At 37.6% G+C, this 121706-nt stretch overlaps 1 protein-coding gene across 1 annotated transcript; it reads left to right on the plus strand.

Moving 5' to 3' along the window:
* Window positions 1-36122: 36122 nt before the first annotated feature.
* SPRED1 (sprouty related EVH1 domain containing 1) lies at window positions 36123-95440 on the plus strand. Its single transcript, XM_050335651.1, has 6 exons — window positions 36123-36545; window positions 69222-69396; window positions 76236-76404; window positions 77615-77664; window positions 86032-86190; window positions 90340-95440. Exons 1-6 carry the CDS (start codon window positions 36514-36516, stop codon window positions 90997-90999), a joined length of 1245 nt encoding a protein of 414 aa, XP_050191608.1. The 5' UTR covers window positions 36123-36513; the 3' UTR covers window positions 91000-95440.
* Window positions 95441-121706: the final 26266 nt, after the last annotated feature.

Raw genomic sequence — 121706 nt, forward strand, 5'->3', positions numbered from 1 at the left:
CTATTAGTAGAGAAGCAGGAAAGAGAATTTCTTGTAGGAAGGTCAGGCCAAAATGGGAAAATCAATATCTGGAAACACTAGATGATGGCTGCAAAATTAATATTTCTCTACGTTTTGTGATGTTGAATTCTATTTCTGAAATCCAGAGTTTTTGTGGATGATCCTTTGTGTCCTAAGAAAGGTACATGTACATCAATGTACATTCCTCAGAGCAACAGTGTTGATTATCGAAAATATTACTGTTGAAACAGAAAGTTTATAAAGGTTTAGGCTCCACACATATAATAAAATTATATAAACACTCATTAATCACACATTTCAGCAAACCTTAAGCACAGAATTTCAGGGTACCATTGTGGCTTCAGTGCAATAAATGGAATCTTGCTAAAAAGAGAACTTTACCCTTAGCCGAAATCAACTTAATTGTTTCACAGATCACCTACTGCTTTTTGCAAGCAATGCCTGTAATTCACTGACCGTATTGTCCTGTGCAGAGGAAACAGCATGACTCGGCTTCCTCTCCTATTCCTCCGTATCTCTGGGCTCCTGACCCTGCTGAAAAGGAATTCCTGAACTTCTCTGAACAGAGGCTGAGTTTGCTGCTGCTGGTGCTTACTGTAGTCACAAAACTAAGAGGAGATTATGGTAGTCACAGCTTAACCCAAAATGCTAAATCAGGTCCTTGCAGCTAGGAATACTACCAATCCAAAAAAGATTTTTTTTAAAAGTTGTACAGCTCTTCTTTAAAGATTTTTAATTAAAATTCTGATACTTCACAATGTTTTCTCTTTGACACTATTCAGTGGAAACAAGATCAGGATACAGGATCTGGATCTGTATACAAACATGGAAAAAATATATTAAGGATACATCGTTTATAAAGTTTATATTGAAGCTTGATGTGAATTTATATTTTGATATTGTTTAGCTAGTCTGCTTGAAGAGAAATTGAAGTGAATTAAATTGAGCTACAGCAATATAAACTTGACACTAGAAAGTAAAAAGTATGTGTATGTGCACATGCACATGCATAGCTTTGAATTAAAACTATTATTATTTCTTTAATTGAGCAATTTTGGATTTCAAAAATTAACATTTGCAACTTCAAACACAAAACATAAAATAACATCCTCATTCTGGTCACAGTTAACCACACAGAGACTAAATATAGCATCAGCTAGTCTTCAGGATGTGTCCACAATAACAGATTACTCAAAATGTTCTGCTGCTATTCCCTACCTAATATTATGCCTACAACAAAATGTGGAAGTTTAAAATATCTCTGTAATTATGGTAAACAGACAACAATCACAAAAATTGCAGAGTACTGTCTGCTGCTTCTAACTTACAGGCTGTATATAGAAAGCTAAATTAAACAATTCTGCCTGCCATGGGTAGTCAAATACACACTGAATTCCAGGTGTTGGTGAAGCACAGGGAAATCATATTTTTAGTGAGAGAGATATCAAGTATAACCCTGACTTTCATTAAGATCTTCAGATGATTTCTAGTTCTGAACAATTCATGTATATTTCCTTACTAACTGTGTTGAGAATTTTCACAGACATTTTAAAATGCAGAAGTCATTAGATGAATGACACTATTTCCTTTTGCTTCCTTTCTTTGGAATGGGTATGTTGCTCAATGTCCAAAAACCTTATGTTGCACTCAAGCCAAACTCTTCTTTGAAATGAATGCAAAAAGATGCAGGTATCTTTAAGTGTCTATCCACTCATTTTTAAGGAAAACAGTCCTTATTTCTGGGCATGGCTTCCAGTGCTCCCTGGCTGCGACCCTGACAATGCCCTTCTGCTTACGTACAGCAGCCTTTGAGTGAGAACAGGAAGAGGCAAATCAAGGAAACAGCTGTTCTCTGAATCACAATCCTCTCTGGATTTCTCTCTAAAAAAACTAATAGGAAGATAATGCAGAGCAGAAGCATAATATTCCAGGAAGCCACCTCTGCAGCTTCTACCAAGAAGACTCCCCAGCATGGTGATGAAGATGGATGCAAATACACAGAAAGTTTTGTCCTCACAGACTGAGGGTCCCTTTACTTTGGTTTGCACAAATCTACAGGTCTGGATGGCTACAAATTCACAGTGTTGTCTGTACAAATGATCTAGTAGAAGCTGCCTTAGTTTGGCTCCAGAAGTCTCTCTTCTATCCCTCACTTAATAAAGATTTCCCAATATGGTTCTACCTTCAATATTTTCAAAGTATATTAATGTATTGTATTGTATTCTTGTATTTAAGAATCACCTCTGCCTTGGCTATTCAAATATGTATCCATTTGCAGTCCTCTTACTTCCCTGTCTAAGTGAGCATGTAGAGGTCAAAATCAAATGACTGAAACCACAACCTACAAAAATAATTTCTGGCCTGAGACCTGACCTTCTGTTCAAGTTTTGCTTGGAATTTTATCAGTAATTAGAACTAACTAGCAAGAGCTAAGATCATAAAATCATAGAATATCCCAAGCTGGAAGGGACCCACATGGATCACTGAGTTCAAACCTCAGCCCTGAACAGGACCCTCCCCAGGAGTCACACCATGTGCCTGAGAGTATCATCCGAATGTGTCTTGAACTCTGGCAGGCTTGGTGCTGTGGCCACTCCCCTTGGGAGCCTGTTCCGGTGTCCAACCACCTTCCAGATGAAGAACCTTCTTCTAATATCCAACCTAAACCTCCCCTGACACAATTTCAGGCCATTCCCTTAGGTGCTGTCACTGGTCACCACAGAGAAGAGATCAGTGTCTGCCCCTCCTCTTCCCCTCCCGAAGAAGTTGTAACTGCAATGAGGTCTTCCCTCAGTCTTCTCTTTTCCAGGCTGAACAAGCCAAGTGACCTCCGCTGCTCCTCATACAACTTCCATCCTAGACCCTTCAGCGTCTTTGTTGCCCTCCTTTGGACACTCTCTAATAGGTTTATATCCTTCTTATACTGTAGTGCCCATAAAGGCACACAGAAAAATTAATGTAAGCTCTCCTACATTATTAGAATCATAAACTACTGTGCTTTTACCTCTTCCTCCAGTAAATTGTACCAAAAATTGAACAATACAGTCATTCACAACTGATCAATTTCCATGCAAATTCCCAAAAGCTTCTTAGACTTAATTCCTTCTCTCAACTGCCATTTCCCTTGTGCTATTTTGAGAAGAAAAACAGCCATTAATGGCTCTCCTTCCTGGCTCATAGTTCCTTCCTTTCTTTCTGCCTTTACTGAGAAATTGTCTCCTGTGTGATCCTCTTGAAAACTAGAAACAGGCCATTGCATCATTTATGTATCAAATCAGATGCAGACGCACTTAGATTAAGGAATACTAATGTTCTCTAGAAGTACCACTTGTTATGTGCTTCCACAGTATAGTCGTATAGTTCTCGAGTTTCACCTACACCCTCCCTTTTTCCCATTCAACTCAAGTTTTTTTTCATAGTCCAGTAAGTTTTCATTAAAGAAATACAGAAACTCCTTTCAGCTGGTCAGTGTGAAAAGAAATTCTAAAAAGTACGTACTCAAACTACATGAGTAAGCTGGTGAGCCATGACATTTAGTATAATAAATCCCTGCCACTTAATTTAGTTCTTCAGCAGGACTATATGCCCCATCCCTGGAAGTGTTCAAGGCCAGGTTGGATGGTGCTTTGAGCAACCTGGTCTAGTGGACAGTGTCCCTGACCATGGCAGGGGGAATGGAACTGGATGACCTTTAAGGTCCCTTCCAACCCAATCCGTTCTATGATTCTATGATTGTGCCTTCTTGCAAAATCTTTACAAATCTTTGGTGAAATAATAAATGCATATAACTGATAGAATCAGTTACATTGCAGAATAGTTGCTGTTTTAAGCATATAGAACAGACTTCTACATGTTGAAGACAGTTTTACATTCAGATTTTAGATTTCCAGTGTCTGACATGAAACCAGAAAAACGTGACCACAACTTACTTGCAATGTGTTTGTGGACAAGATGCAAAATATATAGGCCTCATTGGATCAGCTTTTAAGCCTGGATGTTAATAAATTTCATTACGTAGAAGGCGGTGAAAAACCAAGTCTCTCTGTTCTGACATTATTATAATTGTATTTTGAATTCCCATTCTGGTAATTTCTGTAGACCTTTTCCCATATATTTTGCATGTGCTACTAATATGGGCAGAAAAAGAACCTTTCCTACAAGCTTAGTTGGTGACCTTAGATGACACTTTACATTTCCTAAAGTGTGGAAACAGTTCTAGTTAATTACTTAAAACATTTATTTCTTCAATTAAGCATCTCATGAATACACGAATGTGATTTTCATTGTAACTTAGGCTTCTGAATGGGAAAGTCATTTTTGAAAAAGAACTTGGATGCCTGACTTGGATATTTTTTGAAAATCATCCTTTGCTAGCTTTAACATTAAAAAAAGGAATGAAGCACACATTCCTTTAATATTTCATCAAGTTCTGACTAACAGAGAATCAGAAATGTTCTAAAATGCACAATTACAAACAGGCATAAACTTTGAGACATTTTTGTGGTTTCAGAGAAAACTGATTTGAGTACATATGTCGGAAAGTCCCACCAAGAAGCCACTTCTGTATTTTCAGGAAATTAAGCAAAAGAGTCTGCTGTAATTTTTCTATTTATATTTGTTTATTTATTTTAAGCCACATAACAAGGAGAAATTTTTGATCATAGGTGCAGGATTTAGATCAAAAGACATTGTTTGAAGATAAAAGAGTTGTTTATATAAGCAACTGTTCTCAAAAATTTTGAGAGCAATTCTGATGGGTTTATATTCTGTGGCACTGTATAGTGGCAGGGTTCAAAGCTTTGCAGCTATGGAACCAAGCCACAGTCACAGTCATTCTTCTAAGTACTCTGGTTTTATTTCCTTTTTCTGGAATGACCGACAGAGACTATTTGACAGATGAAAAGTGTTAGGATATGCCAGAAGATGCCTCTGAAAAGTCTCAATTAAAAAGGTGATGGGAAGAGTAGTAGACTAAATTAGATTGCTGTTCTTGAGCCTAAGAACAGCTATAATAGATCTGAAGGACCATGTAGCCCCACATCCAGTCTCCAGCACTGGTCAGCTGCAGGGACCCACAGAAGAGTGGAAGAACAGGAGGAGTATATTATCAACACTTCCTGGTATTTGGAAGAGCCAGACAACCAGCACTTTGGAATTCAGAAATTTCTTTACATAAGAGCCTAGGGCTTGTCTATCTTCTATATTCTATCTCCAATAATGTCCATTACTCAATGCATAAACCCCAGTAAAAGTGGGTCAAACACATACTCTCCAGCGCTTTCCCAGCCTCTTGATTTTTTTCCGATTTGAAGGCTTCCTAATCCTGATACCATTTTTTCAGTAATCCACCAACAGGTCTCCCTCCTGGTTAGCCAACATTACCCTGAAACCCTGTAAACTTCCTGAACCCATAGTGTCCTTTGGTAACAAGTTCCATAGGCCTACTTACCCATTCTGCTTTGGACTTAACCTCTAATAGCTTAACTTCATGGTCACTAGCTCCTGCAATTGATAGAGACTGCAAACAATTAGTCCATGTTAATAAATGCTGGAAGGATTAAAATTGAAGTCAGTAGGATTCTGATGTTGCTCAGAAGCACATTTCCCCTTTTCAAAAAGCAAATGGCTTCATCATGTCTACTTTCTGCATTGAGAAAAGGGAAAGTCTCTTTCCTTTCTTTAAGAAGGTTTTACAGATCAAAGGCTTTTCTTATTCCCTCAGAGTTTCTGGATTTCAGCAGCACTTTCTGCCTAATGCCCCTGGCAATCCAGAAGCCAGGCAGAAGCCACTTGAAAGATTTCAAGCATGAGTAATGAATCTTCTTCTGATCCTGAGAAAACAGATAAGGAAACTTGGGAACAAGACTTTTTGTAATGATACAGATATCAAACAGTTAGAGACTCACAGTTGCCAAACTGAAGCCTGATCATTCAGGACACTTTGACTCTGTCCCAGCCAACCTCTTGACAATATTGCAAAGTTGTGAGACTTAGACTAAGCTCTAAGCTGCACAATTAGCGATCACGATGAAGGGATCACAAACTGAAGTGTTAAATAGAAAGTATCTATATCATATCATTGCTGTGAAATCTTTGCACCTTTGTGCTGAGAAAAATGTGAGTTCTGTAGGATTAACAGAAAATGGAAGGAAAGAAGAATATTTTTCATATTGGCATAATAAGTACTTTGGTTCTGTCATGTTTCTCCCATTGAAAGAGTGATGTGCTCATGCTTCATACAATCACAGCTTATGCACAATGTTGAGTGTCTAGAAGAAGTTAAAGGCACTGTTGCTTTGTTCAGCTGCATCTTCCGTGTTGTGAAAGCATCTCTCTTCTGATAATGTATGCTTTTTCATATTAATAACTTACACTTTGTTCTGGCTTTCTATTTTTAGAACGAAGACCTTACTAAAGGTAAAAGGTTGTATAGAGTAGGCATTTTTTTAAGACTTTAATTCTGAAAAATGTAAGCAGTGGTGAGGATTTACAGGAGAACCATCCTGTCGTACTGTACCCTGCTACTCCCACGTACAGCACAGTGCTGTGTGCAGTGTCACGGCCTTACCTCGCATAAGCCTCCAATCTGCTAAGATATGACAGCTGAGCTTGCACACACCACTATGCTTTACTGAAATATTAGGGTTTGTTATGCATAGTGACATACTGATAAACTCTTAATTAGCAGTTGTTTATGAGTGTCTGCTTTTATAGTAGGTCCTAATTCATTTGCTTCTACCTATACCATGTCTCTCTATGCCAAATACAGATTATATTGCAACTGGTATCCTCTTGTGTGTGCATATAGAAAGGATGATTAGCTGTAAAGTCTTCTGTGAGACATCTTATATGGAAAACTACTTACAAAATATATCGGGTTGCACCAGACAGCTGCCTAAATTCTGGAATGAATATCTGCTAACCATTTATATGCCAAGACTGTCATTCACAGTTACTTTGTAACTGCATCCAGACCGCTAAGGCAAAAAACTTATTTGGCAAACAACATTTTTCTGATTCACAGTTGCGCTGGTACTAAATAATGCACCAGCCCAGCACAATTATGTCATTATGCCTTTTCTCACTTTACCAATCTCTGTGGACTACCATGCCATCACTTGAAATTTCAGATGTCTTTTTCTAATTGGATGCTTTCTTTTGTGATAATAAAGATGGTTTATATAGTGATATAGTGTTCTAAACATTATATAGTGTTTTTCAGAACACACTGGACACTTCTGCTTTAAGGCCACTCAGTACTGTTCTATAATTATTGATGGTTTTCTCAATAGGGGGTTAAAAAAAGCTATACTTTCCTGAGTACTGCAAATAACATGATCTCTAAAGAGATCTATGTGAAAAAGATATAAATTTGTTCTATTTGCAGTGGAATCAGTGAAAGTATTTCTGACACAATTCCTTTTGTGACAGTATGTAATATTCTACAGTGTCTTCCCCCTTTCAAAGAGACATGACTTTCTATCAGAACATATTCTTCTGTAAAGGTGCTGAACAAAATTAAGCTGTACTTAGAAGTTCTTGGTGGCAGAGATACCTGTTACATTCTGTCTTGGAGCAGCAGTAAACACAGTTGTAATCCTTGCTTCTGCTGGAGTCTTGTCACTCCCACAACAAAAACAACATGACTGTACTGAGTAGATGTGACTTCTACTTTTATTCATATTGCTTTTATTATTATTTACACTTGCATTTAGATTTCACTCTATTTTAAACTGCTCTGTCATGGGTCATAATTTTTGTTTCCCCACCCTCTCTTTTCATTTGCATCCCAATCATAGTAGTTTGTGAAAGAGAACCCTGTAGAGGCAAATAAGAAAGAAACAGTGCAGTCTCTTTCAGTAGAACAAAAGAATTTTTCCCTCTTCAGATACTGAAAGGCTTTATCTGTAAGCCTAATGGGTGACCTTATCTCTAAAAATTCACAAACACACTGAACTCCTGATTCCCTAACACTTAGCTTTAACAAAGTAGGGTGAATTACCAAATAATCCTTGTGGCTTGTTACTGAATTTATCCAGTGATTACTCTCAGAACTTGAAAGGAGAGGTAAAAATTATATTCACTCCACCTTGCCACCCACCTACATTGCCCTTTTTTATGTATCTGAGCTTCTCCTTTTCTAATGGACATGAGAGTGACAGCAGAACTTCCTTAGTTTGGCTGCCAAACCCTTTTTTTTCTTGTGGGAGTTGGGAGATCTGTCAGAAAAGGTACCTTTTGCATATTCAGATTTGAAGGTCATTATCTGGCTTTGTGTTCAAGCTATGTAGTAAGTTCAGTGCTGCTAATATAGGATCCGTTCTTTGAAGCTTTTGCCCCAGAAGACACCATTTCCATTTGGCAGTAGTTTCTGATTCACATGTTCACTGAAGTCAGACTTCCTCTTTTGAGAACTAGAGGAAACTAGATTTGTCATTTGAAATGTCAGCAGTCTTTTACATAAAAAAAAAAAAAGGATGGGAAGTAAAGCCAGTAATTTGTACTTCTATCACAGCAGTGGCAAGACCTCTGAAAACAGGAACAAGAACAGGTCTTGGGATATTTTAAGTGTGGTGCCAAATTAGCTTCAACCTGTATCTACTAAAAGTAGAACTCAGAAGAAACAAAGAACACTGTTGATTTATGTTCTTTAATCTCCTCCCAATGTCATATTACTCTTGTTATACAGCTGGCTTTATGAGCTCCAGCAAAGGACTGACATCACCAGGGACTATGGAAAGCCCTGTGTACATACATACCCACAGAGAGAAAAGGAATGTCTCCTCCCTAAATAGCAACCTTACTTATTTCTCTCAGTGTGAGACTGGACATTGCAACATATTCACCATTGTCAAAATACACTTTAAAAATAATCAAAATTCAACACAGAACTGTCTTTTATAAACCATTTTACAAGCAACCCGTGGACATTATCATCATATGGACAGAATATCAGTTCTTGTCAGAATATAATTATTACAAAATCTAAAGTAATATTTAGATACAAGTATAAGCACCTAATGGCAATGAAAAGAACTTCTGGGGAGGAGAGTTTCTGATCTATTGTCTATTGAAATGGGATCATTTGGCCTATTCACAGAAAATCTACCTTGAATCAGGTCACCCATTACAATCACATTTCAGTGCATTCATCATAAGAAGATGAACACATAAGAGAAATGGAAGAATAAAAAAAAATAACCTCTGTGGAAAATGTAGTCTGAGGCCATCACTCAAAAACCCAAGGTGAATGAAATGTTTGTAGATAGAGGAGCACCACTTCTTTGACACAGGATGACAGATGGGTAAAGGTGTGATTCATAAGCATTTACTGAACAGAGAATTAATCTCAATATTACAAGTGAATTTGTGCTGTAAAGACTGAGAGAGACCATATGGCTTTAAGTCAGAAAAATAACAGGTTTGCTGCCTTTAAAAAAAAGCTCTCTTACTGAGGTATGTGGTTTTGATGGTAGATTTAGAAAATGATTGGCAGAATATAATAGACTGTAATTTTAAGAACTACAGGCATACTACAGTGGTGGTACATGCCTTTATTTTATGTATTGAAGTCTCTGCCTGGCTTTAAATGTTTGTGTCTATGGTCTTTTTAATATTAATTATTAATTTTTTTCACAAAATATATATTTTTTTTAGAGATGCGGAATATGTAATTCAATTTATCCAACAAATTTAGCTTTATTTATTTGGGTCTAAAAGTCTCTAAAAGCAATTCACTTCCATTTGAAAATGGGAACAGTTAACAAGAAAACTCTGTTAGTTTTGAGAATAATTTCTTTTTATGGATACATTAGTCAAAATTTGCAAAAAAATGTGTTTGACAAATTTTGTCCACTTTTGGGAGATGAGATCACATTCCTCCACAATAATTAAAAAAAAAAAAAGGAAAAAGAAGAAGCTCATACACATAATCATTTATGTGTTTATTCTAAATATGTTCAATGTATACAAAGGAAAAAATATCTAATTGTATCCTGTTAAGTATTCCTGGAAACTGGTGGTGGCCTCTGTTAAACAGGAAATGCATGGTAGGGGACAGAACATGATGAAGCGGCTTCCAGAAGTCATACCTCAGCTGCACAAGTGAATTTATGCTGTGCTTTGACTAGAGAATTACCAAACAATGAGTGCCTTTAGTCCTTTCCACAGAGAACATCCACATTGCTTACTTTTCCAGTAATAGTACCCAAAAACCTACGCAGTCCCAGTTGTGGACGTGGTCCTGTATCAGCTGGCTAAAAGAGCAGAGCCATGAACAGTATGTGGGTGCCAGCGGGGAGGTACGAGAGTATAGAGTGTTGAGAGCTACCCTGCCAGAGGCATTGTAGGTCCCTGTGCTGCTACACTTCCCCCTCAGCTGGGACCCCACCTTTCCTGACCAACCCAGCACTAGCAACAGACCTGAGCCAATTATGTGCATGATGGTCACTTTAATCAGAACCCTTACAGCGACAGAGACGTAACTTGTGACACATCTTGTCAGTAATTCACCTGAAGGCAGACTGACCAGCTAAGGAAGAGAAATGAGCAACAGTTATTCCCCTCAGAACTTTTACATCCTCTTCCCAGTGCTTCCTCATGTTCCTCATTGCCATCTCTTCTTTCCTAATATAGAACTTCAAATATATGCACACATAATTCAATTGTGTATTACACAGCTTTTTCTGTGATTTTTCCTACTATCCTTTTTAAGTTTTAGCAAGAATCTTTCCATGTTCCTCAAATGTGGGACTAGAAAATAATAAGAATGAAAAATAGATCTGAACTGCTTCCTAGCAATTTTTCCAGGTTCATCTTCAGTCCTCTGTATAGTTCTGGAGAACCTTTATCTAGTTTCTCAAAATCTATTTTGACCACTTCTATAAATCTAGTTGGGGTACCAATTCCAGAGTATAACAGCAGTGCTAAGTGCCCCTAAGTTACCTTCAGAAAATACTTGAGATGCCTCTCTTCCATTTACATGCCTGATTAAGTGCTTATTTGCTATGCAGAGCAAAGCTTTTGCTTTGAAAGTTCTGTTTACTTAACAATTATCTTTTTGAACTAGAGCAATGCTAGTGGTTTCTACTCTGGTATTCTCAAATCCCTTCTTGGCATGGTTAATCAATCCAAAAGCCGCCTTCTTGTTTAAATAGAAGACTGCATTTATGAAGGCTACAAATCAAGTTTCTTTACTTGATGCAATAGTTTGAGTAGTCTCTGCATTTCTCATCTGTAATATGAAGATGCTGATCCAAAGACCTGCTTAGCAGCTCTGGACTAACCCAGTGAGACAAAACAGTTTTAACTGCTGATAGGCTTTATAGAAAGATAATTCCTTTCTCTTTCAGAGGGTACTTTCAGTAGCTATAAATGTTTGGCTTTCCCTTTTCCAAAGGCTTGGAATGAACAGCTCTCTGGGAGAAAGCAGGTAAACTCCTGTCAGACTCATCTCTGCCTGAAATGTGGAGTTTGACCAGTGGTCCTTTAACTTCACTGAATGAAAAGTTTTTTCTTGGTCCACTGTGGATGGGGGAGGGGGAAGGGAGCACCTCTCCCCCTCGGAGCAGGGGGTAAAAGGAAGCCTCCTGTTCCGGGGATCCCCGTTCCTATCCAATTCAGCGTTCGTCAGTCCACTCTTTATTCTTTTCCAGAATTAGTTCGTAAAGGAGAATGTGACCTGTCACCTTCTAGCAGGACTGGATTGTATTCTAGCCCCCAGATTTAGTAAACACACAGATTTTTTTTAGCTGTGTTCACATCCCTCTTCAGCTACCCTCTATTCTTTGTGCCTTCAAGCATGCTTCAGTATTAGCCAATATATAAGGCCTAATATGTATATTTTCATTATTCCAAGAATAGCCTAGTATTAAATAACCATAAGTCAGAGACTGATCCCAGCTGAGATCACAACTCAAAATTCCAAAACTCACAGCAGAGTCCAATGTTTGAATCTCTCCTATCCAAAATTATATAAATCCTTTGTGAATGTGGCTAAAGTACTTCAACGTAGACAGCTTCAATTGTTTTCTGTCTTTGCTTAGCTGCTTTCATGGCCTCAGTCTTGGCACTTTATCTTTCACACTCTGAATTTCTCCAGCTATAAAATAGTGTTAAACTGTACTTCTTTGCAAAGTATTAGGAGGTAAACTGAAGAAATGTTTCTTTTGTCCTGAGTTTTATTATAGTGACTGTGATCACTATGATACTAAAGTACGCTAAGGATATATAAACAAAAGGCTTCTGTGCCATTCATCACAAAATCAAAACATTTTTGTGGATATCAAAACTTGCTGGACTGCAGTTGTTGCTCTCCCAGTAATTACCCATTCATAGGTGACAGACATACTTGCTAGCTAGTGGATAGCACAGAGTAGACTACCTGATGAGTTCCAGCAAAATCAATACCGTTGTTCACCTTTAGTCTGTGATCTGGCATATAAAAGGAATGTTAGAGGATTTAAAAGGTTTCCACATTTAGTATGCACACTCGTAGCATTAAGACTGGAATTTGTCAAGTAAAGCATTTTTTAACCAAAAAGTACCTCAAATTTAAAGGACAGCATGCAGTTAGGGCAGACACTTCTCAACACAGGACAGCAATGAATCTTTTACTGCTTTGCACATGCAGGTCATTGACAATTCTGTAAATAGGCTAGATAAGAAACTAAAGAATCTTAGACTGGGTGGTGTTCTTTACTAGGATAAATAATTTAATAAATATTGAAGTAACCACTCTTGGAAAATTAGTTTACTTCAAAAAAGAATACCGATTTTTTGCAGTGAACTCAGATACCCAGTCTTTGCCTTATCTTGCCGTACAAACTGGCCATGCAGTCATGCTGACCTAAATTACTGGTTTGTAATTGGACACGATCTTTGAAAAGTTTCTCATTTAGGAGTGAACTTTTTATGACCTGCAAAGAAAACTTCTGTTTGAGAAAAAAAACCCTGCAATTTCAACTGATGAGCTTTGCTCATAGGGAGACAACAATTGATTTGGTAACTCAATTTACATGGAGGTCATTCCAGAAAGTATTTTACAAATATGACAACTGTAGAATGCTTTTATGTAACTAGAGGGTTAAATTTGACCACTAAAAAGAATTTAAAACACTTTCTGAATGTCTTCTTTGGGCTTTCCTGTCCTTTCATGCTTTCATGCATGAGATGCAGAACAAGTCCTTCACCCGGGATTTCCATGCGAAGACCTGGTCACCAGCCTAACTGCCGAAATTGGTTGGTAGGAATGACCATTGTCCCAGTGATAAATTAGTGATTTGCTAAATGAAATCATTCTGTCCCGTAGATTTATTTGCTGATGGTGGGTTTAAGTATGTGGACAGCAAACCTGAAAATATGGTTTCTGTTGTAGTCAGACAAATCTTGATTTAAACAGTTTATAACCTGGTAGCTAGATCCAGACAAGCTGACTGTAGGGAATATGTAGCTTTTTCCTACAAAGTAGGGGTGCACTGGGTCAGAATTACTTTACTTACAGCTTCCCTTCAGGATGCTTTCTCAGAATGGTGTAGATAATCATTAAGATCAAAAATCTGCTCAGCAAAGTAAGGGTGACTCATGTAGTTTGCTGAATCATCCATTTTTACAGTTGAAGGGCTTCACTCATTCTTCCTGCATAGCAATTGCACAAATGTAGCCTAAACTGGGTATAAAACGCTTCTTAATGTGGAGATGTTACTTTCCACTCACTGCACTCAGTTAGTTCCAGTGCAAATCATTACTCAACACAAAGAGCAATGGCAAACAGAATTTGAAGAAGAAAAGCCAGGGCAAATATTATTTTGGTTATATTACATGCTCTATGGGATAAAACATACAAATTCACACACAAACAAGGGGATTTATACTGTTACTTATTTATTTATTTACTTACTTCATTATTTCATGGTTTATCCTGTTGCTTTGGGCCAAAGATTCTGTTAATTAGGGTTTAGAAACAATCATGTTTACTTAAAAAAAAAAAAAAAAAAAAAAAAAAGGAACACATTTCAAATCAGTTACTAGTGTTAATTTTGCTTTAGAAAAAGCTTGTTTTGAAAAAAATTCAATGTGTCCACTTCATTAATTCTATGTTAGTAGCATAATTTCTGAGTTGTAAGTGCTTCTGGTAGTCAGTACATAAGTCAGAGCTTAGTTTCCTCTTTTTAATTGACTTACAATTAGGAAAAATTAAATCACTTTTGCAGTATCAAAGGATCATCATAAAGGTTTCATTTTTGAAAGAAACTTCTATCTTCACTATGCCTTTTGCATAAAAACCTCGAGGGGCTGTACAAATATTCTAAACTAAATCTTGCAACTCCAGCATAAAATACTGATAATAGTGTGGGTTCAGGGGTACAGAAAGAGCACTATGAGATACTACACTCACTGCTCATCACCATCAAAACATCCAGGACTGAGAAGAAAATACACAAAGTATAGAAGAAAATACACCTTTTGTCTGGAAGACAACAAGGAAAACACCAAGGGAGATACTGAGACCAGATTGGCTGGATTCAAACTTCAAGCCTTTTCAGAGTTGTAACTCCATGTATCTCAGGAATCATTTTCGGTGCTGGAAATAGATGTATGCTTTACATTTGACTATTTCAGTGGTAGGAGTAGTATGTATGTATTTATGAATGTATTGTTTCCTTCATGTGAAAAATACCAAACAATTTCTGAGCACCAAGAGTACCCAAATGTCTGTGATCTCAGACCTGACAAAAGTTGTGTTACTGGACAAAAGATAACCTGTACGGACTTTCAGCAGCATAGACATGCACAGGTTACTGTAGTTACAGAGCTACCAAACCTAGCTCAGTTTTTCGGCTTTTGTTGGAGAAAAGTACTGTTTAGAAATAAGCCTCTTACCAGCAGCAGGCTCTGTAGGATGTATTTCTTGAACACTTTAAAATAATGTTAAGAGAAGTGCTAACACATTAGCAGCCAGATGCTGCTCTGTAGGAAAGAAGAATGACTAAGGTGGAGACTCTGATAGGCGGAAGAGTAAGAACAACTTTTCTTCCTGTATCTTTTTTATTCTGATGCAATGTAATTGTAAGGCTCCGTTTCAGAAAAATGTAACTGGTCAGGCAATAGCTGACAGTATATTTGAGTTCAGTTATAAAATATGACGGTTTGTACTATGAAACTTTATTAAATGCGTTTGGGGTTTTTTTATATATATTACTGGCCCACAATTGTTTTTATTCATTAATAAAATCTGTTACCTTATTTTCCATCCTTTAACGAAAACAAAGCACTTCCCGAATCCCTTAGTAACTGTGTAGCATACATCTATTTATGTGATGTAGGCTTTATTGCCTTTGCCTAAGTGGGGAGAGCTGCTATTCCAAACTTGATACAATCACGTTTAGTCTCTTTTTCTTAGCACTAAAAATAGACTAATTCAGGTTAATGGCGAGGATAAACTCTCTACAGCACACAAACTCCTTTAATGAGCTTTTCCAAATCTACCTTAGGGGTACTTATTTGAACATTCTTATCCTCATTGTAAAAAACATACAGTCACCACAGCCTCATCCATTACAGCAAAGCCATAGATACAGCTTTTGCATGATACTTTAGGTAACATTCTCTTCATCAGGTGTTCTATAAAGTTACTTATTTGCAAGTTACTCTATAACATTCTTCTCCATGTCCCATTGTGTATGTGCATGTGTGTGTACCGAAACACATGCACACAATAAGATGAAAACTGCTAAGTACACACAAATATCCAATCCACAAATGGCTCTCTAAATTCCTAAGATGTCAGTCTTATCGGTACAACCAATCTGACTGACCTTTGATAGGAAGCAGAAGTTCCAGGGTAATAATATGGCACACAGAGTTATTCCCTGCTTGCTGCATGAAATGTGGATTTAAAACTTAGGGAATATTTACTGTATATTTTAATGTACTCAAACATAGTTAAAGTCTTTTCTACAGAAAGATAACTGTTAAATAAATGATCATGTTTCATTAAACGTGTAATATTTGCATGATAAGGTGTTATGTTACATATTTTTTTTTACATTCTTATACTCAGCCAGAGAATATGCCATGCAGAGTTAATGAAAGACATTATATTACTTTCTTTGTAATGTTTATTTGCTGTATCATCACCATATGATTTAATTATTCTGATCAGTTGAGGCCTGGCTGTCATTACACTCATGCAGAGCAAGGGCAAACATTTGCAACTATAATAGTAATACTTTAACCACTTTGCATGAAATTATAGACAATATTTAAATTTTCCTGCAAACTTAGAATAATTTCAGTTTGGGAGCACATCTTTTTACTTCAGATATTTGGGGTTTGCTTATTTTCCTTCCTAATAAGCAGAATTATTTCTAACATATTTGAGTTCCTTTAAAAATTAGACTTTTGCATGTATATAGATTTGTTCTTGAATGTCTAATAAACAACTCTGATTCAGAAGTTAAAAACTGGCAATTGATTAGACTGCTCTAGAGCACCGTATAGCTCCCTGCACTAATGAGAGGTATTCATACAGTTTTTCCTGAATTAAGGAGGTGCAAATTGCAGTTTATATACAAGCACCTTTCCAAGAGGGCTAAATGACAGATACTTGCCCTTTCAGGGACTTGAACTTATCTGTAACCAGTAACACAGAAGTGATAAAAATCTGGGAGGTAAAAAGTACATTTGCTTAGATTTTCAATGGTTTGAGAATTAATCTTGATCTTGTTAAATTTGCTGGTAAAATTAATGTAAACATCAATTAGATGTAAATCCTTTTGTGGATTAAAATGTTCTTACCCGTAAGTGGTAAGGTTAGCTATTGACCCACCCAAAAAAACCAGCTGCATAACAATCTTATCTGCCTGAATCTGAATTAGATGGCTCTTTTAATATTCATACTTGTGGTTCAGCAGAGGGGAAGGCTATCTTTAACAACATACAGTAGCCAATTATTGCTTTAGACTTACTGAATAATTCACTAAAAATGAATAGTGGAAGAAATGTGTTTAATGCTTTACTCAATTCTGAAAGTTTGATCAAAATCTGTGACTGGATCAAGCAGAAGCTTGGCACTAACACTGTCTATTAGTACTGGCACTAGATTTGCCTTTTCCAAGAGGAAGAGGCTCAAAAGATCTGGAGTATTTTGATTTGTAAATTGGCAATTGTGGTTGCCCAGGGGAGTGGACAGGGGTAGAAACTGTTTTATTGAACAGATGAGAATTCTGAACACAGCAGGAAATACAATCTGCAAAGCTTTCCAAAAATGACAGCACTGATATTAAACATGTATGCTTCACCCCATTTGAGTAATAAGAGCACTGCGAGTTAAATTTATTTCTCATAGCGGGGAAAAACACATCCCACGCAGATGTGATAAAGCACTACAAGAACAATGAGACAACCCAGAGGATGAATTCTGTGCTGTTCACTGTACACTCGTGCTGTATTACATGCCAGCCAGGTTCCATGGCCCCTTCATACTCCATCCTACACTTCTGTGCCAAATTGAATCCCAACAAAAAGACTGCCAGCAATGTCGTTGTGCTGCATGACCTCCAACCTGAAGTTGTAGGTCAAGAGAAATAATGACAATGGCATCAACTATTAAAACACTATTTGAAAGATAAAAAACATGAATTCTAGGCTGTTCTGTACCTCCTGCTTGATTTCCTTCCTGATCCTAGGGAACTGCATTAGTGGATCTGCCCCTGTCTTCCAATATCCTTACTTTATAATCCAAGAAAATCTGGGATGCAGAAGACAGTTATGGTCAGTGGGAAAATATCTCATCAGGGTCTGCATAACTGCAAGGTCCATCTCGTGGAGCTTGCCTGGCCCAGTTCCCTGAACATGGTAACTCCTATCACTTTAGGCAAGCTCCATATGGCCTCATGCATGTGTCCTGTCAACAGGAAGCTTACCCTGATCCAAGGGATCTTGCATGGACAATGTGGTTTTACTACTGAATCTTTGCCAGGATCAAAAGAAAAATTATGTTGCTTAAAGACTCCCTCTAAATGCCTCAGGCAAGCAGACCATCTTACTGCACAGTGAGAAACATCCCATGCTCTCTTGTCCTCTCCATAGACTTAAGCTATATTTGGAGGGGACTGGTGGCACAGCCTTTACTTGAATAATGAGAAAATGTTGTTATGCAGTAGTCCTTGGTGACTTATCTTTCTTTGAAGAGAAATATGGGAAAGCAACCATTAGAAAGCTCAACCAGGACAAAATACTTCAAGTTGCATCTCCCTGTGCTTAGCAGATGACAAAGACACTGCATATCAATAATGAAACCATATGGACTAATTTTTTTACTCCACTCCCAGCTCCACTTCTTCTTGTGGCAAAGTATGTTTTTGGCATTTCATCTGTTCTAGTCACCCCTCCCATGCCTTTGATTAAATTAGTTGCATATGTAGATTCGGTTTTGTGTGTTTTCTAATCTCAGATAACATCTAGTACTGCATTTAAAATGAGAGGAATAAGGATGGGCACAAGTTATATTCTAACAGTGGGTTTCCTCTAGTGTCTTTTCAAAGAACATAACACCATTCTCCTCAGACTTCTCTCCTTTTTGCTTTGTCTTCATATATCTTGAATAAATATTTTTTAATGTTAGTTTCTGGTAGCTCACACTCCTCTATCAAAAATACAAGGATTGTAAATGTAAAAAAAAAAAAAAAAAAAAAAAGGCTGAAAAAAATTTCAAATTACATTAAGAAAATAGAAGCAGGCAAACGTGATCCCACACCATTTGCCGATCTGTGGTGTATGAGGAGGCAGTGATGGACTTTATGCTGGGAGTGTTTTATAACTACACTAAAAAACCCAACATTTTATTGTAAGTTTGTTTCAGACCTCAAAAGCCTAGTGAGCATCATGCCAAAATAGCACAACATGGAAGTGGCAAAATAAATCCCAAGCAAATGTCTCATTCATAGGAATATTCTGTGTGGTATGATCACATGGTTTTACTAGGAAAGGCTTTCTCATGCAGATAGTCTGATGGACCTGCAAGTCTTTGTGGACATTTCTGTTCTCTATAGACATAATTCCTCTTTCTGATTGTTAAGAACTTGTTTATTCATGTATTTTTCATTACATGAAAAAAAATGAAATATTTATATATCATACTAAATATAATAAATCACTAATATGTTGCAAAGAAAGTGTATCTAAAATAGAAAAATCAGATCTTCAGCGATACCATTATGAAAATATTAATACTCTGTAACCTTTTCAGGAACATTACCGCAATTTTCATGAATTCTAATATCCCTGTAAGAGCTACCAAACACATGTGTTTGGGAGAAAGGATGTGTAATATACATAGAAGAATGATTCACAGAAGAATAGGGAAGAAAAAGAAGTGAGAGAAATATCTAAAACTGGGAAATAGCTGGGAAGACCAAATACAAATGCAGAAAAGTGTGAAGCCAAGTCAAGGACAGTTTTGAAATCTAAAAAGAAATCTGTCAAATTGATACAAACGGGAGTAGAAGTCTTATCCTGTATAGGAATCTCTCCCTAAAATATAGTTTTTCAGTCAAACTTATCAGAAAAGAGATTTTATTTTAAACGCTGATAACATTTTGCGAGGTGCAGACTGAGAACCATGATTTATGCAAAGAGACTCTAATGTAATATTAAAGATAAAGACAGTTATTTGAAGCTAGAGAAAAATACTCCAGCTCAGTTCTTCATCACATTGGCTGATCAATATTGACTCTCCAGCCTTTTGTGTGTTGCCTGATACTTGCTACTGCTTTTTCCAGATGCGGATTATTTGCTCAGCAATAAGAAGAGAGAGCACCAGTTCTGTTACCTGGGTGGTAGTTATGTGTTAGTAACAAACTTGCTTGGAAAGATTCAGTGATTCATCCAAAATGATGGAATGGGGTATCCTGATCAATCTGAAGGTGGCAAAGAAAGAGCTTCTGAGTCTCTGTGGGTTTTGAGATGAAGTAGGATTTATTCGCAATGGTGCAGCAAAAGAAATGTTCTCAGAACAGTTTCTAAGAATAGCAGGATGACTTCTATAGCAATCCTGTGAGTAATTTGAGAGCAGCATCTATTCTGTGTTTCTGAATCCCATGAGAATATTTGAAGCATAAATGTATATAATTTTACAATTGCTTTTTTTTTTAATCTAACTTTTTTCATTTCCAGTAGCTTGACTTGGATAAGAAATTTGCTGTGTTCTACATTGTTTGAAGAATCTTTGTGGAATTTGGAAAGCAAGAGCATGCATAAAAATCTGGGGCTGCATATTTCTTCACCTTATCTGTGAGCTAATGACTAAAGTCCATGGAAAGGTAAGTGGTAGATTGAAAATGAAAGACCTGGGTGGGACCTTCAGCAAGGTACAAGAGAATCATTTTCAGAAGATTCATTAAGATGCTGGCAAAGCTTCTTCCATGTGTTTCATTTAATAGAAGCAGTCACCACATATTAGCTAGCATATATATGAGCACTGAAATATAGTCACGGCCAGCATAGGACATAGTAATGGTTTAACAGTTTGAGGTACTCCCAAAACAAATGTCAGCCACTCACCCATCCTGAAAGCCATCGATTACAACTCTACTACTAATGGAAAATAAAATAAAAGCATTGACATTACTAATGAAAGGAAAAAGGGTTGTGGAAAGATTAAAGGACAGACACCCTGATCTATCCGAACCTAGCTGGATGCAGCTGAAGTGTTTAGAGGATTAGCAGTGCCAAGAGGTTGCTCCTTTTGCATTTCCAAAATCTTGAAGTTGCTGGTCCCCAGGTCAGACAGCTTCAGGGCTACCTTAGCTTGTACCTAAATCACGAGATCAAGATAGCGTTTTGTAGTAAATTATTGCAAAACTATATTTTCCCAGTAACAGTGTCTTTTCTCTGGAAACATCCCTTGCACTGGTTGGTTGGCAGAAGATATCAAAGAGCATATATCCTGTAATCTAGAAGAATATGTTTTCTTTATGTTTCTTGTATATTTATGGGTGCCATAAGCTAATGTTTCTCCAGTAATATAATTTTACGTTCTCGCACTAGGCAGAAATTTGATCCCAAACCTTCTGTAAGCCACACAAAACACAGTAACATTTCTAATAGCAAAACTGAAAGTGTATATGTAAACATATGCATATTTGGCAGTTTGAATATTTGTAAAATTTGTTAATCACTAATACAGTGGAGGACAGAAAATTCCTGCCAATAGAATTCATATGACATAGAGCTTGAAAATACATACAGGATAGTAAACCATAAATAATTATTGCCTAAAAGTGTAAGTTAACTGTTACAGTCAATGTTATCTACATAAATGCTAAACTAAAAAACAACAGAAAAGTATTGCTACATGTGATATCCAAGTTCTCCACCTCAAAATACAGCAGCTGACCTGTGAAAGCTCGTAACTACTAAGAAATTTAGTACCAGATCAAGAAAAATGCCCTCATTGATTCTTTCTTTGTCCCAGTTTGTCTATTCCTCGACTTTTAAAAACTTTGAGAGATATCTTTTGTTCTATCAGATCATGAACACTGTGAAACCCACCACAGCAAAATTTTTCCTATGGTTTCAGGAGATTGGGGGACATAAAATAGACAAATGTGATGAATTACTGTTTTGCTTGACTCCTCCTCATTCCTGAATGTAAATTGACTTTCTTTCTCTGTTTTGGAACCTGATCTGTGGTTATAGGAGTGTTGCTCAGATGGTATTTGCTACTTCAACAGAGGTAATTACTATGTTCATTCGGGAGGGCATGTCACTAAAGAGATGGTATCTCGAGAATTCATTGATGGGAATCTACATAGACAAGAGTCCAAAGAACATCCTTGAAATGTGTTTTCCACCAGATAGCCCTTTGCAGCAATCCAGGAGTGTGTGTCCTGTGCATAGCAAGTTTCTTTCTAGTCAAATGACTGAGAAAAAAAAAAAAAGGTTATTTTCTTTTACATTAAAAAGTGATCTTGCACATAGGTGGATTTGAGTTCTCTATAAAATATATGTCAGTCAGCTGCTCTTTCCATTGACTTCCAAGAAGGTTTTGCTCTTGGATGTTCTCTTGGGGTTTAATTTCTTAATTTCTCAAAATGCTTTACCAATCCCCTTTTAGTGCTCACTTTTTATGCCCACTCTTACTGTTCTAAATTGATTCATAGCCAGTTAAACCAAATAATGGTTCCCAGTAATCTCAGATACACAGTATTTTCAGGTACATATTTTCTAGTAACAGTAGGAGAATAATGTGCGGTTAACATGTTAGAGTGAAATCAAGAGATATGGAATCAATTTATGCCCTTACCACAGAGACTCAGTACCACCTTGGGCTAATCACAGGAGAAAAAGATATACAGCACATATTCTCAGTCCTCTGATGATCTAGGTGCCCCACTCACAGCCTAGTCTCCCTATCCATCTCCAGGCAATGAACAGATAATTGTTGTAGGTGTCTCCCATTTCTGTCTGTAAACATCATTGAACTTCCACTCCTTATTGGATTATTCTCTATGTGCACATTCAATGCCAGGGCAGCAAAGGTCAGATCTTTGAGAGCTGTAGACATTCTGACACCAGCAGCATCAGAGACTGCCAAGGAGGTATAATATCAAGGAAGGAAAATAGCTGAAAAGGTTTATTAATTTCTAAATGCTTAATTTTTCAGGAACAACTGAGATACAAATTTTCAGGAACAACTGAAGCATCTCTTAGCGAGGATAGGCTTAGGGATCTGGGCCTGTTCAGCCTCGAGAAGACACAACTAGACAGGACCTTGTCTGAAAGGAGGGTGTCAAGAGGATGGAGCCAGGCTCTCCTCAGGGGTGCCGAGCGATAAAACAAGAGGCAATGGGCAGAAACTGATGCTTAGAAAGTTCCACTTGAATATGAGGAAGAACTTCTTTATGTGCAGGTGACTGAGCACTGGAACAGATTGCCCACAGAGATTCTGGAGTCTCTTTTACTGGAGATATTCAAGAACCAACTGGATGCAATCCTGTGCCATGTGCTTTAGGATGACCCTGACTGAGCAGGGAGGTTGGCCCAGATGACCCACTGTGGTCCCTTGTCCTGGTTGCAGGGAGGGGTTGAGGCTAAGAGATGTGTGGGCATGGCTAGGTTACTCTTTTATACCACCCATGTCATGGCTGGGGGGGTGGTTTGGGAGGGAAGAAAAAGGATAGTACACACCATAAGTGCACCGTTTTGTTCCCTCTCTTCCTCAGTGAAGTTGCCAGCTGTGGTAGCACTGTGGACTCTGTCCCTCCACTACCACCAGCTGTCCCTTACCATTCCATGGGGAACGCAGCTCTAGATGGCAAATGCAGGAAGGATGCGGTTCCGAGAAAAGCAGTGAATGCAGCCAGGACATGAGTCCAAAAAGCACTGGTGAGCCAAATGGTGCATGTGGGAATGGAGCAGTGGTCAACCCAAGCTCAGCTTTGCCAGCCTCAGCCAAGGACTGCAGAGCACATCTGAGCCCAGAAGTCCAGAAAAGTGGGTGGTGGAACACGGACAATCCAGCTTTTTGGAGGGTCTTCCATCATTGTTTTTCATTGTCTCAGGCAGGGACAGGGAGTGAGAGTGCTCACTGTCTTGTCTTTGCCTCCACAGCCACACAGAACTGAGTCAAGATGGTGAACACCTTTCAAGTATAAAGTGCCTTCTGTTTCATATACAATATTATTAATACTGTTGCTATCACTGTGCATTTCTTATTCCATTGCTGTTTACTTCCAGTAAATTGTTCTCCCAAGCCATAATCTGTGCCTTTGTACCTCTCTCACCAGACAGGGGCTGTGGGGAAGGGGAGTAACTTCTTTGGAGTTTGATTCACAGCTGGTGTTAAACTACCACATCCCTTCCAACCTTACCCAATCTGTGATTCTGTGATTCATTCATGAGATATGTGTTCGTGCATATGTATGTATGTATGTACGTGCACACACTTCTGTGTATGTGCATGGCTGTACATGCATGTGTGTCCATGAACGTATGTATGAAACACATTTTAAAATCAAGGGTATTTCACAAGCATTTAGAAGATTGATTGAGCAATGGAAGAATTCCACTAAAAACCCAGAGCACATTTCCAACCATGTGTTCTGCATTGTACTTGTCTGCATTTCCATCTAAAATGAATAACTGGAAACACTCTGTCAGTACCCCAGATCACAAGAGGAGCAGGATGCTTCTTAACTACCACACATTTTGTAAAGGAGAAAAGGCTCTTTGCTGTAGTATAAGTCAAATAAGGCTGAGGAGAAGCAATTCTGTCTCTTCCTCCCACACACAGACAATTTACACCTGCACAATTCAGCTGTGCTGAAGCATTTTAATCAATCTCAGAAAATCAAGAATAGGGTTTAAAATTCCCTTCTCCTTTTATACAGATCAGAGATATAGGAATGTCATATCATACATGTTGCAGCTGGTGTGTATGATGGAAAGAATTAAAAATAGTTTCCAAAATCATACTATTTTTTTTTATATTTGTGAATTGGATTTAGTCATTACCTTAACTGAACACTGCTCTTTGTACAGCAAATACATGTACTTTGTTATCTACAGTGGGAGATTTTTTTTTATCCTTACAGAATGTGGAGGCTAGGACGAAATATGTAAAGCATTACTATTATCCATGATTCATTGACAACAGGACAGTTTTTGTCCATACTTCTTCATAAATGGTGTTTCCTACAATAGTGCCAACTAAGAGTCCATTTTTCTAACCACTATGGAAACAGAATAATTTTAAAACTACTCCTACCTCAAAATAGTTTACAATCTAAGAAATAAGAGAAAGCAGATAAGAGGTGTTACTCTTTATTCAGCCTGGTATACTGAAACTGCAAAGAATTATATAAATTGTTGCTAATTCTGATGCAGCTTGGTGATTTGCAGATTAAACTGAAACTAAGTATGGTTTCACCCTTACTGTTCCAAGACACATTTGAATTTCTGGATCTGAGTGAACCTGACAACCTTCTTTCTCACAAAGCTTTTAGTTTTAGTTTCACAGTTTTTTAATCAGACTCGGATGAAAGGGGAGACGTTGTAGGTTTTCTGATGCCTTCTAGTCAGAATTCTAAATCAAATGAAGCATCAAAATTAGATCACACTTCTTTATACTTAATCTGAATATTAACACTGTTTATTTTCCCTTAATTGTTCTGAATTTGTTAAAATGCTTTCATATAAACTAGTGAATTGCCTACAAATTTTAGCATTTTGAGGTAGCAGGGGGAACTTTGATGGAAAAAAATAGCTCTAAGGCCTAATATCTTTGAAAAAAAAATAGTTATCCTGTCTCTAATTCTTCTGTTTAAAAAACGCATCTTCAAATCTCATTAAAAAATATATGCAGGAGCAGTGGTCTCCATGTCACCTTACAAAGTGCAGATGTTTCTCATCAATTGTTGAAAGGAAAGCATCAAGCTGGAAAGAGGCAGCAAGCAGGGTTCCTACAGTACTGCTCTTGAGATTAGTCCTGTTTGCATCTGGATGGATGTAGATGTCACAGAAAACGTCTATGGTTATGAGATGGACTGACAAAGCAAAGTGATTGCAACAGAGGAGAATATCACACCAGAAAAACTGGATAACTGAGGACTGGAGTAACAGGAACGAATTCAAAGGCTAAAATCCAGCATTTAGAAACTAAGAACAAAAGTTTTACTGTAAAATCTGAGCGTCTTAGCTAGAGGCAACTCAGGAGGAGAATGACATGTACACAGTAACTGGATACAAAACTATTTGAGCTACCAATCTGCTATAAACAAATAAAAAGATAAATACATTCATAAGCTATATCAGCTATAGGGAAGGGTTAATATCATTAGTGCAGACCCTGGCACTACCTCATATGAACTATTCTGCACAATTACTGTGTTTCATGTTCAAGAAGGATGAATTCACGCTAAAGTAGTTGCAGAGATGGGCTATTCAACTGGTCTCGGAAATGGAGAGTCTGGCATATGAGAAGAAAATGAAAGATTGTGGCCTGGCTCATAACGGACTATAAACATATGAAGGGGGAAAACAACTATTTAAGCTAGCAGACAGTGTTGTCATAAGAACACATGGGTATAATCTGATCATGAATAAATTTAGGCTGGATATTAGGATAGTTTTTCTTAATTAGAGAATCAAGGCAGAGATCAGCTTCCCACTGTGAGCGTGGAGGAGAAACATGTTGGGTTGTTCTAACACAACAGGTTGTTCTAACACTAACAGGTCAGTACAACAGAGAAATTATCTAGCATAGGTGCTCATGTCAGCAGAGCCACATAAGGTAATGTTTTGCTCCTTATTACTTTATAGAATTATTTTAACTTACATATGCAAAACCTCCTTTTTAAAATGAAGTGGTGTTTCATCAGATGGACTGAATCTTTTAAAAGTTATGTATATACCAAATCTCATCGAATTAATGCAAATAAAATACATGGGTTAAAATATTGGGAACTTAAGTATTTTTCCCCAAATGATTTCTGTTTGCCAGACTGTGCTGTGGAAGATAGGAAGAAACTTTTTTAGTCAGTTGTCCAAAAAGGTTGTGATATTATTTTAATAATAGTGCTATACAGGGCTCCCCAAAAGCCAGTAGTTTCATTCCTTCCTACTTGATATGTTTAACATCCATTGTATAAAGACAATCTGTGTAAATGTTACTATATAAAGTTGTTAGTTTTATTGTTGTAGCCCTGGAGACTTCAAATATTCCTAGAGAGCTGGTGAGCAGTCATTTTACGGAGAAATAGATAACACTGAAATATGCTGAAAGGAAGTAATAAATTATTTTGGCACATTTGTCCCTAAATCTGTGTGTCTGTGATCTGTGCACTAACATGTACTGCCTTAATATCTGACAAACTACAGACAGCTTCAACATCTTTCTCATTTCTAGCTGACTGCGAAGTCTCAAAAGAATTAATTTCACCTTGGTAACTAATTTCTTTCTTAGGAAAATAGTGAGAACGATGCAAAAATAATATTTATTGATTCCAGTCTTTTTCAGAAGGATTTAGTGTGTCCTTTCTCTTTATAAATCAGCTCTCTCTGAGATCTGAGACTACCTTTTTATGGTTCACAAGTTGTTGTTGTAATCAACTTGGCTGCAGGCCCGAAGCAAGCTGTGTGACTCAGTGACAGTTGCAATCAGTGCAACTAGGAAAAAGACAAAGAGCTGATACATTTGGAACCCACAGCAATGGATGAAAATATTTGGAGAGCTTTTCAAGCACTCTATTGGTTGAAGAGTTTCAAATTAATCTGATGTTTAAAATATTAAATATCATTTCTGAGGAATATGTATGCAGCATCTAATGCTGCCAATTTTTTTTTTACTAAAAGAGCATTATGTTTCAATTAGATATGATATTGTTAACAATAAAATGTTTCACTCTGTTGCTGTGCCCTACAAGACTTTTGTTTAGGAAATGCTTAGATATGTTTGAATACAGGCAGCAAGTTACACTACCCTAAAGCCACAAAGTGGTCAAGAATGCCATTACTGTTATGCATGACCTTAACTCTTAGAAACCTCAGTGAGATTTAAATACGGGCTACAAAGAAAATTCTTTGAATTTAACATGACCATTTACCAACCCAGAGCTTAATACAGCCTCATGAAAAATAACAGGTTTCCTATCTGGGATTTGAAGATTGCTTTGAAATCAAAGATGTGACTTCAATAGAAGGTATATAAAATTTTTCTTCCTATAACTGATAAGTCCCTTGATACAAATCTCGTGTATAAATTCTTTCACAAGCATTTTGGTAGCATTTGTGTGATCTGCTTGAGAGAGCAATCAGGAATCCACGCTAACTAAACACTGCAGGGATGAATTGAATCTAAGGTGAGATACAGGTGATGTTAAATAGTTACACCTGTTCTGCACTTTCTGCAAGGAGAGGAAAAATGCACAAAGCATATGAGAACGAGTTAAAGATATCTTGGATAGCTCCAACTTATGTAATAGTACTCCCACTTTCTCTGCTAGCAATTCATTGCTTCTTCATGAACAGAAATGTACTTAAAAGTCACTCACAATCACACATATGAATACAGTCCCACTCTCACATTTGTACAGTGATTCCTACAGTATTACCTTGTATCAAGCATCTTAAAAATGAATTTTTAAGGAAGAATATACAATACACACTTTAAATAACCCTGGGAATTCAGCAGATACATCAGTGAGAACTATGACACGTCCCCCTGTCACAAAGAGCCTTTGGTTGCATAAAAATTGCCAGATTGGCTCAGATTAGTTGTCCATCGAGTCTTGAATCCTGTTTTTGAAGGTGACAAGTACCAGATGCTTCAGAGGCAGGTGCAAGAAACCCCCATACTGAACACTTATGTAATAGAGAGGGTTCTTCCTAAAATCAGGCAGTTGGTGGGTGGCTTGTGCTTCACAGCAGGAGAGTTTATAATGCCGTGAAATGTTTATCTTCATTATGTAACTGTGGATGTGATTACCCATCTATAGTCAGCTCAGGCAAAAAGTGCCACAGGGCTTTTAATAAACACTGCTAATCAGGACCTTGTTTTATTTCTCAGCTGAGAGACGTCAGAGCAATTCAGGATCTGAGAGACCCTAGAGTATTACGCCAATTTGCCAGACTGATCATTTTTTACAGTATAGAAAGAGCCCATAAGTAGGGTTCACCTAGCCATCTAAAAGTTGAATGTCTGGTCTAAGGTAGGCACTTAACCAGAGGTACATCCCAGTCTGAGTGCTGATAACTGGAAGCAGTGAATTTTCAGGGTTACACATGATGAGCTAGAATTGGGGAAGTAAGTAAGAAGACTTTTTGCTTCAAGACCTTGGAAAAAAAAAAAAATCTCTTAGGTAACTGGAAATAAAAATAGTCCAGATCCAAAGTAGACTATAATTCTAAAATAATATTCATAATCTCCATTACTTTAAACAAGGAAAAGGTTTTAAATAAAAGGATGAATGTGCACCATAGTAAAGAAGTAGGAATGGAAATATGCAGTATAAGTATCAAAAACTGCATCTATACTGGTTGCTTCACTTTTAAATTAGTTTATATTGGTGTTTTAAATTCTTCCTCTCTTTCCCCAAGTCAAAGTTTTTCTAAAAGAGGCAGCACGCATGTATAATAATTAAATCAAATTTCTTTGATGGTACAATCATGCCATGAGTTAATTCAGCACAACTCTGTATGACTCCTAGAAATAATGGCACATACAGAGTAGTTGTGACACTGGTTTACAGCATAAGCCCATTTGTAGAAAAATAAGCAAGCACAGTATAGAAAGTCTCTGGGTTTAACATTCTTTTATACTAAATGATTTTGATGAAATGGCAAAAATAAGCAGGTGGAAAAGGGTATTGGAGTAACTGGACACCTAAAGTGGTGTATGGCAAGGTCCCTCCTTACAATCCTGTTACTGTGCAGTCTATTCTCTAAAACAAAGACTATGTACAATATTCACTTATGCTTGAGCTAACACTCCATTCGGACCTTGCATATCCATTGCTGATTCCTTTCTGCTTCTATTGGAATGGAAAAGCTTGACAAAGTTATGTATCTCTTTGAATATCTGAGGGACCTTTAAAAATATAGTGGATATTTCCACTCTCATTTCTAGAAGTGAGAGAAATCGGGATGGAATAAGAATTGTCCTCCCATGAAAGTCAAGTGATGTAGGAACTTACTTTCTCATGGCTGAACAAATTAAACAGTTGTGTAAATGCTCCTTGCTCATTTTACTGCAAAAGAAACAGGTCTGCTTTAACTCTCTGCAGTGGTAAGTTGAAACGAATCTCCCAGCTGTGCCCTGAAATGAATTAAAAGTCTGAGTAAACCTGACCACAGTGTCTCAGCTGAAGTCTCTTCAACTGCATTGCAAGCTCTTGTTCCATTGTGCCATACCCTGAACATCTTAAAGTTAATTGCCAAAGACTACACAACACAGGGGTGGCAGGGCTGGGAGGAGAACAGAACTGCTGATGAGTCATTCTTGTGTTCAGTGCATTAGACCACAGTTTCCCCTAGACAGCACATTTCTGCATATGGTACAGAAATGTGTCTCTGGTTCCTATTTTATATAGGCTGAAATGATGGCAATGGATCTGTCCCTAGCTGCTGGCCAGCAGGTACCACTGTAATTTCTGAGTATATTTGGGACTTTCCCTTTGGAGGATCCTAAGGACTGATTTTCTAGGTGTCTATTGATAATAACAAGTCAAAAACTATTAAAAAAAAATGAAAGCTTATATTAAGAACGAGATTCTAAATAAGATTTTTGCATGTTCTTCACAGAATATTTACTTCTTAACCATTTGTGAACAAATGAGATTGCAGTCATTTTCAGTGTAGTTATATTGCCTGTTTTCTTCCTTGTATTTACCCAAATTTTATGGTATTCTACCAAGGCACACAGTTGCAAAAATCACCACTGCCTCTGAAAAAAGCAGTTTCACACTGTCACCATCTTCTTGCTCCCCTTCCATGTTATCCATTCTTGGACAAGCATGGGTCATATGGTTAACTGGAAATACTGAGATTAATCAGGGTTTTTTCCCCCCACTAGTTTTAAACTGGGTTAATTTCCCAGTGCAGTTCATTGCCCAACACAAATATTTAGGCTACCTAAGGTGCAAGATAGGGAAGGGAACAGAGTAGGAGGAAGGTGAGGCTTCTTCTTTCAGTGGCACTGCTGCCCTAGCTGGCCATACCTTACAGCATATAAGGTATCATCAAAATCAAACATATGCTTATCCCAAAACATCCTGTGAGCATGCTCAAAAAGGACAGAATAAACTCCCTGAACAACTGATACTGCAGATCACCACTGCAGTTACTGTACATATCAGCCACATCTGCCACATCAAAGACACAACAGCTCGTACATCTGAAAACACACAAGATGTGTCCCCCATCCTCCCACCCGGGTCTCCATTTTTCCAACACATAGCAGCAATTGCTAGCATTTTTCCATCCAGCATAGATAGTTCTGGATTACTGCAAATCAGTAACCGGAATAATTAATGAAATTTTGCCATTCTGATGAGTTAGATCCATCTCAAATACACTGGAATTGGAACAGATTAGACTCTAACATTGTTTTGTATCTTGCTGGAATACATTTTTAAGGCAGTAGCATCAAGTAGAACAAGCAACTTTTTTATCCTGTATGCAATAATAGGATTTCTGCTTAGAACTTAACAAAATCTGACTTTGCTGATATACTAATATAGATTTAATCAGCTCGGTCTAGCTAAATCCTTTTTAAGATGTGTGTAATGACCACCCAGTGTTTAACCCACACTAGGATTGTGAATGAAAGCTACTACAGAAGAAATTTCCAAATGACATCTAATAATTTTCCTCAAAATGGCAGAACATCCATCTGATTTCCATTTTTTGTAAAGTTATCATTGGTATCCGCATACAAATGTAAGTATCACTGTGTTTTCTGGAGGCAGAGTTCAAAACTTTCATATTTAGGAGTTAGAGCAATGAATTGGTCACTTAAATTCTGCAATGACTGACTAATCTGGATTGCCATTACTTAACTTCCACTGATCCTATTATGGATTTTAAGATGTGAATGCCATGCTGATCAGAATTATGCAACCTAACCTCCATAATACATCTATATATAATTCTTCTGCCACAGACTCAGAGTCCTGCTACACTCCATGTCCATTCCCAACCACTTCTTTCATCAGAGACATTCACAGACACACATGAAGACATTTCAAGGAATGGTGAATAAACAGATTGGGACAAATGTACTCGGGCTCTACATTCAGTTGTAGCATATGAGAAATGCTACATGAGAAGTTCCACTCCGTCCAGTAAATATATTTTGTAACACAGAGCTGACTGCTGCCTCATCATAATTACTCCTGTTTAATTGAGCATTTCAAGTCTAATGTTAGTCACAGAAGCACAAAAGCTGATGAGTTTGGGATGCATACATGTGTGAAAATTACAAAAATACAGAAATTCACAATACATACTATTTCACTTAGATAGATTTCTTCTTGTATGTTATATGGCTTCCTAATAACATACGTTGCCTTCATTTTGCTTTAGCGGTAACTGTTGCCTCCCTCTTTTCCATTTCAAAGTCCACAGCTGTCAAAATGTTACAGCAGAGCATAGACATATAAATTAGCTTTGGTAAAGTGCAGCTAAAGAGGCATTGGATATGGGAAAACAGCAAATGCAATGTAAAAAATCATTATTTAAAACCATATTTGCCCTATTCCATACTGGGCATATCTTGTGTCTAGCTAAGGAGTCACTCCTGTAACTACACCAAAAAGTAAGTACACTTCAGCAGTTCCAGTAAAAACTACCAGAAGTTTTTCTTTTTAGAGGTAACTTTTCCAGGTCATAGGGAGGAAGGCCAGCTTTCAACTCAGGACATTTAAATTGTACAGTTTGTAACAAGAGAAAGCAAAGAGGCACAGAATGTACAAAGAAAGACAAGGCCCCAAAACATGTGGTGCTTGGGACACAAAGTAGTCACTTGTCTGAGGTTTCTGAATGGTGACACATATGCCTAACGCACTTCTGCCTTGTTTGCACAGGCAGGGCTCACACGTACTTCTGAAATGACCACTTGCATTGAAAACACCTGATCATTTAATTCTGCTCAAAAAAATCAAACCTGGAAAGCCCCAAAACGGACTGCTGGTCAGCAAAAGAACACCAGGACTCCAGGATTGTGTTCTTCAACCTTTCTAACCTGGGCGGAGGTAAACAAAAAACAGGCTTTCAAAATCGAGACGCATTCCAGTTCAGATTTTCTGTCGTCTTTATGATATTCAGATGATGAGAGAAACTGCTTGCAAGACTTGATTCATATACTGCAGCATGAGACCGCTTGCAGAAGTCAAAGAGCTACCATAAGTGAAGAAGTTGTGGGTCCTTTTCCGCTTACCTCCTTCACACAGACAAATAAAAGTCGCAAGATGAGTTCACATATTGACAAGTGAATACAAATTTTGTTCTTAATAAAGATGCTCATGAAAACCTTAAGGAGACTGAAATGATTTTAAATTATTTGCGGTATATTACAAAATAGTTCATTTTACTGAACTGCCACTATGAAAATAATTTTTACGTTGAATATATTTAAAGAATTAAATTAAAAAGAGGCACACCTAAACTAATGACCTTTTCTGTCATCATCGTGTCTCATTCTTCAGGTGCAGTGAATAGAGCTATACCACCATCTGACAAACTGAACTGATTCTTGAGCATTCTTGCACAGGATCACATTAATCTACCTACCTTAATCAAAACATCAGCTTACAGAATGTTAAATATTTCAACTTTGAAGACGGAAGAAAATCAGAAATAAATTTTATTTAGGATCTTTATTTTATTTATTTAGGATCTTTATCAGAGAAAGCATGATAGCAGTTTACTGTAATTGTTCCATTATGTTTATGGTAGAACCCTTTCATAGAAACGTGAAATTTCAATCCATAGGAATATTGCAACAAACATAAACCATCTATAAATGAAATGAGCCTTTCCTTGCCTGCTATGTAAGATAAAAATAGACTGATGTTTAAAATAACACCCTGCAAAATAAAAACCTGACCAAAACTGTATATGCTTAGTGAAAATGAACAATTTCCTTAACAAATACCCTTCAGAAATGCAATACTGACCAGCTTCTGTGCAAACAGATGCTGCAAGTTTATAGTCTGGCCTTCAATTATATGAGGCACTCCAGGTTCCCTTGAAACAGTGAAAACTCCTTCTTCTGATTTCCCATGTTCCTGTCTCTCCCTTCCTTGGGAAAAACAATTAGCTAACGGTAGTGTGGGAATCAGAGACATTATTATTACCAGGGGATCTTGCCCCATCTTTTTTCAAACAGGAAGACAGAACACTCATCGCCATTCCTATGGCACCACCACAGTTGGGAAAAAAAAAATCCCCCAGTTACATGAAAAAACTAAATGAGATTACAGTTGACAGAGAAGGCTCTGAGAGCAGCTGTGAAAAAGCGAGGAAGAACACAAGAAGCTGGGAATAACAAATGTACATTGGGAAAGTGATGTCTCTTACAGTAGCACTACAGGGTTTGGTTCTCCATGAATTTTGGATAATGAAATATATCAGCTGGCAAGCACACGTACAAAGACTAAGGAGGAAGAAATCAAAATCCAACTGACAAACAAAACCACAGTATAATCTTCTATTATAACCTAATTTACTTGATGGTCTGACTCGTGATTTTTGAGTCTTCGGGGTTTGCAGCACTGCTCCGCTTTTTCATCAGATCAAGCAGCACATTTAAAATTTTAAGTTCCTGAAAAGGGATTTGGTTGCTCCTGCGTCTTAATTTCACTGCTTTACCTAGATCAACTACAAATGCTTCCTCTCGATGTGCGTTTAGAAAAAGGACAACTCGGGTTTACATGCACTCTCCCGTGCCGTCACCCACTTAGAACCGCAGAGTTACAGAGTTAAAGAAACAATTACAAAAAGGGCCCCGCTTTTCCACATCTTCGGCGGGGTACATTGGCAACAGCCCCACACGGAATCACTTAAAGCAGCGCAGACCCAGGTCACCGTGACCACCGTCCCTGTTCGCCGGTCCCGCCACTCCGCGCCGCGGTCCGGCGGGACGCGGGGGCCGAGGGCGGGCGCTCCGGGGGGAGAGGCCGCTGGCAGCTCCCGGGCAGGGGATCCTGCTTCACCAGACTCCCGCGCTCCCGAGAAACACCGGCACTCAGCCGCTGCGTTCACCTCGGCTTAAAAAAGTAGTAAAACAGTGGGGGCCCAGCCCGGCTGCGGAGAACGCAGCGCTCAGCCACGCCCGCCGCGAGCCCCCCGCCGCTGCAGGCGGACGGGCCAGGCCCCTCGCCGCCGGCGGCCCACTGCCTCATACCACTCCCCAGGATGCCCTCCCCGGCCCACAGCGGCGGCCCGGGGGCCCTGCGCGGCCCCGCGCCGTGCCTGGCCCGCCCGCCGTGCTGCGCTGCGCTGTGCTGTGCTGTGCTGCGCTGCGCTGTGCTGTGCTGCGCTGCGCTGCGCTGTGCTGTGCTGCGCTGCGCTGCGCTGCGCTGTGCTGCGCTGCGCTGTGCTGCGCTGCGCTGCGCTGTGCTGTGCTGTGCTGCGCTGCGCTGTGCTGTGCTGCCGCTGCGCCTCCGCCCCACGCCGGGCCCGGGGCCCGGGAGCGGCGGCCCCGCGGCCCCCGCGCAAGGAGGAGCGGCGGTGGGGCAGCCGCGTATCCCTCCGCGGCGCCGTGCGTGCCTGTGCGGCTGCAGCGTCTCCGCGGGCCGCGCGTGAGGCAGAGCCGGGGGGAGGGAACTACTTTCAGGAAACTCGGGAGCCGGGCAGCGCCGGGCGCCGCAGGGAAGGCGGCGGTGCGCGCTCGTCTCCTGGCGGGCGCAGGTCAAGGGGATTACTTTCCTCCCCTCGCTCTTCTCTCCGCTCTCCCGCCTCCCTTTCCCCCGTGGTTATTTTGGATCAAGCTGTGGCGGCGGAAGGAGCCTGAAGTCAACGCTTCCGCCCAGTTTTCCTGTGAGGAGGAGGCGGGGGCGGCCGCGAGGAGCCGAGGCGGTGGCAGCGGCCGCTAATGGAGTTGCTGCTGGGGAGGAAGCGCCGCCGCTGAACTTCCCTGCGGGCTTTCTTCCTCTTCTCCCCCTCGTCCTGCGGCCGGGGGCTTCTCTCTGGCCCTGGCAGCTCCGCTTCCCCTTCCTTCCCCGCGCCTCTCCTCACACAAACAGCCGTGACGCATCCTCGTTCTCCGCCGTCCCCCCCCTTCCCACCCCCAGGCTGGTTTAAAACGCCTCCCTCCCCCCGTCACCAGCCTTCTCCTTGGGGCTGGCGCGTCCTCCCTCCGCAGTGCTCGGCATCGCTTTGGAGGGGGTGGGAGAGCCCCGCCGAGCCTCTCTGCCCCCCTTTTCCCCCCTTCCCTCCCCGCCTGTCCCGGCCTGTGGCGGCTCCGGTGTCTGGAGGAATTTGTGCCGCCGCCTGCCCCGGCTGTGCGCGGGAGGCGGGCGGGCAGGGAGGGAGGCGGCCGAGCAGCAGGAGGAGGAGAAGGAGGAGGAGGAGGGCAGCGGCGAAGGCGGCTGCAACGGGAGATGAGCTGCAGCGGCAGGACGGTGCGGTGCAGCTTTTTGCGGCAGGGAGCCATCCCTTTTCTCTACAACTCTGTCCCCCTTTAACCGGGAGCAGCTCAAGAACAGAAGATCCGTGGTTGTTGCTGCTGTTTGCACCACTACCTTCACCACCACCATCTCTAAGACGGGAAATACGCTGCACCGCCGGACAACAGGATTTCGTGTTTCCAGGATAAAGACCGCTCTCCTCCCCCTTTTCCCCTCCTTTCCCTCACTTCACCGCACGGCCCGTGCCCTGGCCGGGGGCGGCGGACCGGGGGGGTAACAATGGTGAAGTTTCTGGTGAGTTCTGGCTGCGCCCTGGCTGCGTCGGTGCTGCTCCGTGTGCCTGTCGGATCGTGGTGAGGAGAAAATGAGCGAAGAGACGGCGACTTCTAACAACGAGTAAGTGGCCGTGCCCTCACCTCCCCTGCGCCCCGGGATCGGGATGGGGATGGGGCTCGGCGCGTCCCTTCGGCTCCGCGCCCCGCGGGGCCTTTGCCCGCGCACGTACGTGTCCTGTCGTACCCCTGCGCGGACTGCGCATTGCTGCTCGCCTTCATGGAAGCCCAGAAGCTCCCTCTTTGTGAAGGAGTTTAGTTTGGAAGGGCTGCGAGCCGGCGGTCAGAAAAGCTTGGTTTAGTTAAAGGCCGATAGAAAACGGTGCAGATAACGATGGTGTCTTGGAGCGGGAGGATGGGTTTAGTATGCCCAGAGAGGTATCGGCACGTACCACCTCTGATAATATCCTATTACTTGTAGATATTTCACATGGAAACTAGTGTGTGGGAGCTTCATCCTGCAGGAAACTGCTTCTGAATTTTAATTGGATGAGTCAGTCAGTGTAAATACAGCTTAAACCTACCCTAAAGCTCTTTTTTTTTTTTTCTTTTAATGAGCACTTGTGACTTATTTTTTTATTTTTTTATTTTTTTATTTCTCCACAGAGAAGAAAGGGACAGTTCAAGGATCTGTTAATATTTTTACTGTGACTGGTTTGGAGGGAATCTGGAGGAGATTGTGTGTGTGTGTGCGGCTGTATCCCCTTGAATGTAATCTGTCGTTGAAATACATTTTGGGTCGGAGGCGATAAATATTTGTCAGAACACATCCGAGTTCTTTATGGCATTGAAAAAGGAATATAAAGTATTTTGAAACTTTTCCTGTGATCGGGAAGTTTAGCGTTGATTGCTGCGGTCTCCGAGCCGTAGCGTTACGATTTGCGATGTCGGTGTTTGCTCGGGCTGATTTTATGAATGATGCGGTGACTGCCGCGGCCATGGCGGTGGAGAGGGAGCGCTGCGCCTGTTGTGTCTGGGGGTAGCGGTGAGGGGCAGGGGAGCAGCCGGGCTGCCAGGCAGGGTGCGGACCGGCAGGAAAAACGGATTTCCCATTTCACTGCCTTCCTCCAGGCAGAGCCTGCACACCTTCCCGTGCGCTCCCCAAAAGGGGCCTTCGGGTCCCCGGGGAGCAGCGCGGGCCGAGCCCCGCGGGGAGCGGGGCCCAGCGGGACGGGTCTCGGGGCGGTGCCGCCCGCGGCGCTGAGCGGGCCGGGGCGAACCGGGCCGGGGCAGCCGCCGGGCCGCCCGCGGGGCCGGAGCCGGGGCCGCCGCCGCCATGTTTCCTTTTTTTGTGAATCGCTCTCATTTGCATACCACAATCTCCATTCATAAAAAAAAAATTACAGAAAGAGAATTGCTGTCACCACCGCTGACCTGCGGCGGAACCTGCCCTGCAGAGAGCCCGAAGCGGATGCTCCCGCGCCGAGGACCGGCCTGCGGGCCGCGGCCGGCGGCGGAAGGTCTCCAGGACCTGCTGTATTAATATGTGCTGTTCGCTGCTTGTTGACACAGTTATGTGGGAAATATCAGCTCGGGGAGGTGCTGGGAGCACGTGATCCGCTCCATTCATAAAATACCTGGCTGTCCATTCACAGTGCAGTACAGTGTCTGCATTCAGCTGCCTCGCAGATCAGACCTGCATGGGAAGGGAAAGGCAGCCAGGCCGGCAGGTTTATCGAAGAAGACAACAGAAAGACGGCCTATGGCTGAGAGCATGGGAAGTCCCTGTAGAAGGGGCTGTGGAGGGAACGAGAAGGCTTATTTTTATGGTTGAAGCTTGTCCTTTTCCTATAAAGGACCATTAATTCAGAAGTACCTTCTCGCTGTACCATCTAAACTAGGAAGAGTTATATTCAGAAAATGTTGAAATATTTTCCCTTCCAGAAATATTGACCTAAACATAGAATACTGAAAATCATTTTTCATTATTATATTCATTATTTCAAGACAGTATGTTAATCCATTTGGAGTAATTTACATTTTATTGAACAATACTGTCTTAGATATGCAAAATATCAACCTGGTGCAGAAGGAAGTCGGTCATACCTAATTAGGCATCTGAAAATGTTGCCCATTGTAAAATACAGGTGACAGTGAAGACAACTAAATTGACAGAAATCAGCACTGTGGTTCATTTTTGTCTACTTTGAGAATTTTACAGCAGATTAGCAATCATTTCTCCTTAATCTATGCCGTGGCTAAAGAGACCTCTGAAATATCAGAATACTGGAAATGTTTTATTATGGGATAAATTGTTTAGAGATCAGTATGTTAATTTTGATTTTAAATATATTGAAAATTAAAAAGATAATAAAATTGAATGAAATTTACTGATGAAGAATCCCTAAAACAGACAATGTATTTGTTTGATGTAACTGTTTTGTGGTTGCCAGTATTAAAATGGTGATGTTCATTGCTCATGAGTACCTATTTCATTATCCTAACAAATTACACTGAGGTGATCCTTAATTATACATTCATGGAGTGGAGGAGGCCTGTTACTGCAGCCTAAGAGAGTACCTGAAATACTACTAACCTTTATTTAATATGAGAAAGGAAATCTCACATACAGTATTTGGTTTGAGTTTATTCAGTTATAGAACGAAATGTGTATAGTCTTACAAAGCACTATAAACAGTGATTTTTCTCAAAGAATAGATTTTTATTAATTTCTCCTTCAGTTATTAGAATATTAGAAAAAAAAAATAAGAAAAGTGTTTCTCAGTTGCTCTGCTGTTTTTGACAGCATTTTTGGTGAGGCCAGAGTCGTCATTTCTCTCTGGTTGCTTTTGCACACAGCACAAGTGTGTCACTTTAAATGGTTGGGAAATTCGATTGAACCTCCAGATAAACCATTTGTGAAAACAGGACAGACCCATAAATTGAAACTGATCATATATTAAAAATTCATTGTGTTTAATTTTATCAGTATCATTGATGATATCAATGGCCTTGAGCTCATTAACAGATCTTTTGTCATATAAGAGTGAATACGGGTACTTTGCAGTGCATTTTCTGTCATTGTGGCTATCGCGAATATTCTGGTAATTTAACATTTGTTTATAAAACTTCATTTTATGGAGTAAGATATAAATATTTGTGGTGTCTAGAGTTTGACCTCAGTTAATGATGTTAAATTCTCAGTGGTGGTGGGAAAGATTCATTAAAAAGCTGCATTAAGTGCTACTAGGTTTCTTCTCGATCATGAGCATATGGAAGGCAGCCTTACAAAATTCTCATTGCTACAGATGAGTCTTCATTGGTGATTTTTACATTGTTCTTGTAATGATTTTATTGTATATGTCAGGTGGTGTTACATGAAACATTAGTTACGTGGAAGTATTTCTATACTTCCAGATAATTAGTCTTTTTCCCCCTCAGTGGTGTTTTGCAGTCGGTGTGGACAGCATCAATGCAGTGTGTTCACAAATACTGTCGGTTTTTCAATGAAGGAATTCGTAGATTTGTGGACTCACAAGTTGATTTGCTATTTATGCAAGTTAACATAATAATGTTAAAGCAGGGAGGTCAGTGAGCGCTGTACCAAATTCCTGTTTTGGGAGCAGATTTTATTGCTGAATAGAAATGCTACTGAATTCAGTGTTAGGTACAACAGAATAACTGTTATGTTGTGTAGTCCCCATTCAGTAGGGATGAATGATGACAGGCTTAAGATGGAGTCTGAGTTGCTGCTATTGAAAAGTAGGAGCACTGCTTTACTGGCTTGTTTACCTTCCTCTGTATTGCAGGTGGCCACCTTCTTTTTCAGGGAATGCTTGTGCTCTGGAATTGTATTCAGAGGTGCTTTTACATACTGTATTTTTACAGATTCAGACTGTCATATGCCAGTTGTTTTACCACATAAATATGAGTAATCTTATACTCATTTTCCTAGATAATTTAATAAAGAAATTATAAGTTAAAGAAATACAGAATATATAGTAATGCTGTGTGCTTAACAGCCTCTAGATTACAAAGCTATAAACATGTTCAAGTGTTGATTTGAAAAGTAAAGCTGAACTGTATTTTTAAATAAGGTGCTTGTTCATGTCTTCCTTCAGTATATATGAAAGTACTGTTTGTACTTCATTCGTGATTCACAATTGGGTTGAATTTGTATTACAAGCTCAGATACTGAAAGATGAACATGAAATTGTATCACATAAAGTAATGCTAATTACTTCAGGTTTTTTAGTTCTGGGAGGATTTTAACATTTTTCAGCAGACTAGTATTTTCTGCTATTTGGGGAATATATAGACTTTGAAATTTTTCATCCCTTAATGAAAGGCATTTGTAAAAAGAAGTAGGTTTTTTTTTTTAAGGAAAGCATCTTCTAACCCAGTTGATTATATTAAATCATTGCAATTCTGATGTATTTTCTTTTGAGAGAATGGTTCCTTATAGAGTCCTTGGGAAGCATTTCCAGTCTTATGAACTGCTTCTTGCTGTCTGTTTGGCTTTATGTTACATGACGCTATTTTGAAGGTGAAGCTGAATTTGCATGTTACATAATCTGAGAGTCAGTTTGGTGTGGTTTTGTTGTTTTATTAAAAGCTTCACTCTAGCAACAATCTTTGATTACTGTGATAATGCAGAAAAATGCTTTTGGGATGTTTCAGCATAACTGGAGCCAGCAATAATATTTGAATTAAAGAATGATGAGTGTTTCTCGTGTTTGTTCATTTAAAATTCAGTGCTCTTGAAGTGTTAAAGTGACAGTGAGGATGTCAGTGTGCCTTTTAAAAGTAGAGACCTTTGTTGAAATGAATATATGTTGATAGGATTGGAAGTCACAGGATTAAAGCTAAGGGCTATCTGGTGGTTTTTAGGCTAAACACTGGCAGTTTTTTTTGTTATTTACCCGTTCTTGTGTGTATCTTGGAGAAATCGTATGTATTGGTGATACCTTGATGGGGTTACAACAAACACCAGAAATAAAAAATACTTTTTTTAGAGTATTGATACAAGCTTAAAAAGGAGGCAGAGGAAATAATTTTGTCTTTTTCTGATTTTCACTCCCCTGATTCAAAATAAGTAACTATGATAGGGCATACAGCGTATGTTTTCTTAAATGCTGTTGTTCAAATGTTTAAATGTCAGCCTTCTTCTTCTTGCTTTTCATTCTCGTTGGAACATTTTGCAGTTTCCTTAAAGGAATTTGCAAGATGTCTGGAAGTTGCCATTTTATTCAGGATCTCAGTTGCTTTATGGCCATAAAAAGGAAAAGTCTTTTGTTTTTTCCTTTCTGTTCTAGTGAACAACAACATTTAAGCAAGTAAATTTTAGCTATCACCATTTGCCCAGTTACTGAATGGCTGGAATTGATTGTAAACAGAAATTAAATGGTCCCCAAAAATATAAAATTTGTTCCTTCTTCTCCCTATTAAAAATATTCATGCCTCTTTCTGAAAGCACTTTCTGTTGTTAAGTATTTATTTAATTATTGGCAGGTAGATAATGTGGTACAAATATTCCAAATTAAACTTCAATAAGATGAAAAGACATTTGCAACATTTTTTATACTTTCTAATACTTTGTTAGGTGTGTCCCCTTACCAGTCTTGGTAGTCAGCAGAAATAATCTTCAGCATTGCTTTGCTTTTGAGGGAAGGAAGAAGACTGGATGCTCTTTCTTATTGATACATATTTCTAGTCTTAAGACAATAGCAATACATACTTCTGTTGCATTTTTTTTGTACTCTGTAAGGGAAGATTTTTTTTTTTTTGCCTGCTAATGCTTAGACTATGCTCTAGTAAAATCTGTTGGCTGTCACTACTCCCTGTGGTTTTTCTCATTCATGAGGTGATAACATGTTGTATGTGGTAACATATTTTATGTTATATTGTATTAGAGTAAGTCCAGTACTTCCTCTACTTGAAAATTGTAATAGGAATCAATCCATAAGATTCCGGTGGCGTTGGGTTAGGGTTATTACAACACTTACTTGTACGAAGTAAGCAGACATTTTAAGTGCATGTGTTTTCAAATCTTTTCAAGCTTTATCTTCCATCTAATGTTCATTGTGATATTTGTGACATCAGTTTGTTAAAAAAAATGTTTATTCATTGCTTTATTTTAATTTTCCCCTACATATGACAAGAGAAGAATTTAAAGATGTGTAGGTTGCTTATTTTTTTATGTATACTGAGGGACAAAAAACCCGTGCATTTAAGTGCTCTGAGTATTAAGATTTGTTTATAAATGTGATTCTGATTAAATAACAACTGACTTGCTATGCCATTGCAGGCGCTAACTCCCAATGCTCCAAATAAGGTGGGGAAAATAGATGTTGATAATAATAATGTCCCAATGTAGTGACGATAAATGCATCTATACAAGGAGATCACTCACAAGCATTTTTTTTCTAAGAACTCACTGTCATGTGACACTCAATAATGCAATTCAAGGAGGGAAAATAGGCCACAGAAACTTGATCAGTTTCTGTGTTCCATTCTGCATTGCTGCCTCATACCAAGCTTCCATTTAGAAGGAAATATTTTTCATGTGTGCACTATGCAAGAATTCCCCAAATGTGTATAATTGAAACATCTGAACCATCTTAAAAATGAGGTGGTAAAGAATCTGTTTCTTCTTCTCTCCCCCTCCAGATGTATTAATTGTGTCTTGACCACTGCTGTTAGTGATAATTTAATTAGGTGAGGAAGTCTAATTCTGTTGCAGCAAGTTTAACACTCATCTATTCAGAACTTCAGAAGAAATTCTGTGACCCAGATGTTTGGCTTGAATGGTTTTGTGCGACAGAGTTAGTTTGAATGGTTTGTGAGAGCAGGTGTCATTAAAGTCTATGGAGGAGTTGTCTTTTTTAAGAGACTCAAGGAAAACATATTTACCAAATAAATAAATCTTCCCCAAGATGATCTGACAGCTGTTGACAACTACCCTTTATCTTTGGGTCCTGCTGACCAATTGTGATACTAAACTGAAGTTTGTCAAAGCAAAAATGAAACTGATGTATTTCAGTTTTAAGTCAAATGCTGTGAACAAACAAGCATACCAACAAGGAGCATCAAGAATTTCGTTAATGAAACAAGTCATTACTGAAAAGTAGTGTCAGCTTTATTAAAAATTGTTTCTGAATCAGACTGAATAAACCCAGACTGTAAGATACAGCTGTCAGTAAGGATTCCTGCCTGTTGTTTTTGTTTTTTTTTTTTTCTTTCAGAAATTGTACAGAACTGTTTTGGTGAAGTGATATAAACCTTGAGGGCAGAAGTTATTTCTCTCCCTTTAACCTCTTGAAGGAATTAAGTAAGGGTAGTGAAAGGTGGGAGTACAGAACCTGCTCTGATTTAGAAACTTTTCAACCTCTCAGATATGATAAGGTGTTCTGAGCCCGAGGTATTTTATTTCTCTGCATGATGTGCTTACATTGCTGTGGATCCCAGTCCAGCACACCTTAATATGAAGCCTGTGATTGAGGCCAGTATGTGTTGAATCTTGAACAGGAACACAATTTTAAAAGGTGTAAATAAGCTAATTCAGGACTTAGAGTTGAGACCCATACATTTAAAATGGGGAGTCTTGAGGGTTTTTTTTAATCTGTAGAAGTAGCTGACCTTAGGGACCAAAGCTGTATGTTTTTAAGCAGTAGCTGTTGTTGATAATCACTGGTCTTTTGCTCGCTTTAGAATAATTTGTAAGTTTCCTAGTAGGATAGACTTAGGATAGGTATGTTTGTTCCCTCTTCTTAGGGCAATTTATCTATCTCGTTACATATTCCACTTGTAGTTCAAACGCTACTGATGTCTGTGCTAGTGATGATACAAAAAAAATTTGGGGTTGCTGTTTTTAATTTTGCAAGATTTTAAAGAAAAAAATGGAGAAGAAATTGATTGCTGGTACCAATGGAACATAATGAGCATGCCAAGAGAACGCAAAGTTGTAAAATTAAATGCTTGAGAATTTTCAGGCTTGAGAGCTGAGATTGTTTGAACAGACAAATCCATGTGGCCAGGGAGTATGAATTTTGATATTAAGGCAGATCAAGAAACGTAATCAGACAGCCTGGGTTCTGCTCCCAAACCTTCAATACTAGGAAATACCCATTTTCTTTATTTTAGATCCTTGCTCATTTGCTGCTCCTCCTGTGCCAGAGAGGAGGACTGCACCTTCTGGTCACACACAGGGGGTGCTGTGTAACTGAAGATTGCATCTTAATAAGCATTCAAATTCTGAAAATACTAATATTGAAAGGTAAAACAGTGACAGGTTTGTTAGGGGTTAGCTGTTGGCATGTATGGGCTTATTTGCCCATTTGCTGTGGAGGCACCTGCCATAAGGGTTTCTGTGGTGTCCCTCATACCCTGCAGGAAGTGTCATACTTCAAGCATGTAAGTGCAAGGTACTTGCAACTCTCATTGAAATAAAAATGCCAGTTGTTTATCATTTCCTAATCAGTAACTATGTTTTCTATCTGGATCTTTTTTCCTACCTCTTTTTTTTGTGGGGGGTGGAGGGGAAGGGCAGGCAGGACAACTTGTAGGTAAACTGTGGTGTTCACAATATCTTTTACTATGTTATGCTCTGTGGTTCCCGAAGTTAGTGTGTGTAAAATCAGGCCCTTATTAGACAGCTGTTTTAATGCATTAAGGCCCGTAAGTGTCTTGACAGAATCTTGCTTAATCTCCTGCTTCTTTCAGCCTCCAGAAAACTTTTTAATGGATGTATAACCACTGCTTGAGCAGTCTTGTGATGATCTCTAGCACAGTACTTTCATGATTTCTGTATTTGTACTGAACGGGGCTGGCTTAAAATATCTTATATTGTCCTAGCTGTATTCAACTTGACACATCCTCTAGAAGAGCCCCCATATGCACCTTAAAATGTACGTGCTCTGTTACTATGGTGATGGAGAATAATCGTGCATGTTAACAACCCCGCATTAGGTAATGGAGGATTTGCAGAAATCAGTTAAGCATCTGCCTGGGGCACTGAAAACTGAGTCTGTGACCATACCTCCACCCCAACCTCTTGGCTGCAGGCAGGCTGAGGGAATCTTGATATGGGATTACATGCTTCCCTCTTTCCAGGTTGTCTGAGGGGTGAAGATGACTTTTTGGTAATAGTTTCAAAAGTTGAAGTAGCGTTTTGCCTTATCACATGCTTTTTAAGTATCTTCCATCATATATTTAGGGTATTCTACATGGTGTAACGGAGATGCTTGGGCAAGCATGTTTTATATTTGTCACTGATATAAACCTGATTTTCTTTTTCTTTGAACTCCCTAGGCTGATGGTGCATGAATTCAATAGCTTTCATTTCTCATTTATGACCACCTGCAAATCCTGCAAAAGGAGAATATGTCCACATTCATTCTCCTGAAGCAAGGTAGAAAACATGAGCTCTTCTTCATCTATTAGTTGAATTGTATATGAAGAACAGGTCTATTCAAGGAAGCTTTTCCAGAACAAGACATGAATTTAGAGTGCTGTAGTTTAGTATGGTGTAATTCCTGTGGGGGCCTTTTATTCTCCTTATCCTGGAGTAAGTTGTGGTTAACTAGGGGAAAGCTGATAAGCTTAGTTAGCTAAATAAAGAAGCTTTTTCAGGTTCTCCCCTCTCTTTCCTCCTCTACTGTACCTTTTTAAAACTGTAGGGGTTTTGCATTGATTACTTAGTTATTTGTTGGGTTTATTTCTTTGTGGGTTTTTTTGTTCGTTTGGTGGTTTTTTTTTTTATTTTTTTTTATTTTTCATTTGTTTGATTGTTACTTGTGAAATGAAATGCCTTTTCCACGTTTTGAGGTATGTTTGGCTTTTAGAGACCCATCCCCGTAGGTTTTGGGTTTGTTTTAGGTTTTTTTTTAAGAAGCATTTTTTTCTGAGTATTTCTCTGCTTTAGGGTTCTCATACAGCTTATCCTGAAAAGCTTCTCTGGAAAGTAAAACACTGGTTAGTGTCTCTTTGAGATATTTTCACTGGTCCACTGAGCAGTCTTAATACCAGGGTTTTACCCTTGAGCAATGGTAGCAAGAAGCCTGTTTTTTACTGCTCTGGAACAATAAAAACATAACCCAAATAAAAACATGTGTTTCCTTTGCTGTAGAAAGACAGAATGCTTCCCACAGGCTACAAGTTCATTGTGCTTTCAGCAGTGAAAGAAGACATTACAGAAATATCAAAAATCAATATTGTGTCACTTTTTTGCTACAGAAAATTCAACTTTTTTGATATTTGCAAACAAATCTTCCTGAAGTAGAACTTCAGTTATAGGTATATCTCCTTTTCTGAACAGAATCAAAACGTATGGATCAAACTTGAGGAATAACTGGAAATAAGTTTACCAAGTCTGTTATTTCAGCTACTTTTTAGGCCTGAGCAGCTACTGGTAGATACAGGATTGGCTTTTCTATGTTTTGGCCAATCTATGCTGTAAGTAAAAGCTTTAGGTTAGTTTTAAGATGCTCATGCTCCTTTCATCAAGAGTATGCAAACAATGAGCTTTGATGTATTTATCATCCCAAATAGGGCACAGTGATCCAAACTTTTGCCATGTGCTTTAGGAAAAGCTTATTTCAGTAGAGAAGTTGCAAGAGGTATGCTGATTAAATTTCACATGGCAAAGGAGGAAGGAAAAAGTGTCACTTCTCAAGGACAAGAGTGATTTTGGTCAGGTTTTCTGAGATTGCTTCACCGTTTTAAAGGCAATTACAATCAGATAGTACAGAAATTGTAATATCCTATGGTAGAGATTATCTGCTTTCTGTATTTTTTTGTTTCTTTGCTAACTTATAACTATGTATTTTACAGTGGAGAAAATATAACTACCATTTCCCAGTTACATCATTAATAAGTGTGATCTAGGGTGTATTTGGTGAGAGGGGATTTTTTTCTGTATTCTTACTCCTTGACTGAGACAAATATTCCCTTATTTTGTCTACATATTAAAGTGTATATTTGATTCCTGACAAATTCAGTCTTAACAGTTGAATTGAAAGATGCTGTTTAAGCTTTTATCATTAACCAAAAAAAATTTTGGTTGTATTGTGTTTGCCGTAGCATATAACTTCTGTTATCTTTTATTTACACGGGAAAATGGTGTTCTCCAATGGACCGTTTTTGCTTTCCTCTGCAATGAATTCTTACTATAGCTCTGCAGATAATTTCATCAGAATCTGCTTTTGTTGGTCTCTGGAATATGTCCTTTGTCAATAACAGTGCCGATCAAAAAGTAGGAAGATTTTTTTGGTCTAACTTGTTCTTCATACAATATTCCAGTAGATCACAAGAAGCTCAGATTGGTACTTCTCACACTTTAAATAGCCAGGTATTGTTTGTATGCCTTTAACTCCCGTGAGAGCATGATCAGAAATTGCTCTAGTATGTGACAGCAGAGGTAGGGAGGATTATGTGTTAGTTCTGTCTATCATTTTGTAAGGTTTGTTTTTGCTAATGATGAAACTTTTCTTCATTAATCTTCAGTCTCACAAGCTCCATTATATACCATTTCCTTCACAAAGGAAAATGTTGTCTGTGTGCTTTATTCATTTCAATACTAACCTTGTAGCAGCAGTTGCCCAGTCTCATGGTTGAGGTTGCTACCAAGTGAGGTTCCAAGATCCAGGGGAATTAAGTTGAATTCAGTATTAATCATTATTTAGGATTGCACAAAATTATTTGTCTGTGGCTCTGAAGGGTGTGGAAGTTGCTGCTCCTTTGTAAAACTATGCAGAAAAGGGTACTCACAAGCAAATCTTCATAATTCTATGGGTGTTTTTGAGAGGTAAGTATGAATTTCTTTTTAAATGCCCCCTCCTCCAGGCAGTATGAGGATTTGTAATGATGTAACTAATATGTGCTATGGGTGGGTTTGTTTTAATGGGTTTTGATAGACTACATAATCTGAAATACTTTTCAGAATAGGTTTGAGGGTTTTTTTGGGATTGTTGGGGTTTCTTCCAGTCCATTTCTCTTAACCTGTGAAGTATTTCAAAATAAACTACAGTTGTGTAAGAACATGAGCAGTTTCACTAAATATAATAGTACTAGTGTTGTCATTTTGACAAAAAAAAAAAACTTTGTCTCTATGTAGTTACTAGTTACTTCTTAAAGCAACTAAAGCAAATTTACAGTTGAAATCAGTTAATGAGGGAGAGTGGGAGTAGATTTATTTAAATCCACTGAACTTAAATGCTCCCTTGTTGGCTTTTTAATGATAAAACAGATCTGTGGTTTGAAATGGTTTGGGGAAGTTTTTGTGACAGGGCAGGTGATGGTTCAGAGGGGTCAGCCACAGTTTCTCCTTTGTTGGGAGACTGGAAGTCTTCCTTTAAAAATGTTTGAGAAACTCAATACACAGGTATTACATGGGTATTTATTTTCTTTAAATGGTTTATCTCACAATAATCGCATGAATAAGGGGATGAGGGAGACTGGTAAGCATGATGTTCTGGGGAAGAACTTAGCAATGCAGTTTTGTTAGGAAATGCATTGAATTTATGGTCATGTCAGTGTCAGCTCTGTGAGTTCTGATGCTAAAGTAGTGCCTTAGCAGATGGAGAAAGGAACTGAAAGGTGCTGGTGCTCTTGGGCTTTGGCCTTAAGCAAGGACCTCATGAAGTAGGGAGGGGATTGCCCGTGTCACCTTCCTTCAGTCTTCATTCAGTCAAGGCTCATTCATTAACACTTGGAAAGTGTGTGCGTTTGTTTTTTGTTTTGCTGTTTGTTTTTTTGTGTGAGTGGTTTTTTTAAGATGCTGTTTTACACTAGATAAAAGTGAGATTCAAACAAAGGATTTGTTGATTAAAAGTTAGGTAAATACTTCAAAATTTATCCGTGTGTTCCAATTAACTGTAGACAAAATGTGTTTAATGGAAATAAATTGAATTCAAGGAAATTCTGTTCTATTCAGTGTTTATTTGGGCCAGGGCAATACAGACTGTTAATGTGAAATCACAGGGCTTTGAGAGAGCTGCTGAGTATTTTAAATTAAGTTTTTTCTCCTCATCCTGTTAGTGGTGTTGGAGTAGAATTAAATTACACCAGGGCTGGTTTTGTTACATGAAACACTTTCTCAGCTGTAAAATCTTGATGATGTATCTTCAGTGAAACTCTTGTTTTTTTAAGGTGGTGTTAGAGAGATGAAGGTATCAAATAAAAATGAGGGGGATGCATGTTGAAGGGCAAAAGTAAAGCCTCTGTAAGGGCTACCTATGTCTACAAAATGCATTAATTCCCTTCCCCTTATTTCAGCTAGACCTTCTGCCGAGACAGTTCTGTGCTCCCAGCTGGGGCTTGCAGAGGCAGTAGTGACTGTAAGAAGCGATAGATACTTTTCTTTTAATTCTCAATGGCATTGACAGTTACCAAAGTTTCTTTTCTTTGCTCAAGTCTATCCTTGCTAAAAGTTAAGATGAAAGGCAATAGAGACAGTAAGACAATGCTGAAAAGGTGAAGAAGACTGACAAGGAGAGAAATCGAAAGTCTAGTTTTAGGTATGCATTTAAAATCAATTAGGCAAACTGCTGGCATTAAGTTTCTAAAATTATTTCAGATGCCTGTCTTGCTACTTGAAAGATCTTCTTGTAGCAGATTTGCAGGTTTTTTCATTGAAGTATATAGTACATTGAACATTAGAGTCCTTTATTAATATGGCTTCTCTTATTGAGTCATTGCTCTATCACCCAGTGCATTGGGTTCTGGAAAAATACCTAGTAAACTCCACAGCCTAACTGATGTACTGTTTGGAAGTGTTGGAAGCTATAGATAGTTTGTCTAAGAATTGCTTCTAGTCCTACCACTGGTATCCATGGCAAAACATTTTTAGGCAATTTTTATCAGCTTCACTTTTAAGCTTTCTTGCTACTTTTAAAGAATGCCCAAACACTATTCTGAAACTTTAAAGAAAATGCAAAGAGAAGTTTAAATGTCTCTGTGGGCTATGCAGCTGCCATTCTTTATATGAAGAATGACAGGCTTCACCAGAATGTCTGGCTCCTAAAGCAGGAGACCATGATGCTGAAACACATTAGAGCAGTGTTATTTATATTCTGCCAAAAGCAATTATCCTGCAAGACTTATAAATATATGCTTTTATGTGTGTGATAAACTCTACAGACTTCCACAGAGATCTGTAGGTCTACTTAGAGTGATATATTTAAATTTTTGCAGGACTGAAGCCCCAAATGCTTGCATAAAAAGATGTTTCTAGTTGCAGGCATATGCTGATTATTCGGTAGTGTGGCAGAAGTGCTTGTTTGGGATTGGTCTGTTACAATTCAGATTGTTACTATGCTGAGCTAAAGAGTTTTATATTTAATAGTACTTGATAAGAGTTGTTTTAAGAAACCTGTTTGTATCTACCAGGATTTCTTTTCAGCAACAGCTTCTAAGTTCCCAAGGGCTCTTATCTGTCCAAGAATTCTGTTTTTAATTTCTGTGAATCCTTTACTTTTATTCCCTATGAAGATTTATTACTCGTTAAAAGTATCTTCAGTTAGCTACTTCAAGCCCTAAAAGTGGCTTTGTTTTGAGCTGTGTCTTTTTGTCACTGTGACAGAAAATGAGCTCCACTGTTCAAAAGGCCTGTACTTTGGGTCTTGGCTACCAAATAGAGCAGCTTTTCTGTTCACCCCACAGCTGCTGTTAATGTTTCATTTTGCAACTGCTAGAGGATGGGCAAGTAACCATCCTCATACGAGACAAAAATATAACTCCATTAGTCAGCTGGCGTGGGTTGTTGAAGCAGAAATGCAGGCAGTATTTTCTGCTGGTGGAGAAAAATCCATCACATCCTATTAAAGTTGCCATTAGCTGACTATGGGGCAATGTACATTTCCTGAACCCACGATTCCTCGTTGTCCTTACTTTGATGGCTGTCTACTTTAAAACTTGTAATTTAGTCATAACTATTATAAGATCATGTTACATCTTTGGGGTTAAATCTATTTGACATATAATCTGTCTGGGAAAAGCCCTTTAAGAAATAATGGTTCTTGATACTAACTGAACCTCAAATTATTGTTGTGTGCATTGGAGAATCTTGTTCCTAAAGAGGTTCTATGAGCTTTCTGAAATCTATATTGCCCTATAGGACTTGTAAGATGTAGTATTTTAATTTTTAGATTATGTAGTATTTTAACTCATTGCTGTTAAACACAGATTTTGAAGTTTCTGCCAAAGGTGGGTTTATTTGGGTTTTGTTGGGGGTTTTGTTGGTGTTTTTTTATTGGTTGGTTGTTTGGTTATAGGCTACTGGCATCTTTGACATCCTCTTACCAATATTCATTGCAACGTTTAAGTGAGGGAGGGTTATAATCCTTCCACTTTTTCACTCCAGCATTTGAACCCTTAAGTTTTTAGATACTTAATCATCATAATATGCTATTATGACATAAAGCAGAACCAAGAAAATAGAAAGATGCCATCTTTTCATAGCTGCTTACCAATGAAAAGAAAATAGTTTTTCCTTGGTATTCTGGAAGTGGTAGCCTTTTGTCATGTGTAGAACAGTGTTTCAGTAGAGGATGATTTTTGCTCTCTAAGGGAGATACAGATGTGGTCAGGCTTCCTCTTAGTTGAGTGCTTAGAGATTTTGTTAAAACCCTTGGCCACTTAATTCCTCGTTTCTTTAATTGCTTATGGTTTGGTTTGGTTTTTTTGTTGGTTGTTTTGTTTTGGTTTTTTATGTAGTTTTATGTAGTTTTGTAGATTTGGACAGAGCAAAATGTTCAATTTCTTAAAAGAGAGGGATGAATACTTAACCTTAACATGAGGATTGACTGATTCTTTACAATAACACTTTTTTTATTAGTGTATCAAATGTCATGGGACTTTGGTTGCAGGTCACAGGTGCATTAATACCTATAAATTAAAGGCAGAATGTTCTGCAATGTTATCCTGCATAGCCCATGTCTGTCTCTACATTGTGTAGGATATTGATGAAGAAATGATGCAATGGCAAACTGTGGTTTAGTTTTGGTCTTTATGTGTCAATATAGGCAGAGCCTGGATGTGTCTCCAGCTAGTTGACAGTTGTTTTTCTCTGTTTTTTGTATTTCTTTAGGGCTGGTAATAGACAATGTCTTCTGCTGCTTTTGTTTGTCTCCCTGCTCCCTTTGGTAGAGCTACTTCTTGTTATTCTCCATAAGCTATCTATAGTAAAGAACTTAAGAGCATAGCACTGAACAGAAAAGGTAAAATAAGAAAATTAGATTACTAGTAATTATATATACAAATATAATTACTAGTTGAATTAAGCTAACAGTAAAAATCACACAACTCCAGCTGAGGGAGCTATTTTCTGTCAAGTCACTTCCTTGAATGTTCATGTAACTCATGTTTCCTAAAACTTGGTATAAAAATGTTAACAAAATTTTGTACTACTTTACATAAGAACTTTCTTACTGGGCTAAAAGCTGTTGTGAAAGGCAGTTATTATTTTGGTGGATTGAAAATAAAGTCTATGTAAAAATCAGTTTTAACTTCCCAGCAAAGGAAATCAGCAAGATCCTATGTCATTGTATTTAATCAGACAATCCTAGTTTTAACTGAGTTAAACACAACTTTGTGCATCTAAAGGTTGGGCTTTTTTGAGGAACTTTACTGCTTTTCACTGAGAGTGAGTAGTAGACTATCTACTGAGATGCTATGTCTTGGGGTGGTTTTCCTATTGAATTTTTACTATTTGATTTTCAATAAAACTTTCATACTTTCCCCTCAAGAAGGGAAAATCCATCTCCACTACATTTCTTCTTGGCCTGGCCTTGCCTGGCAACTTCCAGGCAGCTGTGGAGGTTTCTTTTCAGCTTTCAAACTTTCTTTTTAGTCTTATTCTCCCATAGGTGGGCTTATCCTCTGTATGGATTGCTCATCAAACAGGCACTGTTTTTTCTTTGATACAGTAATTTTCTTTATGTCAAACCCATGTTGTGTGCTGAACAATGCATTCAGGTCCTTGATTTTTCTCTGAACTACTTGAAGTTGCATGTAGGCAGCTGGGTAGTTTTGTGAGAGAAGCTGAAGCATGCTGTAAATGTTTGTGCTAGTATGGACAGGGCTGCTCTTGAAGCAACATTTTCTATATTTCTTACTTTTTACTCTAGTATATATAGGCAAGATGTAGTAACTGGTCTCTGTGAACATAGGCGTGTGGATGCTGGTATCTGTTAGGCTTTAGCCCTTACCTGCTTCTCTTTGGATTGGCTTGGTAGGGAGCTTGTTTTGCCTCTTAGGAATTGAGAGAGATTGCCATATGGTCTGGTATAGTTCATGTACACAACTGTGATCCGGTAGAGGAAAGGCAAACTCCCAACCCCCCTACTGCTGTTTCAGAAAGGAACAGACAGGAGGAAGTAGGAGTGAGAACAGATTTCTGGATAGATTTGTAGGCAGTGGAGTGAATTCTTAGCACTTCCCACCAGAAGTTTATTCTAATAGGCATCGGGTTTTAACCATGTATATGCTGCTGAGGAAGCTGGAACATGAGTATGAAGAGTAAATGCATAAATAGACTTACAGGGCTATTTTCAATATAAAATTATAGAAGTATTTATTTCATATCTGAAACAAGGCCATGGTGCTCTCAGCCTCTAGTTGTGTGAAAATAATTATGGCTTGATTTTTTTTTATTTTTAACTTCTGGTTTTTTTCAAACTTTATCTGCAATTGAGTGTGTGCACTACAGGAGTATCTGGAAACACTACTGTGGCAGTACCCTGACTGATTGAGACTTTTCTAAGGTTTACACCCAGTATATAAATAGTTCTGCAGTGATTGAAAAATATGTCAAATGCAACAGAAATTTTTTCTTGGTTTCTGGGTCCCTTAAAGGAAAGGGGTAATGTTGTCTATTTGTTCCCGGAGTGTACAGGAGGGACAAATGGATTTTTATGTTACATAAATGGCTATGATATTGGTCATCAATTTCAGTCTGATTTAAACCTTTACTGCTTTACTGAGTTAAAACAGTAAACAAGAGAAACAAAAGAGTAATCTATTTAGAATTAAAAAAACTGTGTAAACTAGAGAGCAACTTCTATGGCTTTTCATGTCGATTAAAGATGATTTTATACATAAATGCCTCCCTCAAAATTAATAGTTTAGATAAGTCTTAAAAAAACTGCATTTCTAATGATGAAGTACAGTTATGGGCTGCCACTGAAAGCAGTAGTTTGCATTCACCTACACAGCCCTAGCCTTAGGGCACATGACTGTAGGTGATCTGGGGCACTGATATGTCAGAACAATCTTTTTGGGATGATGGATTTTCTTTTTTGGTTGCACGACCAGTTCACAGTTGCATTCTGAACAAAGGAAGTAGGAGAATTGTGCCTCAAGACTGGAGAAGAAAGGGGTGAGAATTCAGGTTGGATTTAGGTGCGTAGGTTTAGTTGCCTTCCCATTATCCCACAGAAGTGAATAATTTTTACTGCAGACCTACAGATCCTGAATTACTGATAGAGCTCTACATGTATGGCTGTTTAGACATCATCTGTGAATAACACCTTACAATTAATAAGGAACTCACAAAATAAGAGATCTATGTAGCATTTATGTGCTATATGTAGTATACTGTACTCCTATCGTATGGAGCATTGCCCTTTAATTCGTCTCCTGGAGATGCATCGTCTGTCTGTGTCAAAATGCTTACATGAGTGAAATCTGGAAGCTGTTTTTCTTCTGAATGCCAGTATATTGGAACCCAGCGCTTAAAGCTTGAAATTCATGGATTTTGTATTTCCTTGCATTCTCAATGAATACTGAATAACTTTCTGTAAATAATGATCATTATTACAGATGAATAGCTGCAAAACTTGTAGAGTTTTCATGTTTTGTGGTTTTTTTCTTCATCGTCTTTTGTAGAGGGGAGATTTGCATTTCCTCTCCCTTATGTGCTTGGCATAATAATGCAAGAGCACAAACTGGGGAAAAAAGTGGTAACAAGCAGCAGTGGTTCATGATGCCAGTAGTATTGCAATTTGGAAAGTGTGTTGTACCAGTAAATTTACAAGTCTCAATTTAAATTTAAAGAGTCTCCTTTACAACTAGTTACTTAACAGTATAGTCATGTCTGCAGTTTTTGTTATTCTCTAATATGAATAAATGTTTTGTAGCAGAAAAGGTTCAGTTGCCAAGTGACTTTTTCTAGGTTGTTTTTAAAGGCTACTTTTCTATTGTAATGCTTTTTTTCTGTGTGATATTTCCCTGAATATTGGTGACTGTGCATCAATGAAGATGAAGTGATGAATCACTTCAGGCAAATCACATTTGTTTGGTATATATTAAACTTCCAAAAAGAGGCTGCTCTAATTCTTTTTCAGTGAAGAGATCCAGACTGAGTATGCTTAACCCTTCCTGAGTCTTGTTGCAGTTTGCATTCAGGCTTCTAAATTCATACAGTAGGACTATAATCTTTAATTTTTTGTAAAATTATTGGTTTATGTGTATGAAAGTTTGGCCAGATATGCTATATCAATTGTTTCAATGTGCAGCAAGATAGTACTTGTTTCTTTTGTCTCTGTACTGAAAATATTAGCTTTTACATGGATTAATGATACGGAAATTTAAAGCTACATATGGGTTATATGTGCTTATAATTGATTTGCATCTTGTGATGTATTTTCAGTTGTATTTCTTGAACATTGTGGTTTGGTTTCTCTCATCACATTGTGGGATAAACTTTTTGCAGTGTTCAGGATACCTATTTTTTGTGTTACCAGAGTTAATCCCCTTGCATCTTTGGGAATCAAGAGTGCTTTTCCTTTGTGTATTTGGTAATTACATAAAGGAAATTCAGTTTGTTTTGTTAACCTATAAACTGGGCTTTACTAAATACAAAGAGGGCCAAAACTTCTCACATTAAGAATTCTAAGAAAGAAAATCTACGTTTCTTAGGAGGAAAACTATTCATAACCTTTTCACATGTTTTGTCCTTGTAATTCCACACATATGAAGCCAAAAAAAGAGGAAAATTTAAGACCTAAGTTATGTTGATACTGCAGAAAAAGGTCAATTGTGCCAAACGTTGTGACTTAAGTCCTGGTTGTTTGTATTATTAGTTGTGTCTTAATCTCAAAATACATATGTAATGTAGATAAGCAGGCAAGCTCCAACTGGGCTGTAACGTGACTGACCCCTTCTTTTTCTGATCCATACAGACTTACATGAATGAGTTGGCAGCAGCTGCTGATAGTGAAGCAAACACTCATACACATGTTCAGTCACTGCTCTGGAACTTGTGTTGAAGTATCGTATCTGCAGAACCACTTTGAGCAGTCAGGGGATGGCCTTGTGACAAAATCAGTAGTTTACTGATTAAGGTTGTCTAATTGTTCTGAAGTTACCCTTTCGTCTGGATTCATGTGAACTTTCCCAGTGTTGATCACTGCAAAGCTGCAGAAGCAGTGGAGAAAGTGCATAGTAGGAATAAATTATCAGGCAAGAGAAGGATAGAGAGTGCCAGATCACATTAAAGTGCTTATAACGGTGATTGTGGTGCAGGTATATGCAAGTTGCCTTGGATTTGTTAGCAGAAGATAGTGTAGAATTGTCAGTAGTTTTGTATTCTCTCTCTAGTCTCTGTTAAAGGACCTCCTGAGATCAGGCTGCAGAGAGTAGTTACAGGAAAGATTAAAAGAAATCTGATTGCTATGCGTTTTCAGCTGTCTCTGCTTACTCACTGTGGAAATGCTTCTTAGAACCTTTCTTTACACTCCATGATGCTTAGCAGTTTTCCACCTGTTTACTTAAAACTGTTAATATGATATTGATTGTAATACAATAACCTGTATTTGCTGGAAATCACTTAATCACTACACAGTTAAATATGAGAAATTTCTATTTTTTATTTTACTTATTTTTATTTGGAACCAGGGGTAACAGATTTTTTTCTAGTTTAAATTTAGCTACAGGATTTTATTCTGCCCTTTTAATTCAGGAAAAAAAATCAGTGTATTATAGGAAGCCATAGTGTAAAAATTGCATGTTAAATAGTGATATACATTGTGATTATGAATCTCATTGATGAAGGGCACCAAATTTTTTCTCATGTGTCTGCTGCTTGTCTGGGAAAAGGAGATGCTGTTTCTTCTCTCTTTTCTATTCCTTCTGGATCCCTTGTTTTATTGTATTTTATTTTTTTCTAATTTTTTTCTTCCTTTTTCTTTTTTCCCCCCGATGTTATTTACTTGGTAGGGAAGAATTTATGCAAACCATATTTCCTCCCCCAGTCTTTTCATGTCACTGACTTTTGAAACATCTATTACTTCACTTCTGTTACTTGAGTTCTGGCATTTTTAGTGCCCTGTTCTTCCCCTTAAATAATTCTTAGGCAATCTCTTCTTTTTTGTGCTTCCTAAAGAAACAACTCTGTCAGCTGCTTTTTGGTTTGGGTTTGTGGGGGTTTTTCTGTTGTTTGTTTTGTTTGTTTGTTTTTGGTTTTTTTAATTGGCTTTTTGTGTGGAACAGTCAATATCACATTTTTTAACTTAATCTTTTTTATGAAACTGCCTCATCGAGGTGATGTGTTGAGTTCTGGTCACACAACGCTTCACAGTCCACACATGGGTTAAGAAAACAAGGGTGAGCTACTTTAGTCATCAGGTAGCTAAAATTGCAGAGTGACAGTGCTAGAATTCTTTAACTAAAATAGTCACTTCTATTATTACGATTATTATTTTTAAGAACTAAAAAATTCTTCTATCCATTCCTCACAGTATTATTAAAATCACAGGCAAATGAATTCTGTCTCGGAATTACTGCATGATTAGAGAATGATTTTGCTTCTCTCCCAACACAACGTTTTGATATTTGAATGATCAAATTAAAGAAGTAGAGCCCTCAAAAACACTATTGTACCTCCTGTATGTAAAACTCATATGTGATGAATGCATTCCCAATGTTGGGTTTTGAACAAAGTCTACAGAATTCTGTCAGATGAACTTCTGTGATACAGCTGGTACTTGAGGTTAAAATTCCTAAGTAGTGAAAAATTTGGCTGAAAAATTAGAGATTATTTGTTAGCACCACTAAAGCAGTTACTTGTAATATGCTCTTGGTCTTTTGACCTTGCTTTTTAGGATGTATAATAAAATGTTGATTGCTTTTCTTCAGCTAATAAAACAGTTAACGACTTCTCCTCACTTATTTGGATTACTTGAATGGTATCCTTGCAGATAAGAGTACTCAAAATTCATTGCTATTTATAAAAAGGGAAAATTATTTGCAGTTTTCACTGTTTTAATAGTAGACCCTGTGCTTGGAATATGAATAGGGAAGGTCTTTCTGTTGCTGGAATAGGAGCAAAAGTGTATAACAAAACACCTAGTACAAACGAAACAGTCAAATTAAGTTTCTTGAGTTTGACCTTCTCCATCTACACTTGTTTGTTAATTCCACCACTTTAGTTTCTCCTTATGTTTATTGAATATGTGATGTCCTCTTTTGTCTCTCTAAGCAGAGATATTTATTTTTCTGGTTCTGTTTCTTCAGTTATGCAATCAGGATTCATTTCCAGTGCTATTAAATACAAGAACACTAATATTTCTGGAATGGCTTAATGTATATCGCATCAACCTAGTAAGATTTTTCAATTTCATACTTTAGTCTGGGTATTTTATTATATCCTATTTTGTGTAATAGAAATGGCATACGACCACTAAAAAAATTTTTACGTTGGATAGCAGTCATTTTTGTTCAGTAAAGCTGTGCAACATAGATGTCAGAGCTGCACAAAAAAAAAAAAAATCGGCATAGTTGTTCCTTCACGACATTCTCGCCTCACAGGTTGACTGAAGCTAAAAGACCTTTCTTTCACTCTGACTTGGATTCTACTGTCTAAAAACCATTTTGAACTTGTGTCATGTTGCACTTGGATTCTTGATACCCTAATATATTTTGAGCAATTCAGCTTAGCTGTCTCCAATCACCCTTTTCAAAACTTCCTCCTTGTGGTGAAGTTCCATCCTAAACCCATAATTTATCACAGAATCATGGAATTATTTGCATTAGAAGGGACCTTGGAGATCATCTAGTTCCAACCCCCTGTCATGGGCAGGGACATCTTCCACTAGACCAGGGCTCAAAGCCCCATCCAAGTTGGCCTTGAACACTTCCAGGGATGAACTATTCACCACTTTTCTGGCCAACCTGTTCCAGTGCCTCACCACCCTCCTAGTAAAGAACTTCTCCCTAATGTCTAACCTAAACCTGCCCTCCATCAGTTTAAAGCTGTTACTATTCTGATGGTATTAATGGTTTTAAAAGTCCAAACAGGAAACAACAACACATAGTTATAACACTTAATTATCTCATTATCTCCATGGTGTAACCATTTGTTTAAGATTGTGTTGTTGCAAAAACAAGGAAACTGTATCTGGTGGATCCCTTGTCAGTTGCTGAGTAGAGTGAGAGATTCAGATACACGTATTGTATGAGTTCTCATGACTAGCTATCATTTATAAAGTGTGAATATGTTCTTATTTTGGTCTATTACATATTTGGTGGGAAGGGGGAATGCATGTGTATCTTTTGTTCTTTTTCTTTGCAGTTGGTTACAATTTTCTAAACTTCTCTTCTGGAATAGCAGCAAATAATAGAACTTAAATAATCCTCATTTTGAACTGAGAGGCCTTTAGTGTGCTAGTTTGCTCTGTGTTATGTTCATGCATGACCCACGTATTAATTACATGCAGTTTTTCGCAGAAACTTGTGAAAAGTATTACAGTAGTAGTTGCAGTGGGGAATGTAGTGAACAAAGGCTTAACTCTACCATTTTTTAATGCACTATTAGTATCCATATGTTCTGACCTTAGGCCTTGTGAATCACCTGTTTCTTTGCTTAAGAGTGCTGGTTAGGCTGCTAATTATTACTGAGATTATCAAACATAGATCGTACAATTATATGTTGGCTATATAAGTCACATTATTCATGCTGACATATGGCAAATAGGAACAGCCTACCATTAAAACATTTTGTGTAATCTTATTAATCTTTTGTTTCTTCTCGTGTGATGGATTATTGTAGTAGAAATCTTTGCATTTGTTTTTGACTTGTCTGATTCAGTTTATTTCCTCTCTCCCAAATATTCATGGTTTGTTAAAACTACAGAAAAGACTGACTCAAACCACAAAGTGTGGTGCTGCATAGCAAGGGAATAGTAGCTTCCTTTTCGTCAGTGAACATACACCTTTAAAATAGATCTGTAGGTTTACGAGCTTATTTTTCTTAAGGCTCGTTCAGACTTCCTTTTTGACCCTGGTTTTATTTGTTAAGCATTTTGCAGTTTCGCTTGTAGTCTTTCTGTTTTGTAAGTGCAGACACTTACGATTCGTCTGTTTGTGCCTTCAAAACGTCCTTTTGGATGTTTACTGTTTTCTTACTGCGTTAAAAGGGGGAATTTAGCACTAGGGATTTTCTTAGAATATAATTTACTTTTAAATGCTTTCATGTTGGCTGGTTAAAGTCCTTAAAAAACCAGGTCAGTGTAACTGTTGAGACAAGCTTTAGATTTAACAATATCAATGAATGATGCTACAGTTTCAATTCACATAGTTTTAAAATACATGAATGTTGTTTGTATACAACATTAGCAATCTCACAGCTCAGCAAGGCTGTTAAAGGAAGATTATTTTTATAAGTGTGGATATGCTTTATTTGGTTCAAGATTCTGTTCCTTTTCTGTGCAGGCTGAGTAAGAAATGCATGCCAGGAATGATCTGGACCTTTCATAAATTTCTTTTAATATGCTAAGAATAAATTTAAATTTTGTGCTTTTCTGCCTGATATCAAGTGGTATTTTAGGTGAGTAAGCTCAATGGGCCTGGTGATTTTTTTCTTCCATAGTGTATTGCCAAAATATCAGGAGTATGTAGCAGCTACCACCTAAGCTCTGTACACCAACTTACACTCGGGTCTTTATGGAATTACACTCATTACAGATGGTCCCTGTCCCAAAGAGTGTATAGTCCAGGATAAACTGAGAAATTCAGACACAGTAAATAAAAAAATCTGTGACAGCGTTTTCTGGTGTGTTAGATAAAGTGTAACAGGTTCGTCCTTTATTTTGCTAAATAAATTCTTAAGTGTGTTCAGAGGAAAATAATAGCTTTCTGGACATTTGTGAGGTACTATTCCTAAATACAACAGTCAGTGAAATAAAAAGTACACAGATGCTTGTTTGAAAATAAAATATTTAGTACAACCTGTCATACTTTAGGGTAGCTAAGGAATGTGTCAGTTATCTTCATCTTATCTTAGTGGTCAAGAACTTTATTACAAAATTACTTATTGATTAATGTGTTCATATCTCCTGTTAACGGGGTCTCCAGTGCTGCCATCTGTAATCTCAGTAGCTAGAGGACCAATAGCTTTGACTATGAGGGTAATCTAATTGTACTTGCATACTTGATACTTGGACTTTGTCAGCATGTAAGGCTGGAGGAAAATCTCTCTGAGAGAAGAGAGAATTCTGACCTGTTCAGATATAACTACTACCTGAAAAACTTTCCATAATTTATGTTATCCTAAACTGTAGTAATCATTGCTGTTCCCAGGAAAATAAAAAGCACAGCTGAATCTGTAAGCTTAATTTTTAAAAAAAAATTCTTTCTAAGCTGGATGGATGTTGTCTGACGACATTTACTGGAAGTGTCAAGTTGTCTTAGTTTCAGTGGAATCTGCCTTAGGCTGCAGACTTGTTCTTGTCTTAAGTTTACTGAAGAGCTGGAGAAAATGAAAAACTCGTCTTCCATGGATTCTTTAGACATTCCTTTGTTTTTGCAAGGTTGGAAAGAAATGTTAACTTATCTAAAAAAAAGTCCTAAGCCTTTTAACCTCTATCTCTTTTCTTATCTGTGGGCTCTTTCGTCTTTATCTATATGTTTCCGTGGTAAGCAAATCAAAATTAATACATGGCATCAGTACCCAAGACCTTGGTAAGAAAGTTATGGCTGTCAGCTTTTAAAAATGAGACAAAATCAGGGTTTTCTGGAGGAAGCCCATTAAACCTGGGGGGCACATGAGTAACAGGATCTGACCACTCAAATTATGTTATCCCATCTGTCTAAAATTGGATGGAATTTAATCCAGGAGTCCTTTGTATCATTAGTCCTTTGTTGTTAAGCAAGCAGCTGTGGGAAGAATGCTGTTTATGTAGTTCTGCTATACATGTCCAAAACCTGTAGACCAACCTTTAAATGTTACTTTGATTCTTGTTAACTTCTGTGGGGAAGGGTAGAAAGAAAAATAAGTTTGTTTGGGGTTTTTATTTGATTTTGTATTTTATATCAGATGCCATTTTCTAAGTAATATACCTTGACCGGATGGTGTTACAGAATCCGTTCTATTAGGATAACTGCAATGTCTTTAAAAGAGATGGAGTCCAAATATGCATTGTGATCTTTAGTCTGCTAATATATTACTTCATTTAACACGTCCTCACGGATAACATACAGAACCAATAGAAACTCGCTACAGTTATTAAACAAGAGAAGATGCTGGGGAGCAGAGCTAAAATGTTGTTCACAGAAATGTCAAATACCTACTTTGTATGTAATTTTGATGGTTTTCATTAACAATTTCTCCATTCTTCATGTGCAAAAAGTGCTTTCAGCAGTAACCATTCTTCCTTGCAGCATTGATTACTTTACATGGCCACAAATCTTAAATTGTCTGTATTAAAATAGGAGCATTAGAACTCCATTCTTATTTTTTAATTTTTTTTTTAAATTTATTTATTCTGATGTTGTGTCCTAGAGAACACTTCATGGGAACAATATACTGTTTGACACTTTCCTGTTCTGGACACTTGTTCATTTGTATCTCATTTTCCCTTCTGAATTGCAGGTGCACTGTCAAATCTCTTATTTGGTAAACCTCTTCTGCTAAATAATAGTTGCAGTCATGTACTTTGGGCTCTTTCAGGATACCAGTTATCACCTCCTTATGTAATACAGTTTCCCATGTAGTTTTTCCCTTCTATGATTTTGGTTTCAAGCCATTTTGCTTGGTGGTTCAGGCTTCTGTAAGATTTTTTTTGTTGTTATTTTGGTTTTTGGGATTTTTTTTGTTTGAGCAGGAATGTTTCATTCAGGCATTTTGACAAAATCCAAAGCTCTTCAGTAAATAAATCAGTGTAGGTACCAATATCCTAAATGTAACAGCACATGTATGTAATTCTTCATGGAAGTACATGTCTTTGCTAGACTCCCCACAGAAATAAACTTCCTAGGCATAGTAGCCATGTATGGTTGCTGTTTACTCTGAAGAATACCTTTTGCCTCTTTTTTTAAAGGAGAAAATCTGCCAAGTTTTCAGTTCTACCAGTGTAAGAGTTTGGTTTATACTTTGATTTGCTGGTATGATTTTGAGAGGAGAAAGGTAACAGTCATGTTAGGCAGAGCCTCATGTAGCTGCAATTACAGCAATTTCCTCTGTTAAAAAATATGTACTATCATGTGTTTTCTTGATGTAAAATATGTCTTCTTTAGTATTCATGTTATATTTGCGTCTCTTTCTGTTGTCACCACGTCATTAATGTTTTGTGCTGGTGACACTCATCCTCTAAATCTTTAGTAACAAGGCATTTATAACATCATCAGTGGTACTGATACACTTATGTGATACTAGTAACATTATTCTTTCTAAATTGAGTCAATACTCAAGAAAGGCTATCTGCAAGTAAAACAGTCTTGAGCTCATCGATCTGATATTAGGTACTCATAAGCACTTCTCTAGCTGAAAATCATAAAATCTTCTGCTAAACTTTTTGGATAATAAATCCCATAAAAAGCCAAGTGTGATTCATGTATGCTCTTTGAGTAAGGCCACAAACAGAGAAGTATGTTGCACCAGAAGTTGGAGAGGTTAAAGTACGTGTGTAAAGTGCCAGTCAAAGGTAAAGAACCTTGATCCATGACCATTTCACATTTGCAGATCAGCCTGGAGCTGTTGCTTGCATGCCAGCAAAGATAGTGTAATCTCATAGCAGAGTGTGTCACGATTTTTCAGAACACTTTTTTTTTTGCCCTTGTCAGAAGTGCTTAAATAGCAGTTGTGCACAATGACAACTCTTGCTTTGAAATATCATGAATTCTCATAAATTAACCCATATTGGTTATATTTATGAAATGGTATTTTATTGAAATTGCTGTGTTTTGAAATATGATATTAAATTAAAAAAAAAAAAAAGAATAATTGAGATTGGAAGGCACCTCTGGAGTTCATCTCGTCCACCCCTGCTGCTCAAGGACTGTGTCCAAATATCTTCAAAATTCTCCAAATATGGAAACACCACAACTTCTCTGGACAACCTGTGCTAGCGCTCAGGCATCCTCACAGTGAAAAAGTGGTTGCTGATGTTGAAATGGAACCACCTGTGTTTCAGTTTGTGCTCGTTACCTCTGGTCCTCTGACTGGGCACCTCTGAAAAGAGCCCATCTCCATCCTCTTTGTGCCCTCCCCTCAGGTGTTTGTATACACTGATAAGATACCCACGAGTCTTCTCAAGGCTGAGCAGCTCCAGCTCCTTCAACCTTCCCTCATATGACAGATGCTTCAGTCCCTTAATCATTTTTGTTGCACTCTGCTTGACCCACTCCAGGAGCTCCATGTTTTTCATGGATTTGGAAACCCAACACTGGACACAACTCTCCAAATCTGGCCTCACTAGCGCTGAGAAGAGGGGCAGGATCACCTCCTGAGACCTGCTGGCAACACTTCTAATGCAACTGGGATATCGTTGACCTCCTTTGTCCCCAGGGATCATTTTTGGCTTACATTCAACTTGAGATCCTTTACTGCAAATCTGCTTTCCAGATTTGAAAGAAACCATAATTCTAAATATTTTTACCAAATCTAAGAGGGTCATTTTCTCCTATGGTTCAGTTTAGAATTCCACTTGCACATCCAGGTTTCTTGATGGTAATGGTAGGAGCTTTATAGTAGTAAAAAAACCAATTTGCAACTATAGTACAATTGTTTTAACAAACATTTTTGAAATCACTGTTATTATTTTTCAGTCCTATATTAAAATTGAAATCTACAAGATGCAATACAAATAAAGGAATGGTGATGTTTAGTATGAATTAGGAGAGGGAATATTTGCATACTGTTGAAACTAAGTTAAAATAAATGTAAAGCAACAAGATGGCTGCTTTTTTGCTTTTTTTCCCCCTCAAATATTTCTTTCCCTTTTCTCTGGGGAAAAGTATTTTGGCATAAAATTCTTAACCTTCATTCTCTTTTCATTGGCTAATGGAAGAAAGGACAAATGTAATAACATTTAGTATCTTTTATTAGCTTGATAGTAAACATAAGAAATACCCCAAATTATCAAAATAAATTATTTAAAAATAAACAACCATAGTGGTGAAATTACAGTTGTGTTCCTCCCCCATACTCTGAAAGCAGGATTGAAAACTGCTGAGCTGAAGGTCCCAGCCTTTCTTGGCCAGTGACATACTTCCTGGGCTTGAACAACAGTTTGGTCATCCAGGTCACAAGTCAATTTGGGTCCAAGAGCATTAGAACAACATAAACACACAGCTTTGGGTGGGGGGGGAAGAGAGCCTTTAAAACCTATTGTCAGATTTTAATGCTCTTAAAATAAGGCTGATGGCAAGCAAGGACTCTTAAGTCTATCTTTCCTATCAACTTATGGTTTGTAACCCTTTGTTTTTTGCACCAATGCTTTCTCAGGCTGCTTGGTTCACACCACTACAGCTTTTGATTTTGGTACAAGAATCATTTTCATTTGTAATATTTTTAGAGTGAAACTTCACACAATATTTCTATGTGTATGCTATCTTCAAATTGCCTTATTTCAGTTTTAATAGGTTTAGTATTCAAACTTACACTGTACTCTGCAGTAAGTCTTTACTAGGGGGAAAAACACTGTAGATAACCTTTTTTTTCTTTTTCTCCTTTATCTCAATTTATAACTTCCTGTAACCACAGAAGAATATTGTACTCTTACCTCCTTACCTGAGGCATTTGGACAATAGAGAGAAAATCTGTTTCGTTAGGTGTTAGGAACAAATCTTGGACAATATTTTTCCCCCACTCTTCACTGGTGCTCAGCACTGACTTTTGGGAAGCAGCATGCTCCTATGGCCAGAATACCATTTCGTGTAAACCTTGCTCTGCCTCGAGCAAGTGGCCACAACAAAAATCAGGGAGTCTCAGAGAAAGTTGGCTGCAGTACAGTAGGTCTGGGCCTGCTGTTGCAGTGCTGCTCTTCATGCTCCATTTCACGTACTCATGGTAGCTCTGGTAAAAGGCTTCAGAAGAGCAATGCTCAACTGATTGCCCTGTTCGTTTGGTTTTTCTTTTGTTCAGGTATTCCTGATAGAGCTGCTAAACATGCAAGAGTAGGTAAAAACATTAGGCTGTGTTAGGAAAACACTGGAGCCTTGTCTGCCCTTTTTTCCCCACAGCTAAGCTAGACCAGTTTAGCAATTTGTTCTGAAGTTCCCAGGAGTAGGTGGGGTTATAATACGTACAGATAGAAGACATCTGAGTGCTTTTGGTAACACCAGGAGTGAGACAGACAGATGCTGTTTTGTTTACAGAGGATTTTGGAAAGGGAAATAATTTATAAGGTACTGCCACTGCATCGTGGCTATTGCAAACTAGCTTGTATTATCACTAAAAATAGCATTTGTTAACAATTGTGAGTTCCATTCAAATATAAAAAATAATATTAAAAAACAGCCACCAACAGAAACAAAAAGCTAAAAAATCTCTTTGTAATCTTTGGCATTGTTGCAAGTACAGTAATGAATTTGTCTATTTAATTTACAGGGAGGTTGTATGGAAAAACTCTCTCAGTTTAAGAGGTTATTCATTAAATATTACCTGTTGAACTCTTGCTGCAGCCTATTGATCTACAAAAGAAAAAAAAAGTCTGATATACAATTTATAGAATTAATAACTTCAAAGCTAAATTTGTGTTTCACTTGAATGGACAATAGCATAGACAGTGTGTAGGCTTAATCAGTTGGTGCATTCTGTTTCTTACTGTTTCAGAGGAAAGTCCCAGTGTCCCCAGTTTCTGTCAGAAGAGGCTCTCTGAGAGAAATGAGATGAAAGATTACCTGTTTCTGAAGTGTACAGCTATAGTTTGAACTTGTATCATAGTGAATAGGGTGATAGAGACCAATGAATGAATGATTCAACTTTCAGTAATAGTATAAAGCATCAAGATACAGCCATTTTTGTTTGTAGATATTAGAATTGTGATAGATGCATATGAAGAAGGATTGGATTTTTCTTCATTATATTTGCTGTGTTTGAGTACTTACTGAAGTAAGTTAGTACAGAAATGATGAGAAACATTAACTGAACTGTCATTTTAACTATGATTTTTAGAGAGAGGAGGGGGCTGTGATTTGCTTGGAGGGGGCAAACAAAATCTATTAACAAATTCAGCTGCCTGTAAGCATAGATTTATAGTCTTGTTTTATTTTTCATTTTGCAAACCGTTACGTATCTAAGCTTTAGATGCTTGCAGCAAAATTCTTTATATATATATATATACACACAAGTGAATCATATGTATGAATCATATGTGTGTGTGAGAATGTAATCTATTAATTACGCAAAAAAGCCTACCTTGGTTATTTTAGTATAGTTGGGGGAAAAAAGTAAAGCAGTGATCTTTTAAAAGTACAGCAGCTTGGTGAATGGTTTTATCATAAGTAATTTTGTGCAGAAGGAACAACTTTTTCCTCTTCTAATATTTTCTTTTCAGCCCTTAAATTTGACATCACTAATGCCAACTGGCATAAGTACTTAAACCCTCAATCCAGAATATGTTGCAAAAGATAACATGAATCATATTTATTTTAAGGTGTTTGAATGTTCATTCATCAACTGTTACATTCATGCAGTAAACCATTGCTTTGAATATAGGATCTTATAACATCCTTAGCAAGCCATGGGGTTTTCCAACTGATATACTGGCAAATTCATAACCAAAATTAAAATTTGTCATTTAATTTAAAAGGAAGAAATAAAAGGAGAGAGAGCGATCACCAAAACCTCTTTTTCCTTTCTGAAAAAGCAATTTGGCTCCTAAGTAATGACATGATAATCATTTGTGTATTTTATAAAAATGCTAAATGATGGAAAAAAGCTGTTCAGTTGTAAAATGCTTTCACTACAGGAGAGAATCAGCTAGTAGATACTGCAAATAGTGATTTTAAGTAACTGTAACTGGTTCTGTTGTTGAACCCCACAGTGTGTCCTGACCTACCCTTGCAAAGGACAGGTTATGTGGGGGGGGGGAGGAGGGATGGACTAAGGGAAGCAGGGTTTTCTGGCTAGAAGCCTGTTCTTGTTTAGATTTCAGTGACAGAAGGCCTGACCTCTTTCTGCTTTCTTGTTCTCTTTTTTGTGCAATTTCATGGTGACTGACTGGCTTCATGATTAGTCTAAAATAAATCGGGCGTTGATTCTTACTCTCTTCCTGACCCTCTAGCTAGATTACTGACTGTAAAGTTTTTAGAAAAATATCAGTTTTGACTTGGGAACTATATTGTCTGATTAAGTTTCTTTACAAGAAATCACATGTAAGCTTCAAAAAGTTATAATGGAGTCGTAAAAGTACAGAGGAACATTTTTTAGAGTGTGGTCTATGGGTTTGTTCTAGGATGACAGTTGTGGAAAGACAGTGTTAATTATTGTGACCTTGGTTATGGGTTTGTTGTTTTGTTTTGTTTTTAATTAGACCGCTGATTTCTGATTTTGAAAAACTAATTTCTTCTTTTGCATCTCTTTCAGTAATAGTTATGCACGAGTGCGAGCTGTGGTGATGACCCGGGATGACTCAAGTGGTGGATGGTTACCACTTGGAGGGGGTGGACTAAGCTGTGTCACAGTCTTCAAAGTCATTCCCCAGGAAGAGAATAGCTGTGCTGATTTTCTTATCCATGGAGAACGACTCAGGGATAAAACGGTAACAATTTGCCTCCATTTAATGATCATAGTTGTCAGGGGAGGTTTTGGGTGGCTATGAGAAAAAGGTTCTTCACCCAAGAAGGTGGTTGGGCACTGGAACAGGCTCCCCAGGGAAGTGGTCATAGCACCAAACCTGACAGAGTTCAAGAAGCGTTTGGATAATACTCTCAGGCACATGGTATTACTCTTACGGATGGCTAAGGGTTGGACGTGGTCCCTTCCAACCCAGCGTATTCTGTGATTCTGTGATATTAAAACTACAAAGGACGTAAGTATAGATGCTTGCTTATTGTTGCCTGTAGACTAGAAAGTAAATTTATAGTCTCAGACTAATGCCGTTGCTGAGCTTTTTTGTGTCACTGTTTATATACCTAAAGAGCCAATTGTTTGTTTTAGGTGTAATACCATGCCTTTTTAGAATTAAACACATTCATCTTTTAGAAACTTTACATTTTTTTTTCATTGCAGATTTCCATTCATTTGGGGAAACATTTTCCTTTTTTTTCTTTCCCCGGTGGAGGTTTAAATCTTGTTATCTTGTTTATGTACCAATGATACTACCTTTAATATGAGTGTTGAAAATGAGATAATTTGTTAAGAACATGAAATCAGAAGGAATTCCTGATTTGGCTAGTTGTAGAATTTGGCTATGACAGAAAATAGCCATTTGATATGAGAACAACTTTGTATTGGAGGAGAGCTTAAGCAAACAAGTCCAAGAATTGCTCTAGTTTGATGAACACACAGTGTTCATTCCTCAGCTACCTAAAATAAAATCTCACTAATAAACGTGTCTTAAATAGCATCATGAAAATCAGCCTCACAAAAGGAAAACTGGTGTAGGATCTCAGCCATTTCCACATGAAGACCTATGGAAGACAAAATGTGCTTACTAAGAATTGGTTGGTTACTTGTGTACCAAATAGGTTTCTGAATGAGGCTGTGTCTTGTTGCAGAAACAAAGAGATGTAGAGAAGGCACAAAAGCTCTATCTTAATGACTTTAATCAAGAACAAATTCTTTTCTGCCAATGGATTTTGACTCCTGTATTAGCTTAAAAGGTAGAACTACCTTATACCACACTACTGATCCTTTCTCAAGCACAGCAGTTTCTCCTTTGAGGCAGGACTACTGAGTTTCCTGCCTTGACTGTGACTATTGTAGGAAGAGAGCATATAAATAGAAATTCTGCTGACTCAGTTGTTTCAGCGAGGCGTAGTGCCATTAGCAGAGTACCCTGTGTTCCCGCACAGCTATGTGCACCTGCAGTTCCTTCCTCACTTTGCAGTAGTTCCCCTTAGAACTTTTTTTTAGCCTTATTGAGGCTGTTTTCTTGAGAAGCTTAATTACATTTAGAGATACTTGATAATTTTCTTGTAATTCTTAATAGTTGGAACCTTCACAGCTTGCCTTAAGAATTTGAGGGTAATAAAATGCTTGGAACTGAAGGCTGGTTTAATGTTTCGCCTGCATGCACATGAAAATGTCAAGCCATCAGTGTCCTCCTGATCTGTTTGCACTCTCCTGTTTCCTGAGCAAGCCTTGTTTTGTTTCCACTTCTGGTAGAAGGTTTTAAATGTTGCTGTTCCTCTTCCTGTCCAAAATCAAGTTCAAGTTAGCGTGAATACATTTTCCAAAACTTTATTGTCTTGAACAGTTTGTTTTGGTTTGGGATTTTTTTCTGTGTCCCATCCTGTGTCCATCTGTCCTCCCCCTGCTTGCCCCCAAATGTGACCTCTCTACTAGTCTGTCAGGGCAGATTGTGATCTTGCTGCAGTTTCAGGAAGTTGCTGTTGGAAGTCAGCCCCTCAAAAACACAGGATAGAAGATAGCAGAAATGAAGCTAGGAAGAACATCTCTCCAGTGTATAGTGAATGAAGAGCTCAGAGAACTAACAAACACAGATTTAGGGTGTGGGGAAGAATATTGGAGAGCCAGAGGTTCTTTAATAACTGAGTAAAAGGACACTGTGTATACACATTTCCACAGACATCAGGTAATGTGCTTATAAACAACAGCTAATGTGTAATGAATTAACAACAAAGTTGTATGTTATGCAACAAGACCTCTCCTGACATAAAAGAAACAAGATCCTACACCAGGATAAGCAAGGACATCATTAGGTCATGAGGCTTATTCGGAAGGGCAGTAGGTAGCAGGGACTGAAAGACAAATTCTATTGGACAGGGACCCAGTCACTGATTCTAGAATTGTATTGATCCTTATGCTTTCGATATAGTTACTGATTTTACATTTGTTCTTAGGATATTCCTGTGGAGTCACTGTAAAAGCACAGTTTTTAACCTTTTCCTTAATAAAGCCAAACAATTGAATTTTTAGTCCAAATAGAACTGACAGTTGGCTATTATATTTCATAATAATGATACAATTTATTTTTTATTTGAAAATAAAAGTGGAAGTTGGTATTGTATTTGCTATGGATTAGAGACCAAATATTGTGATTATATTGAGATTTTGAGGAAGTGTTATACTGAATCTGCTGTTTCTGTGCTCTGGTGTCACTCTAATCTCGTTTTAGAATGCCCTTGGTAAACCTGTATGACTGAATAATCTTTGAAGTTATCCATATGTTGTTTATTTGGTTACTCTGCCATTGTATTTGAGAAGAGAAAGTAACAATATTTTTTTTAAAAACCTCCTTAACCATTTTGAACAACATCAGTTGTTCAGACTTAGAACACTTAAACATTTAGGAATGTTTAGTCTATTGTAATAACTAGAAATCATTACAGCTTAGTCACCTGGACCTGGTTTTCAATTCACTCACTTCTTTGCAAGGTACATACAGCTGTTTCTGAAAATATTTCTGTGGATTATAAAAGAAAGTCATCTTTACAAATGAAGTTCCCCCTGTCCCCTCAAGTCACATTTTACATTGTTAAAATATCTTTCAAACTAGATTATATTTTGATTTCCTCTGGCCGGTAAGTCTTTTCTTTTGTGAACTGGAAAACCTAGAGTGTGGAACTTGGAGCACTTTTCTGGGACACAGGGAAGCATAGTTTCTGAAATACCTGAGGTTAGAGAGCAAATGGAATTCAGGCTTTTACTTAAGATACATGGGAATCATAATGTGAGTATAACTGTTTAACCTAAGTGTCAGTGGAAAGGTGGAATTCATTCCAAAGCAACTTGAAATCCACAGGTGAGGTATTTGATGGAGGTATTTTCCAGATACCTTTTGAATGCTCATGCTGAAAAGGAATGAACTAGCTTTAGTTCCTGCTTCTCTCAAGTGCATTTGACACTGCACTGCAGTTCCAATCCAATGTGCCTGTTATTTCCATATATTTTACGGGCTGTGTAGGCATTTAGTTAGGACTGTAGATCTCAGTCTGTAAGTCAGCTGTATAAATTAAATGCTTTGGGATCAAACTTCAAAATATTGAAGTTCCTTGTTGGAGAGGGTTCTCTTAATTTCTTTATATACCTGAGAGTTAGGTTGCTATGAGCCCTTCTATGAATGAGCTTCAGACTACATGTAGAACGTCCAAAATTTTTGTGCAGTACAGAGCTATTTAAAACATCGTGTGGCATTCACAAAAAGCATCCTGGTTATCTGGGAAGAAAATCAAAGTGGTGGCACCATTGCATTAATTTATGCGAAAGAATGTTCCCTGCTGGTTTGATCAGGTTGTTGAGATCTATGTTGGAATGTAAGGGTATTTCGTGAAGACTTCTTACATAATTACACATTTCCTCCTTTATTATACTCACCTTCCTAGATCTGGTTCCAACCAGTGTGCTTGGAATAATTGTACTCCATCCCAACCTCCTCAGGTCTGCTGCTCTCACTTACTGTGTTTACAGTGGCTCTCTTCTATCTTAATAGCACTAGTGTTAAACATACATTGGGCTCAAACTTACGGGTTTTTAGGATTTGATGAATTTTACATTCTTGAATGAAAAGTCTAGTAGACTTCTGTTTTATTTTCTATTCCAGTCTTTTGCCATGCAAGTTTTTACTAAAGGAGGAAAAAAAAAAAAAGGCATTAGTATCTTTTGGATCATGAGTCAGGAGTAACAAAGTTTAAAATCTTTCCTTTGAAGAACAGGTAATTGTGTAAAGGGAGAGATACAAAGCTAAAGCTAAATATAAACACCATTGTCTTCTAAAAATCTGCTGTTTAAAAACGTACTTTTAAAGAACGTTCTTTTAAAGAACGTACTTCTAAAGAACGTACTTTTAAAAAAATGTACTTTTTAAAAACGTACTTTTTAAATTGTTTACATTTAAAATTGTTTACATTTAAAATTGTTTACATTTAAAATTGTTTACGTTTAAAATTGTTTACTTTTTAAATTGGCTTTAAAGTTTGAGAAAAGATTGATTTTGATGGGCTTAGATCACCTTGCTGTTTGACCTACAGTTTTTGAGTTTTCTCTCAGGTGGGGCAGCTGTGAAGTCTTGCTTATATGGATTCTTATATCTGATAACATGTCAATTTTTTTGTCAGTTATATGTCCATTACAATTTTGGTGCAACAAATTTTTCACTTTTCAGTGCCCTTTCGCGTAAATCTACTGTGTTAACTTCATGCAGCTTTAGATGTGAAAAATCAGTGTCATCCCATCAAATTCGTTATTTCCTTAAGTTGAAAACAATTAATGTTGGATATAATGTTTGCTTGTTTTGTTAATGGTATCTTGTTATATAAAATGGTGTGCGGACTAGAGATGGGGTGTGTGTGGTACCGTGTTGCTTTTTGGGTTGGAGGGAGTCAGTCTGGGGGTTTTCTGGTTTGGTTTGGGTATCTTTGGAAATCATAGCTTCTACTCAGTAAAATTTTAATCCAGTTATTTGTCTCCAGTGGTAAAATTGTCACCAGGTATGAATTTTCAGGATAAAGTAATCTGCATTAATTCCTTTGGGACCAGATGTTCATTGAGGTGCTGTAAAATCAGGCTTGCAGTACTTTTTATTGATGTTTTGGATGAAAGTGCACACAAAATATAGCATGAAAGTAGTTGGTGTTAATGTATTAGAGATCCCACAAAAGAGCTCACAGACCTAAAAAAGGCACTGAAAAGAAACAATCTTCATTTTTAACTCCTCCTTTAAGGAAGAAGCAAGTTTAAGATCATCCAAAGGAACAAAGAACCATCGTTTAACACACCTCAGAACTGCAGCATGAAATTTCTCTTTCTGCAGCACCTTTTCCTGCACGCCTACAGCAAATAGTTAGATTCCTTTTTATGTTCTTTTGTAGGCAGTTTTACCTACATATTGTTGACCATTTAGGGAATTCAAGTGGAGTAACAAAAATTATTTTAATGCTGAAAGAGTCTATATGTGCAGAAAGACTGTCATCCTTCTAGAGACAGGTAAAAGTCAGTAACAATCAATGATGTGGTCTAGGGAGAATAAATAATAAAGAGCAAAAGAAAACCCCTATTTGTCTGTATAATAATTAGATATGAAAGGAGAGGAGGAACACAAGGAATATGCAAGAATAACCTAAGTACAGACATAGTTTTTTTAAATTTCAGGATTTTTTTCTCACTTAGATTTATAATTAAACTAATTTTACCACATCCTGTGAGGAATTTTGTCTTTTTTCTCAAAAAAGCTGCTGCATATGTAGCAAAACTAAACATTAAAGTTCTGAAAATACCTTAATGTTGAAATGATAGAATACTAAAATTTCTCATTAATCTGTCAGTGTAGGTTTTCAGCATCAAACAGTAATACAGAGATAAGTTATCCTTCTGTGAGCTTTACTATACCTACTGCTACAGGAGCAGATCATTGTGTCTCCCTCCATGCTTTATTGTTCACTTCTGTTTTTTTAAAACCAAGAAAAACTCAAGAGTGTAACAATGTTGCTTAAATAATTTTTGCCAGTAAAGTAAATATGCAAATATATTTTTAAAACCAGACCATTTAAAGTGAGGAAATATTGAGGCCTTCTGGTACACAAAGGGAGACTACAAGGAAGATGGAGACGGACTATTTACAAGAGCACTGACATGGGGGAATGGGTTCAAATTGAAAGAGGATAGATTTAGATTAGATATTAGGAAAAAATTCTTTACTGTGAGGGTGGTGAGGCACTGGAACAGGTTGTTCAGAGAAGTTGGAACTAAGTGATATTTGAGGTACCTGCCAATCCAAACCATTCTATGATTCTGTGTGAAGACTGTGACTTTGTTTCATAACTGAATGTGCATGTATACCTTTAATGATTTTGTAGACAAATAAATGTGTTCATTATTTGTAGTTACTGGTTTTGTTGTAGTTGAACGTGAGCCATAAATGTATTTTTGTCTAGGTGCAGGCAGTAATACATTCATGAAAATTTTAGTTTTTGTTAGTTACAGTTCTTAAAACAACTGTTTTATTTTCACTTGTCTAGTAGCCTTTCTAGGAGAAATCTGATGTGGTTTGAAAGCAGCATGAAGTTAGTCTAGTGCTCAAAAATTTTATAGAATAAGTATATAAATAAAATTCCCAGTGATACAGTAAAATTTGATATCAGCGCAGTAATGTTTTTTTAGGGGATGTGTCCTATTTAATTTGCTGAATATCTACCAACTTTTTTCTGACAGAAGTGCTTGCTGCAGGTATGAGACACTTTTATTGGTGAGATTTTGAAATGGAAAGATTGACTTTTAAGATTGTTCTTAATCCCTACCAGCTTATCAGCAACTGATAGTGAATAATTTGACCATTAAAGAAATTAGGTTAAAATTGCATCCTTGTAACAGGAAGAAATTTAAAGAGAGATTTCTATCTGCTCTTATGTTGTATGATTGCCTTTTGTTCTCTTATATATTGGTCACTGATATCTTTTCCTTCTGTTTTCTTTTTGGAAGGTGGTCTTGGAATGCACACTAAAGAAAGACCTCGTTTACAACAAAGTTACTCCTACTTTTTACCACTGGAAGATTGATGACAAAAAGTTTGGCCTCACATTTCAGAGTCCTGCTGATGCAAGAGCATTTGATAGAGGTATTCGGAGAGCAGTAGAGGATATTTCTCAAGGTACATATTTCAGGTGAAGGACTTGGTGGGACAGAGAGATATTGAGTGTTTACTAAATGAGATGTCAAAGCTCTTTGTGTAACATCGATGCTGCCAGTATTTAAGAACATGGATTGATCTATAGTATTAACAGTTTTTAATAGCACTTCTGGTATTTCTAAAATGCCATTCATCGAAGTGTCTTAAATTGTTTCACAAACACTAATAAGGTAATTTCCTGAAATATCCCTACATAATAAAGTGTTGCCTCATTCTTTTAGACATGAAGAAGTGGAGGAAGCTAGACTGTTATGTGTCTCACTTGGATCTTATTCTCAGAAGCTTTTTACATCTGCTGTGTTCTTAGAGGATAAGCTATGTTTGCAACCTGTTGAGTTCTCTCTTTATCTGCACTTACTTTCAGTTTGTTTGTTTACTAACAGCTGACAGTGTAGTTCTGAGGACAGGTATTTATGGAACAATAGAAGAATTTGCTCAAATAGTAATATGGCTAACTGGTTCCAGAGCTTCACTGATGTCATCACCAAACCTAGATTCTGAGCTGAAAATATGATAAATGTATTGCTGTAATGAGAGAGGGAGGGAAGAGAACAGGTATCTTGAATTGAAAGAACATCTCTTTCAGGCTTGTAAAAAGTAATGTTAGGGATTTAATGTGTTGGCCTGTTAAGAAAGGGAGAAACATACTTCTGAAGGGAAATGCTTTTTGACATAGTAGAATGACTTCTTTTGAACTGTGTTGATACCATACATATCCCTTCAAGATAATTAGAGAACATGAGAGGGTCTGAGGGTCTTACAGTTCCAATTTCTGCTGGTTTTATAGCAAAATGCAGCACAGTGTGCATTCATGCCAACCAAATATATCTGCCTTTAATTTTCAAAATGCTGCATTAAAAGGAACATACTCCCTTGCTTCTGACTGCTGATGACACTTTGAAAATGCTTTCACAAGAAACGTGTGAACAGGAGAGATCAGTGTGGGTAGGAATACTCAGTATATAAAATACAGAATGTAGAAATGAAATAAGTAAGATGCTTACTTAAATCAACTTGAAATACAGTGGTTAATAGGTTTGAAAAAGTAATCAAGAATGTTTATATCATCATAGCTGGATATTGAAAGATGTGTAGACTATTGGAAGCAGTAAGCTGTAAATAAAAAGAAAATAACCATGTCTGCTTTGGTTTTTTTCTTCTTTTTGTGTAGGTTATCCACCCTCCCAAAATGATGTTGAAGTGGCAGAAGACTGCTTTCAAGTGAGTAAATTTTTAAATGAATTGTGCATTTTTTTTTTTTTTACAAAAATACTGAACAGATTTTGTTCTCATTAGTGAGAAGTAGTAAAATAAGAGCAATAGCAAAATTCAGTTTAATGAAATAAATTCCTGAATAATTATCTAGAAGGCTTACAGTATTGTCTGTCCTAAACGAAGTAGGCACTAGCCTGGAGAAGGCTCAGGGGAGACCTCATCACTCTCTACAACGACCTGCAAGGAGGTTGTAGCCAGGTGGGTGTCGGTCTCTTTTCCCAGCCTGCTCTCAGTAAGACAAGAGGGCATGGTCTCAAGCTCTGCCAGGGGAGGTTTAGGTTAGATGTTAGGAAGAAATTCTTTACAGAGAGGGTTATCAGGCATTGGAATGGGCTGCCCAGAGAGGTGGTGGATTCTCCGTCCCTGGAGGTGTTTAAGAAAAGACTGGACGTGGCACTTAGTGCCATAGTCTAGGAACTGTGGTGGTAGTGGATCAAGGGTTGGACTTGATGATCTCAGAGGTCCTTTCCAATCCATCTGATTCTATGATTCTGTGATTTAATCAATAGGATGATTAACCATCCTGAGTTTAATTTTTAAATTCAAAATGTCTGTTCATGTTATGTCTTCTTTAAATTTTTTGGAACTTGAAATATTCTTTTGGAAAGAACAAAAGAGAGGAATCAAGAATCTTTTTACTTGCATATCCTATTTGTTTTCTTAGATATCACTCTGCAGTGATAAGACACTTCATTGTATGGTTAGAGTTAAAAAGATGCTGAGATAAAAGAATCTAGTCCAAACAAGGGCAGAAGTTCAAACAATTTTTTAAAACGCACTGAAGATAGTCACTTGTTGAGATTCAGGTTTTTATGGATCTTTATTTGCACTATTCCATTTCTATAGGTCATAATGGCTTAAGAGGTAAAAATTTATGTCCAACCGTGCTTCAGAGTTATAGTGCTTTACTCAAATACCATATTACATACTGTAAGTACTGCAACATTGATGTGTAGCACTGCCTGGTAATAGCCAAGAATTCATGTAATTAAAAACCAGTATAAGCAAATATTACAAATATCTATGTCTAGAAATAGAGGTAGATATATGTATACACACACACAGAGTAAATAACTGTAATAAAAGTGAGTAAATCCTCCTTCTATCTATATATGCTTGTTATCTCTTCCTTCTTATTTACAGTTTTAGGGAAAGCCTTGCCTTCATTCACACACATATTCAGTTTTCGTAGTGCAAATATTTAAAATAATATGAAGCTGATAAATAAACAAGTTGACTCAGGATCTTAGTGGCTACTCAGAAAATTGATAATATTCCTAAGTGGTTTCTTGAGGGAAATAGTTTTGTTATATATACCAGCATAAATTCTTCATCAGTGTAGATAGATCGAGTGTAGAACCTCTGCAACACAAAATCAAAAAAATTAGCAGCAGACTTAGAAGATATGGGTAAGAATGAAATTATGACTGAGAGTCAAGTGTTTAGAAAGGATACTGCAATGCAGTGGCAATGCAGAAATCTTCTGATTTCTTTCCATTTTAAGATAGAAAAAATTTATTTTTTTGTGTGAGTGTTGGCTGTGCAACCACCTGTTGTTCTTTATTTGCAGTGCTTTATTTTAAGACACTTGAAAGTAAAATTGCTCTAAATATTAGATATTTCAGATTTTAAAAAACAAATGAGATTTTTACAGGATGGAGGACATGTGTGCCAGTTAATTCAGTCCTTAATCAGCTCTTAAAAGACTTGCTTAAACATACTTTGTTGCAAGGATTAATAATTGAACAATTTCTTCAGGCCTAATGAGATTAGAACAAACAAATTGCCTCTTGATTTTGCTGCCTAGTTATTGTATTCCTATATAAGGGTGCCAAAATTGAAGCAAATGTCTCTGATTCCATAAAGTTACAAAGTTTGTTACTGAAAAAGTGGAGAAAAGTGTATTTATAACAACTATTCCATATACATGTGAATATAAATGCATCATCTATTTACATAGTTAAATATGGGTTTACTTTATATATATTTTTATTTATATTTATTATATATATTATATTATATATTTTAAAATAAGCACATATATTTTAAAAATATTCTTTATAAAACAGATGTGTATGTATATATATACACTATATATATATATTACAAGTACGAACAGTCTTACGTGGTACAAACTGTCTTTTACATGGTAGAACCATCTTCTACATTATAGATATAAAATGTAATTGTACACATTGCATTTGGGGATTTGTGCTATGGATAGGTGGCAAGAATCGCTTGCTTTCTAAAGGCAAAAAGCTAGCCAGTATCTCTTACCTTATCTCTGCATACCAAAGTAAAATAAATTATTACCTGTCAATAACAATACCAGAAGGGAAGAAAAAAAGGTGCAGGGAAGACTGAACGCACCCTGCTTTAGCTATGCGTCATCTAAACCAGGTTTATGTATCAGTAATGAGAAGCTGCAATTGCAGGGTTATGAATGTCAGTGTAGAAAAGCTGCATTTTAGTTACAGGCACCAGGTCTAGTTACCAAGAATACCTTTGAAATACCAAAGAGTGTACATTCTCCTTCATATTATTAATTCCTTCCCCTTCCCAGACTGATACTGTTGTAAATGAGACTTGATACCCTGGGGTTTTTTAACTGGTGGATAAGACCATTTTTCATTAAAGATAATGCATTGTGTATTTGAAGAGTCATGTTGACTTTCCCCCCACCACTTTTTGCCTCTATGTAGTTTAAAAAGCCTAATGATTTTTTGTTTCACTGTTTTATAAGCTCTTTTCCCAAGTCTCTAATAGTATTTTTGAGTAAATTTTGGAGTATATCTATGCAAGGGCATTTTAGAGTGTGAATAGAGTATAAGAGCAGTTTTGCCTGTACAGCTTTAGTCAGCAGGAATCCTATATTTAGTATGTATTTAAAGTGTGGATATAGTATGTAGTTTGTACATAAAATTCATTAACAGTGTTTTTGATTTTTTTCTAACGAAGATGACTAGTGATGAAAAAAGCTAAACATGCTTCGTAAGTTATTTTACTGGCTGGTTATATTTGGTGCTACAGAGAGCAAATAAAATGATCCAAATAAGATCAAAACTGATCTCAGTGGTGGTGTTGTGCAACCTCAGTGCCTCCTAGTAATAATTATTATTACATTTTATAGAAGTAACAAGCAGAAACAGTGATTGTCCAAAAGTTATATGTGCATCTCTTAAGTACAGATCTAGAAACTGAACTCATATCTTGTGCTTTCTAGGCTAGCATTTGGCTTCCTGTCTTGGATTACTACATATTTTGGTTTTTATTTACATTTTGTAAATCAAACAGAGAAAGCATTCTTTTTACTGAAGATGAAATTTATCATTTTAAGAAGACATAGCTTCATTATAGTTTCTTTAGCTGTTCTGAGTTCACAAATAAGGCTAGTCTCAGTATTAAAAGAATGCAATCAAAGGTTTTCATACTTTCTTCTAAAGATTGCTTAAATTATTGTTAATAATTAGTTAATAATTAGTTGTTAGTTAACCTATTAGATGCAAATTGCTTATATCATCAAATAAACCTTTAGTCTTAACAGATTTATCTCAAATAGAAATACACAAATGAGTTAATGAAGAGCTATCTGACTTCCTGAAATGTTGGTAAATTGAGCCTGCAACTGTATATATACTTACATGGAAATATACACTGGAAATTTGTTTGGGTAGGAAGTTTAGATGATTTTGGTATAAAATGATGCAGCTTGTTCAAGTCAGTTTGCTTGTTTGTTAAAAGATTGGCTTGTATTCTTTTCCTCTACCAAATATAAACTTCTTACTCTAAAACTCATCTAGCTTAACTGAAAAAAAAAAAAAAAAACCAAAACCCAAAACCTAAAAATCAGATTTTTTTTTCTTAAAAGTAAATCTAACTAAATGAAGTCTAGAACTCATGCATTTAAAATTATTTTTATGTGGGTTTTGGATCCTGAAGTGCGTAAGTCTTGCTTTTGAGAACTGAAAAATAGAGCAGTTGAGTCTTAATTTCTTTCAGGTTTTGTTGATTCAGCCATACTGGTGTTATTTATAGACTATCAGCACATTTTAACAGTTTTGAAGTAGTAAGAAATGGATCATTTATGCTTTTGAGTTTCTTACTACTGGCAGAAGAAAACCGTAGACTGATAAATTATAAGCAGAAGAAAAAGTTTGGCTTGTTCTTTCAGAAGTAAGTATGTTGGGCTTTTTGTTAATAAAGAGCTGGAAAGGGCCTGCAACTCATATCATAAGTAGTTTTGGTGCAGTCAGGAAGGACATTAACAGTTCATGTGCCTCTTGTAAATACGCTGTTTAGTGACCTCTTCGTAAGTGCATTATTTAGTGACTACTCAATTTGTTTTGTCTGTAACAAAATGTTTGAGAAGTTCTATTTTACAAAAATAATACATAATACAAAAATAACATTATGACTTGTAAGGAAATGTGAAATAATTTACCCTTATTTTTATGGAGAAGACAGTACTACATGGTAAAGCATTAAAGATTAGCAATATGTAGTGCAATTAATAAACCTACTAGGCCCAGTTCCTAAAACTAAAAGTAATACTAATCCATATTATCAATTTAAAATAAATCTAATCATATACTGTGCTAAAATATTTGGGTTTATTAAGCTTTTTTTGTTGGAATTGTATTCTAGAAACAGGAGTAATTATATTTTTTTTCCTCACACTAACAGCCTCTTTGCATTTAGTGTGCTGTGTATATTCAGGTAGAACAACCTTCAAAGAAAGAGGCATGTCAAATGTCTTATTTTTTACTTCAAGCTGTACAAAATATTCTGAGTAATCTAGTTCATATTTCACCCCATGTCAGAAACACATACCTGAAAATAATAGGTTCTTTGCCAAATATATTGCTCCATCAGTCTTAGAAATAGCTAAAGCAGAAGGAAGTTATTCAGATGTTTTTGAAACCTGTATCATTTATTCACAATTGAAAAATTAAGGAAAAAACATTTAAACATTCTTGTGTTGATTAGCATCAAACAGCAGATTTTCAGGCCTCGTGGGAAGTAAATGCAAGAACTGGGATGCAACGGAAATGTGGTCTCTCGTCCATCCTTCTGTGTAATCATTAAACTTACTTAAAGCAGAACATTTTTAACAATGTTTGTAGAACAATGTTGAATCCTCTCCCAGACTTAACTCTGGCAAACTGGGAGAAGTAAGGAGAGAAAATTTGAAGAAGAGAAGCTCAGTCTGGTTTTCATTTTCTCTACAGCTGTCATCTGGCTTTGAATTCTGCTGGAGAGCTACAGCTGGAGTCATTTTATTGCTTTACCCAGCATCCTTTTGCCTGTGCGCACAGAAATGTTTTAGTAGTCTTGGAAAAAAATTCAGAGTATCTCTTAGCAACCATAGGACAGTAATTATTATACCAGCAGCTGGGAGCAAACCAGATTTCCGTTGTGCATTAAAAACTGGCGTAGGTTACTTTACAGATGATACTGAATAACCTATGCCAGTACTGTACTTTGCAGGCTGTGGTTAAAGGATATTGAATGTGGGCGGTGTAATTGCTTTGGACAGTAGAAAAGGGGAATATGTGCATCTGTGTTTGTGTGTGATATTCTGTATATTTAATATAACAAGCTTAGTTCTTGTGGAAAACCTTATAATGTTTGCTTTTTACTTAAATGCATTTTCAACACAGAAGCATTTTTGTTTCTAGGGCCTCCTACTTCAGATTGTCAGTGTTTCCATTATAAATGTGGGTTTTCAGGTGTTTCTGACCTTGTCATAAAACATCAGATTGGAGTAGGAAGTGTTCAAGGAAAAGCTTTCTGGATACGAATAAACGTGGTTTGATTGTATCTAAACTATAGTTTAATTAAAAACACAGACTTCAGGATGTTCATCTGGCATTTCTGTTGTTCTGCATAGTGAATATTTATTGGTCAAAGAAGATCATAATTGACCTGATGGCTTTTTGGTTTTCATAAATATCAGAAGTTTGTCTGTGTCCGCTTACTTGTAGTATCTAGACTGGTAAGCTGAGTATTGTGCTATCGGAAAAGCTGTCTTATGAGTTCCTGCCTTGCAAAAGGTCAGGTGCCTTTTTCTTTCTCCTGCCACCCCGAAATTTGTCCTTGAAGTCAATTAGCTTGACTTGTGATGTCTGTTTTGGAATTTTCTAAAAGCATTCTTTGATAACTGCTGTGTATAGGGCACAAAAGTTTGCTTTAAGAGTACAGTTTGTTTTTCGTACATCATTGTCTGGCACTGCTAGTTAGCACTGTAATAGATGATCATTGCCTGTGTCCTTCATTAGATGGAGCCTTTCTTGACTGCCAAGGGCAGAGTGCGTGTGTCTGCCTGTACGTGTGTCCTTTTTGCTCCATAGTATAGGTAGTTTACTGCTGAAGAAAAAAGGTATGAATCACCTTCAGGGACAGGAAATAATGCAGGCAGTTGCAAATCTCAGCCAGGGATAAAGACTGGCTTATGGGTAGTATGTCTTTTTTCCCTGGGAAGGAAGGAGTAGTAGTTTTTGCAGCTTGCTCCCATCTCCCTAGACCTTTCATATTTATAATAGCAGGAGGAGGGGAGCAAGAGGGAAACAGGGTGCTTATCGCTGTGGTTTCTGTAAAATGGCTTCTAGCTGTTAGCTTAAATGTTTGTTATCATTTTTAACATTGCTCAAACCAAAAATAGTTGTAGGCATTTCTTCCTTGTTTTGAACACAGCTCTTTTGTGGTTTGAACCATTGCTTTGGAAGCTTTTTATGTCATTGGGCAATACACCTGCAGGAGTGCCCCCTGCTAGGAAGATATTTAATATTGCACTAATATTTGATGCTTTTTGCTTTTAAAATAAATGTACATCTATGAAGTCTAATTGCCGGTCATTTCAACAATTCTTTTATACTCCTTTCCCAAGAGTGTTTGACCAGAATATTGAATTTTGACAATAAAAAGGTCAGTTGCTTATTGGTGTTGTCACGCTCAAGGATCTGCAAAAAGTTTTGCCTGTCTTCACAATTTTTCATGGGAACTTTAACCTGATTGAGTAAGCTATTATCTTTCTTGGTTGTATACTTTCTAGTATTAATTTATATGATCATTAATTAATTACTAAATTTAATGTTTTTCCACTCAGTGCTTTTGAGCAATGTATAGATTCTTAATGATGTGATGATTTCCTTTCTCCTAAAAATCACCTACAGACTAGCTACTTCCAGTTTCTCTAGACAGTCTTAGAACTTCATACACTGGGTTTTTACCTATATGAGGTGCTAATGTAATCCCAGAATAAGTTCCTTAAATATTTTGATAAATGAACCTGACAAAACTTTTGGTTTTGTCAAAAACTGAGGTTTGCCTCTGCCTCACTAGTTTTCTGCAGTATTTTTATTCTTTTCCTCTTAATGTTTTCTTGATATATACAGATCCTTGTAATAAAGCTGAAACATTCTCATTGCTGGAAGTTGGATGATACCAGAATTTTCTCAGTGCTATCAGATGATGACAGCCGGTTGGTTAACTTTACAGCGTCTCTCAATACAAACAAAACATCCTACAGTACATTTTTGGCAGCCCAGTGGGATTAGTATCAAAATGCTCTGCTGTATCCTAACTATACCCCAGTCAGTTAAGCTTAAAGAATGAGGACTGTTTGGTTTTCTATTCATTTCAGAAATTGCATCACCTCACAAGCCAGTATTCCACCCAAACATAGTTCCTCTTCTTTATTCTGAATGGCACAGGTCCTGCAGATACCTCATTATATGTTGCCACATGGTCTCACTTTTGAATCAAATTGCCTGATAAAACCTTAATTTATTTAAAAGTCAGTCATTAGTTGTTTAATACACACTTGCTGTAATTAGATATTGTTAATTAATATATGTTAAATCTGACTTTCTGATCCTTTCCAGCTGATCTTGCTTTTAATTTATTAAAAGGTCTGACTAGCTTTTGCCTTTTTAGTCTCAGAAATTTTTTTTCTCCAGTTGTATTTTTATAAATACTGGCAGCCTCATGGGGAGTTAGAGAAAGCATAATCTCAGAGACTGGGCTAATCTCTGCTTCCTTAAAGAAGTCTGATTTGGCAACTGAGTTTGGATGGTGTGTATCTGAAGTGCCCAAGTTGTGTACCCTCTGCAGAAAAGACACTGTATTTTCCAAGGCTGAGTCATAGTAAAGAAAATACTTGCCTACTTCTAAGTGCTTTAAAAATACTTCTATTTTTAAATACCTCTATCACATTTTACAGAATATTAACACATTTATGTGTGAACTTGGTGGATTTGGTGTGGTTTTTGTATAAATGCAAAATCATTTCAAGGGAGTTCTTATGTGTTCTAGACTGCTCAAGAAAATACATCAGGTTCATTAATGAAAGATCACCTTTTCCAACACGAAACTGTAGTAACCAGTGAAACCTACAACAGTGCGAATTTAAGGTCTTCAGCATTTGAGGATTTCAACACCAGGAGAGCCTGTTTTCCTAACCAACCTAACCAGGTAAGAATACCAATAAAAGCAGCAGTTCTTATTTGCTTGCTGTATTAATGGAACAGTATGTAGTTTCTCACAAGAAATTGCTTTGTTCTAAGTCCCTGTGTGTAGCATTATAGTCTCAACTTCTTGAAATTACCAATATAGGCTTTGCAGCTGAAATATTATAGCATTATTATGGCATAGATAAAGCTTTGTGAAGTTATTTAGCTGTGGTTGTGTTGCACCAGACTACATTAATAAATCTTTATTTTCTTTGAATTCAGTTTTTGTATTACAGACTTCAGTATCTGCAGCCTTGAGAAGCTATTGAAAAATTTTCAGAAAATGTTATTTGGCCATGAGCTCAGTCTTGGTTATATGTATACTAATAATGTTTTGATTAGAAATACTGAAAAGTGTCTTTAAAATTGATTTCTTGGATGCATTGCAAAGTAGTGAACTTCTGCTAAATCTTTTTAGTGAAACATTGCTTATCCTTTCTAACTGCCTATTTAAACTAAAATACTCTATTTTGGTTCACAAGGAAAATAATATATCAGTTATGTATAAAAAGTATTCAGCCATTGCTACAGCTTTTCCTTTAACACTATACATTTTGCTTTTTTCTAAAGCTCAGAGAATTTGACAGTTTTTGTTATCTGTAGAAGTAGACTTAACAGTAAGTTGGATAGTAATTAATTTGAGGGTCTTATATCTAGAAGCATGGGAAGCTTTTATGTCAAGAAGCAAACACATGAGAAGCTTTTAGAATATGCTGAATAACAGCAGTCAAAGATGAATGCAAGTTCAAGTAGTTTTGAAGACTTGTCAGAAAATATTTCTGTTCCTTGAAATAGAACCTTTTAGTACCCTCAGTCATTTTTGCAGAGAAAGATAGGATTGTATTAAAGTCTTGCATCAGCTGCTCTTAAGCTGCTTTATTGGGCAAAAGAAGTGAGCAATATCATCTGGAGAACTAAGTAAAGAGCTCAAAATTGTGAACTTCTATTTTTAATCATTGATCTACTCCAATGATCTCTTTGTATAAGTCACCTCATATTTTTGTTCTGTTCATCAAGAGGTACATATTTTTCCCTCTTCCCATTTACTTGCAAATGGAATTGTAAATATTTTTTAGAATAGAATGGATAGGTGATTAGGTTATTGCAGCTAACATTTAATAGCTGCGGTAACCAGTGATGCATATGCTGTTAGTCTTCACTGAGTTGTAAAGAAAAGTGCAGTAGCTTAAAATACCTGTTTTGAGAGCATGTAAAAAACTGGCTGCTGAGTAAATGATAATTTAAGCTGTGGTATACTGGGCAGTTTGTGTCTGTCTGATAGAAATTAAAGAGTAATTTTTCTGAAATTACAATGCTCCAATTGAAAACTGAAGTTATGGGAGATTGCATGAACATTTAAAAATAGATATTTTTTAAAATACTCTTATCATATTGTGTCACTATCTGCAACTGATATTCCATGCTTTTTGCATGGTAATGTGGTACACACATTTAGAACATAGGCAAGTCAACAAAACCTCACATTCTGTATGTGCACACGCTGCACTGTCTCAGCTAAACTCCATGCATGTGATCAGGTGGCACAGCAGATCTTGAACTAATTACCTATTTTGTTTCAGTTTTGTGTAAATAAATTTTAACACTCTTATGCTTATAAGTTGAATAGCTTGAGAAGTGTGTGCTCAAACTAAGGTGATTAATGACACTTTGTGTTACTTTGGCTGTTAGTAGAAAATACTTAAGTCCCTCAACTTTTCAGCTTCTGATACATGGATGTATGTTTAACTTAGATTTAGTGTTTTGCTATGAGGGATTCAGCTACTGGTGTCCTCATATTTTGAAGTTGCAAGCTCAGCAAAGTCAGGTGTATCTGAGCAGAAACAGCAAAGGCTGCAGTACCAAGAAAGTGACCATGCCTTGTTTAGAGGTGCATCCCTCTAAGTAAGGTGCAATACTTGTGGGTCAGGTGTGTCAACAAAATTTTTCTCTCTAATTTCCATCTGGCTAATCATGTTCATAGTCATATTCTTTTTAGAATTTCAGTTTGCTGTAATATTCCTCCTCCCTTCCTCCTTCAGCTGTTGCACAGAGATGTCATTTGTACTGAGTTTTAATTTTGAATGTTTAGAGGACTGTGTGTGTTATTCTCATTGAATTTTGCTGGTATTTGTACCTAACTGAATTTGAATTGTGTATTTTTTTTAAGTTTTCATATGTTCACGTAGGTCACATTAAACACCCAACAAGTAAGCACTTCATTTAAATAAAGCTTTTCTCCAGTCTGCTTGTTTTTAGCATTTCCCACTTTCTTTCTTAAAAAAATACTTCTTAATATCAGTTGTATGAAGAATGTGTTGTGGTGCCTTGTTTGTAACATGTCAGTCCTTAAGTATTTTTAGGTGTTGGGCTGGGGACTTGAAAAAATTAAATGAGTTCTATGTATATGATGTGTTCTGCTCAAACAAATAAAAAGCCTTCAAAGGCTGAGGAGAGGTCAGATTTTACAGTTGTTAGCATTTGTAGTGATCTGTAATGGCTATTAGCTGTCTGGAGAATGGGAGGTTGAGGGTGGGTTCTTCTGTTTGAGGTTTTAGGGGTTTTTTCCTTTAAACAATGAGGGTTTTTAATGTCTTAAATGTGTACGTAATATTCTATGTGGACAGTGGGGTAAGGATCCTTTGTGCCTGTAACATATGGGATTCTAATGACATTTTCTCTGCTTTTTCCCTTAAATAAATTTATGCTCTAAAGTGCTAAAGAAAGCCAATTAGCCATAGCTAGTTATTGATGCTAAACAATACTCTTCCTCTTGTTTGAAAACAGAGTAGAGTTGAGAAACACTCTGCTTTTATAAGCAAAGGGGAAGCCTGACTGCTTGTATAGGAGCCTGGGGAAGTATTGAAGAGGAGCAATGTTAGCTACACAGGATATAACCTTTCTTCTTCTTGTATCCTTGAGACCTTGTGGAAGTCCAACTATGTGGCTTAGAGCCAAGGGAAAAAAAAATTATTCTTGTTAGCATATTCCAGTTGAAAGTCTCAGGGCAAAGCAGCTCTAATTACAGTTCTGTACTTATCACACAAGGATTGTTGAGCAGGGAAGTGATGGTTAGAGCAGGCTACAGATATTCTTACATAATCAGAAGATGGCATATTTTAAGAAGTTCTTTCTTCCTCTTTCCCAGCTGCCTTCCCTCCTCCCTCCTCTGTCTCATACCCCAAAACCAGGACTTGCAGACTTCGGTGTAGTAGGAGCATAGGCACATGCAAAGTAAAATAGAAGTGTTTTAACTTAACATCATTTTCAGTAGTTTTCTGTCCCACACTGGAACAGATTAGGAGTGTGCAGTTCAACTGTTGTCCTCGATTTTGGAATGGTGATACATTAATTCTCAGTAATTTGAGTACTAATAAGGTAAAGACTCCCAAAGCAACCATACTGGTGCCAAAGATGCATTCCCAAATAATTCATGATTTTGGAGACTTTGTAAGGCTAATAGGTTAGGGAATGGAGATTTTTTTGGTCCTTTCTGGGAGATGGTTTACAGGCTGTGCACTTGACAGGAGGAAAAAGCGGAATTTGATTTGAAGCCCACTTTTAATCTGTCTGTGAATATAATAGCCCTGCAGTGTAGGAAAATAATTGCCTGTCTGTAAGGTAGGAGTACTGGAACGTACTGAGACCTTTGCTTTTTTGCTGCACTGTCTGCTATTTTCAAGAGCTACCTTCATACACATGCTAAATTTTTGTCCTGTCATTATTTGCACCTTTTCTTGCAAGTCACTTGTAATGTGATTTCAGTAACACGTAGTGGCAGTCTGCTATCTTACACTTACTAAGGTCTTCACTGTTTCAGTTCGGATGATTCTATGAATTTTACCACATTTGACAACTTCTTCATGCCCCCATGCCCTCTCGTTGGAAGGCAGAACAAGTACTCTGTCTTATTTCTCTTCTGTTTGTTTTGTACATGTTTAGCATGATCCTTCTTACGTGCCTTTTAAAGTCTTGAATTATAGTCAGTTCATTACAAGCTGAGAATTTAAGAAGTCCTTAGGTGTCTGCTGGTGTCCTAAACTAATGAATTGAAGTAGGTGGTTGTAAATTTGGGACTTCACTGTAGTAAACTTCTCTTACTTTGCCATTTCAGGTCCCACTGAAGTCAATCAGACACGTTAGTTTTCAGGACGAAGATGAAATTGTTAGGATAAACCCTCGTGACATTTTGATACGTCGTTATGCAGACTACAGGCATCCTGACATGTGGAAGAACGACCTGGAGAGGGATGATGCAGACTCAAATATACCATTTTCTAAATCAGACAGTAAAAAATCTGACTATTTATACCCATGTGGGGATGGAACTAAGTTGAATTCCCTGAAAGACTCAAAGAGCTCTGTGGTATTTAAAACTCAGCCTTCCTCATCAAAATTTAAAAACTCAAAAAGAAGAAAAGAGGATGGTGAGCGTTCCCGCTGTATATACTGCCAGGAAAGGTTTAATCATGAAGATAATGGCAGAGGAAAATGTCAAGATGCACCAGATCCTATTAAAAGATGTATCTACCAAGTTAGTTGCATGCTTTGCGCAGAGAGCATGCTGTATCACTGCATGTCAGACTCTGAAGGAGATTTCTCTGATCCTTGCTCATGTGACACTAGTGATGACAAGTTCTGCTTACGCTGGTTAGCACTGGTGGCACTCTCGTTCATTGCTCCATGTATGTGCTGCTACCTCCCCTTGAGAGCATGCCATCACTGTGGTGAGGTGTGTGGGTGCTGTGGAGGAAAGCATAAAGCTGCGGGATGAATCAGTCTTGTGCCAAACAGAGCTGAAAAATCTTTGTTTCCAGGAAGCATCTAACTTGGATTTGTGGAAGCTTTTTGGCAAGCTGAAGGGAATCTTCTTTCACATAAGAGATGCTTGATGTGGAGGAAGCAACAAGACTTGTCAGACCTTGGCATTTTACAAGTGGTAGCCACGCCTAACTATTTCCTTTGAGTGCGTGGCATTTGTTGCAAGTTGTGAAGGAGATCTTGCAAAGGAAAGCCTGTTCTTATTATTGGCTATAAAATGAGTATATAAACTATGATTATACTAAAAGAGATTAACTTTTGCCACTTTGTACATTCATGGTTTAGGTGAGGGGGCTCTTTTAAAAGGATTAAAACTTACCTGACGGGAAATTTTAACTAAAAGTGCACTAGTGACAGTTGATTTAAGATTAAGAAAAGTTAATACTTGGCAAATGAGAAATAAAACTGATTTTAAGTGCAACTAAATCACTTATTAATAGTTTTTTGGAAGCGACTTTATGTATAAATAACAAATGTTTATATTTAACTAAATGTGTAAGGTACGAATTATTACATGTTAAACTTTCCTTCCCTCCGATATAGTAGGTATGGACCATATCTACTGTCACATTCCATGGTAGTATTTTAAATATTTAATTAGTTATTTTAGTTGCATTTTTATTCCAGATGGATGAATTGATATTTTCAGTCCTGGTTCCCTTCAGCTACAGTTTGTGTTGAATTGTATCCATACATTCTGATAATCTAAAAACCTTTAAAATATTAATTATTCTAGTCTCAAGTGACCAATATTTTTTGTTAAGCACAGATGTAATTGTCTAAAATGTTCTTGTTAGAACATAACATTTATTTTTATATATAAATGACTTTGATTTCAACATAATAGCAAAAAGGACGTTGTTTCTGTTGTTCAACCAGCAAGTTGTTTTCTTTTGGGATGTCCTCCAAAAATATTTTCTTGCATATTCAGATGTTCATTAAGCAAAAGGTACATTAAGGCAGTTGTAACAAATTGTCATCAGTGTTCTTGTTTATCCTTCTGTTAAACTAGGATCCTGTTCAGCTGTTTATCAAGTACTATGATTAAAACAAAAGATTAATAACAAAAGTGAAATTGTTTTCATTATTTTGAACCACAACTTTTTCTAATTTGAATGGGCAAGAACAAAAATACTGTGTGTTTTGTTCAAACAACAACAACAAAAGACTTAGCTTGAGAAATAAATTACAGCCCAGGCAAAACTGAGTGAACTTCTTAATTGGGGAACTTTCAAGGTGGCGGTGGGGGAGTGGTGGTGGAGAGTGAGAGAGCATGTGTACGTGTGTGTATGTATGGTGATATATTGTATATGATATTTCTTATGGGTTTGTACTTACTAAGTCTTTAACTTTCAGGTAAGAATTAACTAATTAACCTATAGAGAATTTTTTAAAACATTGCATGTTTTGCTTTGTTATGAAGTAATAAACGTTACTTCTTGTTAAAGACGTACAACACTAAAACCAGTCATAATTTATCAGTGAAGGTGCCCATTTGACATCTTAGCTTGAATGGGACAGACTCTCCTCAGTATACCCTGGTTATTAAACAAACAACCTAATTGATTCATTTTAAAAGATGCACATGACTTACTTTTCTCACTTCTATGCATTTTTTTCAGTATATTTTGTGTTAATTTTTTCTGCCTGTATCAGTTCAGTCCCCTTTATTTTCCTTTGTAACCCAGAAGTAAAAATGATCAAATGTAAATAACTTTATCTATCTGTAAAATACTTTTTGAAAGAAAACATTTATATTTATATTACAGCTTGAATTGGCCACCTTGTGTATATAGATCATCTGAAAGTATTATTTCACATTGAAAAAGAAGACAAATATCTTGATAACTATAGAAGTTACAAAAGAGCATCTAGTTTTGTATTAAGAGTTGATTGGATGGCTCAAGTCCAAGAATGTGATACAGTAGCAGCACTCTTGGTTTTTACTGTTTATATATTTGAAAGCTGCTACTCTGGTTGGTTTTCATGCTTCACAGATTTTCAGCTAAACTTGGTTGCCTAGAATAGACTGTTAACTTTAAAAACAACTTTCATTAAAAAAAAGGTGGTGTTTTCCTAGTGAATGAGAGAAATTTATAATTTCCAAATGCTAAGTTCCTCGTTCAAGGTGAAGAGGTATGAACAACCTAAGAAAAGAACTTGCTGGCTGTGTAGAAAAACACTATATAATCATATTATGTATATACTTCAGAAAGAAATTAGTTTAACAGTTTCCTCTGAACGCTATACAACACATTGAAACTCCTGGTCCTGTACTGTATTTTATATGAAACATATATGCTTTAATATTTTTATTGAATGTGTGCATTAATATTTTCACCTTGTGTTTAACCACTTTGCTGCTAAAATGTTTTCACCTTTTGCTTTTCTCTTTGCTTCATCTAAGAAAGGGTTACTGAATGGACGTATGGTCACTTGTTCTTCTTGTGCTGGAAGTGTCAGCCTGCATGCCTGGTTTGAGAGCAACTAACTGAATGCAAAGCTACAAGATTACAAAAGGGTTGGCTTTAGTAGCCTGCACGTGTACTTTTTCTTCTGGTGTTAGGAATCTTACCCACTGCTGTATTTGGAAGGGGGGTAGTGGAAGGTGGACTTGTGGCAAACCTATTCCAGAACAGGCTTCTACATCTGTGTATCTTTTGGTTTTGGTGGCATGTTATATTTATCCTATCTCTTCTGACATATTTTCTTAAGCATTTGGAAAGAGAGGAATTTCTTCCCCAATCCGTACTCTTCCCCTTGCTTTTAATGTCAGAGCTGTAGTTTGTCAGCGACGTAGTAGCAGAGCTTTGTGTTGCTTGGAGGGGACCGGAGTCTTTGGAAACTGTCACTGAATATTAAGTCCCTCGCTTGTTGAAAGCGTCGGTTACCGTGAAAATTAAGTATTTCCCTTTGAAATTTGGGGAAGAAGTTAAATGACAGCAGCACTCGTGCACCATCTACTGGGGGAAAAGTAGCATTCAGGAGCGGTATTGGATTACATCGTCATTTAGGTGCCATTGGTGCACGATTTAGTTATGAATTTACAGGATTGTAATTTGGAATCTTACTGTGATTCCTTATCTCATCATGCTTCTTAGGTTGCATTATTAACACTGAAGTAAAAATCCTTTAACCATATGTTTTGATAGGTTTAAAATAGTTACAATGGCCTGTTACACAGGAGCATAAAAATCAGGAATGAAATTAAAATTCTTTTAATTCTGTCACTGAGTTTATAAGAAATATTTTTTTAATCTGATTTATTTCCCCTCTTGAAGTTCTTCCCACAGCAAAGTGATGAAGCTTTGATGTTCATGCGGAGGGAATCTGGCCTTTTGGTTTGTAACATAAGTGAAATTTTGAGTATGCACAGGTGGATGTGTGCACTCATATGCATTTCAGTTAGCTGTGAAAGGTGTATCTACAGTTGTGTGCACGGTTAAAGCAATATTTGATAGTATTCTACAATTATTATGGTAACTATTTAGTAAACAGCAGTAAATGTTGGCATAAAACTCTTCCAGAACTTAAGGAAGGGATGTTCCAAACAGTCTTAACCAATGCAGTTTCCTCTAGAGAAGGAAGGGTGTTTTGAGGAATGCCTTAATTGTTTTTGTTGGAATTTAACATTCCCATTTTGGATGAGTTCTCTTCAGAATGATCTGTCCATGTGTACCTGGAGGATAATGTTGAACTTCTGTGTAAATAATGCCCAGGTTTAAATGAGACTTTAAATCTTCTCTGAGCTTATGGCACAGTGTGCAGCCAGTACAGCTATACATTCTTATTAGTAAAATGAAGACCAGGCTCAAGGCTGGCAACGAAAACAAGAACTTTAAAAAGATGCCTTATGGTGCTGTTAGTCCAGCAGCTGGGTGGATAAAACTTCTGTTTCCTTTGGTTCACTGATGAAAACAAAGAGGGTTTGGGGGGCTTGTTTGGGTTTTGTTCTGGGGTTTTTCTTCCCTGAAGGTTTCTCTCTCTTAATTGCAAAAGTTGCGGTTCGTTAAAGAAATCAAAGCATTTGGTGAAGAAGCAGCCTTCATGTTCAAAGCTGCAGTATAAGCTGTACGTGGTTTTCCTTCTTTTGCTTGGTGCCATTTGCTTTCCACCCTAATGACCTCAAAGTGCCTCATGTGTATATTGTTTCCATTAAACCTCAACTGCTATTTGTTTCTACTAAATGATGTATTATTTAGTTAACTCATCCCATAGGTGTTTCCTTTATGAATATAGCTTGTTACTTTAAGTATATAATGTAAATATGTCTTTAAGTTTGTAACTGGTTTGTTACATCATATCCTTGTAAGTTGACACAGCAGATAACACCATAAAAACTGTTTAAATGTTTTTTTCTTGTAATTACCTGATTAAAACTATCTTAAAATGAAGCAACTAACATGTTTTTTCCATTCTGTGCTGGGATTAGTCTGAACAGTGCATATGAAATAAAACGTTGCAGCTCAAGAACAGAACAAAGAGAAGTAAATACAAGTATTACTTTCAAGCTCCAGCATCTTCCATTGTAAGAACCACTTTTAAGAGTTGCTATAATGTTTTAAAGAAAAATATGCTTTTACCAGCTTGCTTTTTATCTACAGCAGTATTGTCTTTGACATCATGCTATGGGGGTCAAGATTTCTTTATATAAACCGTATATATATTTAAGGTCCCACTTGACCCCACCACAAAAATGTGTATCTCTGAATATAATACTAAGCTTTGTGTAAGTTAAAGAATTAGATATACACCAGAAAACGAAGCAATACTAATTATTCCATGAAGAAAAATGAACAAGTAGAAATCTGTGAGACTGTAATTTGAAAGCTCAGTGGTCAGGGTTTAGGATGGATTATTCTAAATTGAAATGTATTTTCCTCTGGGTTTTGCAAATGTTTTATTATTGGTTACAGCCAATAGAGTAATTCTCACTGTTCATTTGATAAGTTGCTAACTTGAAGAATTTTATTATTACCAGGTGTAATCATTACATGGACTATTAACTATTGATACTTGAGCTTTTAATTGATGCATTGAAAATGCAGCTCTACCAGAGAAATAAAACAGACAAATGAATTGAGTGACTAATAAGGTGAGGGGTTAATAGAGAAAATTATAGAATTACATGAAAACCATATATGAGAAAGTGGCTCAGCATTAAACGTGGTTTCATACCAATTAAAAACCTGATGTTACAACTCAGCCAAATCCACTTTAATATTATGGATAATGCAGTCTTGTGGTTTTGAACAAGAAGAAGGGATAGGTGAGGAGCTCTTCTCATTGTGTTCTTTTTTCTCATTCTTTTTTCTCTTTCTTCTCTTTTTTCGCATTTGTTTATTTTTTTGTTTCTTTTTCTTGTTCTTTTTTCTTTCCAGCTACATCAAACTCAGTTGCTGGAGCTCATAAATTAAATGGAAAAACTGAAGTTAATCCACAGACTAGAGTTTGTAGATCACAGACTTGGTCGCCAGTTTCTAAAAAAAATTCATAAAAGTATACCAGTTAATCTTTGTCGTTAAGCAGTAAATACTCAGTATGCAGCATCACTGTTTCTTGAACCTTTTAGCTTACTGTCTTGGATTGATATGTGCTCCTGTACCAGAACAGAAAGATTTCAGTTTGCAGGATTGTATCATCACTTCCATCATTTGAGAACACTGAGTTCTAATTTAATAGTTTAGAAACAGACATAGCAAGTAAATGCTAATGTAAAAAAATAATACCATATTTTATACCTTAGAATTGAGGCTGGACAGCATGTGTGTGCACACACAATGGGATTTGACTAAATTATGCTTTGAGTAATGTATAATGTGAATCAATAACAATATTTGGTTTTTCTTAAAAGGGAAAGAAAAAAAGAGATAAGTCCATTCTTCAGAAGCTTGTATCTCTGGTATATCCATGCCCTGATTGGAGAAGTTTGAGAATACAGAAAATAATGACTGACAGAATAAGCTTCTCAGATGAATTGTGATTTCATTTAAGTGCTGGTTTGGCAGACTTCAGGCACATCTGAGTACCCACCAAAGGGGTTTTAGCAATGTGTGGTTATTTATGTCAGTTGGAGGTAATGCACAGAAACAGTTATTTCATGTTTGGCATTTACTGTTTGGGTTTTTTGGTTTTTTTTAAAAAAACCTCCAACAAAAACGTCTTCTGCATTCTGGTTTTGAGTAATATATTTTTGAGTAATAAATAAGGTGACCGAAAAACTCAGTGTTTGGTGGCAGGATAGATGGAGAGGAAAAAAAAAAACATGGCCAGGAAAACTCCCTTTAGTTCCTACCCAAGTTTACATGGTAAGTAAATAATGAAGCAACTTCTAAATGAAAACCATTGCGATATGATCTGCTGTCTAAAAATGGAGATTTTATAGAAAGACAGATGTAGCTGCTTTCCATGATAATGTGCAACCTCACTGTGAGATAGTCCTGATTTCACCTTGACGGACAATATGCAGATGTTAATGCGCTTTCAAACAATGCAAAATACTGGGAGTGTTGTGATTGTAGAACCATAATCAGTGGAATCAGTAATAAGTTTCATAGAATCAACTGTGTTGGAAAAGACCTCTGTGATCATCAAGTCCAATCATTGATCCAACACTGCCATGGTTACTAGACCATGACATTAAGTGCCACATCCAGTCTCATCTTAAAAACCTCCAGGAACGGTGGATCTACCACCTTCCCTGGGCAGCCCATTCCAATGTCTGATTACTCTCTCTGTAAGAAATTTCTTCGTAATAGCCAAGCTAAACCTCTCCTGGCAGAACTTAAGCCTGTGCCTTCATGTCCTACTGCTGATTGCCTGGGAGAAGAGACTGACCCCCACCTGGCTACAACCTCCTTTCAGGGAGTTGTAGAGAGTGATGAGGTCTCCCCTGAGCCTCCTCTTCTCCAGGCTAAACAACCCCAGCTCCCTCAGCCTCTCCTCATAGGGCTTGTGCTCGAGTCCCTTCACCAGCCTGGTTGCTCTTCTCTGGACCTGCTCCAGCACCTCAATGTCTTTCCTGAACTGAGGGGCCCAGAACTGAACACAATACTCAAGGTGTGGTCTCACCAGCACTAAGTACAGGGGAAGGATCACTTCCCTGCTCCTGCTGGCCACACCGTTCCTGATCCAGGCCAGGATGCCATTGGCCTTCTTGGCCACCTGGGCACACTGCTGGCTCATGTTCAGCCTCCTGTCAATCCAAACTCCCAGGTCCCTTTCTGCCTGGCTGCTCTCCAGCCACTCTGTGCCCAGCCTGTAGCGCTGCAGGGGTTGTTGTGGCCAAAGTGCAGGACCTGGCGCTTGGCCTTGTTGAACCTCATCCCCTTGGAATCAGCCCATCTCTCCAGCTTGTCCAGGTCCCTCTGAATAGCCCTGCTGCCTTCCAGCTGATTGACACTCCCTCTGATCTTGGTGTCATCTGCAAATTTGCTAATGGTGCGCTCAATCCTCTCATCCAGATCATCAGTAAAGATACTTGAATAGAACTGGGCCCAACACTGATCCCTGGGTGATCGGCTGTCAACTGGATGCAGCCCCGTTCACCACCACTCTCTGGGCCTAACCATCCAGTCAGTTCTTCTCTTTGAAAGCGAAGGAGATACCTCTAAACATAGATACACTAATGATCAGTCAAATCTGTTTCTCTCATCAGTGCTACAATTAGCTGTAAGAAAGCCTGTTAAGATGATTAAATTTCCTATTGCATGCAAAACTGGCCTTAAGGTATGGGCTAATCTCCCCTACTCCAGTATGGCAACTTGCCAAACCATTCCTGTATGAACTCTCCTTTCAGTACTGCATTTGTGGGATACAAATCCATTTACAGTTATTTTGAGATCTCCTAGCCATCCATGTAGGTACCTTGCCATTTTGTATCCCATATAAACAGCAAGTAGTGTAGTGAACCATTTCTTTCAAAGTGAGGATATGAGACTATTTTTTCTGAAGTATAAAAGGGTTGTGAAAACATATTACTGCTGTCATTAGTTATCACTAATGTGATAAGTCCCTTTGCTGGAGCTGGCTGCCTCTTTGTGCCTGCTAGTGTGCTTAGGTGCTTTTCCATTGTTGCATTATATTGCCTTTGAGGGAAGTTGTTACAGTGACTTGATCTTTCCTAGGTTTTTCCCATAATTCATTCCCTTTTTCCTTCTGTGTTGTCTGAAGTCTTCTTCAACTTTCTCTGCAAGCCTATAGGGTTTTTACAGGCTGTGTGTGGGTCTGATGATGATAGCTGCTGATTACCAAGTGCCCATTATAAACAGTATTTAGAAGTTGTATTGCAAGGGCCAAAAGGTTTAAAATATTGCGTCACTCTTGAATATGGTAATGCTGAGACATTTTCCCTGTTCTGTGGGCATGCAGCCACAGACTGACCAATCCAAAGAATTGGTTTCCAAGTCTGATGTGGTTTTGCCTATGTTTACATTTGTCTCTTGCCTATTTGCATTTAGCTGTCTACAAGACAAGTAATGGGCTGAACTCTGCAGAACATTTCTGGGTGATTCTTTCCAAGGGGAGGTGTGAAACCAAACCCTTAAGCTCTAAGCAATTCTTGCTTTGCTCTTGTGCCCTAACAATCACATCAGTAATACAGTTAAATAATTTTAACAGTTGAAACTATCTTGAAACTAACATGATGGAACAAATTAGTTCAGGACGGTTGTCACCGTTGGCCTACAACAGTACTACGAATGGCTGAGGCACCAGCTGGGCAGGATCCACTCTTGTTTTCCATGATGTTACAACTAAGTGTTAAAAATGCTCCTTATGAAAAAGAGAGCTCTTTTTCTTTCAGGGCTGCTTTTGTTATGAGAATACTGAAATGACTGTTCCTGCTTATTTGGGTGTGGTGGTCTTCAGTTCTTAAAAAACCTGTAAATTAGTGGAGACATGAGAAGTGAGAATGGTGATGCTCACAAGCTGAAGAGGTATGCTGTGGGAGAGAGGTTAAATTTTGTGTGTGGAATCATGAGAATGGAGAGGGAGGGCAGAGGAAGAGGAGCATCATCTGGGCCCTGTTCACAAAATTAACCTCTTTGGAATGAGTTATGTGATGCAGTATTTACAGGAGATTTCAAACATTCTGAATACAGCTGTGCACCTTTTGACTTCCCCAGGGCCTTTGAGTCTTATTGTGTACCTGAATGATTAGAGGGCTGGGCAATCACCAACCACATGAAGTTCAACAAGGGAAAGTGCTGAATTCTGCATCTGGGATGGGGCAACCCCAGATGTATGTACAGACTGAGGGATGAGATGCTGGAAAGCTGTGCCACAGAAAGGAACCTGGGGCTCCTTGTTGACAGCAAGTTGAATATGAGTCAGCAGTGCCCTGGCAGCCAGGAGGGCCAACTGTGTCCTGGGGGGCATCAGGCAAAGCATCACCAGCCAGTCGAGGCGAGGGATTGTCCCGCTCAACTCTGCACTGGGGCGGCCTCACCTTGAATATTGTGTGCAGTTTTGGGCACTGCAACATAAGACATTAAGCTATTAAAGAGTGTCCAAAGGACGTAAATGAAGATGGTGAAGGGCCTTGAGAGGAAACCGTATGAGGAACGGCTGAGGTCTCTTGTTCTGTTCAGCCTGGAGAAGAGGAGATTGAGGTGAGACCTCATTGAAATCTACAGCTTCCTTTTGAGGGGAAGAGGAGGGGCAGACACTGATCTGCCCTATGGATCAGTGACAGGACCCAAGAGAATGGCCTAAAGCTGTATCAGGAAACATTTAAGTTCGATTTTAGGAAAAAGTCCTTCATCCAGAGAGTGGTTGGGCACTGGAACAGGCTCCCCAGAGAAGTGGTCATGGCACAAAGACTGATAGAGTTCAAGAAACATCTGAATGATCCTCTCAGGCACATGCTGTGATTCTTGGGGATGGTCCTGTGCAGGGCTAAGGGTTGGACTTAATGATCCTTGTGGGTCCCTTCTATCTCAGCATATTTTGTGATTATGTCTGATACAATCCAGGTCCTGGCTCTTCCATAATAGGCACTGTCTCAGAAACCCACCAAGTGATAGTACAGAACATTTCTCTTTGTAAATAATGCATGTCTAGGATTTGCACAGATGAATAGCTAATTGATTGATATTGAAGGTTGACTGCTCTCCAGACATTTCATTTAATGCTGTATTCTAAAATGGTGGTGGTATCTGGAGTTGTGAGTAATTCTAGCTTGTGGCAGACTTGCATAGACATCTCTTTGTTAGCTACATTAATAAAGTAAACTTATGTAAGTTATAGTTGTGAAGGAGTATCCAGAAGGCTTTAGTGCATTTGGAGCTTGTTGATCAGAGAGGTGGATGAGTCTCCATCCTTGGAGACATTCAGAACTCAATCTGCTCAAACTGACCCTGTTTTGGGGAGTGAAGGTTGGACTAGGTGATCTCTGGAACTCAGTTACTGCATCAGCAATTCTGTGGTTTTGTTTTTCAAGAAACCTAAAATTTTTGAAGCAACAGAGCAGTTTCAAAATAAGTGATATAATTTTGTGTGTGCTAAATCTGGTCTCTAATTTGGAGGCAAATACTACTGTTAATGCTTGAATTATGTCAGAATTATTAAAATACGAATATATTTCATGAACAAAGGCTTTTTAATATAAGGAATAGGTATTAACATGGTATTGAGGTGAAGGGGAAAGCTATTTCAACTGTTAGTAAGCTTAAAAATATGCACAGGTGTTTGCATAAGTACTGAACAGCTGCTTCACATGCTCTTTTGGCATGAAAAATGTTTTCCCAGAGTTGCTTACTAATTTCAAGATAGCTTAGTTTACAAAAAAAAAAAAAAAATAAATCAGGCCCTCCAAACCTTTCCAGATTACCAGTCTATCTTAAAAGCATCTCTAAAACCTGGCTGGAACCTGAGGCCTGAGCAAAGCCAGGCAAAAGTGTCTGAGCAGAGTTAATTTGGAAGGCACACGCACCTGCTCAGACTGAAGCAGCAGCAACACGGTGAGACTGGACGTGGGTGTGTTAACACAGGCAGAGTTAGCAGCTAGTCACAGGCTCTGGGACCCTGTACCTACTACAAAATTTAAACTGTTCTTAGTAGCCAGAGCCAAAGGATGGGTGGGGGCTTGAGGAGACTGAGTCATTCTCCTTCATGCCTCTACTAAAAAATGGAAGTAATATTACTGCACACAAACATCCATCCCATTTTTAGACAGATATTTGTCTCAAGTGAATACTAGAGTAGATTTTAACTGTATAATTGACAGTTCACATTTCTTAGTCCTGTTTCTCTCTCATGAAGTTTAAAATTATGAAATATTCTAAAAACTTTGCCCCTTTTTGTGTTTCTGGAAAATTCAGAAGTACCTGAACTGCATCATTTGCTTGTTGGGTGTCTTGTTGCCCATGGATCCTGCTAGTTTACCTCCAGCCAGCACTGAAGTGGTAAGTCTGGCTCATCAGCTTACTCAGTAACATGCTGATCATGACTCAAGTCCTTCCTGCACTATCCTTGATGATTTAATAGTCTCTGTAGCTTTTCTCTCCATTAATCTACCAGTCTTTCCAAAAAATGTTCTATTATTGTCTGAAGTCTCTCTTCCTTTTAGACCAATCCTGCCTTTGCTCTCCCCTCAGTCCTCATTTGGTCAGCCTGACACCTCTGAACTAACTCACATTTATGAGTGTGGCAGCAGTTCTGACCACTGATAGTATTGTCCTCCAATATTTATTAATCTCGTTTCTTGGTAAACGCTGCCATGAGGCTTTACAGTAGTGTAAGGAAAGTAGAAGATTTTTACCCCAAAATCAACAAAAAAAAAACCTAAAAATGCTCCTTCCAGTAAGGTGGGAAGTAAGCTGAGGGATGATAGGAGTCGTTTTGTTGGTTTTACTTTTATATGCTGTCACTCTTCAGTCTTGCAGTAATATAGCTTTGGGCTGGAGAAAAGGTCACACAGGCAGGCACCAGAGTGTAGCCACTGCAGCTGTAAGACTGGCTCTGACTTCACACCCTAAATGCGTGGCCCAGATGTATCTACTGAAACTCCCTCACTGCAGCAGTTCCCTCTTCAGCCTCTCTGTTTCTCGCTTTCAATTTCTTTAACACAAACATTTACATTTAGAGGGAAAAGAAGGGTGAGAATGTTAGCAGATCTGTATTGTAACAGTTTGTTAGGACAGTTACTATTACTCAGAAGAATTTAGAAAACAGACTCAACCAGTTGACCTATATATTTCTAGATGACATAGAATAGTTTCAGATCTTCCAAACTAACATTTACAATGTGCTTTGCCCAGTGCAGGTATTTCTATTTGGCTAGAGGATGTATGAGATAGAAGTTATCTTTAACCATACCCCTGGGGTTTAGGCTTCAGTTACATCTTGAGTGCAAAGCTGCTTGCACTGGACAACTGTTTATTTCAAGTCCCTTGATTTGATTATTTTTCACTCTTTTCCTAAGTACCTGCACTTGAAAATATACTTTTAATCTTCTGAGGATGATGTAGAAGCCTTCCTCTTCACAGAACAGGCAATACAGTCAAGATTTTTTGTACACGTGAACAGAACACCATCTGGGCTTGCTCTTCAATTCATGAGTCGCATGTACAAAATGAGTGATGATTTTTGTTTCTATTGTTTTTACACAAATGACCTTTAACAAATGTAGGCTTCCTTATTAGGCTGTTAAAGATACGGAAGTGATACAGATTTGTAAACGGACAGACTAGGTCCTGCTATGTGTGTGGACATCTTCAGGGATTATTTTCCTTCTGAAAATTTTGCATGTGTGAAAAATCTCACCTCTCATGTAATCAATGATTACACTGTAGAAAAGGTTTTCGGGCATGCTCAGTTTGAAACTGTGTGTGTGGTAACTGGCTGTGAGAACATTTAAATGGAACTGCTCCCATGTGTTGCGAAGGTCATTTAGGAAAGGTTGACATCATTAATGATTCATGTCTGCAAAAACAGAGCAACTGACATACTATCACAACATCACTTGAGATAAAAGTCTTGGTTGTCAGAGCACTTGGTGAAGACACTGCCTGGATTTGGTGGAACTTTGACATCTGTGATGCAGCCCAAGGAGAATTTCAGATTGCACGTTTATATGGATGATCAGATGGCACTTAATCAGCTGCAGTCCGTGTTGCAATGATTTATTTTTTTCTATTTCCACTACATGGTGTAGTTAGGGCTTAACTGTATCTTTGACTTTGAAGATCAACTCTACTTGCAGTAATATCATCAGTTGCTGATATGGTTGGATAGTCACCAGACTTTAAGCAACTTCTGAGATATGGTTGGTAACAACACGCTAATGTAATTTTTCAGTGAGTTCTTTGCCTCCCTTTTTGGACAGTAAATAATTTGTCAGTAACACATCTACAGTGACAGTTTAAAGAGGATTGTGAAAGATTGTCAGTTCATTCATCTTGATTTTTTACAAAAGTGGAGAAAACTGGTCAAGAGAAGGTCAGTATCAACTGGTGCTTCTTAGTGTCAGTGGACTCAGCTAGAATGCAGAGTTATTCAAAAGCCTGCCATGTCATCATGTATCAGCACAAAATCTGAAAAATTAATTTCTTATCTTTCTCTGTTTATGATACTGAACTGTTGGATCACAGTCAACAGTAATTTGTGATGCCAATTCAAGACTGCAGGTCTTTCCCAAACAGGTTGGGGTTTTTTTGATAGCATCCTCCAGATCAATTATATATTGGAATATAGCAACTTATAGTGGCCATACATATTATCCATTCAGGATGTAAAATTGCTCAAAAAAAGTAACTGGGCTCATATACAATGTGGTGAATGGAAAGAATTGCTGAGTGAACAGTCTTGTGCACTTGTGTTTCCAAAAACTTAAACTTGCAGAAGGTTTATGTCCATTATGTATGTCTGTGAGCAAGCAGCAGTTAATCAGTCTGCTAGGTGACATGTAGACAGTGTGTTACGGTGGCTTATTAACAGTCTTTCTCGGGTGAAATAGATCCAGATAAGTTAGTATGGGATGATGCTAAGCATCAGCTGTATAAGGTTGCTTCCATTTTTTCAAGCCATTAATTGACCAGAATGAGACAGCTGAGATGGAAGTTTACCTTAGCAGTTTGGTATTCAGCCTTTCCCAACCCCTGCATTAGTTCTACTCATATTTAACTCAAACACAACCATTTCAGCTCTTCCACCAATGCAAATATTTCATGCAACACTCTGTAGAGTCATGGTGAAAAGTTTCTTTTCAGCTGGGCAGAGCTGAGTGAACCACAACATGTCCCAAGGAATGGCAAAAATATCCACTCTGGTGTTGAAACAGATTGTGGTATCTCAGGCAAAATCTCTACAGCCAGGAGATTATACTTCTCTTCCATCACCAAGTACATCCCAGAAAAGTGTTCTGGGTTTGTTTTTTTTTTCCTCTTGTTCTCAGTCACTTGTTTGCCTACTTACTGTATTTCCTGAGCAGCAAGGGTTTTATGTTATTTACCCCCTGTAGCTTTGGAAGAACATTAACTTTGAGAACATTTGTAGAAGTGCCTCATCTGTGTGCATGCTGCTTTAGAGTTCTTTTGAGAGTGTCATGGACAACTCTTGAGGAGATCTCTTATGAGCTTGAATCTTCGACTGCAAACATCAGGCAAGACTGTGATCAATATCACTTGCAGTCTTACAGGTTCCTGTGCTATGACTTGAAGCCACCTGATGCTTTTTGTTAGGCTGGCAGTGACAGTGTTACATTTCATCAGGCACCTCAGCGATGATGTACAAATCATGACAGTTTTCTTCCAGTCATCCCATAGAAACAAACAGAAAAAAAAGGTAAAAAAAGCATCTCCTAAACAATGTTTCAGGAAAGAAAAAACATATAACAAGGTTTCCATCAATAATACCATAAAATTCTTTAGTTATCAGGTTAGAGGGCAGAGTACCTTCAGCTCAAGGTCCCAAGAAAGGAAATTGATCCATTTCTAATGAAATGCTGAGATCTGATTAGTTGGGCTTCCTGATCTTATATTTATCTTTTTACACCATCTTTTCATCTTGCCTCACAGCTTTTGTGACCCCACTCACCATTTAGTGTTTTCATTATTTAATTACATTATCAACCACTACCTGCACAGCTTCAAACACTGCAAGGATAATCTAGCCACCTACCACTCTCCTTACACATCCTGACAGGCCACGTGGGAACACCTCATCTGCTTCCTATGTCACCAACGATCCCAAATACCTGGTTTAATCTTTATAAAGTGTATTACAACCTGGAGAACAGTACTGTCAATGTGTGACCCTCCTGTGTGTTGGGTTCCAATGACCTTGTTGTGATCTATTTTTAGCTCACTTTCAGACTGTGGTTGTCCCAGTTCCACTTTCCCTCTTTGTTTGGTCCAGTACATCTATTCCAGCTTGTAAGAGGCCTCTGAGTTTGTCATTGGCTCAGTGAATGAGCCACATTGATAATGTTTGTGTAAGTCACATGGAGAAACCCTGTTGAGTTTTTCCTCCCTTACTCCCTCTGCTGTAACAAGCTTGCATAAATTTAAGTGTCACTTAATGAATAAGACTCTTTCAATGCCATGAAAAAGTCATTCAAAGGCCAGTTATGAAAAAAACTGTAATTTCCCTTAAATCCAGTAGAAGCTGTATATATTAATTTTATCTTTTTAGTTAGTAGAACTTCTTATTTAGGTGCTATTATTGTGCTTTACAATTTGAGTGAATACTTTTTTCAAGCAAAACTGCATGGATTACAATTTATGGGTTGAGGAATGTCAACAGAGAAACACACTGAATATTTTGAAGATTGTTTTAACCAGTAAGTGGTTAACGTTAACATTTGTCTAGTGCCAATAAAGTTAAATTTATGTGGCACGTAATTTAGGAAATTGAGTAGGCAGAGAACTGGTGGATGCCTTCTTAGCTAAAAAAAAAAAAATGTTCATTTTCCATTAAACACACACATTTGTCATAGCAACCTTGAAGGTGTCCATAATGCTAAGCAAAATAAACACTGCTAGCATAATGTTCACTGTAATAACATGTCTCATGAGCTAGTTCAGTACTCCTTTTTATTACCTTATTTTTATTGCTCATTCACTGTGTTGGAGTTCTGTTTTGTGGTTTAATCATTATTACATCATTTTCCTTTCTTAATTTAAAGGTGCTGCCCTTTTCCTGTCATTCCATGACACCTCTTTACTACGTGCACGTATCCCCTCTTAACTTGCTTTATTTCTTAACAGTGAGTTCTCTATTCTATTAGTTCTCAATAAAGACTAATATTTGTGTAAATTTTTTACAAATCTAATTAGACACTGCTTTGTCATTAGGATTAAAAAAAAAACAAACATGAAAGGCAACAGGAAAAGGGCAATACTGTTAACAAAGTAAAACCATACAAAATGCATAGAAAGGTTAATAAAACTCTATCATAGTGACATCTGTACAAAACAAAATTCTGCAGTTTATAGCTAGTGCTCATTGAAATTCATGAATCATGGACAAAGCACACAATATTTTGCACAAATCCTACATGTAAAGTAGAAAAGCAGTTCTCTATTCCAGTCTTCTTCTATCCCTTTCTTCCTTTTGTAGGTGAAGATGCTTAGGTAAAATTGAGCATTTCTACAGATCAACATAACAGAGATTTCCAGCAGATGGACAACTGCTATTCTGTGTACCTTCCCAGTCACCCCTAATATACATGGCAAAATCCCTACTGACTCTTCCTAGGGATGGCCACCTGCCAGGTCAGGACTGAAGAGGGACAAAGATTCAGGGCTAGCACCCTATTTTAGTGTTTTTACCTTTTAACAGCAAAGATAATGAAATAAGTGAACTGCTTATTCTTGAACAACATATATGGACTGTATAAACAGAAAAAAAAAAAAGCTTTATTACTCTTTTCCCTAAGAAAAATATGCTAGTTAATCATACTGGTAGATATTTTAAGCTGGTATTCCTCTTCATCTGAGAGACAAAACTTAGTTCACCTCAAATGGCTCATGTAGATAAAAAGAAATATTTGCCTTTTAAAACCCCTTCCGAGTCCCATTCATTCAATTTTAAGTTAATTTGTGAAAATAACCAGTTTTAAAAAGGTTTTTTATTGTTTGTTCTCTGTTATTCTGTCCAAGTCTCTGTGTATAAATGTATGAAAAAATGACCCATGTGACATCCAAAATACACCTCATAATGTTTAGCCACAGTGGAAAGACTATTCATGGAAAGACTATCTAAAAGTGATGTAGAATCCTCCAGGATTAATGAATAGCAGAAGCAACCAACAGAATGACCAGAAATTAAATTTAATGATACATAATGGATATTCACTTTATAAAACACCAAAGAAAATGTCAGAAATCCTTTCCCCAAACCAAATATATAATCCAAAGAAAATATACTTGTTCTTGGGAGCTTTACCCAGGTGCTGATGCTTCAGCAAGGTTGCTCTCATTTATGTGTCCACACTGAAATTTGATAACATAATTATTGCAATGGTTGTGTGGTTTGTCTCTTTCCTCACTAATGCCCCTCTCCTCATGCAGTGCTCAGGTACCAGAATAATGGGGTGGAAATGCCGATAGGCAAAACTCGGAGGTCTATTTGTGTGAGTAAGGCCTGCTTGCAGGAGTGCAGATTGAGAGTCTGGGTCAACTTTGAATAAAGCATGATCATTCATTTATGGAACTAGGTTTAACTGAATATATAAGCCCTAACCTTTTCATGTAATGGTATTCTGAAGAAAATAAGAAATTAGCTAAAAACTGGTGGGCTAATGCTCTTTATTTTGATGTTAATTACGTTTACTTGATTGTCTGCCATTTACTTCAGACCACAAGATTAACTAACTGCCCTTCATATTAACGCCCTCATCAGATAATTATCATTGCTTTTTCCATGTAGTATTATTACATACAACATTTACTTTAATTTCCTCCAAATATTGAATAAAAAGTGTATTCATTATACAATGTATTTACTCTTAGAGTTATGAAGTCATGAACTCATTTTAAGGACTGAGTAAAAGAAGCAAATACAAAATTATTATGGGCAAGACATGCTGTCTGCCTCAGCAGTCAGTTTAATGTCTATCATGGAGAAATGTATTTTCCAAGGCCAATTGTGGCACAAGTATTTTTAACTTGCCCTTGCTTACACTGGTTTAAATCTGGAGTAAGTCACTAAAGTTAGAGAGTAGAAGCCTGGATGAATTCCACAAAGTGAGAAACTGCTTTGGCTGCTAGGATATAAAACTAAAGCTGTTAATCTTTAGTCATTTCTTCAAGCTGGTCATTTCTTTATAAATGTTTACTGCAGTTATAGGATCTCGGAAAAAACATTTTTGATTGAAAATGTATTTTCTTCTCCTGAAATCTATATTTTAAGAAAGTGTCTTATTCTATCAGACACACTAACCTGCCTCACTTTCTGTACAGCTGTACTTCCCATACACTTCTGAATCTTACCAAGTGGTTTCCTTTACAATAATTCCAGGAGGTATTCCCTTTTCATGGACAGCCACAGTGAGTTTCACCAGGGATTGTGAGCTAAAATTCAGAGCAAGAATTTTTTTCCTCAAGTGTCTCTGTAGACACTTAGAGATACATTCAGTTCCTTATCTACTCAACACTGAAAAGCACCTGAAATCATTCAATACCTAATGTTTCATGTGTGAATTTATGTTATCTATTGGCAGGATGTACAGGTGCATCAAGTTGCAATCATATCAAACATCAGGTTGCTTGGCAGCTCTGGGGCTCTGCCAGGATTCACAAAACAGAGGTTCCTCATAATATTTTATATATAAGTCTTGATTTATTACCTAAAATTCTCCAGTAAGAAGGGCATGTGAGGTAGTCCCAATAGTTCAGCCTGTCTGGGTAACCTCTAAGGCTGTGGGTCCCAGGCTTGGGCCCCATCAGTGTGCTGTTGGAATTGTTCTTAGATGATTGTTCCATCCACTGAGTACTCTGACAAATTTCTTTAGTACAGTTTGCTTTCTATAAAACACAAATCTGCTGTGTCAAAAAGGCACATTTTCAAGGCATGCAGCTGGGTAGGGGAGGACTCAATTCTAGAAATTTCTCTGTGAAACCAATTTATTAATAATTGCCAATCTTTAAGAAGGCAGCTTGCATGAGAAAGCCTCAGCCATCCTAGTGGTATGGGGATAGGGATGAGATGGGGGTGAAATTGGGAGGCCATGGTGTGGTGGGACTGGGGACATGACGTTGAGACAGAAGCTGGGGTGGGGGTTGACAGAAGGCTCTAGGGGGGCATTGGAGGCATGTGACCTGAGGGGTGTGACCAAAGGCCACACAGTAGAGGTAGGAATTTGTATCTCCCACAAAGAAAATGCAGAAATAGTGAGTTGAAGTATACAACCTTCAACCCTATTTTTTTAGTGATTAAAAACCAAAATGTCACTATTACTCAGAACAACAGCAACACTTAGACCCTAGCATGCCCCTTGATATTTCCTACTGGATAACTAAGCTATCTCTTGCTCAGATCAATCAGTCTTACAAGCTTCAGCCTTTGACTTGTAAGTCTTTTATCATGCTTTGTAGAATATAGGCTGGGTGCTAACATCACAGCATGCCTTACAGCTGGTAGCATGCAAAACCCAGAAGAAGATTTGAGCAACTCCATTAACTTGTCTGCAAGAATATCAGCAGAGCTGAAAACTGGCCTGGAAACTGCTCCAACATGTTGTCCTGATTCCTCCCTTCTGTCCACCCTATTTTTCTGCTTGAGGCAAACTAGTGTCTCAGTGGAATCACCAACTAAACCCACTTTTTTCCATCTAAAAATACTTTTTCACTACCTTTATTTTATATTTGTGCAAGGAGCACCAACCCTGTGTGAGAAAGGAGTGGTGAAACGATCCTTGAGTGCCACAAGGTGTACTCAATTTGTCTTAAACGAACTTTTCCATTGACACCATAGTGGGCCATTGACAACTTCCATACTTGTACATGCTTTGATTTCTAACTGGTCCCAAACAAAAAGCTTCCTGTCCTTCAAGATGCTGACTCTTCAGTTAGTTAAGCAAATAGGAAATAGCATACCCCAAAGTTTGGTCATGTCTCAACACTACTTTATTTTTTTTCATATTTATGATTGGAAAACTTCTAGATAGTTTGGCATCTGAATGGATGTTTGTATTTAAAAAAAAATAAATTAAGGATGAGCAAAAGCTCCAACAAGAGAATTCTTAATACAAATATGTTATAGGTGTCCTCTAATGTTCAGACCAAATAAGGAAAATGATAATTGTTTAAGATCAGCATCAAGAGCTAACATAACATATATTAAAAGTAAGTTTATTGCTACAGTGGGGGTTTTGAAAGACTATTAAAGAATATAATTCTCAGTTAAGGACTGAAATGGATCTATATATGGAGCAACATGTAGCTGTGTGTATGGGTTTTACAATGAAAATCAGTTAAGTTGTGAAGCAAACTTAATCAGTAGTTTGTTTTTATTTGCAACCTAATATGCTGCTGCAGAAGCCAGAAGGATCTACTGAATCAAAACCCCTCTTTGAACCAACATGAACTGAAAAAGGAGTTAGAAAGAAAATAAGGGGCAAAATGTATACTTTCAAGTAAAAATAACAAAAATTATGAATAGCTTGAATTTAATACACTTTTTCTCCCCAGAAATCCTTTCCGTTGCACTAAGAGGAAGCTACATAGTAATCCCTGTCTATAAAGCCATTCTGTGCACATACATTGTGTATGCATATATAAACAGAGCACCATCTACTGACATACAAAGCAAGAAATATTCCTAACTCATCTTCATTGAAGCTCATAACTGTTTCAGATTCTAGTTTTGCTACATCCTGCAATCTGTCTTCTATTTAGCTATGTTTTCCAACTCTTAATTTACACTATAACATATAAAAGGATTGTGAGGCAAATAAAAATATGTTGGGAAGTAATCAGGCTAAGGACGTGCTCTGCTTATGTCTCCACCCAGCACGTCCTGAATGTGACAATTTCTGTGAGTAATCCCATCATGTATATAGAAATAAAAGTATGAATTAAACCAAAACAAAATAACATTCTTGTGTTGGCAGGGAATAAAACATGCACTTGCAGAGGCCATAATCTCTCATTCATTTTTGCAGTCTTCAGAATTTACATGAAGTCCCAGCTTGGATGAATTCATCTTTCAAAACAGTAGTCTTAACTTTGCTTGCTTGCAAGAAGAAATTGTAGAAAGCAATATATTACATGGATCACTTTATCTGCCTCTCCTGTTAAGCTGAGTTTAAAGGTTTTAGTAGATTGAGAGCTGTTGATTAGGCCCCTCTGTCCTCACTTCCCCCAACAAGAGGAAGTGGTATATTTCACAGTTCCTATTCTTCTGGCTTCCACCAGACACATTGAAGTTAACATTTCAAGACTGCTTGTAGCAATTTTATTTCTGTCACCCTTCAGATGTGAGCTGCTGTGCCTAAAGGGGCTCAGATAGCAAAAGTTTGCTGATATGAGATAGCACAGCTATGTGAGAGTAGTATAGAGCTCTGTGGATAAATGTTCCTATCAGAGATTTTCCTCCTCCCTAGTTTTACAGAATTGAAATGCAGCTCCACAGAAATAAGGTATGAATGACAAAGATGTCTTGGCAATAGAAGTGAAGTCGAGTCTTCCTTACTTCTCTGTTCTGTAGTATATTAGGTTTTTCTCTAAAAAAATCAAATAAAAAAACAAAGGATGCAAGAAAAACAGACACTTTTCGCTATCCATGTAGTTCAGCCACTACTTACTTGGTATATGAATTAGCAATGCAAATAGTGAGAGGGAGAAGAGTATATACTGAATAGCTGCAGGATTTGTGGAAGCGGTCATGCACACACGATGACAGTGTTGTGGTTTCACCCACATTACTCCCCCTTCTCAGCTACAGAGCCCCCAGCTCTTTGAGGGGCAGCCATAGGGTTAGGGAGAGGGGAACTGATGCTGCACAGACAGGATTTGGGGTTGATTTTCTTTCTGTGCTCTCAGACAGAGATCTTGGGGACAAACAGGGCTTAGGTGGTTGCATAATTTTACTATATTTCTTAAGTGATTTTTTTGCAAGATCCTTTTCAAAGGCTTGCACAATTCTACTTTTCGTAGTTTATAATCTTATCTTTTGAGTTCTGTCTTAATACTCAAATGAAGATAAGTTATTTGCAAAAACTTGACAAAAGACAGTCCTTTACAGCAAACCTGTATTTTATTTCAAACAATTATACTAATATTAAGAGGATACATACAAATCCTGCCAGATTCTTTCTGAGAGAACTGAAAAAATTTTGAGCTTCCTGAGCATTGCCCAGAGGCATTTAAAATACAAAAAAACCACTTGTGGATGACCCTTCTGATTTCATCTCACAAACAGTATTTTGAGAGCATCTGAGATTTATGCAATGCAGGCATTTGGGAAAAGGGAGAGGACACTGTTCTTAAAGAGCTGCGTGCTAAAAATTACTGTCATTATGTGTAACCAGTAAGCTCAGAAATATATTAGAAGCATTCTAATAGCATCAGCCATGATACTGTCATATCATATTGGATCTCCAAAAGGAAAGAAAAAGCAATAAATGTACTGGAAGGTCAGGGGAAGAATTTGGCACTGTCAGAATAGACTGGATCTAAACATTTTTCCTGATGGGGAAAAATAGCCATTAGAAAATGATTGTTGCTATTTATGAAGATCAGGTTGCTAAGTGACATCATGTGATGCTCACTGCTTCATCGACCACCCACAGTTCTCAAGGAATAGCAACAGAGGGGGTGAAAGGGGTGAAAGAAAACCAAAAAGCTGAGTTACTATTAAAAAAAAAAAAAAAAGGCCTAGAGTTCAAGGCAAAGCAAAATAAACTTTCTAAAAATACCTTTTTTTTTTTTTTTAAAGGAGAATCCAATGGAATTATGCTAAGAACTTTTCACAAAAGCAGTAGATAGGTGAATCATTTTGAAAGAGAAAGCCTAAGAACTGAAACCTCACCCCAACCTGAAATATGTTAGGGACTTGCTCTTATATATATGTATATGTATAAACGTGTGCACGTATGTGAGCTTGTACTAGATTTTCCATGAGAGGAAGACTGCATGCATGCATTGAGGCCAACATAAGACATTTTTTATTTGCTTCCAGTGCTGTCAGATTTCAATAATTTGGGCTCAAATGCTTCGTGCCCCTTTAATTACTCATTTTTTTATTATTTCAGCCATGTCATCTCAGCTGCTTCACACAGATTAGATTATATAAGAAACCATTTCACTGAATCCTTAGCACTTCCTGTGCTTTGCAGTCTCTTGAAGTTCATGAGGGGAACTGAGACAAGGACAAGATTGAGAAGGAAAGGAGAAAAAGTCTGGATCACACGAAAGCATGCATGAGAAACTGATGAGCATGGACGTAGAAACGGAGAAGATGGAGAAGAGACAAAAGGCTGCACAATTCATTTATTCCTATAGTCTCATAAGAAAACCTTTCATGGTATAGGTTTAACTTGGTTAGCATCCAAATCACTTCCTATTTTGGATACTCCTGTCACTCAGGGCTTGAGAGGAATGGGACATAATGCAAGCGTGCTCAGGCTTTCTTGCTAGTGTATCTTTTTAGCTGTTAATATTTAGCCATTTTTTAATCCTTTTTTTAAATCACCTCTCCATTATGAATTCTTTTTGATGGCTTCTTGAATGCTTTACTCTGGACCACAAACATTCATTTTAACTTTACTGATGCTTTGCTTTAACCTTTAATACTAATATATAAAATTATCAAAAAAAATATATCCTAAATGTTCCTTCTCCCACCTTCTCACAGACTCCTGTTGCTTCTCTTCAGAGTCTTATCCACAGACTCTAGCAGTTTTCATTTTCAATGAGCATACATACAACAGATTATTAATTTAATGCCTGTTGTTCAGAGAAAACCATTTAAGATATTGCATTAATTCTCTCTATTCTCACATACAGTGATTATAAAGGAAAGGTAATTTGGCACTACTGAGTGCTAGGATAAATGTGTTAGATAGGTGAGGTAGGGGTCTGTTTGTTGATTTTTCCCTCAAAACATGATTATCACAAAGTACCCATTATTGATACATCATTATTTACTTTCCAAGTTAAACACACAGAAGTGAGTAGCCTGTGTTCAGTTTCATTATCACAAGTTTATCTCAATTTACATTCACATCACACTTTAATTTGTACCTTAATTCCCTTCCTAGGAGGGAATTTCTGGCAGTGAACGCAAAACACTGGATTCTAATCTTGGTTGTTGAAGCCTTTCCATTACTGGGCTCCCCGAAAACTGCTTGTGTAGCGCTACTGAAGCCTTTACATTAGAAGCGTGTCTTACTTTGGAGAGGGAAAAGCAAGACTTTCATTCCATGCACACTTCTTTTTTGACATTTTCATTTGTACTGTTGAAAAAGAATAACACAACAAAAAGACAAATATGCCCTCAGTTCATTTTCCCATGCTAACAGAGAAGCTTTTTTTTTTTTTTTTTTTGCTGTTGCAAACGCACCTTCCAGACAGGGAGTTGCATTCCGACTTTAGTGGTTTACTCCCTTCCTGTTTGAGACCAATTATGTCTCATTTGCAATACCATTAGTCAAGGAAGTGGCTATCCCTGAGGTCACTTCTCAGCCCACCCTTCCTAAATGGCACTGGTATGCCTTTCTTCCAAGCCACGGGGACAGGAGGTTGGGCCCTCCCTGTGGTCTGGGCTGCTCCAAACATACAAGCAACGTCAATCTTTCAGGACTGACCACAACTAGTGTGAGTTCAAATGCTCCAAACTAATTTGAAAGCTGTGGTTTGAAAAATTATGCTGGCTATTTATTAAAACAGCAAGCATGATCAGACCAAGCCAACTTGATGGTTTAACAGATGGAAGCTTGTTAAAAATCTTTATTCCAATATGTTAAGAATCCAGTTTTGCTATAAATTGTGAAGTATGACTTGTGAGTCAAGCCCCAGTGGAATGGATGTCTCATACTCTGAAAGTCTCAGCTTTACATTCAAGACCCAAAATTTGCCACCTGAAGATGTTTTGACTTGGGGTTTTTTAAGAAGTAAACTATCCCCTTCATTTAACAATATTCTGTTTCCTATCTTTTATTTTAACTAAGATAGATATTCTGAGACTTTACATTTTATCAGTTAGGGAGAGTATAATAATTATTATTATTATTTCTTAAATGTATTAAGTTCTGGTCTACCATCTTTACTACTCATATAACACTGTTTTTACACCTGAATCACAGGATGTTAAGTGATTTACAAAGGTCACACTGAACACAGGACTAGCAGAGAAATAATTTTATCTTACTATATGCAGAAGTTCTTCCTGATTTCTCATCAGGAAGAAGCTAAGAAGGGAAAAAACCACAGAAAATTCACTTAATTCCATGGCAAATCCATGAAATAAACAAACGGGTAATGATAAAAAAGTTATGAGCTGAAAGAAGGGACTGCAAATCTGTATACACAGTTTCCCTGTGGATGCAGCACAGTTCCTGTGTACAGTGTGTACCTCATACACACACTTTCCTAGAGAACTCTGCAGCCTTCCAGTGTTACTGACACAGCTTGTTGGGGCTCAGTAGCAGGTTTCTGACATCAGAGAATCCCTCTCAGATAACTGACACCTTTGCCACTTAAATATTCAGCATTTTCTAATTAAATTTGCATTGGCATAAGAACTATTATAAGACTTACCTCTGTTGTACTTTTTAAAATTTAAACAGAATAAATAGCAATCAAGCACTTATGCCTACATCATACATGAGTATAAAAGCTTAAAATAAAAAGCTTGTGTACATTTATAAGGAAATCAGTTTTCAATCAGAAAACCTAAAAGCAGAAACACTTTCTGCTTGCTTTTTCACTTCATTAACTCCAGTTTTGAGCTGAGATTAAGCTACCTTTCAGTGAAACAAGTGAAAGACAACAGAGAATGGCTGTAATACATAAAGCTCCTCACAGTGAAGCCCCACCACTTAACTTCTAAGAAATAATGTCAGTGTAAATCATGATGTGATGAATGCTTCACTGAAATGATTCACGCCATATGGTCTGAAGAGCAAAACGGGCACAGTTTATTTTTAAAAGAATGAGAAATATGAACTTGGAATATTCATTGCTTGTAGCAGGGGCCAGACTTACTGCAGGTCTGTCTTTTTTTGCTCACTTAATGTGTTGCACTAGTTTGTGCCTTTGATCTCATTCATAATGGAATGGTGTCTACAGAATTATGACCACTACCCTGCAGCCTCTTCTGCAAAGAAATGTTCACTGGGCACCTACAGGCTAAATTATCTTCTCACTTTCTCTTAAAACAAAACAGAACAAAACAAACAAATAAACAAAAACAAAACCCCCCCAAAAAAACCCAAAAACCTAAAAACAAACAAACAAAACCCAAAACCAAACAAAACAAAAAACCAAAAAAAGAAAAAAAAGAAAAAACACACACACACAAAAAAACCAAAAAAAACAAACAAAAAAAAACAAAAAAACCAAAAAAACAAAAAAACTTCAGAAGTAATTAGTCCTCACAGTGTAATTACTATCTTGGTAGTGAGAAGACAATTAAACTGAGTACCCTGACAGAGGTGAAAGTCTCTGGTAATTCCACAAGTCACTCAGCTTTCCCTTTTGTAAATCTGCTCATGTTCAATGCCTGTTTTGTCTGTATTAAACACTCTATATTGTCGTGTATTAATATATTCAATGTAAGACTCCATTTAAGCAATAGAAGTCTAGGTTCTTTCAATAGTCATAATATTTCTCGTAATATGCTACTAGAAAAAAAACAGAAGCAAATTACTTATATTTATTTAGTGATGCTAAAAGGATGCACATCTCCCTGAAATATTTAGGCCCCACACCTATTACTTCTAAAGTAAATGGCAAAAATTTCAGTAACTTCAACTATGTGCAAATAAGTCTGTAACATTACAGAGCTAGACTGTGCCTTACTCATTTTACTCCAACTCAAGGACAATGCAAACTCACCATCTTCTTAGTCAAATACTAGAAAAAGAGTAAAAGTCTGTATGTTCCAGCCATTGTGCATCGTATTGATGACTGCCTGGTTCTGACCTCTCCCCCACCACCTGCGCAGAGAGATGTGCCCTGAAAAAGTAGTTTGAGAGCAGTCCATTGTCAAGAAATTGAGTTTTGAATTCTGCAGAACTTATCACTGTGCATAGTTTCTTGAAGGAATTCATTTTGGATTGAAAACTTTATTGTCACTACTTCTGGTGGCTTGGTTTGGTCTGGAAGATGTTAGAAGGGTGATTTCTAAATCAAATGTTTATGATGGGGTATCAACTTCAATTTCAGTAGGGTGGCCTGTAAATTGATGGGCAGGATTCTTGTACTTCTCAGGTTCAGTGAAGTTATTATCACATCATTCACATCTACTTCATTTGCTGATGATGGAAGCTGAACAGGTTTATCCTATACTAATTTAAACTGATGAAAAAATATCTGTGTAAAGAAGTTCCTTCATTGCAATAATTAAACCTGTTATTGATCTGTTTTAAAAACTCAATATAAGCTGCTTATATTAACTTAAGTACACATAAAGTGCTGTCTTTTCTCAATAAGTTCTGAACTGTGCTCATACAATACAACATCACACACAGGCAAGCTTCTGTGAAAGAATTTATCATGTAGTACCTTCAATTCCTTCTCCACTCCTATGATCCCCCCTAGTGGTCAATTGTCTGCTACGTTTCTTAGTACTACAAATTATTTGTACCTCTTCTGCATTAAAGTAATATCTGTCTCCTTCTTGTTTGAATTCAAGAGATCTCATTTTTCATTCTTGTACTGCATATAAGAAGAACAAACCAAAAAATCTTTTGAAACATGCAGCTAACACATCTGTGGGCACTTTACTTTCCATACTAGGAGCAGGCAGATTGTACCCACTACGTAGAACCCACAGCCTGCTCTGTTGGCAGTACAGACCAGGAAGTCTGCTGCAGGAGTAAGCAGGACCCTTCCACCCCATTCTTGCCATTAGGCTGTATGGGAATGTCCAGTGCCCGTTGCAAGCCCAGCAGAAGGAACGCTGCTCAAGCAGTTTTGAACAGCATAACCATTTGTGACTTGTCACATTCATACAAGTAGTTTGGTAAGTGCTTGAGGTTTACCCACCTCAATAGAAAATTGAGTTACATGTTTTGGTTTTTAGTAAGATTACAGGCACTTTGTAATTGTAGATTTAATATGAACTGGCAAAAGACCTGTCCCCGAAATCCCCATCTTCACCTCTCTGTGCCGACAGCTGCAGCTGCCATTTTGTATCAGTTCAAGTTGATTCAAGTCAGTGCCAATCCTAGAGCTATCTTAATTCTCTGACTTTTGAAAAAGAAATCCTGACAAAAGCTGAAAAGCTCTAGGGCAATGACCCAACTCAAGCTACATGCATCTTTTGTTTGAAAGTAATGGCTGTATGCTGAGATACCTTCCTTCGATGTTCTTGCTTGTGTGTTTGTGTTTTTATATTCATGTTTGTATACTGCAGAGGGCACAGGTCAAAGGCAAAGTCCACTCCCATGGGAGTGTTACAAAATGGTTTTTAGCCAGCTTTATCAAGATTCTTTTTCCCCCCTCACAGATGGGAAGCTCAGAAATGGTCATGGAGAAAGCTGTGGACTGAAAGAATGGCAACCCTGTGGAAAGAACCTAAGTATATGCCCACAAGCAAAAATGTCTTTCAATTGTGGGTGTTAATACACAATTTGTGAAACTCAAACTTGTTTTTCCTCATATACATAATGTCTCTACTATGGAGAAAAGTTATGATTTTTCAAAGAAATCTTGTGCAATTAAAACAGCGACTGATGCATGTGTTTGGCTATCATATATATGCAATGTTATCAAAAGACAGTGGGAGAAATAACTGATTTATGTATTGTCCTGTAACATAGATTAGCAAAACACTTTTATGGCATGTAGGAAAATGTGCAGAAAGATCCAGGGAACAATGCTGCCACCTACTTGTACCACACAGTATCTCTTAAATTACCAGTTTACTTTCTAGTTTTGATAGATTATGTTATGCTATTTTCACTTCCAGTTGTTCTCAGTTCTTTTTCTTAGCCTGCACTATTGGGTGATATGAAAACTACAGAACTGTACAGTGATGATTCACTGTGGGTACCATAGAGATACAGCTTTAAAAAAGGAAAGCAAAAACAAATAGAACTGGTTATGTCTGTCTATTTCTTCGTATTTTGTTTTCTCATTCTATTAGTTGGATGTTAACGTTTAAGAAGGAGCAAGAGTTTATGTTCAGAATATCTGCTCTCAGGTGCATGCTCCTTCATTTACAGAAATGATCATGTTAACCCATATGAAACAAAAGTAGTATTAAAGCTCAGTCATATGGTACATGACTGTTGAGAGCTGTGAAAGAGACTGCAGAGTTACTGGCACTGGTGCACACATACGGTCGACATAAGCGTATCAGGCTTTAGGATGCTCTTCTTTCCACTAACTACCATCAACAATGTTTTTAATTTTTAGATTCCTGTCCGTGGGTATGGGAGGATGTCACAGCTGTCCTGCTTCCCACTTTTTAAAGCTTAGAACTCAAGAAAGCCAAGTCTTCGGTTAAAGAATATATATAATTAATATTGCAAAATAGTTGCTTAAAATAATGCAAAATAGTTGCTTCAAGAATTGTGGAGATTTCACGCATTACGAATATCTATGTTGTAATTACTTTCACTGGATTGCATGTCTTTATGGGTCTCCATCACAGATTCAGCCGCTGGATTTTCTGAAGGTCCATGTAGGAAAACATTGGTAAAAAAAACAAAAGGACTGTCATGGTTTAACTCCACCCAACAACCAAGCAACACACAGCCATTCACTTTCTCACCCACCAGTGGGACTGGGGAGAGAATCTGAAGAGTAAAACTGAGAATACTCAGAGGTTAAGAAGTAAGGAATAAAAGCTAGAAAACTTTTGACTCAGCTGTGGGTTGAGATAAATACAGTTTAATAGGTAAAGCAGAAGTCATGCATGCAAGCAAAGCAAACCAAGGAATTAATTCACTGCTTCCCATGGTCAGGCGGGCAGGTGTTCAGCCATCCTCAGGGCAGCAGTTATTTCAGAACACAAATGCCATCACTGCAAACATCCCCCCTTCCATCGTTTTCCCCCCAGCTTTATATACTGAGCATGGTATGGAATGTCCCTGCAGTCAGCTGTGCCCTCTCCCAACTTCCCAGGCATCCCCAGACCCTTCACACATGGGGCAGTATGAAAAGCAGAAAAGGCCTTGGCTCTGTGTAGGCACTGCTCAGCAATAACAAAAATATCTCTGTATTACCAACCCTGTTTTCAGCATGAAGCCAAAACATAGCCCCATACCAGCCACTGGGAAGAAAATTAACCCTATCCCAGCCAAAACCAGCACAGCAGAGCCGAGGAAAGTCAGGACTACAGGTACTCTGCAGACAAGGTCTGCACTGTCTCGAGCAGAACTTCACAATTTGAGAGATCCCAGAAATACCACCGAGGTCCAGGCCTTAAAAGCTGCTTTTTTCAACCATGTCCTAGAGTGGCTTGCGGCAGTTCTAAGGGCCGCAGAGCCGGCTGCCCTGGCATGAGCCTTGTCCGGAGCCCAAACGGTGGCAGTGGTATCTCCTG

The sequence above is a fragment of the Myiozetetes cayanensis genome, unplaced genomic scaffold, assembly GCF_022539395.1.
Source record: "Myiozetetes cayanensis isolate MyiCay16 unplaced genomic scaffold, myiCay2020 scf6-25, whole genome shotgun sequence".
In the NCBI taxonomy this organism is placed as follows: Eukaryota; Metazoa; Chordata; class Aves; order Passeriformes; family Tyrannidae; genus Myiozetetes; species Myiozetetes cayanensis.

Coding starts and splice junctions, on each gene's coding strand:
- SPRED1 (XM_050335651.1), top strand. CDS start 36,514: ATGAGCGAAGAGACGGCGACTTCTAACAACGA. Junction 36,546..69,221: donor ACGGCGACTTCTAACAACGA/GTAAGTGGCCGT, acceptor CATCTCTTTCAG/TAATAGTTATGCACGAGTGC. Junction 76,405..77,614: donor AGTAGAGGATATTTCTCAAG/GTACATATTTCA, acceptor CTTTTTGTGTAG/GTTATCCACCCTCCCAAAAT.